Consider the following 144,179-nt stretch of genomic DNA (forward strand, 5'->3'; position numbering starts at 1 on the left):
CTATTCTGCTCTTGTTCCTTGATGATGAACCCCTCAACAACTATACAACGCAGGTGAGATTTTTTATTTTAAGCTTGTGTATTGTTTAATTTTGTAACTATTCTGCTCTTGTTCCTTGATGATGAACCGCTCAAGAACTACACAACGCAGGTGAAATTTTATTATATTTTAAACTTGCGTATAGTCTAATTTTGTAACTTATCTGCTCTGGTTCCTTGACAACGAGTCACTCAAGAACTACACAACGCAGGTGAGATTTTATTTTATTTTAAATCGTGTATATTGTTTAATTCTGTAACTAATCTGCTCTGGTTCCTTGATGATGAGCCGCTCAAGAACTACCCAACGCAGGTGAGATAATTTAAATTAAAAGATAAAATTCTAATGAAAGTAAGTGGATCGAGGAAACACATTCAAATCGCACTTAATTTGCTGATGCAAGTAATACATTTGCTCGTCGTACGTAGTGTCTCAACGCAACAAAAAATATTTAAACTCTACGTTAGTACTCATTTCAACAGTCAAGTCCGTAGATGAATTATTCAGGAACACATCTACGGAGTTACTGTAGGCGGTAAGAAAAGTTTACTAATGAGCATCAATAACCAGACAGACAGATTCATGCGCTTCTGGGGAATTTTACTCCATAAACTTTTTGCTCTGATTATCATAACTTTCAGTGCACAAAACTTTCTGTACTACAAGCATTGAGTCTTTTATTGGCTCTCGATGGCCAAATACTACACACATACTTTACAATGTTAGCGTATTGTGAGTATCACAATTTAATTCAATATGTTGGATCATATATCGGAGAATTTTATTGTGGGATAATCACAACTGTGTCTTCGAGAAACTTTATTCTTTTTGAAACACTTTAGACTCTGTTATATTATTCCTAGAGCAAAATATTAGAGTTTTTGAGTGCATATGTGATATTTTTCTAAGTTATTACATTTTCTTTCTGATATTTTATCCTAACTTAAGGTGCACTTTTTATTTCAAATATTATCAATTCAATATATATTAATCAATAACTGGCTAATATGTGGAGTGTTGGAAGCCAACGCCTGGCTGATTCACTTAATTTTTTACCAAGATTTAGTGCTGAAGACAGGCGGGCGCTCATTCATTATGAACGATTTTTTCATTAATCTTCTCAAATCGACGTCAAACGCTCACTATTTGTGAAGCAATAAATAAGTTAAAATATTAATTATCATCAAACTTTCATCATTATCGGTCATTCAACTGTCACTGAAAGCCCTGTGTTAAAGCTTCACTTTATTTCTATTGGACTTCACCTGGGCTCAAAGTTTTCTCGTAAGAAGACAATGAGCCTTCAGAATACCCAACTTATTTTACACGTTCGATGAAGCAGCAAACATTGAAGCAGTAAAAGTTCGTGAGTGAAGCACACCCGTGAACTGCTGGTTTACTATACGTAGGTAGTAGGAGTTGTATTAATCAGCAACCGTTACACTGCCAAATAATTAATTTAATAGTTATGATTTCCTATTAATTAAATGATATACTAGCCAAGTATATTAGGCGCGGATGAAAATAGTCGCATTTGTCCGTTGAGCCAAACTCGATTAGCCTGTGACTTAGGTGAAGGGGAGAAATAGCAGACATTTTCTAGGTTTTTAGATCCTTGGTGGCATTCAAAAATTTTTTTAAACGAATTTCATATTTACAAATGAGAACAGTCGAAATTTTCCCCCATGTCAGTTGAAGTGATGCAAGCAATGAGTCCGCAATTTGATGATGTAAATGGATTTTTATTCCTGCGAATGCATTTCTAAAATTGTCAGTAATGATGGAGATAGCAGGTAAATTTGTGTCTCCAATGTTTACGACGAATATAATGGTCATAATTGTTATATGATTGCCGCAGTCGAAATAGTGTGAATAATTGAAGGTGAAGTCACTTTTTATTTGCTTATATTTTATGTTTATTACAATTAAAATTTTTTACTCTGATGCAGAACGTATTTGATTAGTAGCATGAGGTACAATTTTTAAATTTTTATACATATCGAAGTTCATTTAACGGAAAATTCTTATATCTCATTTGTACGCAGCAGGATAGTCAACTAATTTACATGATAAAGTTGGAATTAGTGAACAAAAATTTTTCACCAACTGGTAAACCTACTGACAACATCCTACGGTCATGTGTGCTTTGACTTTCGTTATTGACTTAAAAAATTATGTCGGTTTTACAGTATAACTAAAATTACGAGCAAAATCACGAATGTTGGAAATTTTTGCTTTTCATCGCTAAATCTGTTTTTCAGCTGCTGGGTTAGTTTTTTCAAAAATTTATTTATTTCTTTAAATTTTAGACAAATTTATGTGATTCTATCGAATACGTGCAGTATATTAACTAATTTATAATCTGATAACATAAAATTTGCAGTAAACTTCTTATATTTAGTTATAATGTTAATTGGTTTAGTATATTTATTGCTGTAACACTTTAATTGTGTTTAATAATTAGAAATGTTTAGGTAACTTTACGTGGGATAATCCAAGTTTGGGGATAAAACAAATTCAATATTATATATTACTTGATATTATTATTTAAGGCTATCATTTATTCAAACTTGTGGGAAGTGGCGTCTGCAATAATTATAATACAATTCACTGTCGTGCTTTTTAATTCGTAATACGGAAACTAGTTATTATGCTAGTTTCAACAGCTTTAATATTACTATTCGATATTATTTTCATTTCTATTGCTTTACTATATTCTATTGTCTCTCCATCTTTCTATAGTGTCACTCTGCAGTCCTGCGCTTTGGAAGCTTGACGACTTCCTATAATCTTGTTTTACAGTAGTTACAAAAATAAATTCAGATGCTTCTTCTGTACAGATTTTGATGATGGTATAAAATATAAGTTGACTTTATGCATTACATTTGTTCGCGTAGATTTCAGAATGTTGTACAATAGCAAGCTGAACAATATGTTAGCTTCCAAACAAAGTTGACATGTGTACTAACGCGTAACAAGATGTTGTGGAGACGACTCATGCTCATGATTAGGTGCAAGTGTACAGAAAAGCTATCAGAAGGAATGCTCTATGATTTACTTAGTCTACGAGAAGAAAAGTATCTTAGTGAAAACATTCGTGTCACAAGTCGAGGGAAGAACAGCGTTCGGGACCAACAACACACAAAATAAACAATAAAGAATTAATTATGATAATTCTTGATCTCTTTCTTACGAACAAATATATTTATCATCCTATATTTACATGAATGAGACGAACGATCGATGAAAGTTATAAATTAAAGAGAATGGATTGTTTCTACACAAAACGACAGATCAGAATTCCTGTGTTTGGAGCATCTCTATAGCAACAATATGTACAGCAAACCATAACACCGTGGTGAGGCAGAAGAAGACGGAAAACTCGAATAATAATATTAGTTACAGCTAACTATATTCCCCTCTCACAACAAAATAATATCGGCCTGCCAGTGGGTAACATATGCTTTACTTCTGCAAGGCCGCTACAGATCTCGGGTAAGGCTTATATATGTCATGACCTTTTCCATTCATTCGCACCAAATTCCCGTCTCTCTTTTACAAACAAAACATACGTAATTTGCAATATCATCTTGTGATTATCGATGAAAAATGGCAAACCATTCAAGTACTGAATACCGGTTAAAATTAATTGAAACTAGCAGGTGGAAAAAGTGAATTTAACCTTATAAGTTATTGAAGAATCGTGTATCTTCTTCCACAGAGTTTTTTCGGGATAAAAAACAATGTGTCATGAAACATAACGAATAAAAAAATTTTAATGGTTCACCAGTCATTAATAGATGGACTACCTACATGCTCACGGATAGATCTCTGACACAAGTCACACTGGTTCAATTATCAGTCAATCCTTTAATTACAAGTGATCACTTAGACAATCTATTCCTCTAATTTCAGGTCATACGACGTGTAAACAATACGTTTAAGATAAAAGACGTCTGATTTCAGACGGACAGTCGTAAACTTCAAGGAAGCGACAACAAACTTGCAATAATAAAGCGGTGGGTCGAATCTAGGACTGCAGAATCAGCCCTAGAAGAGTGAGAAGTAAACTACAGCGTAGAAGTGGAAACAGTAGTAGGAGACACTGAGACCAAGATGCGTGGTAGATGTAACAGGGATGCATGATTTATTTCTAACCTCTTGCAAAATAATGAAATAACGCTATCGATTTATGCACCGAAATGTAGTGTTTTATAAGTAATCAGATATCCGGTTCTTGTTGGAAGTAGCGGACGTCTTCCATTCACCTGAAAACCTGAGAGGCGGCGGATTGGTTTTGAAATGAAGTGCTGATTTTGGCGGGCCGGTCAGAGTGTACGGAAACAAAAACTGTCCTCGTATGAATATTTCGAGTTTCAGTTCAAAATTATCATTGGAGAGAATAGATCGATCATAAAGTAATTGTTACAGTCTAATTCTCGGATGAAATGTTGTAGGGAGCACTTCTCCGACATTTTCCGAGAGTATCTTTATTTTATTGTTACCATGATGCAATAAATTGAAAGGCCTCACGATCTATTGGTGTTGTTTTCTCTCCAGTAAAAACAGTTGTCGCAGTTACAAGTCACCTGAGTCAACCAGAACTCATTAGCATAATAGATTCATAAACGAAAAAATGCTTGAATGAACAAAATATTAGAGATCACACATCTAGGGAATTAAACCTATCTCGGTAGACAGCGCTGTCTAATATATTTCAATTACTAGAACACTGTAATTAAGAGGCCTGGACTTGCTACGGCATGCGCGTCAAAAGTGAATTCGGGCCATGACCAAATTTTTCGCCAGAGTGGAATTCAAGGTCACGAAGCAGCGCCAGCGCTCTGACGAGCGTCAACATTTCCCAGCAGTTTGCCAGGAATAATATGCTCGGAGCCTTGCTTAGCTCTGAAATGTGCGCTATGCAATGCCAGATACTAAAATGTGTCTAGAAAGCGACACAAGCCAACGCACGCAGAGGGGGTTGGGTGGGATGCGGTTCTGCAGAAGCTGACACATCGTTTTGCTGCGCTACAACTTTCTGCATGCGGATAGCAGCAGCGCTGGAGAGACGCGCTCTCCAGTCGACCGGCTCGAGCTGACCCACTTAGCATGTAGGGCGCTCTCGCCCCCTCCCTTGACTCACTCTCTCCCTCTGCGCAGCCCCGCAACTCATGGCAGCCATCCTGCCCTAAGCCAATACCCTCGGGCACTGCTGTGTTACAAAGTGGCATTGCACTGCGACAGACTTTTAAGCGAATAGTAAACTTCTTCTACGAGTGGCTAATCAATTATTATGGATGAAACACAATAATGAAAGAAGAATAAATAATTTATGTGTACAAGCATAACTTCAGGTCCTTCTCCATTGTGACACTGATCAAAAAGGTATCGAAAATTCACCTGAAAATATACACGGAAATATTCCCCGTGAGCCTAATAAACCTTTGAAATTGTATGTGATGCTGACACCCTTTAACAGATTTTTCATTACTTTTTCCGTTGTAAAACAGTTGCGTTTGATTAATGTAACCACGGCCAAATCTAAATTTCCCCAAACCGATTGTAATCTGATAGTTCGTTGCAGCTGCTGATACGAATTTTCAATCGTTAATTTCATTACATAGTCGAGCAATAATGATCTTTCTGAAATAATGAATGTGATTTTGTTTTCCACAATTCTAGTGGGCCCTGAAGCTCATGTAATAGTTTGTGATAAGGGCTAGACAGTAAATCAAATAAATTTAGTTCACAATAAGTTTTACTTTAACTCCTGGCTATTTGTAGAATTATATGCCGTTCTTTTATGAGCTATTCGTACCGCCCCAACATATATGTTTGTCAAAATTGTAGGCGAAATTTCGACACTCATCTTTCAATGTCCACCGAGAATAATCAACAGCAAACTCAAGTAATCTGCAACAGTAATACCCACAACGAGCAATCGATTTCGAAGATAGGAAATAAATAAATAAATAGATAAATATCTCTGGTTCTATCTGGAGTCCTTTTAAATTTCGTCAGGCATTTCATTATGGTACATCGTTTGCCAAGGACTCTGTACTTCCAGTCAATCTCTTGCTCCTCTTTTATGTATTTGATAATGCTTCAACAGATGTGCCTTTTGGCGGAAGGCTTTGTTGCAAGTCTCACATCTGAAAGGTTTCTCTCCTGTGTGCGTGCGGAGATGAACTTTGATATTGGATTTGTTGAGGAAGCCTCTGTTGCAGACGGTGCAGTGATGAACAGGTTTGTCCTTCGTCCCTTCGGTTCGTATTGCTAACTTTGTACTTTTGTTCAGCCGACTGCGATTTTTTCCTTTAAAATCTCCATAATCGTAACCTAATTGTGTTGAAGATAAATCCGAGTCTGGCGATCCTAGCTGAGTTTGCTCCATGTATCGAGGATCGAACTTGGTCACTAAAATATCATCCGTTGTAGTGACAGTATAGCTCGTCACGTCAGTCGAATGAGGAGTCGAATCCTTGCAGGGGTATGAACCGTATCGACTGAACATTGGATCAGTTTTCAACAAACTTGGGCTCAAACTGTTCAACGAATCTTTCTGAGGTTGAGTTAATTTGTTGTATAATATAGGCTGCGCCTTTTGATAGCTGTCTTCAGACATTGTTATTCCCTGGAGATAGGAATTGGTGTTGCTGTTGTTTACAGTCCCAGCTGCCAATAAGGCTTGAAGTGGGGTGTGGATTGGTTGTTGGTGCATGTGCTGGTGGATGTGGTGGTGGTGATGGGTGGAGTAATCGAGAGTTGTGTGCAATGAAGACGTTGTTGAAGGTTGGTTTTGTGAATCCAGTGAAGACAAGTCAGAATTTGGGGAAAGCCCTGAGTTGGTGACATTATCAGTCATATCTGATTTGTTCATGTCCAGCATCAGCCAATCGTCGATGGTGAGCGAGGGTTCAGGTAAGGACGGCTCAATTTGATCACTGAAAGCTATAGGCTGAGTTGGATGGCTGGTGTCAGTGTTAGCACAACCGATCATCGAAGCCAAATCATCGATGTCGTCAGCTCCAACGAACGTATCATGTTCCTCCTGTTTTACGGACACGGCAGATGATGACAGAGGAGATGTGGTCGTCGACACAGGTTCGGGAGTACCGCTGTAGCCGAGGAATGTGTTACTTAGCAAAGCTCCTCGATAAATTTGCCCTGATGGAGAACATTCACTGTTATTTATGGAGTCGTGGTGTCCTAGAGAGGTATCTGGGGATACGTTCAGATAGTCCATTGGTTCCAACGGCTTTAACTCCGCTAGAGTCGAATTATGATTTTGATACTCCCTCATCATGAAAGGATCGTAAGAATCCATGGTGGTTTTAGTCTCGGAGGACTGGTGTGAGTGCCGCGTGTCGAAGAGATCTTCATGAGACCACGTACGAAGGGCATCGGCCGATGATGGGTGGGGCTGGATTTTCATGAGGAAAGACAGCGCGAAGGTCAAGTGTAGGGTCGGAGGAAAGAAGGACTGTCCAGGGCATGTAGATTGTGAATGCTTAGTTCAATATTTGATAACTTACGACCGCATTGCCGGACTGAAGAAAATCTGGAAATACATTCAAAATTTAGAAAATTTGAAGAATGGGCCTGCACTGAGTATAATTTTTATATTTTTTCAATTGAATACATACATAAAAGACATGATAGAGTTGATACTCATTTACTTGTCAAATATTGCAAAAATTTTCACTTCTTGGACTCTCACTAATAATTGTGTGCGTAATATTTTACTACGTCTACTGTGTGCATCAGTTTTCATTGAATTATTGAATTAGAATTGCATTTACAAATATTATGCCTAGATTCTGAGTTCACCCGTACTTAATGAAAATTGCAATTGAACCAAATGAAAACCACCAGTCCTTAGCCCTTTCAAGTATTGCAATACGACCTGAATATTATCTCATTTTGTGCCTTAAATTAATCTATAACCTTCTTTATGCCATTTCTAACTAAAAATAATAAAATAATACCCACTTAAAATCCTGCCAATGTCACGGAAGTAAAATTTGGCGAGGGCAGACGAGGGCTCGGAGACATATGAAGATCACCTGGGACAGAAGGAAACAATTTAGATTTCGCTCATATCGATTCCATGAAACAAACGAATACTTTTTCTCTGTATATAGCTGTGAATCCTGTAATTAAAAGTTTGTTGATTACAGAATGATAGTTTAATTAGTGGCATAAATTTGTCGAATTTCTGTTCTGTGACCTGTGTTTGGGCGAAAAAGACAAAACGAAAAAAATATTCTGAAGTTTGAAAATTAGAGCGTGGAAATCTGGTGACAGCTTTTTCCACTTTCGCAAATGAAACGTAGGCGCTGAAAACGATGAATGAAATATTTTGCGACGCAGATCTAAACAAGAAGGCTGTAGTTCATCGCTTAATACTTATTCATCAGCTCTGGAACGAGTGACAGTGAGCATTTGAAGCGGCATTGAACTCTGAGAAGCCGCGCGTTAAGAAAAACTACATCGCCGCAAAAGCCGGCCGCTCAGTCATTCTTAACCGGGAAGAGAAACTCGAGGCCGCTTTGCAATGAAAGGGCAATTGAGGCGTTATTCAGGTTGGCAAGTTTGCCGAATTGGCTATCATCTTGACTACATTCTAATGAAGATCTGGTTTATAAAATGTCGTACAAAATTTCAACATCACACCATTACAATGGGAAGTAAATAATCCTAATAGAGAACAAATTCCAGCATAACTACTAAGTCCAGTCAATCTCATTTTCTCAATACCCCATCGCGGTTACTTAGCGGTCTCTGCCATTGCTAATATTTTTGGTAAAAGCGTCGTCGCTGCTTTAATATTTTCGTTTCATTTTTGGCCAAAAATATTCTTCTTGTAGTAAGCCATGTTCGAGATTGTATGAAACTCAAAGAAAATTCAGCAGTATTACTAAGTTCTTAAAAAGTAATATTGAATTGAAAATTTTGAAATCATACTTAAAACAATCGTATATATATAAATTCCAATCAAGTGAAATAAGGAATCAATGAAAATGTTAAAACCCGAAGAATATTCCGGAAATTCCGCGGACATTTTAAACGATGGAAATGTTATATGAGCAGGCATGCCTAATAACTGAAAGTCATGATTGCTTCTGCATTCAAAATTACCAAGCCAAGAAAATACTAGAAAAAATAATGAATTATTACAATCCAATGATTTGTTTAATCCAATTAGATATTACTAATAATAATTATAATTCGAACGAGAGCTTAACGAACAAATATTGAATAAGATTAATTATAATGTTGTCATAGAATGGATTTTTTATCGATGAGGAAAGAAAAAAATATAGGGCAAAGCTTCAAGCAATTTCTCCTTTTTGACTTTTAGTTACTGCAAGGAACTCTATAACGTATAACAATCCCGAAAATAAGACCGGAGATGCTGCGGCTACGCAATTGCGAGCCAAGCTTTGAGTTCGTTGAACTTGTCGGTAAAACTTTCTTCTCTCGAGTGTCCTATTAAACTCTCTCCGGCGCCTCCTGTGCGCGCGCCGTATGTGCGTGCAGCTGCTGACGGTGGCGGAGGTGGGGCGGCAGGCCCTCGTTCTGGGGTGACGAAGGCACGCGGTACACCGGAACCTAAAGACTGGCGGGAAACATTGGTTCCCTCACATTTTGTCTTTGCGTACCACTTGGAGGCTCCGTGTGGTCTCTACGAATCACTTATATTACATATTAGCTGCCATTTTCATTATTAGGTGCATTGCGTCTTAAAAAAGCAGTAATAACTTTCGTATTAAGTAAGCGATTTGCTTGAATAAAATGATTTAGCTGCTGGGACCAGATACGCAGCGGGCGGTTACAGTCGGAAATCGCTTTAAGATTATCTTAAAATTTGCAGTAAAAATTTTAGTGAAGTAAAAACTAAACAACTGAAAATCGTGTAGCACCCCGAAAGTGTTAGCGTATACCACTTGCAAGGCCCTCGAATATAACACAGGCGATTCACGTACCAAAGTTTGTGACAATTTCATTAAATGATAGAAATTAATTTTTTAATGTAATTAATGTAAATAATTTTATGCAGCGTGGCAATGCCGAAACTATAGCGCACTCCAAACCTTAATGGATGCAAATGACTATCAGAGGCAGGTCATCAGGGCTAAAACTATATACACGGCGCCATTTAAGCCTTGAAGCGCATGTCAATGAAAGGGCATGCAGTACAACGATGCAGAAACTCTGCCGTACTTTGCATTTTTGAGGATGCGGATTGATAATACGGAGCATGCAGTAAAGCAAAGTGAAAACTGTGTCGCATAGAAGAGTTATCGTCTAAACTGCGGATGTGCAGCTGTTTATCTATACCAATGAACATTTCGGAATAAAACAACAATGGCTAATTTGACGTATGTGTGAAAATTATGACTTTCTCAGATAACCCGAAATTTATCGTGATAATCCTACATAAATTGCAAGTAACCATGATATTTTCCTACTTATTGCTTGATTAATGGAAAACCATCATTATTTTTCTCTGCGAATTGCCGGGTATCAAGATATTCCTTACAACATATCATGAAATAATTTTATTAATTAAACGGTATCACAATGTTTTTTACGACATGATGACAATTGAAGTGTTGATGATGGCAGGTTTTGTATTTTGAGAAAATAAAATACAATTTTAATCCTTTTTATCTACTAAGTATATATACAGCCGAATATTGTGTGCTTGCTGAAGACTCAAGGATTGATTTGTATGCTAATGAATTAATAAATAATTGTTCAATAATAATAATAATTCAATTAATAATAATAAATAATAAAGTCAAAATAGAATTTTCGTGTCAAAAATGGACAAAATGTGTTGAAATGAATACCCGTTTGACGAAAAACAGCTTCTCAACGGTTGTCTCTCCGGGGGAAATTCAATGCACTTTAGATAGCAATCCGAACTTCAGTTGCAAAACATGTGCGTTCTGTGCTTCTTCCGAGAGAAAGCTGAGGAAATGATAAAAATTTGCTAACAAAAGGCTTGAATGACTGTAAGTCGTCGCTGACGAATAAGTTAGCGGTAACGACAGCCCCTACGAGTGAGACTCAGTGTTTTGAAGGTGACAGAAGGTCGAACGAAGGACTTTCTCTCGGTGACTGACAAGAACTAGAAGCCGGAACAAAGCTCACGGATCGAACCAGAAACGCTGGGCTTCTTCGATGACGACGCTTTTCCTAATAGCTTTTGTGGTTGCTGTGTTGCGAAAGATAGCCGGTGTCAGCCAGAACCTCATAATCGGGTACATTAAAGGCTGGAAACCCGGAAATTCTTATACGGTACAAATTTCGAGGGCAACATGGAGGAATTCATAGTTTATGTTGGTTGCAATGGGATGTTTCGGCGGTCACATAATTCTTGTACTTCTTGTACGCGAAGGTTGAAATTTACGTTGTCATCAGTGGTGTTAAAGAGGATTCATTCCGAAAGGAATTTCCCCTTAAATGTGAATGAATAAAATTTGGTTTCCCATGAAAAGTGAATAAATTTCTATCTTTTTGGCTTGGGAAACAATATTGCGCAACGATTGCTAGTTCAGCAAAAACTTCCTGATCGGACGCGCAGCTCGAAATGCATTCCCGAGCCCAAGTCGTCTAACGGACTCTGAAGGTCGCTTAAAGAAAGTCCAGCAGCGGCTCAAGAGAAACTTGTTGTTGACCGCGCCGGTGCGGTGGTTGAGTGCGCCTCTCGGCTAAATGGGAGGCGAAGGAAGACATGAGAACCAAAAGAAGGAAGAATAAACAATGAATAGAAAATAGAAAGAATCGTTCGCGATACATTTGTAATAAGTTTAAATTTCAATTACGGTTGTTCGTATGAATGCTAGAAGACTACCACATCGATGCTCGAATTAGATGTTCTAGAAATTACATTGAGAATCTCATTATTTTTAATAACTCCCGTAAGATAATATTCTCATTGGAGTCCTGCTTGAAAAAAATCTAATTTAGTTTATTTAGAGAAGAAGTCACTCTCTCAATGAAAATCCTAAACAAAAAATTTCAGATCAAGGTAATAACACGATACCGAAAATATACGCGTTCGAAAAGCCATTATACATTTTCAGCAAACATTCATAAATTTATATCGATTTACCGTGATCACTATATTCATAAAAAAATATTTGCATGTCCCTTTCCTCAGCATTATACATAATCGTAAAATTCTCTTTCAATGCCTGAAATATTCTCGCATGTTCAAATTCCGACTACTAACATTTACGGAGCTGAAAGTTTGAACATGAGAATATTATTGTGACCGTCGCAAGCCACCGAAAAATATGAACGATTCGACAATTTTGGTGTGGATTAATTTGGAAAATATTCTTGATTGTTTAATTTGAAATGTATTTTATTTTTATTTTTACACCTTATAATAAGAATGAGGTGTAATTCCTCTTTAATCAGTAAAAGTACTAGTGCGGCGAGGGGAAGCAGCTGCCGCAGTAAGCGAAAACAGGAGAGTAGGTGGTAGCAGCTGCAGCAGAAACATCTGCAATAGAAGCAGCTGCAGAAAAAGTAGCAATTAAAACTAAAGTAACAAATAAAATAGATCGGATCCGCTGCAAGGAGAAACAACTTTGGATAAGCAGCAAGGAGAAGGAATTTTGGTCGTACTAAAAAGAGCCGATGCTGATGGAGATATAGCAGTGACTGTCTTGAAGAACTAAGTGCCCGTTCCAAAGGGTACAGGATGAGAAGGTGCAGCTTCAAGTACAGCGGAATTCGGAAACAGTAACGCATACAACATAGCACGTAGCAGTAACATAGAATGCCAAAAGCTCTAGACAGAAGCTTCATTACATAACAAGAACCAAAAAGTGACAGCAGCAGGGATACAAAGATAGAACCAAAGATCGACTGCAGCAAGAATTCAAAAATAGAACCAAAGAGCGACTGCAGCAGATTCAAAGATAGGACCAAAGAGCGACTGCAGCAAAGATTCAAAGATAGGACCAAAGAGCGACTGCAGCAAGGATTCAAAGATAGAACCAAAGAGCGACTGCAGCAAAGATTCAAAGATAGGACCAAAGAGCGACTGCAGCAAAGATTCAAAGATAGGACCAAAGAGCGACTGCAGCAAGGATTCAAAGATAGGACCAAAGAGCGACTGCATCAAGGATTCAAAGATAGAACCAAAGAGCGACAGCAGAAAGGATTCAAAGATAAAACCAAGGAGCGACTGCAGCAAAAATTCAAAGGTAGAACCAAAGAGCGACAGCAGCAAGGATTCAAAGATAGAACCAAAGACCAACTGCAGCAAAAATTCAAAGATAGGACCAAAGAGCGACTGCAGCATGGATTCAAAGATAGAACCAAAGAGCGACTGCAGCAAGGATCCAAAGACAGAACCAAAGAGCGGCTGCAGCAAGGATCCAAAGAAAGAACCAGAGAGCGACAGTAGCAAAAGCCACCAAGCAAGATCCAAGCAATGACAGCAGCAACTGATACATTCCTATCAGGTGGATCAAGAGATGCAGCGCAAGGATTAGACAGCGGCAGCAACAAATGCAACGAAACAAACATGTGCGGCAGAGGAGAAGTATTAATGGCAGTACGAGAAGCATCTGTGGCAGTACAAGAAGCATCTGTGGCAGTACAAAAAGCATCTGTGGCAGTACAAGAAGCATCTGTGGCAGTACAAGAAGCATCTGTGGCAGTACAAGAAGCATCTTTGGCAGCAAGGGAATAAACGGTAGCAGCACCAGAAGCGTCAACACAAGAAGCATCAGAATATAGTAGCACAAGCGGAAACATGAGAAATCAAAGCGTCACCACGGAAAAAAACATGAAAAGCACCTGAAGCAGCAGCGCGAGAAGCACCAGTACAGGCAAAGAAGCACCAGCAGCACGAGTAGCACCAGCACCAGCAGAGGAGCACCAGCACAGGCAAAGAAGCACCAACACAGGCAAAGAAGCACCAGCAGCACGAGTAGCACCAGCAGCAGCACGTGCAGCAGCGGCAGAAGTTGCTCGTGCAGCAGCGGCAGCAGCAGCTCGTGCAGCAGCAGCAGTATACAGGTCAATGTCGGCTGCGTGCTTTCACTCCGCCGTGTCAATGAACTTCAGAGGCTGAACGCTGAGCCTCTTGCGTGTGAGGGAAGACCGCACACGCATGCGTGCGTTCTATTGTGCTTCTTTTTTAACATATTTATATTTCTAGCGAATGAATTGAGATTGAGAGTTTAATGGAGCATCATTATTCGAAAACCTTATTTTTGTAGCGGCAGCTATAATTTTCAAGTAATTTTATTCGAGATAAAATATCACAGATGAAACCAGCTAAATCTGATGGTTTAGTTTTATGTTACTTGCGAAGAGCGGAAATTAGTGTTATAATATAACACTGTTTTAACCTATAAAAAATGTTATAATATAAAACTGTTTCAACCTAAAATAAGTATTTTAATATAGCACTGTTTTAACATGAAATTAGTGTTATAATATAGCAAAGTTTTAATCTAAAATAATGTTATAATATAGAACTGTTTTAACCTAACAATAGTGTTATTATAAGCACTGTTCTAACCTAAAATTAGTGCTATTATTTAACACTGTTATAACCTAAAATTAGCGCTATAATATAGCACTGTTATAACCTGAAATTGGTGCTATAATATAGCACTGTGGTGGCCTAAAATTAATACGAGTTTGAACGGGGAGGGGACATGATTCAATTTTTGAAGCCAAAATATTTTCTGTAACGGAATTTGACGAGTTTTGAATTCATACGCCACAGTCTTTAAAATTGACTTCAGCAGCCTTAATATAATATCAAATAAAAATTCGTTACAGTAGCCTTAAAATAATATCAAATAAAAATTGTTTCAGCAGCCTTAATATAATATAAATTAAAATAAATTGATTTCAGCAACCTTAATATAGTATCAAATAAAATTGTTTCAGCAGCCGTATTATAATATCAAGTAAAATAAATTGATTTCCGCAGCCTTAATATAGTATCAAATACAATAAATTGGTTTCAGCAGCCTTAATATAACATCAAATAAAATTTTACAAAAACGAACTCCAGAAGCGCTCATTCTCAGAGGTCAAGGATTCGTTCATGAACACTTGTACTTAATATACATACTACCGACGAGACAAGCAATCATGGATGGCAACAAAGAAACGACACTTCAAATGACAATCTTGATGCGTGATGCACTAGTATATCGTATGAATCGGAACACTTAAAAAATAGTTAAAAAAAGACTTCAATTTGTGGGGAGATTGGGCGAAAATTTATCTAAGAAAGCAATAAGTCGGTCACTTAAGGTATATTAATTAACAAAAATATTCGAATCCTTCATTATTAAAATTCATGAACTCGAAAATCAATGTGCACAATTAGAAAAAATGGTTATTAAAAGCAAACCGATATTATTTCTTACCAGTATTCCAGCTAAAGAAACAAGAGAAAAAGAGGATAAGTCCATTTCAGATTAATTTATAACTACGCATCTCTAAAGAAAACGAGGCTGCGTTAAGACAAAAGCACGCGCGCAATCGGGAAAAGATTAATCGTTGTCGATCGTTGGCTGAGCAGAGTTTCTCCGGTAATGTCATGACGTCGCTGGAGCCTCGATCCATTATAGCTTCCAGAGTTCCGGTTACGCTACAGTGCGAGTGGCTCGCTGCAAGCAAAGCTTCAAGTCTTGACTTTCTCTCAGAGAATTTCTGGTCTGCAGACACATAGGCGGCATGTGGTCCCATTGCATGGTAAGTACATGCGAGCAGTAGATGGCAATATGGTATGCGACGCTTGCATGAACCTGCATAGGTTCTACCAATTTTCCATTTGGTCACACGAAACAAAGGTGGTTTAAATGTAGTCAGTATGAAGGGAATAACCTTTCATGAATGAGTACGACTTTCTAATGGCATTTAAAACCGCTCAGTGAACGATGTGATGCAGATGGATACGTTGGACACGTGAGTACCTAGAGTTAAAATAAACTGTAGCGGCGTTTTAGCCAAATCGTAATTCATAAGCACCCAAGGAATTTGTAAATTGAAGCGAGCAATGACCCGGCAATTTGAATTTTTATTGCATGAGAATAGTTCATGGCCACTTTCATAGTGTCAACGATAATAATGATTTAATGGAAAATACTAATGAATTTGCAATTATATACACAGACACTAATATAATTTCACGTGGATTGAGCTTAGTAACAGAAAAATGATGTGATGTAGATAAATAGAAATGGGAAGTAATGTCAATAGCCTGTCTAGCTGAAAAACTTGCGCATTTCATCTTATTTGGTTGAAACTTAAAGCACCCACAACCGATTTATTAGGGAAATATAAAAAATATTTGGCTACTCATGATCATAATATCATGGTTGAAATATGTTATTGTTTTAAGGTACTAAATATCTCCTTGCAACTCTTTAGAGGCGCTAATAATACAGTTACCTTTGCCAAAAACATGCGCAGAACCTTCAAATTTGTCATTCCATAGGTTCGTGATTCTTTCTCATTAAAAAAACAATAGATAATGAGATAATGCATGATAATGAAGAAATAATGAGTATGCAGTAGTGACCACTTTTTCTTTCTTTGTTTCGCATGGTTTTTGCCGACAAGACCTTGCTCTCGAATCATCGGTCGACGCCGAGTTCATGGCTACTGTGCGGACGACAGCCATCATGACGAGGGCTTCAGACAGGCTTGTAAATTTACAGCGATTACGGTGAGATGTAAAAGTATCAAGTTCCTTAAATACGAGTGCAATAAAACCATCACGAACGAAACGAATTCCTGCTACTTTGATATAGTGGGATTAACGGGTTCTTTGTAGTTTACAATATTGTTCAAAGAGGAACATATTTTGGTTGTGTAAGACGTTTGCGTAGAACCAAAATTCAAGTGACATTATCGTTTTGTAAACGTTCTTCAATGGCAAAATGCCGAGGATTTATTTACGATTTTACATCGCTCTCATATATAAATATATATACGGTTTATAATCTTTGTAGCCATTAGGACAAATGTATGGAACAAATTGAACATATTATTGAATTAATTGATATAATAAACATTATAAATTAAACTTATTTATTCGAAGTCATCGTAGTTTAATAATTCTTTAGAGTAATCTTTCCCATCACTTAATATGTAATATGAATACTCGGAGCACCGTATATAGGTGCATTCTTATAGACTTGAATTTTGTTCAAGATCCACTCTGATCCACAGTTTCATTTATTCAATAAAATAAGAATTCTGGCAGCATATTCCGGTCATTATACAATTTTAGTTGGTTTTGGTAGATAAGAATAACATCCCATTCGTATATAATTATTTACAGAAACATTTTATTTAATTTAAAGAACTCACGTGGGAGAAGAAATTTAAAGTCAAGCGGGAAGCCAGTCCGCGCCCTGCAAAGTAAGAGCTCACAATTAAGTCACTTATTTCATAATATTGTTAAATGAATTAAAAATTATAATTCGACAGTGAAAGATATCTAATCTTTTTATTATTGAATAGGTTAATGAGGACCCAAGAGCATATAGGAGAAAGTATGAGGATAATTTTTGTGTTTACAAATTTGAAAAGGAGAAAAATTTGTGAATGAAATAGCACTCAAGTTTCAGCTCACTTAGAAATCCCGATCATTGAGATTACGTAAAATGTACTTGAAACTAAAGTTATGCAAAAATGTTAGCATGTGACGTAAACAAATTGTGGTAGAACTTCGTCTAGCTGTTGACGATTTGAACTTCGTCTAGCTGTTGTTAAAAACAAGGAACTGTTGCAACATTAAAAAAATATTCCTAGATGCCTCAGGTTAGAGATTTAGTACATTGATTTAAGAATTACATGAACAATGTTTTCGAAAATTTTCGTCATGGAAATAAGTGGACTCATTCTGCGTTAATTACTGTGGGTGTTACAATCAAAACCATTCACACATTAGAAGACATGGAAAAATTTTTACGCCAGTTATTTATGCGCTCTAATTCTGGTCACTAAGCAATCATGGTTGTCGATTGATGGTTAATAGAATTAGAGTCTCGTCAAACATCTAAAATATTCGTTTATGAAACACTCAATCAAAGTAGATACTTTGTAAAATAAAAATCAACTATTTGAATGATAGACGGATTACATGCTCATCAAAAACGTTGATCCGTTCATGAAACCAAGTAGATCATTTACGAAAGACAGAGAAGTAAGGGAATAGTCTAATTGTTTCGAAGAAATGTTATAATACTGCAGGTTATAGGAAAGACAAGAACATTTTTCTTCCGATTTCGTCCGAGTATATTTTATTTTCAAGTATTTTGTTCATTTAAAATTGTCATCATATAAGGCAATTACTCACAGTATTGATGCGATACGTACCCCACTTTTTTGGGAACGTTATATTAATTTGGTAATACTAGATCCACCTTATTTAAAGGCAGCACTTAAACTTGGAGCAGTTTTAGTTGTTAGTGACGAAGCTCTTCTTCCGAGCTGATGGGTTTTGGCCCGTACTTACAATGGTGGTGATGAGTCAGCTCGTGAAGGTAGTCTGTTCGAGAAAATCTGCCGGGAAGAAGTATGATACTTTGGTTTGTCTTATGTTCAAATTGTATTATGCGTATTAGTCTAGGATCCAATCAACAACCAAGGGGATATAAACACACAGAGTTACAGAAGACCCTTGTCCAATTCACCAGGCATCATAACAATGTCAACTTTTATGAACCAAGTCCACACTCAAGTATCACAATCACCCCGAAAAATAAACATTGGACAGTCAGTTGTAAGAATTAGAGGAGGAACAGACAGGACACAAATTAACTGATTTGTTCCACTTACCAACGCCTCCCATGTTTCAACTCACCACGTTGAAGAGCCCAATCCACCTGTCGAGCGCGCTGTAGCCACCACACCATCACTCTTCCATCTGCACATTAAATGTATTATAAGATCACTACGTATTTATTTTTCTTGAGTCCTCGTAAAGATTTTATACTCACAAATCAAATACTGTACTGTCACGTAGTGCTGTATACCCAATAAAGCTGCTGTTTGAATTAGATTCTATCAAATTCAATTCATATGTGAAAGAAACAGTCCAGCGCAATGGCGCTTTGGTTTGTAGGATTTCGGGCTGCCTGCGGGCAAAAAATTCGCAACCGAGGCTCGAGCAACTTAGTTGTGGCAGTGCTCCCGTAGCTCCTCCAGAAGATGGAGTTATCGAGCAAGCTCTGCCATGCAAGCATGAACTTTTGCAGGCTTCGACTGCATCATAATGAATATTTACAAAATTTATAAACTTGATTGAAGCAATCAAGTAAATTTATTCTGTAGAGGGGAAATCTCCAAATATGGATTTATTCTCAAGTATTTAGCATAAATTAATTCAATCACTTGTACAACTTCATAAAAACTTCTCAAATGCATGTTTAAACTAAAATATACAAATATTAACCAACATTTTTTGCATTCTGTTCATGGGTTTAATATGTAACCTAAATTTGAAGCCCCAAATCGGGGAATTATGCTTCGTTTTATCAGTAAACGGCAGAAACCAGCTCCCAGCCCCAGGCTCTCGGTCACGGGGACAAGCGAGCCATGAACCGGAGGCCCTCGAGAAAAAAGAACTCGGGCACACACCGACAGACTCGCCTTAACTGACAGTGACGTTTGAAATTTACATCCATTTATTATTACCGGCGGCCATTTTTATGCTAACAATGAAAATTTTTCGACGAGCTCATGTCCTCCGATAGGATGACAGAGTAACGTAATAAATTGTAAGGGAAAAGGAACATGAATTTATAACCGAAAGCGGACGAATTTTCAGGGCTGGATGGATGAAATGCACGTTCGATTAATTACTGTCCATTGGTGTTTTTTCAATACTTCAATTACATAACAATTAACATTGGCAACGCATCTGGGTTTGGATTAAATTTAGATGCCTAACTGACGACCTTGAACCTGGGTAAATTATTGCAGCTAGCTTTGGGTTGACACTATAGCTTAACTAAGACCTTTGCGCCATTGCTGAATGTTTTAATACTTAAATTACATCAGGAAAAAGATTGTGTTAACTTTGATTATTTTGTAACTAACTGCAGCATCAGTGGAAATTGGTTCCTGAAAGAGTAATTTTGCCACGATGTCAACTACTCCACAATTCTTATCACATATCTAGCAATACAAAGTTAGATAAAATTTTAAACGAAACTTGTTTGCCTTAAGAAGTTGATTTCAAGTCGAAAAATGCAATCAACACTCGCTGTGTTGTGGGCATAACTCACCATCAGAACAACAGGAAATGGTCATGGGTTCAAAAGTATGACCTTCCATTTAGATAATGAAAACTATTCTATAATGTTTCCGTTGACAGCTTTGGATCAGCAATAAATTCATGTTTATTCTGTTTCAAATCTTTGACTCATAATTTTGCTCCACTCTCAGTAAGGTAACAAAACTTTCAGTGACACGAGAATCTACAGCATCATAAAATCCTGTATCGATCAACTTGTTTTTTTTTTTAATATCTTTAGCCTCGTAAGAACATTTGTGACAATCGAGAATCCAACCGGCACATACATTACCAAATAAAGTTTTTAGTGGCAGGTGAATCTGGCGCATCATTAAATTCTTATATCCACTTGATTTAGTGATATTTAGTCTCAAAATAACTTTTGTGACCAGCAAGAAACTAACCGGCACATTTATTACCAATCTTGTCACCTGGTTGGAGATGGCAGCTAGAATCGTGCAAATCGAGGTCGTGCTCGTCTCCATGCAGATGGCGAGACGAGAAAATGTCTCGTAGATATTCTTACACTCATATGCACGAAAAAAAATCTAAGAGAACTACACCAAAAAATTATCACATACTCTCTGGAGAACGAGGGCAACATAAATTGAGAATGTAATAGTTTATCACGTATGATTTAAATAGCCTCTTTCGAGCATTTCATTCAAATTTCTTATATTTCAGCGTGCGTATCTACAGCGAAATTTCTCGTTAATCCATCCGGTCGGATTTGACACCAATAGCAGCTGCGGTAATTTTGTGGTATTTCGGACATGCCGGCGAGAATTAGGTCCCTGGCGTTCCGTGGTGCTGTCGTTGGGAGCAGGTATGTTAAACGGAAGATGTGCTCCGCTTGCGAAAGTAATTGACGGTGTTTTGTCTATTTCATTGCGGTCCTGCTTCAATATCAACATGCGATTTCAGCAAAATATTTGAGGAAAATATATTGATTAATATAAAAGCGATTGTGATATTCTGTAGAATTTGTACCAGCACAAAGTTTTTGCGTTTGGAATCAGAAACAATTACCACCTTTAGCAAAGACAGACACTGTATTAGTTCAGTTACGAGGTTTGCGGTCGAACTCGATCATCGTCCGAAACTCCATTGGACATTTCTTGTGACGAAATGTCACGTCCGCTTAGTGGGTTGAGCAGAGCGTTTCCTGTTGGAGTGTGGACGTGTGGCAGTTCTTAGCGCTCATTTCCTTGGGCTTGAGCTGAGGAGCAGCAGCAGCAGAAGCAGCCGGGCGGGCGGGCGTAGCTCAGCTGCTTCCACCGAAGATTTCTCTGGCCTACATTAAGGGCAGTGACCCCTCCGTCTGTAGTGGCTGCTTGGCTCCCCTACAGCTCCTATGGAAATAAACTTGTCTTCTCTACAGTACGACCTACCTTCTTATAACAAACACGTGTGATTACGTTTCATCATGTTAGTAGCGGAGAATACCTACACTTCAATATGTCAGGCACTTATTTAAATAAGTTACCCATAAAAGATTGGGAAGTGTGATTACAGAAGCATTGCAATAAACAATCATACCAAGCCGTCGCTCCACAATATAAGTAAATAACAATTATTTTTATTTTGATGGTCGGATTTACAAACCCGGTGTGATGTCTGATTTCAAGTTGTTTTCTCGAATAACTTTTCGGCTTGAAAGATGTATGTGACAGCAGTTAAAAGAAAAATGTTTAGATCAGATGGTACAGTCATGGCTGTTAGTGAGGTAAGGTCAATGACCTAGAATCTTCGAAATTACTATAGCCAAGATGTTTCTTAATATGGGAGCGCATGCTGACCAATATTACGGCCTGATGAGTTGTTGGCGGCAAGGATTGCCTGTGACGCAATCGTAACTCAGAAATCCTTACCACGTTTTCGTGCCTTTAGGAGGTCAGGCTAAATGTGACTTACTGAGAAATTGCTCGGACCGTCAAGTCACTAGTTTACTATGTTCGCTTATAGGGGATTTTAGCTATATATAAGGTTCATTTTTCCTGGAGTTGAGATGATGTTCCATTAAAAAATACTTATGACGTTATTTGCTGTGATTGGTCAATCTTATGATGTCTATTTATGCCTGGAATGTGCCCTTTTTCACTTATTTACTCAGAAAAAATTCATAAATGAAAATGTATTGAAAACCTTTAAAAATTAGTGGTAATTTTTTTTTCATTTGAACCAAGAAATACTTTCTCAAACGAGAGTGAGATCGCACTTAAAAATTTTCTGGAGTCCAGCTCATTTGAAAAATTTCTCTATGAAGTCTTTTAAAAGTCGTAATTAAGCGGCGTACTTGAAGAATACGAGTTAAGGCTTGCCACAATGTACGATTAACTTTATTCCAGATACTAATTCTAATAAAGTATTAAAAATTATGTGATAATAAAAATGTAAGTTTTTAGAAAAAAATTCGTTAAATCTCCCTATGAAAGCAGGACTCAATTTGATGTAGGTCGGTTATGTTAAGATTATTAATTGACTCCTAATTTCATGAAATAAAAGTCATCATTTTATATCCCGATACTTAGTTCAGAGTCTTAGGAACATTTTTGCAATCAGAATTATTTAAGAATATAATACATACATTAGTGTTTCATGCTCTACTACATGCCATGTCATACAAGTGTATAACAGACAAAAACAGACGCACTGAAGAATTTCAAGTTATTGTGATTCACATTTCACACTCATTCCGAATATTCCGATGAGGGAGTGATTATAATCTGATGAGTGAGCTGTGAGAAGATTATGAAGTGACCCAAATTCAGGTACCTCATTAACTAAATATATGTTCATCAGGCCTCACGCACGCGCTGGTACTCATTAAGAGATTTCCCCTGATTACGATCGTATAAGAAATCTTGTTATTAATTCAAGCTTCACGACACGAAAGTTTTGTATGTAAACTAGATATTTTGTCCCCGAAGTAAAATACTGAGACGCATCCTTAACAGACGATACATAGCACAAGCCAGGTAAATCTGACATTTATCAAAGCTCGAAGTTATAATTGCCTAAGAATTCTCAAATTAAACTTTATTTAGAGTCCATTTGTAGGTCATTTATCGAAAATAATATTGCGAGATGGAAAACTTTGATTACTGAATGCATGGCATGGATGATGACTTTCAACATTGAAATAGTACCAGGACTTGTTTAGTAATTCTATTGAGACGCGTGATCAGTTTGATGGTCATTCCTAGATTAACTAGGATCGGGTGTGGAGTGTAGAATAATAGAAGTTGTTTCAGTACACAAAGGCAGGTATATTATTTATTCAGTAATTAATGCAGGCATAATCAATAATCAGTTCAAAATTTAGCTCTGAAAATGCAAACGAGTTTCAATGTAACTGTACAATTTATTTTACTATTTTGCACTTAAACGTCTTTGAGAGACATTGTATCAAAGTACATTCTAATTTCTTCACTCAAATCAAACTGTAAACTTTGGACATGCACGATGTCCTGCGGCAATATTAAAGAACAAGTTGGATAGTAAATAAGACTTGTAGAAGCCATAAGGACGACAGCGCCATGCAAGCCGAGGAGTCGGTTCTGGCAACCCTCGCTCCACTGACCTCCTAAGCACTGCCTGGCCTACATTAGCCGCACAACCTCTGGTATCACCTGATAATCTACCTGCAGAAACTTCACCAAGTCTCAACTTGTTTTCTTGTCAGGAGTGCAATTTTTTTCAATAAGATTTCAATGGTTTCATCATTATTTCCAAGGTCTCGGCTACCTATGTAATTTTTATATGGTATTAGCAAATTTTGTTTATCCAATATTTGAGAATTTTTCTTTGATTCTTTGACTCTTCTTGGAAGCAGATGCATCAACAATATTTTCACAATATTATTGAAGGCTTCTTTTAACATGGTCAATTGTAGCTGACTTTATTGCGTTTCTTGCTTTGTCCACATAGAAGTTTGGGAAATTTTTAATTCATAAAATTATTTCATTTAGAATTATGTAACCAGCAATATCAATAACTTTTCACAATTTATCATTTTAAAGCAGTACCGAAAGCGAAAGACTTTAAACACAATCCTTGGTGCAGTGAACTCAGCATACAAATCATTGAAATCAATCTCATCGCCCTTGTGATCGAGGATGCGAGCCTCCCTCGCTCAAGGTAAATTCGTCGCTAGGCACAGCTCGCGTGTCAACCTTCGCTTGTGCGAAGAAACCATGACTTGAGCTGAACGCTTCAGGAAGAACGGACCTTCGTGACGAGCTGGAGAGATTGAAACTTCAGTTTCGCTTCGCTTGCAACCCTGTAACCCTCGTGGCTCTGGAGTCCTCGTTATTGAACTTAAAGCTTGACGGTCGCATCTCCCTACCTCTTTGAATGGCGTCATGGAGCTCTGATTGCGGACGTTAGCTTCTAGTTTTCATGCTGAGGGACGAAATGATGGCCCTGTACAGCTGACTAAGCAACCAATGTCGCCAGGTGGTCCATAATTGCAAATGATCAGTTACCATAAAATATGAAGACATCAAAACGTCGGAGTTGTTGATTATGTGTTAACCATTCCATTGAGATCGGATCAATAGTTTTTTGCCACACTGCTGTGATTATATGACGATAGAACATGCGATAAAAATGCACTCACATAACAAATAACCAAATTCCCAGTGAAATTTGTTGATCTCATTCAGTAGGAGGAAATTTTCAGTTGCCATTATAACCTGACATGTATATAAGTCCGGACTATCACATGTAATATTAAGGGAGACCGAGTCATTTTTCTTGCTTTTACACGCCTTCACGAAGTGTTATTGCTCGTATTCTCATCAAGAGCTTTGACCAATCAATTGAACTCCGGGTGCAGATGTGACACAGTCCAAGTAACGGTGCCTTGGGTCTCGAAGCTGTGACAGTTCGCGTACTCCTCCATGCGGTCATATCAAAGTGATTTCGTAGTTATTCGTTGTTTTTTTCGATTACTATCAGATGCTATTAAAACTTACGATCAAGACTAAAATGCGTAATTTGGGCTAGCGTGAGTGAAAAAAAAAATAAATAATAAAGAAAAAAATTCGCAGAACCGACGGAAAACGCGGAAGATTGAAGTAGGCTTCGTTACCATATAACTATCATGTTCCAATCATTTCTTTGTAATTGCCATATGCGCAGCAATATATTTTCTATTTTATTGCTCCTACGCAATCATTCTTAAAAGAAATTTGAAAATTCTTTATTGGTAGCGGAAGTTGCCCTGCAGTCAGAATAACGTCAAACTATTAGTAAAACCTGAGGCCATGACCGCAGTCTCTTAAAATGCCTTAATCAACATCTGAACCGAAGAAAATAACTAATTTAGAGAAAAGACAGAAACAACAAGTTCATAGCATTAACTTAATCTTTAAACAAATCAACTTCAGATACATGAAATCGCATTTTCAACGAGGGATCGAACTGAGCGTCACACGTAGAGATGAGAGATGGATTACTGTATTGATTCCGATTGTAGAGTAGACCGTAAAATGGTTATAGTTCAATGGTTACTCGTCACCCAGATACCACAAGAAAATAGTGCAATAGTACCTATTATAATACTAATACTAAATCATAAGATCTAAACAAATGAGGAAAAATTAAAATTTAAGGAAAACCGGTGTCAAATTGCTCTGGTATGATGCAGCTAAAACAAATTACTGTAAATGTGTTTGAGTCATTCATGTAAAGTAACAATTACAATATTCTTTCTAGATGGGGAAAATTGTATCTGTTTCACTCTGCATAAATATCAGAAATAAGATAGTAGTTATAAAAATTATCTTAAAATCAGTTAGAATATCAAAATGCAATTATGGTATCCTATATCAGTATATCTCAATATCGCACCGTTTTCTCGGCTGCCTTGAGGACATCGTCCCTGATGACCTCCTGCATGTTGCTCACTCCAGATGTCGTTGTCAGTTTACCGTGGCTTCTGCTTTATTCCTGTTTATTCCTGTTATTCTGCTTTATTCCTGCTTGAAGCTCTCCAACACCAAGAAATTAAAAGCAAAGATAACAGCCAAAAATTCACCATTTCTTATGAGAGAGAGAGTCTAGTTTTCTTCTTATGAGAGAGAGAGAGTCTTTAAAATTCACATTTAAGATGATGAATCGTCAAAGATGATGAATCGAAGAACATGAATCGTCAAATGAAACAAATATGATGTTGGCATGATGTCGGTATGACATCAAGAAATTTTTATACTAGGTTCACAGAGCACAAAGGAAGGAGTTTTAGAACAGGAAACCTGCTTGCGCATCCCTCTCATTCAGCAGTCCGTATATACGCATTCATGCTAAGCAGTGCAACGCTCCGGTGTGCGATAGTGATTTTAAAATTTTAGCCTCCACAACCGGTGTTTCGGACAAATTTTAGAGTCCCTGTATATTTTTAAACAAAAGTCTAGTTTAAAGGTTCATATCCCCTCGATATTGTAAATAGATAGGTTTGTCAGCTCATATTGGCTTCATTATTCTTGGTTTTCACTTGGCGATTTATGTTTTATTATATTCAATGCGAATTTTAGTTTGTACATGTGTTTTAGGTGTTTAAAATGACGATGGAGATGGACTCAGAAATGGTTTCTCGCATGAGAAAAGGTAAATTATTTGGCGCTGGCTCTGCTTATAAATTCCTGATAAACTTGCGATTTAAGCAATCAATTGAAGTTGAAATTTATATCCGATCTTCAACACCGCACTCATGAGTATTGGATTAATTTATTCAATTGTTAATGTGCGAAGATGCTTCATTCGATGATTAACATTATTGAGTAAGGCAAAGAACTGAATTGCGCTCTACAGCCAACTGCTCTCGATGTTACGGGTAATGCTGCTGCACGTGAGGAATGATATTTTGATAAACCGGGAAGTTCTTCATCTCAGTTCTCTAAAAAATTACTATGTAGAATATCAATTTTTAAATGATATCGAGCGAATTAAATTTGGATGATGGGCATTTAATCTCTGGGATTTAACTAAGGTCTAACACTCTCTCTTTTTCGCAGCTATATCAATCATACTGTTAACATAATACTGGTCTGAGATAACTAGTTGTTCATTGAATCATAGTGTTTCCGAGCACACGTCTGTTCCATTTTCCACGTTCTGTGTGTCAATTTAGGGCGGCTTCGTCTCCTTCATAGGGAAGAACAAATATCAGATGCATTTCGGTGTTACGTGCGCAGTTTTCTATGAGCCTCTAAACCGCAAGAATGCTTGGCTTCCGCTTCAAAAGAAACTTAAAAGGCAAACACGCAAGGTCACTTAGAGTTCTCCCCCTTCCCTCCTGCTTGCGGGAGTGCCTAGAGTTCCCCCCTTCCCTCCTGCTTACTGGAGTGCCTAGAGTTCACTTATATACTTACCTCCTGCTTGCGGGAGTGCCTAGAGTTCTCCCCCTTCTCTCCTGCTTGCGAGAGTGCCTAGAGTTCTCCCCCTTCTTCCTGTGTGCTGGAGAGCCTAGAATTCTACCCTTTCCTCCTGCTTGCGGGAATGCAGGCTTGACATCAAAATTTACAGCCTCGGGGTAAATTTGGGTATGACAGTGAAACAAGTCACTCTGAATACAGGAAATACTGCAAACTGACTGGAATCTTGGCATTGATAACAACTGAAACGAAAAGAGGGAAGGAATTTTTTCCATCTGAACATGAACTGAATGTCAAGCCCTCGACGTGCAATAATGTGAGAGAAAACATCACCAGCTCCTGACATTTCATGGCCGTGCAACTCAAGTGCATTGACCTGATATAGAACCTCTATATTAGAGGCCTGTTAAATACGACTAGATTCCAACATAGATTACACTACAGGACGCCATTTTTTTACTTCTAATGCATTATTCTGCATCTGTGGATAAACTTTCATTTGAATGCTGACGATTATGCAATTTTTTACAAATGAATTGTCAATTTTCTAGAAGGAGCAAATATATTTTAGATAGAAATCACAAAACGAAATTGCTTATGAAATACAAGAATTTTCTTTAATCTTCAGCAGACAATTGAGGGTAAAAATTAGTACCAAGACATTTGTGTAATTAACGGTAATTTTCTCCAAAGCGTGGGCGGTTTTAACATGCCAGAGTTTGACTATTATCTCTCCCATCCAGCGCTTTGAAAGAAACGAAATTACATTCAACTGACTTGTTCGTTTACAATAAGGAAAAATTCAGACACATATGGCATTCGCTGTTGTCCTGTTGATATAAAAGTTCAAAGCCGCCGCTAATAAAAAATCAAGACACACAATAAAATCAGAACTTACATATATAAGGATGATTTCAACAAAAATATGTCACGCGTTGTCAAGTTTCCATCAATGGGATGTTGAGGGAGACAAAATTCATCTCAGCGTTAACTGCAGACGACTGTTTCGCAAAGTGTGAACAAGCATGTAACCCATGCCATCAGTGAAGAGGAATTGACATCACGCACTGTGACAACTAGTCTGTATTTTTCCTCGTTGTATTGCGTGTAAATCTGTAACAACAGTGACCTTTGTCGTGTAGTAATGGCAGGAGTCATGAGGTGTAGGACTGGTGCTTCTCTCCATTGTGCGAATGATTTCTTTCTCTGTAGTGTGTGAAGTCAAGGTCAGCAACGAAGCGTCACTCGGTCGCCGTTCGTCACCTACACCGCAGTTTCCCGACATGAGCGATGCGACGACTTCTTCGTTCGCCCAGTGGTTGTCTAGGTCAGGCGATGGTCTTTTAAGCTTGGCGATAATCAGCAAGGAGTTGTAGGCATTCTTTTTTTTTTTGTTGCAATTCATGCGATTGAATTGTCGTCTGTACATTTCGTAAATACGATAACAATCTTACATACTTCAAAAAATGTTACCAAAATATCAGTCAACTGGTTACTGAATGCTCCTTTAAAATTATATGTTTAAGTGAATTGCTCATTGTATTAGAGGTTCATTGCTGATAATTTCTGTTCATATATAACGATATAGTTTACAGTATTCTATTTACTATGGCAACTTCGAGTTACATGATGTGATTCAATACTGAAAATACGTGTCAAAGCTTAGACACAAGCATAGAAGTGAAATAAAAGCAGCAATAGTATAGATAATCATAAAATTAAAACGTACCTATGATAACATATAATATTAAGGTCAAATTGAAAATATTTCGAAATTGTATAACAGTTTCTCGTATCCAATTAAGAAGCCGGACCTCGCTAGCTCAAGTAAGACATTAAGGTAAAGAACTCAGTTCTTTTGCGGTTTTGTTGACGGCCGTGACCCGCAAACAGCAGTCCTTTTCGCAGGAAGTGCCATTTCTCTTACGTGAAGTTACACTGGACAAGAAAATTACGTATTCAGTTCATAAAAATAATTTTTGGACAGAGATGCTTCTGCATGCAGACGATCCAGCATTTTTGGAAAGACGAATAGAGTTACGTATGTCTTGTAGGGAGGTTGCTAGGGATTTAGCTGAAATGCTTTTGTAATTTTGTACCGCTGAGAATCATCAAAAAGCTAGAGTTAAATCGAATTATGACCTAATAGTTGAAACATTCTTCAATTAATCACGACTTCGTTTGCTAATAATATGTGGAATGACTCATTTTGCAGTTTTGAGCTTCTTGATACAAACGAAACGAGACTCCAGCCACTTAATAATAATAGGTAACTGCGAAAATTTATATTTTAAATAATTGTTGCTATAAAAAATAAACGGGAATAAAAATTATTCATTCTGGTACGGAATATCACCTTATTGATATGAATATTTTAGGTTTTAACTAAAAATCGCTGGGTTGATAATCATAGAAAACGCTGTTCGGGCTGCAGGCAATGCCATGCAAAAAATGTCCTACATATACTGAACCTGCTGACCTCCACCTGAGCGACCTGTACGCGTTCGTTATAGCGCTTATCGCGTCCTACTAACGTCAGCTTGCACCCGTAACTAATACAGAGGTTACTAGTAAAGAGACTATCACCAAAGTCGGTTGTCCGTAAATTCGATACCGAAGATGTGAATGCATATCTAATGATGAATTTTTAGACAAGTAAATTACGAGTGTAAAATAAACAAAGCAACCAATATTTTAGTGGCGAAGAAACAATCATAAATTAGATAGGGTATGCATTAAAAAAATTTTGCTGGTTGAACATCTTTCCATCTCTGTAACGAAAAATTACTGCTTAATTAACTTGATACCGTTGTCTCGATCTCAAGATATTTTTTTTCTGAGTCATTTATTGCAACGTTAAAAACGTTCATAGAAGAAGCCGAGAAAAGAGCAGTGAATCGTAGCCATCGAGGTGCACGTGCTATCAGCACAAGCCCCTCAAAGAGCGCGGCCATTGTAGCTGAGGTATCGTGTGGAGGTCAGCGAGGTTGGTTCAAGGTAGGTCATTGGCGCGATTCTTGGCTGACTGGTGGAGCGACCGAGCTCATGGGGAGCGGATGGAAGGCCATGGGGGGAGTGCGGGAGAATGGGGCGAGGTAGGGGAATGAGCTCAGCCAACGGAAGGAAAGGATTTGAGGAGAAGGAGGGAGAGGGAGGAATGGGGCCGTTACGGGCCGAGTGCAGAGCGTCATTCTCATTGCGAGGCGCTCGTGCGTGGTGCGGAGGCTGGAGTAGCGTAAACCTGCAGCAGAATAATCGCTGGCAGGCCAGCCATTCACAAATGTCCCAGCTCGCGACTTGCTTGCTAGGGAAGGAAATAAGTTACAACGTTATTGCGTCCTTTTTGCATCGTAGCGCAGTTGGTTGATATTTTTCTTGGATGATCACACACGATCACCGCTTGATTTTGGATTTTGGCTTCATTAAAATGCAAGAGTTATTGATTCCTCATCAAAACTTTTTATTCATTTTGTTTATTCAAGTGTTTGTGTTATTATAACACGAGAGGATTTGCTTATAAAGTCCTCAGATGATCAATTACTCACGTTGGAATTGCGCTGCGAATTTGCATATTAGTAATCAAGCCGAAATTTGCCTGAAAATTGTAAATTCATGTATATTATGAGATAAAATTCATTAATAAAAATCCCATCGGATGAAACAGCCCAGGAAATTTTGTAAGTATTTTCCATGTTTAAAATGTACGATTTAAAACCTAAATTCTAAACTTACAGCTACGAATCAGCGAACACGAACAGCTTTGCGCCATCCTTGAGCACGTTAATTCCATTGCGAATTTTCACTTGGTGTACGATCGTATTCATAGTGCGAATATTTCCACCATGCATCATCCATTTAGTAAAAATGACGGCAGATCAGTCAATAAATATCCTTGAAGTAAGTATTAATTCCTTCCCAGGGTTTGTCAGCGATTAGGTCGTCAAGATGTGAAGATAGTTCGGTTATTGTAGTGTGCAGCTGCCTGTACACGAGCTCTGGCTGGGTTCAAGGCTTGTCAACATTACGCAAGTGAACTGTAGTCGGTATCTACGGTGCTGGCGTGAACACTGAACACTGAGCAGGTAATCCGGGTCACTGTGCTGCTCAACGTTGAACAAAAAGCGTTCAGACTATGAAAACTTAACTGCTTGTTTCGGTAATGAGCACTTTTGTGATGTGAACTTGAATTGAATGGCGCATTCGGGTGGGGGTGAATGAGCAGTTCATCGATTTAGACGGAGAACACTTACTGAACACTTTATTCTGATTGCCGAGCTTTTCTCACGAATAAATTCTTTTGAACAGTTATAAGGATCAAAACAAGAAGCCCCACCCTTCGCTAAAGTGGTAACGGAACTATGAACACTTGTTTTTCGTCACTGAACCATTTAACACTATGAACACTGAAACTTCTGTCTTTATTAAGCACCAAAATAAAAAGTGTCTTTTCATTCATGTGAAAGATTTGACACTTTTAGCGATCGCTGATCGGTTTTTAGGCGAATAATGATCTCGGTGAATAAAAGGGACACTTTAAAGAGTCATCAACTCTGAACTTGTTTTCGAGAAAAAAGTGTTGTATTGAATTTGCGGGATACTAAAAATGCAAAATACAGTTGAATCCGACTCCTTAACATGCAGCATCAATTTGCAGCGTGTGAAGAATAACATTCTTCAATCTTGTATCCTTGCTATTGAATTCAACCTTTTAAATCTATTTGTTAATATTTACTAGTTTAAATATTTCAGCCCGTGTTTAAACTAGAAAGTGGCAAATAAAAATGTAGCGAAAAATTACTTTAACACGTGTGTACTATTTCCAATAATCAAGAAATGATAAGCATTAAAAATAGATACATATAGATGAATAAAGTTACATTTAAAGTTGATGTCTGCATTTTTTAGGATATCAAAGGATCAAGCAACTGTGAGTCCGATACTTGGAACGAATAGACCACTCCTTGGAACAATATGTCCCCCAGATTGAAGCGTGACTAAGAAAAATTGACTTCAAAAAGTCAACTGAATGTTCCTCGAGGAATAAACCTCTCCAAATATTAAAACATTTTGCGATAAAGTTGATAAGGAGTTTATGTTCAAATTAACGCACAATTTTTAAAAAGATTCTATCTACTTGGGGCCGGATAAAAAGACCTGAAAGTTCGCATTGCGGTATTGACGCTCTTCCATTAGCATTGAATTATTCCTATATAGGGTGCTGAGCTCATTACCAGAGTAATGGAAACAATACGCCACAACAATGGGGCCATCATGCGACGAAGACTAAATCATGCAGTTGAGCGAGGCGTAAATATGAACTCAAGAGCAGCTGTAGTCAGGACTCGCCTTACACAGGCCACGCAGTGAGTGAGTCAGGTGAATAAGAGACAACAGCCTTGATAGAAGTCACTCAACTCTAAGAGCCATGCAGCAAGTGAGGGCAATGCTACTTTGTAGGGAGAATTTGAACAGAAAAACTGCCGGCAGCAGCTGTGCGTGGTAGAACGATCACCCTGACAGAGGTACAAGTTAGCAGGCCAAGGTTCGCTGCACAGGGGCGATGCATTGCTCAGCGATGGCTGGATGAATGTCCTCGCGATGTTTCATGTGCGTGAATATATCTGACAATGATCAGTTGTGTCGTGTTATGCTTATATAATTATTGTCTTATCGAATTATACGATTAATTATCGTCTTAATTGTCGTATTATTTTGAATATACTTTTTGAAATTTTTGTAATAATGTTTCTGTTCTGCAGCTTGCATGGTGTTATTCAAAGCGGCAATTCGCTGTCCTGGGCATTTTTGAGTATGGAACATAATGTCTATTATACATATTTTTTATTTATGGACCAAATTTAGACTTTTAATCTTCTTATCAACGATATTTTTTGTCTGTGTGAAAAATTAAGTGTCGAAGAATGATGAAAGGTAATTACAATTTGCTCTGATCTTGCAGAAACTTTTGGCCGTTGATGATTAACAGTAGATACTGCTCTGTGGCAGTGATAGCATAGAAAGTATTAAGCAAATTTAAATACCGTCATTTCTGAAGAGGTACACTTGCTTTAAATTGAATTTCATGAGAGAAACCGTGGAAAAAATTGTCTTTAAAATGTGAGTTCTTTTAAGAGTGTATTGCAAACTAAACTCTCCCTTTTATTCACGAGTTTAAGTTGGATTTTAAACGAACTATGCCACACACTGAGCTACTGAACTGACATTGCCGGTAGAATCAAAAAGACTTTTTTCGCAGAGGCTGACCTGAAAACTCGACAGCGACTGAGCTCAGAACACAGAGCGCCCGTAAAGCTACTTTGCAAGGAACTGTACTCAAAGCTTAACAGAGCGGAAAGATCTAAATCTGAAACAAAATCTGGGAGTGCTGCGCCCCCTCAGCGAAGGATGTTTGAGTATTCCTTCATGCAGAGAATATCCTCGTCAAGAGGTTTCACTTTTTTAAATGTTTCAACTGGATGAGCATTAGAGGCTGTTGGCAGTTTGTTTTAAAGAATGCTGACACATTTGCTGAACGAAAAATCCCAACAAGCATGTCATCGCAAAAAAAAAGAAAAAATTACTCTTGCTACTATGCGTAAGATGTGTACACGAGGCTGACCCGTTCATGGGAGACTGCTTCATTAAAGATCTACAACTTACAAAGAAAGAGGGCAACTTCAATCAAGGCAAGACAAAACAGTAGCGGAACGGATATCTAAATTCGTTTGTAGTTAAAACCTAAACTTTTTTCCCTGAACTTGCTTACAAATTACGCGACACAAATACTTGAATGGAGCTCGTACAAATAACTCAAGCGACATCACAGTCCCTGACCCGAGCGCTTCCGAATGAGTTACCTATGTATTTCCAAGCCAGATTTTTACTTTTTTTTTTTAACTAAATCGTTTAAGTAAAAAATCAGTATATTTTGCGGTCAGTATAGTATGTGCCAGATAAACGTCAGTTACCATAATGTTGTAATTCTATCGTATTCAATGTGTTATTCGGCGATGACGATGTAGAAACTGTAAATGACATTACAAAGGAGTATAAATAAGTTTAAAATCAAATGTAATTTAAGCTACTGTAGTTCATCATCTGTTATAGGAACCTTTCATTCGTTGAGGGCGAGTTATAAAAAAACAAACTCCCTTTTTAAATTCGGGATAATAACCAAGCAGAGAACAGTTTTTTACGATGTTGCGTGAAAAATAACGCGTATAACCTTTGCAAAAAAAGCAACGTATGATGCGGTAATGAAATTCTTTGATCATTCTTATATGATGTGAAATGATAAATGAGTTAATGAAGAATATACAAGAAGAATCAAAATGCGTGAGCTGGTTTTCTTGGGAAAATAATTTTATGATGATGATACTTTATCTGGTTTATGATTTATAATTTAATTCAAATTGAAAAAACCCTGTTTTTAGAGAAAATAAAGAAGTCCACCGAAATGGAATTTTTTATAGTGAAAAATCTGAGCTGTATTAGGTACTCGGGATTGTTTTCCAGTGGTGACTCACCAGTTCATCTTAACCCAGAAAATAAGAAAGTGTCGCAGCATGCACTGAGCTCTCATTTTATGTGTGCTGCCAAAAGCGTGGCCCTGCCGAGCGGAACACCCACACACCAAAGAGACAACTCACGATCAAAGAAGCTGCAGGAATAACGGTTCCGAAGAACGGTCCGAACGAACGAACGGCCTACGTTGTTCGGAACCAATCGGGCCGCATTGTCGCCACCTCGGAACTTCAGTTGGCTACGCGCGACATTCTTGCGCAGGGCCAAATTCAGTCTACAAGAGCAGGTCTTGCTGGAGCAGAAGTTTTTGAAATATGTTGAATCATAAATAGGACATCAAATTTCAAATCAATTGGATTTGCATATCGATTTCAGTGTCGAGACTTCAGTTGGTTTTGACATTTGGTGCTTGAAATGATTGTTCGGTTCCCTCTTCTATAGATAGAAGCTTTCTTTATTAATAAAATTAATAACTGAATTTGTAGCAGGGGAATGAATGATGTGCCAGCCCAACCAACTTATTTAATGTTGCTGTTGCTCGAGATCATTGATTCTGTGCACAACGAATGCATGAACGAACTAACAATCGACGGAAGCATCGAGGCCGCAACAATATTTGCGCGCCACAGGAACTGCCACCACACGCCGGCCTAGGCGTTCCGTGTGCAATTCACGGCTCATCGATCAGGGCGAATAAATTGGGGAGCATATTTACTCATTGTTTTAAATATTCTAGTTTTAATTCTAGCTTAGAAGAATTAGCGTGGAATTTATATTTGTATTTAGAGAATGAAAAAAATGAATTTATAAATTGATGAGTAGTGAGATCATGGTTAGTTAAATTGAGAATACATTCAAATAACGAATTCAGTAACGTTTAACTTGCATGCTATTCATTTAGAATAGTAATATCCCCTTTGGGCGCAAAAATTACTTTGTCTTCCTATGATGTTAAGCAAATAATTCTCCTCCAGAAAGGAATCTTGCAGAAAGCTGGAATTGGGACACGGTTGAATCTCGTTAATTCTTTTTAAAACGGTTTATTTCAGAGGACGACAAACGGAAGATTAATTCTTCATGTATAAATGCTTATATCATATATGAATGTTATGGTATGGTTCGGTATTTGGATACCCCAAATCCCGAAATCCGCACCATCGGAAATGCACCTGCATGGTAAATCGCATAAAAATCAGAAGGTTCACTAATACTTTGATTTTCAGTCGTTTGATCCAGAAAATATAGCCGGGTTTATCGAAAAAAACATCAACCAGGACAGATGTTGACCAGGGTTCAATCATCACAATTAAAAGTCTTATGTCAGTATTATAATGATATATAATGTATAAATGACTGCACCCAATAACCCCTGAGAGAAAATATATTGCAGTTGCCGCGGAAACCTTCCTCAACGCTTCTAAAATAAAAGCTCCAGAAAACTTCAGAAAACGTTCTACCCATTCTACTTCCTGCTTCTTTGACTTTTAATTACTCGTAGATTCAGCTTTCTCAATTAATGAGGTCGCAGCCATCGTGTAATGCCGGGTCTTGGAGTGCAGCTGAAGGCAACCACCTGAACAACTCCCGATTGACCAGCGTCCTCCAGGAGCCACAATGCTGCTGAAAATTCGCCACAAATTTGCCACTGTGAGATTGCGGCTAACCCGATCATAATACTTGCCTTTCCGCATTGGCGCCTAGTACGCGTTTATGACAGCATTTTCGGTTTGGGATTTATCTTACCCTCAATTATGTTGATTACAAGTCCTTACCCGCGGCCCAATAGCTTGAAACTGGAGTTCATTGTTGGAAGATACAAATCGCTGATAGTATAAAAGACTGTCCTAAAAATACATGGATTTCAATTTTTTTACATTAATTGGCTGTTTTTGGTAATACAGACAGTAAATTCTTTGTTGAAAAAAACTTTTTTCGAAAATGACGTCCAATCGAATATGCTGGTGAAAATCGTGCGTCTAATAAGTGTGGACCGCAGTAATATTCCCTCAGCTCCAACTTCCCTCGTCCCCGACGCAATCTATCCCGTCTGAGATAACCGGCCATCCTTGACCGCTTTAGGCTCGGGCCGTTTGGGTGGCAGAGCGTTCCTGAACGCACGAACGCAGATTTTTTTTTTAAAACAGTAGTTTAGAATCAATGGCAAACTCCAAGTCCCAGCATTGCTTGCCAGTATCTTAATCTTTGCAGGTCGCAAAAGATACCGTGATGAATGAAGTTCATGTTACCCATTCAAGCCAAATGGATTTCAATTTACATTCACTATATGACAAAGTACGAGTACGACAATATTTATTTACTGCTTGCAAACGATACAATAGCAACCCTTCGAGAATAAAAAATTCAAATGAGTTACACAGAGGATTGTGTAATCAAAATATTAGGTAGCATTCGGGTAGACAACAAAACTTCCACTGAAGATCGTCAGCACAAGACCGGAAAACGAGCGTGGCGTAAACGTGGCGTATGGTGCTTGTTCTGGCAATTCGAAGCTTTTAAATTTATTAATAAAGCTATTAAATTTAATGGCGGACAAAGTTCTGCTGTGACAAACGTTCTAAAAATAATTTGAATATTTTTAATATACTTTACAAATAAAAAAGAGCACATAATAATAGGATTTATTCGAGCTTGTAAGAAGAGTGAGCATTCCAATTGGGGAGAAGGCCCATTGTGGTTAAAGGTCACCACACAAACCGCACTTTAAATTTCGGTCACTGAGACAGCGGTTGTGAACATTGGTGTCGGTATGCCGACCGCGTTATACACTTGAAATAAAATAAAAGTTAAAAAGAAGTTGAAAAAATTTAGAGAATAATGAGTTTTGAATATATTGTGTCTACATCAGTATCTGAATATGAGAAATTATAACCTTCGTGAACACCTACGCACCAACATTTTGAATTAAAATAATTATTCATATGCACAAGTAAAAAAAAATCCTCTGCCAAACTTCATCTCGTGTACTGTTGCATCCAATACGTATAGTTACGATCTCGTGTACGATACGATCTCGTGTACGATCAAGTGCGCTAGTTTGATGGTGTTATCACTGCAAATGGCGATCATAAGATAGATTGGGTAATCACGACCGGTCCGCGGGGCTGAACCAGCACCTGTGCTGCTGCCTCTACAACTTCGGGAACTTGGGTTCCACGAAAGCTCGTTGCCTTCTAAAAGTGAAAACTTGGCCATATCTGCCGCGCGGGACGTCAACGGGAATGAAAATTACTGTAATGAAGCTTAGATACGTGTTGGCTAAATGCAACATCAATTAAATAAATCCTACTTCAGAAAATTTGAACAATTAAATTACATCTATAAAGTAGGAAGTCGCCAGCACGTAATGAGGCATTAAATAATGGAATGAATTCCGATGATAAAAAAAAACAACTTACTAAGACAATAATACGACACAAACGGCACCAGGTGAGCAGTGACAGACCGATTGGTCTGTCACTGCAATTAAAAAAGTTATTCACTTGTCAAAAAATTAAATAAATAGAGAGAGATAATTAAGCTGCCCAGATAGGTAGTTGTACGAGGGCCCTCGTACAAGTCTTGGCCTCAATCTGGCCACAAATACTCGATCGCTGGCCACCAGGTCTTGCTTTGGCCCTCTTAGGAACAAAGACTGGCAGGGAAAGCTCGGCTTGGCGCATGATGAGCTGGCAACCTCATAAGCAGGAATTCCTATGCAGAAACTTAACGATAATTTAATTTATGCGTTAATTCACAGGGACGCGTAAGGTATTGGTCCATATCAATATCACATTTATTCAATATTGTATCGGTATTATTGGCAATGTAATTTAATATAATTTTTTTATTGGGCAAATCAATCATGTAGTGTTAATAAAAATAATGATTATATCCAAATTATATTTTTGCTATAGACTCAACGTTTGATTCGCACTTACTAGTTTTGAAGGATCAAGCACAATCTTTGTGCCAGAGCATCGCTCCAAGGGTAGCCTAATTTATTTGAGAATTAGTTATATGAACTGCATTTCACGTACTGCTAAAATCTTTTAAAGGTGAACTATTAATTGATTTGCCTGTCAATTTTAACATCGATGTAACTATTCTGAATTCCCAGCTGATAAAACCAATAAGAAGATATAAGTAAATTTTCTCCACACGGTAACTAAAATTGTTCATCACGTGAAAAAGACAATTATATTAAATATGAAATAGATTTGGAGAAGAAAACGTTTCGGGAATATGTTTCCATGTAGCTGTGGGAATCTACGGTTAATTTGTAAAGATTTAAAATAATATAACTCAGTACTCACTGCAATGAGTGTAAGAGAGCGCATTTTCTCGTCGACGAAAACGTGAAGTCACAGACGGACGGACGGACAGACATGACGAGCAAAATAGGGCATTTTTTCCATAAATGTGAAAATGGGCTAAAAGGGAGCAAATTTTTATTTTATTCGTGCGAGCAAAAACTAATGAAGCACTGAAATGCAATTTAGTGCAAAGAATGTTGAGTACAGAAATCTATTCATGCATTCTTGCCTATACTAAAACATTGGTTGAAGCAACTATGAAGTATGATATTGTTTATGGATAAAGCATTATTCCCTGAGTATAACGTTGACGTAACGACTATCCATGTTAGTAACTTAAGACATTAAAACTCTACTATTGAAGCTAGATATTCAATTGCTGGTTGCTGGTGGTTATGATAATTTATGCCTTTATCAGCATGAAGTTTCGATGTATAAGAATTTTATGAAAACTTAGCAAGTCACAATGGTGCGGCTATGTACGGTACTTATAAATTTACAGCTACCGCATTTATAACTTTCTCAATCATTAGTTGCATTTATTCATAGAGAAATCAAGAAATTACTGAAACATATTAAAACTCGGATATTATTTATTTCTTGCATTAAAAATTTCTTACACAACTTGCTAAAAAAATTTCCTCCCTGCAAAGATGAGATCACAATAAAATGTATAAAAAAATTTTTTAAAGACCACGTTTTTCATGTGGACTCAAAAGTAGAAAATAATTTTTCGGCAGCTACTGATCTCTGTTTGCTTTCATTCTCTTGAGTTGTTGCGAGCCAATTTACTTGACTCGACGTACGTATCGATGATACGAAGCGTATCATCGATATACGCAGTCTAAAGACGAATATCCTCTCGAGGATGACGTGCATTAAAGGTTCCCAACCCCTGCTTGTGAGTTCCTTTAGACTTTATAGTTTATAAACACAACCATCCACATAATATGAAAGGTCAACCATCCTACATAATATTCATTTCATTTCAGTTGGCCACGCAAATGCACAAAAGAAAATTCTTTTCAAAGTTCTGAAGAAAATAGTATTCGAGTGGATACATTGTTGTTCCCGTATTTATCTGGGTGCGTGGCTGTAATAAAGAAAGGTTCGGTAATAAATACGCCTGGAAACGTGCAACAAATCATTGATTATTGTATTGTTACCGGTAGCTGAGCTTCCCTAAGAGTTTCAGAGCGCTAGCTAGCGGGAAAGTTGGTGAAATATCGATTGCAAGATTTGATCATCACAGACGGACACGAAAGCGAGCTAAGAAAAACGTGGTAAAAAGTGTTTTAATTTTCCATCGTAATATTGAAAGCCTTGAATAACGATAGAATCTGAACAGCGTCAAACAATGAGTCACGTTCTTGTACATGACGCTCAACTTCCATCGCTATCAGAGGAATCATGTCACTGATGCTAAAATCCTAGTCTTTTGTGCGCTCGATTCATTTATTTATCAGCCTTTTTCTTCAGAGGCTTGACCTCAATCCGTCAGACACCTCGAAACAGGATGAGCGCCTGTGCTGTTGCCGAGTAACACAAGGTGCTTCACTCTCTGGTAATTTAGACTAATTTTACATGTAAGGAAAGGCGAGCGGTTGATGTATTTGTTCTACTGCATCTCCTCTATAATTGAGCGTTGATTGTGACAAGTGAGAGACAATTTTTAGATCTAGGGCAGTGAAACCTATTTGTGGGAACCATTAAAACGATTGTAATGCGCTACAGACACACAAGAACAAAAGAGTGATAAAGGAAGAAACGAAAACTTGTCGTTTGGTCTAATATTGTAACGTAAATAGTTTGCACAACATCGACGTTTACGAATGTTGTTTCTGGAACGGTATTCACTTGCTTGACAACTGTCACAAAGGCCGTCAAACCGCACTGAATGCCTTGCTGCCCTGACAAATGGATTAGTGAAACAATATTACCGCAGAAAGCTGATGGTCCTTATGGCACATGCCGTAACAGAAGTCAAAGTCGACCAACAGGAATGTCCGGCACATTATTGCGGTCATTGTACGGAGCCAGGCAGTACGTGCAGCTAGCTTGGGCTCCCAAGTCAAACTTCCATCATTGCTCTAACGATTGTAATTTAACTAACGACTGATCAGTTTTTGTACTAACGCCTGATCAAGGATGCATTGAAACTTAAGGTTATTAGAAGTTATGTCACAGCTCCCGTGTTTGTAGAACATAAGATCGGTGTATAGATACTGAAGAAAAATGTGTAAACGAAAAATTAGATAACGGTTCGCAAGACGGTAGGTCACCTCATAATGAAGCTTGTTGAGCACAAAATAGTTGTAAAGTGAAGCTGCATTCAACGCTTACCGAAGAGGCGTTGCATGCCTGGCTAATACACTAGACGAAGCAGGTCAGCTTCATGTTTTAATAGAAAATAGTTTTTATGGGGCAAATCATCCATGGGGCAAATCAACTTTTCCATTTTGATCATCGCTGCCGTATCTGGACTGGAAACTTCAATGCAGCTCAGGTATTTATCTCAATGAATATAGCACTTACCCAGTGATATTCCAGATCTATAGACATTCCGAGTTTTGCATATTTTAATGTTCTAAAAACTCATCAGTGACTAGTGAACTTCAAAACTTATTTTTATCTTCTAAAAAAGAGTCGAAGTCTGAGAGATTCGAACTGAGAGCAGCGTAACAGTTTATCAGTGAGAGAAAGTCACGAGAACGCTTCACGGTGGCAACTATTAAGTCAAATACAACAGCCAGTTAACCGTCGTATAATTATGGATATATACCGCGAACATTAATGATCAAATAATTTGACTAAAATAGATTGAATTAAATGCATTCAGGGATTTCATAAAAAAAACGCAATCAACCAAAATTTTTGTTGAAAACAGTAGCATTAGTAAATAACTGCGTCGCGGTATTGGATTCCTGAAATAACCAGGTTTCGGTGGTACTACTTTCAAAATAAGAACAATGAACAGATTAAGAAACTTCTATCCATCGAACTTTTGATACAATAGGATATGGCAGGGTATGAAAACGAGAGAAGTGGCCCGCGCAGGGAGCACCTAGGAGGACCGTGCAAGAGGCAAACGGTTAGTGGGTCCCGTTACAGCATGCGACCTGACCTGGCGAGCCCGAGCGCTGGCTGCTCCTAAAGTGGGATCATCTCCAGCGCCACTCCTTCCACTGCCCACCCTTCCTATTTACCTTCAATAAACTTATCGAATCAAGTTTTGAATTGAAAAGAACATGCATACAAATGCACCACCTGCTTACTCTTTTCGGGCAAAATTGTAGGAATAAGTATGTATCAATGGAAACGTTTACAAACATTCATTGAATGTCTCAATGATAACAATTGACTAATGAACTGAACATAGGAATGATACTGAATTACGATCTTGAAATGGGATCATGGGGGAATGAAAAAAAGTCGATATCTTTTCAGCAAAAGTTGCGATATTCCAGTCAAATGGATAGGAATAAGAAGAAGAAAAGTATCACAGCGCATTAAGTTTAGTGAAGTATAAATGTACAAATATCTGCTGGCGAATTACTTCTTATTAAAAAGGGTGATCGTTTAGCAGGAAAAATAATTTATTCTCTCAAAATATCATTAGTTTGAATGACGGTGCATCGAAAAGCTCAATGATTTTTTGGAACTCAAATAGAAGCGTGCATAATTTCATCCAACAAATAATTTTTTAATTAAAAAATTTATTGTGCTTTAACGGAAGAAAAGAAAAAAGTTGAATGTGATTTTTCAACGTTGGTCAATTAAAATATATCATTATGTACATTGAACTGCCTGGTCTATTCATAGGAATTTCACTTATTACTTTTCTATTTAATGAGCTTAATTTTAAATTGATGATCAAGAACCACACATTAAAAATGAATGCCTTCACCTAATAAACTTCATCTAATTATTTATCTGGGATTATTACTCATATTTATCTCCGCGCGGCATTTTTCATGATTAGAAATTATTTCTTAAAAAGCAGTGTAACAAATACAACAGATGAAAAATTTCATTATGATAATTATCAGTTCAAGAAACTCTCTACCTCTAATGTTATTAAGAGAGTTAATCAAAGCTACACCTACTAGAAACAAATTGCGTTACGTGCAATTCCTCGAAGAAGACTAAACCTATATCACTGTTGAGTGCCACAACGCGCAATTTTTCGCAGCGCAATGACACTGCAGAAAGTTCTCAGTCATGACCTGCATAGCACTGTCGTCATTCATCATCGTTATGAGGATATCAGCCTCGGTCCAGACTCACCTAAACACAATCACCAACGCTTGTTTTTTCTGCTCATGTTTATTGGTGGGCGTCTTAAATTCTGGTACCGCGGCACGTAACGATTGTATTGATACATGGAAATTAATTAGTCCTCATTGTAGTTCTTCGTTGTAAAATATTTGATCGTTAATACGCTTCAACGAAAGAAATTTCATCATGAATACTCTTCAAAGCTTAATATGTGATCATAATACTCGCCGATGCATAATGTTTTATGCTAAATACTGCCATATTTGACCATAAATACGCCGCCGATGCTAAAATATGATCATATTTTCATTAAAATGTACAATATTTGATCATATATGCACCCCGATGCACAATATCTAATCATAAACCAATTTTATAGAGTTACTGTAATATAGCAATTGTTATTTGAAGATGCAGGGAGGAAAACGGAAGAATCATTAACATTAATCTCTAAATGTGCCCATCAATGCCTTATCACATTTTGTTAGAACAATACAAATTACGCTTGATTGTTAAGCATGAAAATATAACACTCAAGACTTATAATTAGGGCAAATAAAAGAAGCTATATGATAAATAATAAATGGCAGCGATTTTATGCATTTTTTGTATGAAATTAGTACATTTTTATGCACTCACTCACCTGCTCTGGAAGCCAACTATTCACGGCTCCAAATTTAATTTTAATTAAAAATTTTGTCGTTTCTAAAATTAATTAAATTTAGTCGAAGCGACTTAACTATGGCAGAAACAGCCGTGCAAAAATTGCGCAAACGAGAGACAATCAAATTCTAGAAAAACGTTGTAACTCACACCTACCGTGGCAACATTTTCTCCCATAATATAAAACGCAGGAAAGAAACACAAGCAAACGTCTCTCTTGTGTACCTAATTGTACTCATAGGGTTGACCTTTACCGAAGGCACTCCGCTTACGCAATTTCACTTCAAGAATATCAAGTGCTCAAGAATTTTCAATTTCTTTATTGTTACACTCACCTTGCTAACTTTTCAACAGGGCAGACAGATTGTGAAGGAATTGGTATCAAGTTCACTTGGATTGTCGAGGCAATATGAAGCACGACAAAGAATGTCAAGAAATTGAAACGGCGTGGTCAAGAGAACACGAGTCGAGCAGCGGCGACGCTTGCCTAGAGTTGCTTATACGGAGGTGGCGCTTGTTGCATACGCTGGCACCACACGAGCTTGACTGAAGCTCTGAACCTCGTACACCTACTCCCTCGAGCTCCCTCCCTACTCCCTCGAGCTACCTCCCTACTCCCCCTGCTCCCTCGAGCTACCTCCCTACTCCCCCTGCTCCCTCGAGCTCCCTCCCTACTCCCCCTGCTCCCTCGAGCTACCTCCCTGCTCCCCCTGCTCCATCGAGCTACCTCCCTACTTCCCACCCCTGCTCCCTCGAGTTCCCTCCTTCTCCCCCTGCTCCCTCGAGCTACCTCCCTACTCCCCCTGCTCCCTCGAGCTCCCTCTTTCTCCCCCTGCTCCCTTGAGCTGCCTACCTACCCATCTGCCTACCAGAATCCTACCCATCATTCATACTTGGTTTCAAATGTATCTGGGTGTTTTGGAAACATTATATTCAGCAGGGCTATCTTAAGTGAAAAATATTGTAGTTTTAAGGCCATTAAAGAGCTATTGCTTTGCATAAAATTGAGTTGGGATTAACTTATGAAAGAATCACGATGTTAAAGTAAAGCCAAACCTGAATTAATACATTTGAGCAAATATTTTTGGGCAATATTGGCGTAATATCATCTGTTTTCTACTACCCTTGAGATTTCATAACATTTATCTAAAGCTTATGTTAAAAAAATAAGGCCGGGCCGTCATAAAACTACCAGTATTGAAACGGCTTCCATACTTTCGGCGAAACAAAATAAATGAATACCTTTAATTTTTGGTTGACCGCCCTATAATTTAATGGGACATTAATTTAGCGCATGCCGTGTGCTACCTGGTGTGAATCATGATTTTGTAACATATGGAGAGGTTCGTATTGATCGGTCGAGTGAGTGCCCTTCTGACGAACTTGAAATCTACTGATGACTTAGTTCTGATTTTTAGATTTCAATGCTACTCGGATAACTATTCGTGAAAAATCAGTTATCGGGATGAAAATAAGGAACAAAACGTTTTTAAAAGGAATTCAGCAAGTAAAAATTTTCTATAAAAGAAGCCATTTGATGGATAGCCATTTGAGTATATTGGTAAGTAGCATAAATGAACTGACTTTGGAGTGTTTAATCTTATCAGGGTTCTCCTTGCGCATGCACTGGTTTTTACGAGCGCGTCGAGCTTGGTGTGTTCGTGAGAGTAATTTAAAGTGAACCGAAATAACGGGTCAGAGCACGCCCCTCCTGTAACGGACATCATCAGATTTGTTCTCTTGGTGCTGTCTTGACAAAGCCAGCAGCGTTGGTGATGTAAAGAAGTGCAGGCGAGGACGGTCACTGCCCTAATGCACGTCCAAATGTGGCGCGCCAAACTTTATGTGGAAATGCGTCACGAGCTCCCGATCAAGATGCCTGTAACAAGATCGTCGCCATGACAGATGCTATGTTGCATTCCATCAAGTGATAATTAATTCTCATCCAAACACTTGGACACGTGAGAATGAATAATAAATGCACAATTGAATACGTGGAAAGATTAAAGTAATCAGACAGTGAGATCTGTAAACGAATTTTAGAATATGGATTGAGCGAGAGCTAGAGGTGGGTAAGCATTTTGTAAAAATATCCATTCGATATTTTCGTGCATGGATATATGTTTTATGACAAGGATAAATAAAAGTTCAGATTCAAGTCTGACATTGAAATTGAGCGAAAATGTATACTGTAATGGCATTTCCCGTTGGAATACTTCAATTGCGGATAGAAGCGGTAATTAATTAAAATGTTCAACATAGATCATCATGAACATCGCGAAGTTTAATAATGCAATAATTTTATTCATTGAGAAAGCTGTAAAGCTACCATGCGACAAAGCTTCTTGGAATATAGTCGATACGCAATATAAAGGTAATATATGAAAAAGTAAACAAAGAAATCAAATTGATTTAATAATTGCTTAATTTTACAGTCAAAATTACATTTTTGTGTGTGATCCGAATGTAAGTTGTTGCGAGGAGGCAAGAATGGACGTAGGTTTGAAAATCAAATTTTTATTCATTATCCATTAATTATTCAAACTTCGACCAAAAAGTGAGGCTCAATAATCCGAAAAATATTTCCCAAGAGAAGAACTTTGAAGCAGGAACCAGAACAGAGATTTGTGAGTCCACCCACAAGAAGACGACTGGGTCCGCTGACCCACTTACCCTCGGCCCGTTCTGTGCCGATCGTGCTTAGGTGCGGCCAAAGGAACGCCAAGAAATTTCAGAACCTTACATCATTATAAGGTTTTTTCTCGATGCAAGCGTTTATTCACATTTAAAATAGTGCTTCAGTTAACCAGTAGCAGATTCCCGATTTAACGCTTCGTTCCGTTAACCATTGAAATTAAGGTTAAAGTTCGTTCCGTTAACTGTCCGCCCTCAAAAATTCGCTGTATTATATCTCTGCATGTATTCAATTTTGCAGAAACAAGAATTTAAAAAATGGTCAGACGTTCTGTGTTTGAGTATTTTGATAGGAAATTTATGCTTTCCTTACCTCGAGTTTGGGAAATTAAAAACTGTCCCCTTCGTTTAATTGGAAATTTTTAATATATTTGACACCATGTTCGATGAAGGATTTAATGAAAGTCACTTAATTTCCAGGAAGTTGAATTAAATTATCGAAATGATTGAGCAATAAAGCTTTTCATTGCTAAAGGATCGAAACGAAACTCAGTTGAGTCCAACTATATAGTGGTATTTTTTTCCTGTATGTTTTTTCCTGTACTGGGTAAAATCTGGCTAAATGCAGTCAATAGTTAATAGTTAAATTTTCCCTCTTATAAAGTAAGAAACTAATATTAATTGGCTAGGAAAAGCACCAAACTAACTTTGGGACAAATATTTTTTTATCTGTAGACCGAATGTGATAGCGTTTATAGCATATAGATAGCCGAGATGATTAACATATTCGACCCTTTTTCCGGGGGGTGTAGCGTGGCAAAAAGCGGCGGTTACACGCCAGTTTTCACTGTAGACAAGAACGAACTTTCTCCCAGCGCAGCGTCGCGCTCAATCTAGGGCTCGGATGGGGCGGCGACGCTCTCGATTGTGCTCCTAAGTGCAGTTTATCTCCAACATCTATGATAAAATTCGAGGAGTGTTGCATATGTCAATAAAACGTATTGCGATATTTATTTCTCAGCAGATATTGTAAAGAAATTGATCATATAGGGTTTCCGTTGTAACGCAAGAATTTCAACTTATTTCCCGAATATTAAAAAAATAGAATCAAAGTTTTAATATTGTCATGAAAAAATTGCTCGACAAATTTTGAGAAATCGCAATGATAACATTGTACAAAATAAACATTGAAGAGTTTTATCTAGTGGGAAAAAAAATGACATGAACTTTTGACATGTTGGATGTAACATTTGCTATGAGGAATAATAGAAAATTAGTGCTGGGAGCCCTGAATGAATAACCCCATAATTAAACATGCAGTAACCTGGTGCATGAAGGGGTTCATGGTGCATAAGGGGTTCATGAAAAACCCCATAATAAAACATGAAGCTTGCATGCAATGCATCCAAAATTCTTCAACTTATTTCAAACGCTGCATGATAATTAATAAGTTGGCGAGACTTGCACTCGAGTGCCAGCAAAACCTGTAGACGTTGGACCGAGGGCAACGCCCTGCATGTGACCTCATCCCATACGTGACGCAACTGGGGAAATTATTGACTTGCTTTACCACCATACATGGTTCAGGGTTACTCACTATCCATACTCTTCTCGTAGTTCGACACACACCCGTACGTAGGTGCAGACGTTGCGCAACACCTCAAGAGGAAACCTGATCGGTCAACGCAGACCGGCCACAGGACAGCGTAACGAGCTCATCAAAAGAGCCAACGGATCGGCACTGCTCCAAGGCTGTTCGTGGCAAGGTTTCTTTAAGAGTACACCGTTAACGTGACAGTATTGATTTCCCGGCGGTTGTTATCAGTACCCGCGCGCTATACAAATCAAACGACAGAAATTTTTTCCACTAAAAATGTTTTTAGGTCGTTAGCGCAATAGCAAATAGTTTGATTTAGATCGTTTATAATTTCCTTTATTCTACTCGTGCTTAGATCTTAAATTTCTCCTTCTATCATAAGTTGCAAATAACTCTGTGCCGCTAAATAGGGTATTAGTTCAAGAATATCACACCGAAAGTTCAATGGGTTTAAAAACCATAAGAAGATAGGAATTGGTAGACAGTGACATACGATTTTTTTTTTGTAAATCTTGAATGCCATTACAGTAGTCGTAATGAGTGCTATCACTTTAAGCAGCAATTAATTTTTTAAACCGTCTTATGTTGAATACCTGAAATGTGGTGTAGGTTTCAATAGCGTCTTATACGCTTGTGCTTTAATTTATTCCAATACATCGAGTAATTTTTGTTTTTATTATAAAGAGTTTTATTATGAAACATTCTCATAAATTTCAAGAATCACACAATAGAAAGGGAGAAAAATGAAATATAAAATCACTCGATAAAAAAAAATTAGGCTACGACTGAGTTGGCAGTCGGCAGAAATTTTTTTAGTTAGCCCGAATTTCCTTTATCAGAATGGTTTTCTTTACTCAACTAGAAGCGTAAATCACAAATAATTATAGAACAAATATAAGAAGAAGCTGGAGAAATTGTATGCCCTTGAGAATGAGCTGAGAGCACCGATCGGTGGTTGTTATGAAAGTCCCACTCACGGAAAACGACGAAGAAAAAGAATAAGCAGAAAGCGGATGAGAATAACACGCAAAAGTCAAGGTTCTTCCCTGTTCAATACTCTTCTTAGAATCCTTTACATTTTACCCCCGTCTATTTTCATATGTGAGGCTGATACATTTTCAGTTCAAACTGGTTCATTTCATAAGTAAAAATGGGGTTCAATTGCCTCCTGTAAGTTACTCAATACAACGAGTTTTAATTATACCTAAAATTGTCATTTATTAGTTTCCGACCTTTGATAGATAAATATGGAGACATGGGTGAGCGAGCGGCTGGATAATAATTTTCATGCTAGGCGGCAGAGCTAGTGGCATAAGGCCGATACATAGTTGAATAATTCATTTGAAAAAATATTTATATGGCATGACCTTAAAATGCGATTCCATGTCCAATTCTCCTGGCTACTGACGATCGTAAATTATGCTGATGATGAATGTTTTTTTTTTGCTCATGCACAACTTCCTTACTAAGGACAATGGATGCGTTGTAGCAGGCATGCACGAAACTTCTGAAGCCTCGAAAATAACAGGCTGAACATTGAAACAACAGCTCAACATGGCATGAACTCAACAGCCGTGGAACAGGGCTTGGAAACGCTCATCAAGATAAATGGCTGAACATAGAAACAACAGTTCAACATGGCTTAAAATCAACAGCTGGGCAAGAGTTATTGAGGCTTGAAAACGCTCATCAGAAAAACTGGCTGGCAATTGAAACAACAGTTCAACACGGCTTGATATCAAAAGCCGGGGAACAGGGTTTGGAAACGCTCATCGGAATAACTGGCTGAACATTGAAAGAACAGTTCAACGTGTCATGAAGTCAGTAGCTGGGGCACGAGGCTTGCAAACGTACGTCAGGAAAACTGGCTAAATAAGTGGCTGAAACTCGGAGTATAACAGCTTCACACAACATTAACTTGGTCGGAGAATATAGCCTGGAAACGCACGTCAGAAAAAGTGGCTAAACATTGGAAGAACGTCACAGGAACTCAACAACTGGGAATAAGGCTTGGAAGCACACGTAGGAAAACTATATCTGAAAGAAAAATTGGGTTTGCATATGATGAAGTCAAAATGCAGAATAAAATTGAGGAAAATTAATTGAAACTCATTGTAGAATTTGAAGGCATGATAAAGACGTCATTTGAGGGAAAAACAGGAAATGTTTCAATATATATTACTGCTATCACAAAGAAGTGCAATATAGTCCATTTTACGAGTATCCATTGTTCTTATGATGGGCAATAAAGTAAAAAATATACTTAAATCAAGTAAAAAATAGCGATCCCTACATAGCGAGGAAGTGCTAGCAGTCAACCGCGGCACTCTATTGGCCGCACCGACCTAATCGTGGCCTCTGGCATGTCTTAATGGTGGGCCTTCCATTTTTTTGTTCCTGTCGAACTTGCCTACCGGAAAATTTAACAGAGTCTTTAAAATGTAATCTTTATCGATCTTTTCAAGAGGACATTTCCTGTTAAAACTCTAAGAAATTTTATGCAAATTCTTATTTGTCTAGTATGAACTAAGTTCCTTTCAGTCGCTCAAGTTTTCGACCCATACAAGAATTACTAATTTTGGTGGCTTATTTATTCACATTCAAATTATAAGGTTATGATGAACTATAATGAACGTAATCAAAAAGTTTATGATGAGCTGGGATGTACTTAATCATAAAGGTTATGATGAACTTTTACGAAGCATTGAGAGATAATTTATTGTGAAAATATTATTTGGATTAACAAGAAGACGCTCGTTTCCTATTCTGAATTATCAGTACATATTAGCTTTCGGTCCTGCCTAAAGAAATATTTTAAAAGAATTGAATTTTTCATTTGAAATCCATTTTATACGTTTGTTACATAGCTGAAATGACAAGAGTCATTAAAGCCTCTGGAATCTGTTTGTGAGACAGAATGAAAATCCTGCTTCAGCACCGACACCTCTATTCTATCCTCTAAGGTTATTATAGCTATGATGATTTGAAACTTGGAGTTTGAAAACGTGCGAAACCTCTTTTGAGGGAGCGGCTGCATGGCTCTACGTGCAACGAGTGCAGCTTGTTGACGGAAACAAGGAGTTCTGTCGTTCGATCCAACCACCATTACTGTGCTAATGAGAAGATTGTGGAGCACTGGAACAATGCCTTGTTCTACGTCTGCATGACTATGTACAGCAGTTTGTAGGGCAGGTGTAGCCCAGTTCTACGTCCTCGCAGCTGTTACAGCTCTGCGTGTCAGCTGATGTCTTTTTTATTGTGCAGTTGTAAGAAAGTACCTATATATACCTGGCAGCTGCTCAGCGACCCCTATATAGAGATATAATATTAAGTATTAAGAAAACCCTTTAAGCAGAGAAACTTTTTAGCAACGCAAGCAACACGCTATGCACCTATGTATATACACGCTACTTCAAAGGCTACTTCGAAGAACTTTTCCGGGGCAACAATCTTGCAGCGCTGGTTCTTTATGTAAGAAGTTCAAAGTAAATGAGTTGGAGTATCATAACAATTTATTGAAATGGTATAATTGATAACAAGAAAGTTATCTACACTGCCATTGCTAGTTGTACGAATGTCTCTTTGTTAATGAAAGTAAGTGAGTGAGTTATGTGAGATATTACCACGATACAATTGAATAGCAACTTGGATAAATAGAAAATTGAAAAATAATTTTTTAAACTACCAAGATGTTACAGTCACGCTATATTTCGGTGTTTTGTAGTTCTATATATTGCTAGATTCTATAATATTGTGGAGTTAGTGACCATAGAAACTGTCACTGGAGAAATTTTTATTTTATTTTGGAAAACCGGCTTTATTGTATAATTTATTAAGGGTTTAATCGTCAATGTGATCATTAATGCTGTCATTACGAATACGATTGGAGAAATAATTTTGATTGGCTGAGGAATTCATGACGAAGGATTTTTCTTGAGTGTCAGGATCCTGAAATCAGGTTTGTGCTACTAAAGCTGGACAAGTCTCAGTCACAACCTATAGGTACATTTACCTCAACATTTTGAACCCAAGCAAAGCAAACGGCTAACATCGTTGTCAGGCTTTGATTTGGCGATTTGCATGTGCTGTTAGAGTGCTCGATTTTGTTCTATTTATAGTTATCGATAAGTCGTTTATGAGTAATGAAACATTTTAGGATGAAAATACAATGTAATAAACAAGATAAACAATTACAATACTCATTACACTATTATCCATGCAGAAACTGCATGGATATACAATGACTTGAACACGAGTGCACTAACGTCACCTATTGATTCGTTTGTTTGTCGGGACTGACAAAAGTTATGCCTTCTCTTAGAACGCAACGCGATCTTAATGAAATAGCAACGAAGAATGAAGGTTTATCGAATACATGAAGGCAAGGCAGAATTCCAGCCTAACTGCAGATGACCTTTGCATCCGTTACTTAAATTAAGGCACAAATCGGGCGCTAAATGGAGGGAGTGGTGCAATTCGTTTCACCCGCACTTCGTCCAATTGAGCTTCAACTTGACCCAAAAAAGTCTCCATTAGTGAAACATTTGCGCCTACCAAAGTCAGCGCTGGCCGCACTCGTGCTGAACTTTGCAGAAGAATGGTTCCACGAAAAAAAAATTTGAGTTAGGTCCGATATTGTGGTGGCCATGACCAAAAATAAACAATATACTAACACATCTATTAATGCAAATACAATTATCATCACTTCTCAGCAAGTTAACGGATTTATGGAAAAGGCTTAATTTTGGTTACAGTTGAAAGGCAAAAGCAAGAAAAATTTTTAAAAAACTTACACATCAACAGAACACATCAACAGAATACATTTCTGTTGATCCCATCAAATTTGGGTGAAGATGAAACAGTACATAAATCGTAGATTTTCCCTATTTCATTATTACGAAAAAAAAAAGTTTCAACGACTCTATTTTCAGCACGAGTTTCTTTCGAGTTATGCAAAAGTTGAACAATCTTTCTTGTCAATTTCATTTTAGTAGCTATAGTAGTCGTGTTCCGATAATAATTATTTTTTTTGTGAAACATTTCAATACCCATTATAATTTGTGAAGACAGAAATATTTATATTCTGAGTCGAATTACTCCATTCCCTTTACTTTCGAGTAGTGTTACAATTTTTATTACCAACTGCATAGAAATACTACGACAAAATTTAGAATATAACAGATTCTTTGAAGCTATCATGCCAATATATGTTCAAAAATTCTTTTCCACATTCCGAAATAAAAAATTCTTCGAGATAAATTTCACTCTTTCAACATCAGGCACTTAAATTAAACCATCCAACACTTACTGACTACGGAAGCTGCACTTAAAGGATTGCAATTTCTAGCGTCATTTTAAATACAATATAATTTATAATATATCACATGCTCACGACCGGATAGAAGTTTTCTTGAACCTGGACCGATGTGAGCGCGAGATGGGCGATCTTCTGTGACCACACATGTCGCTGCGGTCGCCATGGTGGCTGAGTTTTGACCCGAAGCTTTTCTTTCGTTGCTTACCTGTTGCTTGTCTGCATTTTGACCAGAACCGTTCCATGCCTGGTCACTCCGACTCGACCCGTGCGCCGGCTCATCTCAACAAAAAATCTCTCTTGATATCTTTTAGCAATTGGGGCTTGACGAGACGAGCTACCGAGGGACGACCGTGTTTCTTGCTTTGCTTTGCCGCGGTAGAAGCATTTGAAGTCATGGATAATTCTTAAAATAACACGTGCTTAAAGAAAACTCTCTCATTAAGAGTCCCGTAGGTGGAAATTTAATTTAAGTAGGTATACGTCATTGAGGACGAACAACCTACATTATTTAAATGATATTCTTGCATGCTAAATTTTAGCGAGTCAAAGTCACTTACTGAGCTCAATACTTGACAAAATAAAATTGTATTACTTTCCCATGAATAAACGTTTTACCGAACAGTAACACCTGTTTCCTGTTGGAGCGCCGGTATTAATCTCTTTATACGACAAAAAAGAATTATTTCATTCGACATTATTGGTTACATCAAGATTAAACAAGTGATGACTAAATGCTGTCGCAATAACCTAGATTGCCAAAACATGTCAAATTAATTTTCGAACTGAATTCAAATTTCCATAATAGCCAAACATTCATCACATATAATGTTAGACAAATATTTCAATATACTAGAAGCGTTACCACCATATTAAGTATTTATTAGATTTTCACTTAATCTTACATCAGAAGTCGTACGTGATCCTTGATCTTCAAATATAGGGCCCATGGATATCTGAGCTCAGAAATGTCGGTCGCAGTTCTTTATTTTTTCATTGATTTAGTTCTTTGGTCGGAAGGAAACAAACACGCGAGCTTCCCGCCTCCAAAAACAAGCAGGTCAGAAACGAAGACAAATTCCTGAAGTTTGGAGCGCCTGTGACTGGAGTCCGGCAGCGGGAGCAATGAACTCTAACTGGTTGGAGCAGCGGGGCGGAGGAGCAAGCTGGAGGTGGAGGAAGAGACGAGGAAGCCGGGAATAAACGTCATAACGAGGAGTGGAATAAGTAAAAGGTCGAGTTGAAGATGGACAAGAAATGGTAGGAAGATATAAAGAGTATTGAAGGTAATGAATAAGCGAGATTATACTAAGAAGCCTGTTTTGGGTGACACTCAATTTCAATGGCGGTTAAGGTATTTACATTATTAGGCACTGTGTTGAAAATTATTTCACTTTTTTTCACGAAGATTAATTTACGAGTTGAACTTGATATGGATCGTGTTGGTACGTAGCTCGAACTAACGAAGCAGAGGCCACGACACGGAACTGCATCAGCTCCCCAGCTGCGCGATGAGCGCGTGACCGAAGGAACCCTCTGGCAAATCTGACACGGTCACCACTCGTGATTATTCTTCACGTGCATGGGGGTGAAATTTCTTTAATTTCGTAGGATATTCACCAGAGGGCAAACTTTCCAGCCTATTTATCGATCGAAATTACTTCATTTTATTTTCGTCTACAAGTTTTTCTGACTGCATAATCTAAAGTCACGCGGACTGCATCCATAATTGAAATGGAATGACCAATTCCTAGAACAGTTCAACGCAGATGGAACAAACTGCAACGGAGCTCAGTCAGGCGACAGGAGTTAGGTGGACGCTCGTTCCCATTCCACCCTCGATGTAGCACAGCCAAGCTACGCGACCCCGATAACTAACTGATAAACCAACGCTTGCAAGATTCTACGATCCGAGGCTATTGACGTGGACAAAGGTAGGTACAATGTACTTATATGTAAGTACTTATAATTGCAGCGTACTAAAATGTTAGAGCAGCTTACTAAAATGTAAGTGCAGCGTACTAAATGTAAGTGCAGCGTACTAAAATGTAAGTGCAGCGTACTAAATGTAAGTGCAGCGTACTAATATGTAAGTGCAGCGTACTAAAATGTAAGAGCAGCGTACTAAATGTAAGTGCAGCGTTCTAAAATGTAAGAGCAGCGTACTAAATGTAAGTGCAGCGTTCTAAAATGTAAGTGCAGCGTTCTAAAATCAAATATCCGTTTTAATGTTCAGCTTATGCAATAGTTGTTTTAATTTTTTGTCAAAGAAATTTTTGTTATGGGCGAGCATTTGATGAGATATTCTTTTTTTAGCTATTTTTATTCTTTATAATTGAGGTTGATGCTCTCTAGTCGCCACGAAACTTGGTCTTTACTGTTTCAGAGAATTACGTGAATTAATTATTGTTGTGTAAATAAATTATTGCTGTATAAAAGAGATTCACGGATTAGCATTCTCTGAGATCAGTAATATAATTTTACCCCTCATTTTCAAGTGCATTGAGCAAATAACTAAAAAGTTCGTTTTCATTTAAGATATTCACCGACGCAAAAATTAAAAACGGAAAGTAACATCACTAGTAACGAAACGTTTACCAGCGCTAACAACTTGGGTGGACACAGGAGAAAGACGTTTTTTGTGCAAAGCAACGTTTGCGGCCACATTTAACCGCACTAGGAAAAATAAGAAGAAGGCTGTGGACTTGGCACCGCCGCACCGCCTCGCAGGAAACGTGGCAACGCCGCCCCCACAACTTCATTCGAGGCAGAAAGTGTGTCATAGCCCAGTTCCCTGGAGCTGCACGTGTGCGTGCCGCTGCTCACGTACACGCCGTGTGCACGTAATGTGTGACTCACGTACACGCTTGCGTGAAGTGTGTCTCGTGTACACGTGCCAGGCTTCATCCACCCGACGTATGTGCGTGCCTCAGGTACACGCATTGCCTCAAAACGCATGTATGAGCGCCGCGTGTACCTCATTTAAATGTCAGTGTAGGGACATGTGTGTGCAGTGTGTTTCACTTCGTTACATGTATGAGCGTGTCGCGTGTGTAACGTATAAGCCTGTGTCAGTACCACACGTACACGCGTGTACGTGGGGAGTGTGTCTCATGTACACGCTTGTCTTGCCTACGCTCATGTCTCACGCACGCATAAACTGTGAGCCTCATTTACACGCACGCGTACCTCACGTACACGTTTGCGTGCGTCACGCACATCGTCCAGTATTTCGTAGGTCAGCTGTGTGCCTCATGTATGCGCTGGTGTGTAATACTCAGTAGCAACTTATTCAAGTTCCTCGCGCTCATACATCTGTGTGCACTGGTAATAAATTTTGAGAGTTGGTTCAATATTCACTATAGTGAGTTTTTTGTTCGTAATTATATCATATCAACGAGCAATTACGTTGCTTTCGCAGGTATTGGTACGCAATTAAATGCCTTATTTGTACACATATCGTAAAGTATTTAGGTGCGTAATATATTTAGCAGCCCTATTTTTATAGATATCAGTGAGCATTATAATCTTAATATGCACAGTTAGTTCCGCGTTCCAGTGGAAAGTAACATCAGGCGTATATGTCCCTATATACGCCTTATAGTGGTCTTAACTATCAGTTTAAATCGCTCAAAAACCGACACCCGGCGGCGTTGAAGACATCAGCAGAAGGTTATAGATGTGCCCGTTTCTCCATCATATCAATGGATTAGATCAGATATTGCCTAAGCACTTTTTTTTAAATCTTATGATCCATTTGCAGTTCAATAATCATGATATTAGGTAACGAAATGCAAATTGGCAAATTCAAACTGTGAAACGTTTTGCCATTGAAAAGAATGTTCATCAAATAAATAAAATTTAGGAAACGGTAATTTAATTTAAAATCACGAATTTATTCATGACATTTTGTAGGAGCAAAAGGAAGCATGAACTGTTCCAATATAATATTTGATGCCCTTATTAGTTTCATTCAGGATATTGTAACCATAATGGACTTATTTATAGGATTGAATTTATGCTCATTTAGAACCTTAATAAAATTGACACTATTTATTAGGAAGTAATAGCGGACAAAATATATGGCTTGAAGTAACGACAGGTACGGCAATATTTTTGGTATATGGATTCGATTTAGATTACTAGCGTTATATGTTGATTTGATTTATAGCCTTTTGGATAACATATAAGGTAATCTAATTGATTGTAATGTAACATTGTAAGTATTCTCAGCTGTTAAATATAGTCTTTTGGAAGCTTTTGTTCTTTACACACCTGCCTGCGTGGCCAATAGTTAACAAATTACTATCTATGACATAGCCCGTAAAAACGAAGTACCGAGCTCCGAGTTTCATTAACAGAAAAGTTTCGGCTATTTTAAATAGCTTCTTACGAGGAAGAAACGTCGTGTGTGTCAGAAACGTCGTAAATTGTTATGTAATGCCTATTGGAAACATTACATTTAAATTTTAAATCCTCCCAAAAGCCTATTTGACGAATTCAGAAAATCAACTTACAAATTTTCAATAAGAAATACTCTCTGGTCTTCAACGAAACAACATCTTATATGGTCTTACCTCTGCTCTTCAACGGAACAACTTCATATGGTTTATACTTCCCCCTTAAAGCTCAATTCCTGCCCAACTATACGATTATAATGAAGATTACATGTCTTTAACAACCGTAATCATCCTTGCCACTTCTTAAATAAACAATTTGTAATTTGAAATAATTGTTTCCAGCGTAAATTTCGAACGCACGCTGTCACCACAAATTGGATTTCACGCTTCTTATTCGTGTCTCCGGCCATGTTGGGATTTGGTCCGAATCAACTTTCACGGTTTACGTAGTTTGTGTCAACTCTCATGGTCATGTCTATACAGACCATGACTATATGCCTCGTTCGTACATTAACGAATGAGTATCGCGATCTACTTCATGGCAATCATCGTTATGATGTCTACGCATCTTCTGTACAAATAATGACTTGCAATAATGAATGAAATGTCGTGTCTTCTCTATGGCAATCATCGTTATGATGTCTACGCATCTTCTGTACGCAAACCAGCAAGAAAAATGGCGATTTGTTTTGTTTCACAGCACGGTATCCAGCCTAAACTTACCGGCCGCCTCCGTATAAACCGTGATGATGAAATATTGCTGTCTACTTAATGGCATCAGTCATGATTACGATATTCCAGTAGAAACAATGGCTTGCAGATACGAATGTATCTACGCAATGGTTTGTATACAAGTTTGTTTTCTCATTAGATGAAATAATAGATATTATCTTTCGCCAAATTACTTGACGTCATTTCTGGTCTAATTATTCCTGTTCCTTGGATGAAATTAAAAGAAAAGTGACAGAAGAACACATAATTACATTGACCAATATAATGGATCTGAAATTAGTGTGCCAAAAGATATAATTAAGGAAGTTTATTGCTCGTTTGTTCACACGAAAAATCTTCATTATAGCGCGTTGTTTTAAGCCTACGATGATGGTAAGAACAAGTTCTTCTTCCCAAATGAAAAATCACTCGGACAGTGTAAACTAAATTTCCAATATACTTAAAGTTGAAGTAATCATCAAAATTTGCTAAAAATCCATTACAAATAAAATTCTTGAAAGTAAATTCGACGTTAGGGCATGAATGCGTATAACCGTGTGGCTCACAAAGTGCAGTTACATTGGTCAGCAGCTAAAAATAAATTACCGGATTGATGTCGACCTCACTAGGCCATGTTCCCAAAACGAGATGCAACAAAACCCAACATTTATTATGTGGGCATTCGCTCTCAAACGAGTTTACGACATTATTTGATTCCGTAAATTTGTCGGCTGGAATTTTATTTGTCTGCCAGTCCTCGCAGTGAATTTATATACAGCTGTCTTATATAGAGATTGAAAACATAGTGTATTTAAGATTATATGAAACGAAGACAAGCGATGTTTAAATATTATAATTGAATTGTTATTCACTTTACAATCATTACGAATATGTGATATTAAGGAACGATATCTGCTAATTTTTCTTCCGTCATTTCCATCGTCATTTAAAGGAAGAAAGAAAAACAAACACTATGAAGTTTTCCTCTTAGTTTAACTCAATGTAATATATGACTATGTTTTATTATATATCATTCAACCTGACTCGCAATATTTCATCCAGGTCAACCATACTTTTTCTCTTTCGTCCAAATCAACCTGACTTGATCTACTTCCTGCAAGTCAATCTCATTCGTTCTATTTCATCTAAGTCAACATGACTAGTTCTATTTCATCCAAGCTAGTTAACCTGACATGTTCAATTTCATCCAAGTCACCTTGACTCGTCATATTTCATCCAAGTCGACCTGACTCGTTCTATTTTATCCGATTTAGTTCCTGACTCATCCTATTTCATCAGGGCCTGAATTATTCGTTCCTTTTTATCCAATTAAATTAGACTGTGTTATATTTTTACCCATTATAGACGCGGATGGATTGGGATGCACTCAAAAGCATTACAAATCTAGCTCCAGCATGACCCTATATATGACTCGAGAAGATGGAGAAGATTGATTCTATCACATAATATCGCGTTATAGCATACCATAAAAGTCCTCGTACTTGTTGAACCATGATCATGTTGTTCATTATTTCGGATTTGTTAATCATGTCGTAAACCAAATATTCCTCGAATTCTAACTTGGCCATTTGATTACTGATTCGGTCGATGAGTTTGGGCTTTACATCCCTAAATCATATATAGACTTTAGACGCTCATTTCGAAGCAAAAATGCATAATCACAACGACTTAGACCAAATGGTTTGTTGCCCTACTCATTTTGAACATCAAAAGATCGAACCTCATAGCGACTGAAGTGTTTTTGTGCTGATCTCGAGTTGGTAATAGCACGTACGACAGCTCCAATACATCCCGACTCGTATGAATGACACGCGCGTTCGTCGGCACAGATGTTTGACGAGATCTCCTTCGCACAATGGGAGAAAAGCGTCGATTTGTGTCCGGCTCCGTTAGCTTAACCTTTCTGGGTCATAATCACTTGATTTAATCCTTGAATGTCCTGATAATTTGTCCGCATCGACCAAAGATATATTAACGTTAATAGAGCTAACAAAATTCTTGATATCGGCTACTAATGAGTTAATTTTTATCAGGTTGATTCAAATGAGGAGATAATCAACCCAAAAAATATTTATTGGTATTTTTGACAACGTCATCCTGCTCTTTACTATTCTTTTATTTGTGGATAAAACACAACAGAAAACTAGAGCACATAAACTGTTTAATGATGCATCAGAAAATTCATTACCTATCGTGTCTTAAAACTAACTAATATTTAATAGTAAAATATTCATGTGCAACCTTTATACGACTGCTCGTTCGACCGATAAATTCGTGTAAATTATATTTATGTAATTCAGTGAAATTCTCCTGAGATCTGAACCACAAGTATTAAGATCGGCCCGACATAACAGTTTGAAAATTTGATGGTGAATTTGTGTGTAAAGAGTTTTTGTTTTTACGTTAATGTTGGATGCATTTTGTGATGATTGTGATTGTTTTTTTAGCACATTTTCTCATTTATGAAAAAAATGCACTATTGTGCTCGCCATGTCCGTCTGTCTATCTGTCCGTCCGTCTGTCAGTGACCTCAAGTTTTCGTCGACGAGAAAATGCGCTCTCTGTCACTCACCGCTGTGAGTAATGAGTTATATTTTTTGTTTCTTTTGTGTTCGATTGTGTTCAGTTTTTTATGGATCCGCCCCGTTTTTGTAACCTCTCAGCAATTTTTGGTAAGTAATGTTTTAAATCATCGAATAAAAAAGTGATTCGAGTTTTTGCCTCTTCTAAAACTTGAGCTTATATGTGTATGTGTGTGTGTGTGGTTTGTGGCCTACAAAGAACAATTTTTATTGAAGATCAACCTTCAAATAAGTCGAAGCATAGATTTGCACGTCGCGGTATGACCATGTTACATCGAAAAGTCGAGTGCGTTAGTTTTAATATTAATAGAGAAGAAAATTCCCCCACAATATGCAAAGACAAAATTCTTGCATGATTGCTTCGGAATGATAAGATCGTGGTACAAAAAACTTAACTTGACCACGCAATGACTTTATGACCTTATGATGAGTTTAGGACTTTTTAGTCCTTAGTTTTCTCATAAAAATAGATTATTTAGCGAATGTTCCTTCATTTGTTCCGCGGCAAAGTTTCACACTTTGTTACTTAGTTTATATTAAAAAGTTAATATTTTTACGTCATTAAAACATTAGAGTGCAATACATAATTTTTTGTAATAAACCAGCTTAATTTTCCCAATATATCGCGTTATTGAATCTTCACTCTCATCTGCTTAGAATCAAGGTACAAGTTTAATACACAATACTCCATGTATGTAACACAAGTTTCTGTCAAAAACTCATCTAACACTATAAAATCCTTTATAATCCTTATATATATAAACTCATCTAATACTCTGTATATAATCCTTTATAATTATGGTGGGTAGGATACGCTAGTCATGATAAAATAAATTAGGAAAAATGTTTTATATTCTCGGATCGACGATCTCTGAGCTATGCAATTCTAGCGAAATTATACTATTAATGACAATCGTAATTATTAAAACAAGCAGTGACACATGCTTAAACAACTCAGAATTAAATTGGTTCGATTTTTCAGTAAATTTGATCTTTTATTTGGTGTCAGTTTTTAATCTGTTAATTTTTTTATTAACACTATTATTTTGTTTATTTGCGTGACCCCTCATGGAAACAATTAACAGGAAAATGCTTTTTCTAAGCCTTTGAGATTTGTAATAAAAACTACATACCTACACTGCTATATACATTAAAATACTCTTCACTTCTTTTTGGAAACTTCCCGTCCCATGAAGTTTGCTCGGAAATATTGAAACATGTGGTGTCGTGTGGGAAAATTTAATGTAAAATTTTTGTTAAGCTTTGTTGTAAAACTTTAAATTTGTCTTCACTTTCGTGATTTCACAATCTGCCATTTGATTTTTTTTAAACGCTCCCCCTAGTTAACTACTGGACTGATACGTGATCTGGATAATCTCAGGTTGGTTTCTCATTTAATTTTTAATGACAAATTTATGCTGGCAGTATAAAAAGTTTTAAATGTAATACGAAATTGATGTCTTCCAACTCTAATAATTAGGAGATGTAGAAAATTTATAACCAAGTAATTTCGACCGTAAACCGAACAATCAGGGAGTTTCTAAAAATCTATAATGTCAATTCTGACTTCTCACAAGACAAGTACAAAACATTCGAGGCCATGAATCCTCTTAAGGTTACCGGCCATTTTTTAAATTATTAACTGATTTGGGGTGAATTAAGCAAGTGTGGAAATATGCGCTCGAAACTTGATATCTAAATTATCATATATCTAAAAATTCGGTCAGGGATCTGACCTAAAGAACATAACTATGAGGATCGAGGGTAATTTTCCATAATATTTACCTGTAACAGCAATAGTTACATTGAATTGCTCTCAATTTCCTAGGCAATTCTTATGATTTCCGGAGGTTATACCAGCATTATACTCAGGCGGTTTCATCATCTACCCATTACGAAATTCAATTTTGCTCCAATTAGCTTTCACTTATGGCGGCTAAGTATAAGCAAGACGAATGAATTGACTATATTACCGCTCGGTAATATTACATATACTTTGACAACATCTAAGACTTTTCCTTTTTTAGGTTATTGACGATAAAAAAAATTTAAAATTGGAGTTGTACTCAACCAAAGCCATATAGTATGATTATAGAGGACAAATTCACTACGGATGCGGAATGTTTTAGACATTATTCTCTTCAATTTCGCTTAATCATGCATGATTATCTTATTAATTTTGTGTTCGCATTTACAATTAGCAAGAATGCACTGTATTATATTGTTTTTTACGTATTTTTATTTGCTGAGTAAGAGACTAAAGCATTGAAATTTCCAAGGGGTACATAAAAGAAGTGGTTTTCTAAGATATACTCATAAAAAACAACTTGTTCCATGGTTAACTAATCAAAATTAAAGTGCCACATCATACAACAATAATGTTTTTCCAATAAAATAGGTAATATGGCAGATTCTTGGGGAACTAATAGTGTAGGAATAAAGAAAAAAAAATCATTGTTCTTAAATTAGGATATAACGTCGTGGTGTTGCGAGGTTTCGTTTCGCGTCTGAGTTGTCATAGTTCATGTGCGTCTTGTGTTGCAAAAAACTCTATTGTTATATCCTCAGCGGGAACTGCGTATCGTAAGTACACGAGTGAACCTAATTTAAAAATTAATAAAATATGCGATTTTCATAAAGGCAATATTCACGATATAGTGCTAAAGGGGCATTCGCGATTATGGTTGAGGTCACGATCACGAAGAGTATAGGCTAATACAAGATTATCATGAAGGACGCTACCATTACCACGACATAGAACTAAAGGGGCATGTGCAATTATCATGGAGGCAATGTTCGAATGTATTAAGGAACATACACGATTATCATGAGGGCATTGAATTTACGGGGCCATACTCGATTATCGTGACAGCATTGAATTTACGGGGCCATACACGATTATCATGGAGGCCACGATGACGGCATAGAATAAAGGGGCAAATTTGTTTAATAATTTGAGGCCACGACCACGATACTGAACTGAAGGGACATGCACGATTATGATTGAGTTTGATTGGAAACCAGTGCATGCTTTTTATTAATAATCTTTGTAGCCGCCATTTTCCCTTTTTCTGAAATTTGTAGCTATAGAATTAGCCTACTCGACGCAGTTGATTTTACAAGCGTCATTAGCATTCATTGTTAGCCCTTATACAATTTTCATTATCAAGCTGGTGGTTATACAACACTTGAAATTGAATTTAGGATATGACAGTAGTACATATCAATGATATAGTAGATAAAATTCAATATATTAGCTTAAAATTACTCTGAAAATAATTTCAGCGTATGCGGACGAATCCTGTAGTTTGGAGGTTGATGGCTGCAAACTCACTCTTGATAATGAGGGCCTCAGCTATCACCAGTCTCGATGGGTCGGGGCACCGCATCGACATTTGAGGCATGACTCGATGAGCATGCCTCAAATGGGCATGCCTTGATGGGCATGCCTCAAATGGGCATGCCTCGATGTGCATGCCTCGATGGGCATGCCTCAAATGGGCATGCCTCAAATGGGCATGACTCGATGGGCATGCCTCAAATGGGCATGACTCGATGGACATGCCTCAAATGGGCATGCCTCGATGGGCATGCCTCAAATGGGCATGCCTCGATGGGCATGCCTCACAGATTCTTGGGGAACTAATAGTGTAGGAATAAAGAAAAAATAATCATTGTTATTAAATTAGGATATAACGTCTTGGTGTTGCGAGGTTTCGTTTCGCGTCTGAGATGTCATTGCTCATGTGCCTCTTGCGTTGCAAAAAATCTCTAGACTCTATTGTTATATCCTCACCGGGAATTGTGTATGGTAACTACACGAGTGAACCTAATTTAAAAATTCATAAAATATGCGATTTTCATGAAAGCAATTTCACGATACAGTACTAAAGGGGCATACACGATTATGGTTGAGGTCACGGTCACGAAACAGAAGTATAGGCTAATAAAAGATTATCAGGAAGGTCGCTACCATTACCACGACATAGAACTAAAGGGGAATGTGCGATTATCATGGAGGCAATGTTCAAATGTATTAAGGAACATACACGATTATCATGAGGGCATTGAATTTACGGGGCCATACACGATTATCGTGACAGCATTGAATTTACGGGGCCATACTCGATTATCGTGGAGGCCACGATGACGGCATAAAATAAAGGGGCATATTTGTTTAATAATTTGAGGCCACGATCACGATAATGAACTGAAGGGACATGTACGATTATGATTGAGTTTGATTGGAAACCAGTGCATGCTTTTTATTAATAATCTTCATATTCGATTTTTCAATGAGTCGAACAAAATTTTTTGCTGGCGCCGGGAGATCAAAAAGCAGGTTTCCGAATGATATTTTAATGGATTGCGACGTTTCGAAAATACAATTTTTATAATCAAGCTGGTGGTTTTACAACACTTGAAATAGAATTTTGGATATGACAGTAGTACATATCAATGATATAGTAGATAAAATTTAAAATATTAGCTTAAAATTACTCTGAAAATAATTTCAGCGTCCGGACGAATCCTGTAGTTTGGAGGTTGATGCTGGAGACTCGCTCTTGATAATGAGGGCCTCGATGGGCCCTCATATATAGGCCCTCGATGGGCACCGCATATATGCGTTGCCCTGACCCATCGAGGGCACCGCATCGACATTTGAGGCATTCCCTCGATGGGTATGCCGTGCACCAGCAAGAATGCAGTGTAGGAATAAATAAAAAATAATCATTGTTATTAAATTATGATACAACGTCTTGGTGTTGCGAGGTTTCGTTTCGCGTCTGAGATGTCATTGGAGTGTTCTGGCGGACGTTCAGAACGAGAGAAGCGGAACCGATGATCACACTCTTCAGAACCCTTGTAATACCTATCCTTGAATACTGCTGCCAGCTCTGGACTCCGTTCAGATGTGTATAAGAGACAGATTATGACTAACATAACAAGATTTATTCATAGCAGCAAAATATACCAACTGAGATAAAGCAATGAATCCATCGCTTGATGATTTTTTGACGTTGGTTCTTTGGTCTAAACGACTTTGTGATACACCGTCTCAAATGCCCGTGTTTTATGGGCCATTGATCGGAATGATGGAAAGAATAACCAACTATTATCTGATTTTGCAATAACACATTTCATGGTTCCAGTGACTTTACATATCGGGTCGTTCTACACATCATCTATAATATTCAATTTAATAATTACTGAAAATAGAAATTGATAAAATATTATAATAGTTTAACTTCTGCTGGCAAGCGAATATTTTTGTTCATGATCACGAGCCGAAACATGGGCAAAATAACGTTACGGAAGATCATACAAGTTTTTTATACATTTTAATTGCTAACTATTATGATTATAGCCTCGTAATCCCGTATTCCGAAAATAAGAGTAATTAATCTACAGCACCAATAGCGACATGAAAATATCGGCTTTGCCTAAACGAAGTTTTACTGTTATGGATACATTATGAAGATGATCACAAACAGTTAAAAATCCAATGCATTCCATCAATTAATACAAATTGAACTCTTATCCTCTANCTGAGCTCAAACTGCCGCTGAGGAGTGGCATAAAGAAGGCACATCAGGGGCGGCACTAGGTTTTAAGGCTTATGGCTTATGTACTTATTTAAGGCTTATGGCTTATTTACTTCTTTAAGACGTATGGCGTATGTACTTCTTTAAGGCTCGTGGCTTATGTACTTCTTTAAGACGCATGGCTTATGTACTTACTTAAAGCTTACGGCTTATGAACATAGATTTAAGGCTTATGGCTTATTTACTTCTTTAAGACGTATGGCTTATGTACTTCTATAAGGCTTATGGCGTATGTACTACTTTAAGGCTTTTGGCTTATGTACTTCTTTAAGACTTATGGATTATGTAATTCTTTACAACTTATGGCTTATGTATTTTTTTAAGATTTATAGCTTATTTAATTCATTAAGACTTATGGCTTGTGTACTTCTTTAAGACTTATGGATAATGTAATTCTTTAAAACTTATGGCTTATGTACTTTTTCAAGATTTATCGCTTATGTAATTCTTTAAGACTTATGGTTTATGTACTTCTTTAAGACTTTTGGCTTGTGTACTTCTTCTAGACTTATGGATTATGTAATTCTTTAATACTTACGGCTTATGTACTTCTTTAATACTTATGGCTTATGTACTTCTTTAATACTTATGGGTTATGTGATTCTATAAGACTTATGGCTTATGTGCTTCTTTAAGACTTATGGCTTATGCACTTCTTTTAGACTTATGGCTTGTGTACTTCTTTAAGGCTCATGGCTTATGTATTTTTTTAGGCTTAAGACATGTATTTCTTTATGATCGTATTTAAAATTATTCAGGGGGGCTTTGAAGTATTTTAGGAGACTGAAGCCCCTCTAAAATAGGCAAAGTGACGTCGCAGGTGCAAATGCATATATTGGTATAACTGCGCAGTAGGTGTCTTTTATTGCTGGTTTTGTCTTTTTATCAAAAAATTTCTACAGTTTTGCGATATAGTTTGCCAAATTCAAGAAAACAAAAAGAAAATTGTTAATTAGAATTACTCATTGGTCTATGATATTCTAAGTAAAACGGCAAAAATGAGTTTATGAACTTTAAATCGCTTAGGTTCGTCGCCATCAGAAGTCAAGAATTGTGATTGAAATTAGGTAAATTCCTGCTAGTGACCTCATCAGAAGAGAAGTAGGATTGTAGCCGTTTAATGTTAGGTCGATTAGTTAATGTTATGAAACCGATAAATTGAATGATAAGGAACTAAATTCGTGATATTGTTTTTGCGCAATCAGCCTCGGTAATATTAATTTTTCTCAAATTCATCGAAGAATGAGGTCACTTCCAAATAATTGTAAATGCAGAATTTTCTCTTATAAATAAACAGGATCTATTAAAGATTTTATACGCGAGTGTATATGAGTTTAAATTTGGCTTCTGAGGCATAGTTAAAGAAATGAAAGCATTAGTTGTTGGGAGTTATATTGTATATCGAGCATTGAATTTTTAATAGTGATCATTTGAACGCAGACAAATGTAATAATTTCAACGCAATGATATTTGAATTATCATTTCTCTTCTTGGAGCTGAAAGCTCCTTTATTTGCTGTGTTGACAACTTGGCAGAATATTCGTACTTTAACTATCATTATCAACATTTTTTCATGATATTTGATTAAAAAATTGCAACCCACTTACCTTGCAGCGAAGGCTTTGTCCCTCGCTAGGCTGGACACTCTGGGCGGGGGGATGCTGGCTTGCTGACAGTAAAGGAAGATTGCGTCAGCGATGTCCAGGTTATCAGACGTCAGCCGCCCCAGGTGCTGGTGCACCAGACGTAGGCTGTCCTGCGTCACGCGTAGTTCTACGTCCGGCTACATGACGAAAAATGACTGTTATTGCGACATCTTGTACTTTAATTATATTATTCCTGAAAGGAATCTGAGGCTGAAAAAGCGCATATTAAACGTCATGCCAACAAATTCAAGTCATAGTATAGAAGTGATGGCACTGAAGAAATAGGCCCATGGCCTGGTGCCGATTCTTGTACTTTTCGTGACTTGATTCACAGGGAATCCGGCCTTTGGCACCCGATCTTTCCATAAGTGACGATTGATTGAGATAGCTGCTGGACTTATTGCCAGGTCCTTATAAGGTGCATATGCATTTCAAGATTCAGTCATAATCAACGATGTATCAACGTCATTTGCCTGGAGTTAATTGTATCAACCATTCGCGTATTTTTTCAACATTTCTCGTAATTATCAATCTGACAATACCTGGCACATACTCTAGATTTTTCCTCCAGTTTTGCCTTCCGTTGCGTTGGTAATTTTTATCTTTCGTAGTGGAAAATTTTAGACATAGATAATATAAACATAGGCAACTAAACTTATAGTAGTTGTTGGAGAGAAGGTGACGACATCATACTGCGACAACACAACATAATTTTTGTTTTGTTAATCTTGGTTAACATTTTTTCCTCAAATTATGAATCGGTGTCTAGCTGCGTCGGTAATTTCTTAGCTGTTATATAATAATAGAAGCCATTTGGATGTAAATAATATTAACAAATTCAATTCTATGTATAGTGAATTTTTTGGGGAACGGTGATGACTTTATAGTTGGACAATTCAACATAATTTTTCACTGTTAATTCGTTTTATATTTATTCCTCACATCGGCATCTAATAGACTTCTAACAAACAGGCATTTTATGTCATCCGAATTACTTATATGATTCCTGAAAAATGAAATATATCTATGAGAACTAATCTTTACGTTTTCAAAATACGTACCTTCCTTGCCTTCGCTTCACCGATGCGTATTAATTTAACTGAGAGTTCTTTTTTCAAAGTAAAATACTCGGTGTAATTGACTATAGCAGAAGATTTACTCCGTGCATGTCGGCGGGTGCGTCGGAGCAGGCTGGCCACGGCGAATCCCTGTCGGTTAATTTTGGGGTTGGTCCAGTGTGCTTTTTTCACCCGTAGCCGCCCGGATTAGCAAAAAAATTATTGTGCAATGGGTTTTGAGCATTTTATTCCCATTTTGATGTCACGTTGGCTTCTACTGCATTTCACAAAGCCGAAAACTGCGTCTTCTCGGCTTCAGTGAGTCTTGTCCCATTTGGCATATTTTTTACTTCGAAAAAATAAAAGTGAGGACACTGAACTACACCAGAAGTACACCAGAAAGGCCCTAAATGACGAAAATCAATATATTCTTTATATTTCTGTACTTTTTAAAGAGAAAATGTTACAGAAAGATACCAAAATGGAGAAAAACCTATCCTTGTCTTACAACCATTTCCACCTAGGTTTTTCTAATTTTCATAATTTCTTCTCATATAATTTGAGAAAAATTTTTTTTTTGGACAGCGTTGGAACCGTTTTAAAACGTAGTTTAACCTCGTATAATTAGAATCCCTTAATTTTTTGTGCAAGAAAAAATAATTGGAGAAAACTGGGTGGTCGTATAGCCATTTCCGGCATTGTAGTTTGTTAGAGTTTTTTTCGATCTAGGAAATCGATTAGAAGTTCTCTATAAATAATTTCATAGATAGATAAAATTGCACCTGCACTTCGAACTTAAAAAATTCTTAACTAAGAACTCAAATAACTATAGATGAAATGTATGAGTCATTTAAGAAAATATGTATAAACTCAATGATATAAAATTTACTATAAAGATAACTCCCATAAACGTTACCTCCAGTTCTCTTTGAAAGCTTTTTAAATTTTCCTGACCCTGGAGAATACGTTTCTTAATTTGTTGGACTTCTGCTTCCAGTTCCAGACGCGGCTTGTCTTCCACACCTGGTAAAAAAATTCTCATACAACGATCTAAAATGAGGATGTCAAAAATTTGAATATAAAGATGAGAATTTTTCGTTTAATATCAATGCACCAAATAGCAGAAATTTAAATGTGCATCATAGCTTATCAATGAATAAAACTCTAAATATATATCTAATATTTTTGAATGTGCACCGAATTACCAATGCTCAATCATCGATGATGCACCAATTTGAAGAGAATGAATGACATTACCCAGTGATAGACGAGATTACGATCACGATTTTCAAGAAAACATCCCAATTTGGCCAGGAGAATATAAATAATGGTTTCGTCCTCCAACCACATGACTTACTCTCGGTGATGACGGAATGCAGCTCACGACGCAGCTGCTGGCCTTCGTTGCGAGCCTCTTGCAGGAGGATGTTGAGGGCCTCAAGGTCCTCTTGTGCCTCCAGCACCGCCTCCTCCACCAGGTCCTCGGCCTCTTGCAGGCCCGATATGTCTTGCTCTACCTGTACGTAGCAAAATGAGAGATTACAATAATCTGAATCAACACTTTTTCTCGAACGGTTCAAGCCAAAAACGTTCCTTAGAATTCTAAGTATATTAATTATTAAAAAACTTTAAAATTGCTTACGTTCTCTTATTAAAACTTACCTTCATTAAGGCCCTAGCTGCCGTTATCTCAGTCTCTTCTTCCTTCTCGGCTCCCAAACTGACACGAATCTCAGTGTACCTGCAAGAAAAGGAAGTTCGCTTCTCAAACTAAATGCAATATGGCAATAAAACTAAATACAACATAAGCGCCAAGTGAGAGAGATCAGTTAATTTAGTGAGATAAAAGATGGAAACCATAGAGTGAATTCGAAAGCATTATCAAAGGGAAATAATTATATTTTATACAGAATACATTGTCTGAGTACAATTGAGAGAAAACGTATAAACTGAGTTGCATGGACCGTCAGTAGAACTGATAGCTTTGACAATAACGTAAACTCGAATACGAGGTAGGAAAGAAACCTGATCAAATCACGTCATCGTTACAAAGTTTCTCATGGATCCTAAATTTTTAAAAGATCATCTACCGTTTTTGGATCTGGCTAAGTTTAGTGGAGCTCTGGTGCAGACTCAGTGTCTCGTAGTGTAGAGTTTGTTCCGATGCCCGTATCTCCTTCTCCCGCTCTTTGATTTTGTTCTTCACTTCGTCGCACTGCTCATCGATGAGCTGCAGGAATGACCGAGAGAGACAGTTTTTTATAAAAATAAGTATAAATAAACCACTGTATTAATTATCAATGTTAACTCTTCAAATGAAAACAAATTTCACTTGTAGGGAAATTCAGGTGTTCTTTTTTCACGAGTTAAGTTTCAATTCAATCATTGCCAAAGTTCAAAGCTTTATAAAAACCTTGGACATTTGACTCCGGGATTTGTTGAGGTCTTCAGCCGCTGCACGGACACGTTGCAGCTCTGCACGGCGCTGGCGCAGCTGCAGCTGCTGCAGCGCGCGTTGTACGTCTGTCGCCTCGCATTCGTTGATCAGACGTCGTTTTTCTCTGTCAGTTTTAAAAATATGAAATATAAAATACAGTAAATTTTCAACTCACCGAATATATCCTTTTTATGCCATTGCGTGGCCGGTTATTTCCGAGGGTTAAGCTTTAAGATTAGTTTTAAATATGAAAATTTATTGAATCTTAATATAAATAATATAAATTAAGTCGATCGAGTTATCTATTTTTGATTATCCGCCTTCTGTGGTAGGGGAGGCTCTTTTAAATAATTTAAAAGATATGCCCACCTCTCACAATTCTCGCAGGCCATCTGGACGGACTGCAGTTCTTCTTTTACGTTGTCGAAGTTCTTCTGTTTCTTCGATAGGTCGTTGCAGCTACTGCTGAGCTGACACTGGATATAACGAATATTGTTTAAATACCAAATAATCTAATATGACGCGTAACTAGATGGGAGTCTTCTAAAGTTACATGTGAAATGATTAAAAATAGTGTTTTAGAACGAAATAAATGAAAAATCAAACTATAACCGGATGATCAATGCAGTCGAAAAATATTTATTCACAAAAAAGTATAGAATATACGTGTGACGAAACTCACCATGAGAGCAGAAGTTTGCCTCTTCAAGTCGTTGACGGTATCGAGTAAATTTTTCAGGTCTGTTTCCATAATTTTGATCTGCTGCTGCTTGCTGATCACTTCTTCGTTGTTGTTGGCGTCGTGAGTCAAGTCGTAAATTTTCTGTTTCAGTGTTTGCAGCTCAGACCTCTGATATGAAAATAAAAAATTAAATATATGAAGTTTAGCTGAATTTAAATGGATGGAAATGAAGCTTCCTAAGATTAATCATTTGTAAAAAATATTTGTATGGAACATTTATCAAAATAAAATAGAAGAAAATAGAATATCTAATCGAATAAAATTATATAACCTTTTCTTATCCTTTAATAAAGTTGCGAAACAAAATTGGAATGATAAATATTAATTAAAGGAAACAAAATTGGATGAAGATAAAATGTTATAAGTTTTTTCCCTATTCAATGTAAAACAAAAACAGCTGAAAATTTAAGATACGACAGAATTATGTCATATCATATATAGCCCTCAGACCATTGCCCTCTATTTGCTACCAAAATGGTTCAAGTCATAAGTTTGAGCTTGAAGATCTGATTGCATTAGAGCATCAATATGGTAATCAGTTTGGCACATTAAGAGGCAAAACATTAAAGTTTAATGTCTATGGTTCTGATTTTGAATAACAGCCAGGAAAATTAAATTTCACCGACGAAAATAAAATATTGCTATTCAATTTTTACACTCACAAAATTAGAGTCTTCCTAAATTCGGTAGAAAGTGTGGAGCTTAAGTCGTTTACAGAAAAGGAAACCGAAATAAAATGCATGCAAATAGATAAGCCAACCTGGTGATAGCAAAGCTCTCTGAGTTTTTCAATGCTGGCTGAGGCTTTCTTGGTTTCAATCGCCGTGCGTTTGATGTGGCATTTTAACGCCTCTATTTCTCCCAGCTGCGCTTTCTCTGCCTGTATAGTTGCCTGTAGTTCTGTCTGTTGAGGAATATTGACCAAAACTAAAACGCTGAACATTGAAATACGCATGAGTGGCTCCATAGTGTAAGATTTTAACGATAGGCTAAGTGAGCCTCGAATGAAACAGTATCTCAGCTAGGGCTAATAATCTAATGATATGCCATTGTTTCTGTATACTCCTATATACTGTAAACATAAATGAAAAATGGAATAATAAACTATTGATTAGCTTGGTTGCTCAGTTAAGGTTTAATTGATTGCTCTCCTCTATTATGGTTTGCTGAAATATGCATAAAATGCTGGTTCAATCCGTTTACAGTCATGATCATTCTTTAAGAAAATAATTATATTTTCAAAGACGGGTTAAACTTTGTTATTTTCTGATTAACAGTCCTTGCATACATTTTGTATCGCAAAATTTAATTCAGCATTTTCATTTACCGGAGGAGATTTGTCAAAATTCGTTTAAAGTAAATCTTAAGTTCTAAATATTAAATGCATTCTAAGTCTTCTTGAACTCGTTAAAATTTGTGAAGGTCTTGTCGTACCTGATGCTGCTGTAGAATTGTCCCCGCTTGGTCCTTCTTGCGCATTACTTCTTGAAGTTCTCTTTCTCTCTCCTGAAATTAATGATGAAAAGCTTGAATTGTGTACCCGTGTGCCTGATGTTTTGAAAATAGAGATGACACATTTCAATCGTATCTGTACAGATAATTGTTGATCTTTGGAGTTTCAAATTTTGAAATTATTTTCTAGCAAAATTCACCCATTAATTTTATGTATAAAATTAGTTATTGTTAATCTTATGTATAAAATTAATGGTTGTTAATGTTAATTAAATGTTAATTTCAATGATTATAAAATTATGTATAAAATTTATAATGAATCAATAATTTATGATTTATAAATCATGAATTTCTAACCTCAACACTGGCGTCTAACAGCCTGGCTTCAGCAGTTGTGTTCACCAGAAGTTCAGTGTTGAGCGCGAGCCTTTGTTGCGTCTTCTCGATCCTCGACTCTAGTTTTTTCACCCTGGTTTCCTTCTCTTCCAGAGCCTCCTTCTCTTGGTTGATGTCTTTCTTCACTCTGAGTATTTCTTCTTCGATTCTCTTGAGAGCGTTTCGTAAACCTGCTTCCTGTTTATGGGTTATTTGATAGCAAAAAATGTATAAATGTATTGCACTATCATGTTATAGTAAATATGGAATTATGGATACGTAGTCAAATTGATTTTTATGTGTAGTTACGAGTTCAAACGCCGTGGTATAAGCTGGGTTGGCAAGAAAGAGGAATCAAGTGGAATATTTCTGGTGTAAAATTGAATGGGGAAAGAAACATTAATCCGATATTGAAAGACTTGTTCCTGATTTACTTCAAGTTCCTATTGAAGAAAATAAGCAAGCCCAACTTCCACACTGAAAATAATAAGTTAAAATTAAGTCGAACACTGTAAAAAAGAATGCAGATAATTTTATGGCATTGACCACGGCATTGCGGTACAAAGAATATTGTTTCTACTGCATCCATGAATACAAAATGCCGTCCATGAATACAACTCACTTGTGCCGACAGTTCGAGCTTGGTGGCTTCAGCCTCATGTATTTGATGGTAGAGATCCGAGGACATTTTCAGTTTCTTAGCGAGTTTTCGCTCAATGCGTTTGCACGAACTGCGCAGACGGGACAGGAAAGCAGCCTCTTCGCGCTCACCTTTTTCAGCTTCTTTAATTTTGTCGCGCAGTTCCAGGAATCTCTGATATGCAAAGTTGTTTTTAAAAAGAAAAAAAAATCGTTTTATGTTATTGTAAATATATGCATTGATGCGGAAATGATGAATTCTGTTAATTTTGGTGTAAATAAAATTATTTTACTCAAAAATAATTTTAAAAAATATTTTTAAAATGACTGAAATCTTCATAGCAGACATTGAATCACGATTTAATAATAAAAGTCTACTTTAATGCATCGATACATTTATATTTTATCCATTTATATCTTCTAGAGTCATGCATTACCTGAACAATACACTTATGCTCGTCGCCTTTCTGTGTGAGCGTGACGAGGCAAAGCTCCCACTGGACGAGCAGCTCGTCTCTGCGTCGCGCCGTCTCGACGAAGGCAGCAGCCAGGGCTTGCTGCGCGCTCTGCTCAGCGGCTTCGTCGTGACGTGCTTCCTCGAGCGATGTCTCTGCTCGCGCCACCTCGAGACCGCTCTTCTCCAGCGCCAAAAATACTTCCTAAAATAAAATGTGAATAAATAAAATGTAAATGATAAGCTAATAAATGATAAACTGCCGATTATAACGATGTTAATGCATTCATTGGGAAGTGTTAGAATAAATAAATAAAATGTAACTGGGCCTATTTCATCAGTGCCGACACTTCTATTCTATTCTATAAACTAACAGTCGATTAAAACAATGTTAATGCATTCATTGCAATGGGAAGTGTTAGAATAAGTAGGGAAAATTTAGAGAAACAGAAAAATGGGTATGAATATTTCAATAAATCAATAAATTTAACCCAGCATAGCCATATGATAATCATAAAGATGAATATCGGAGAATTCAAGAAAAAAGGTGGAGTTAAAATTATTGAAAAATATCTGCGAATTTTTTACATTTTGATATATTTCTTTATTCTTTATTTATTTAATATATCACATAAAGTACACAACACGTAGCAAATGAACAACAAGATAAAAAAATTCTAGTGAATGCCCATACAAGCTAAACAGCTTCGCGGGCGATAATTGGACAAGCGAGAAAGGCTGTACATGACTTCGTTAAATAATTGATGTCACTTATTTGCTTAAATCACAAGTTAACTAAAAATTTAAAAGCAAATAATAGTCCACAAAAATTCATATCTTTATAGAAAAGTTTCGGAGTCCAGCTCCATCGTCAGTTCGTAGAATCTAGAATTTACATAGAAAGTCACAAGTTAATACAATTGAAAGCACAGAACACAATTAAAACCTAAATTTGCAAGTAATAGGGCATAAAAAACAATCTGTTCACAATTTCACGGGGATAGGAGCTAACAGCTGAATTTAAACTGGGCCTAAGTTTAAAAATATACAATGATTCTAAAATACGCTAATCTTAATGATTTGCGTATTTTAGAATCATTGTACATTTTTAAACTTAGGCCCAGTTTAAATTCAGATGTTAGCTCCTATCCCCTTGAAATTGTGAATAGATACGTGTTGAATGCCCTATTACTTGTAAATTTAGGTTTTAATTGTGTTCTGTGCTTTCAATTGTATTAACTTGTGACTTTCTATGTAAATTCTAGATTCTACGAACTGACGATGGAGCTGGACTCCGAAACGTTTCTATAAAGATATGACTTTTTGTGGACTGTATTCTTTGCTTTTAAATTTTTTGTTAAATAATAATAGGATAATGACAAGAAAACATAATGATAATAAGTACATACGAGTACATACTATTATACTAGCTACCAAAAAAAAAATTATGACAGTAGGTCACTAAAAAAAACTTAACGAAGGCATAATCAATATAGGACGGATTTTGGAATCATGCGCCGGTTGTGGCTGAAGGCGGACGTGTGTAGCTGTGCTCCGTGTACAACTTAAGACGGTGTAAAAATTGATTCCATCGTGTTGAAAAATACGTGACAGATTTTTATAAGCAAGTTTTTTCGACTAAGATGATTACGCTTTGAGAATCTTCCAACTTTGAATGCTGTGCCTTTAAATCTGACTGTGGTGACCGCTACTATTCCAAAACCGATCGGCCATCTTGGTTAGTTCGGTCATCACCGTTCGTTTTTCCATCTTGGCCTGAAAAGCTATTCCTATGAAATGAATTTAATTTAATGAACTTCCATGACGTATTACCTTGAGAGCGCTATCGTCAGCAGCAGAGAATTGCAGGAGGAGTTGGTTGTTATTTTCCAACTCTGCAGCCTGCTGCAGAAGTCCTTCCAGCAACTCCTGGTCTCCCGCCATCTGCTCCTCCAGTTTACGAGCTTCAGCCTCCCTCGTCAGTTGCAGGTACTCGAGACGCTCGCTGTCTTCTTGGACCTGAAACCAAATTCTCGTTTGTATTTCACAGCGATCCTCTCATATGCCTTCCAACCTTAACTTTAGTATTTGTTTGGGACGTAGCAGTCCCAAGCCACGATCGAGTATCCTTAGTATTTGTTTGGGACGTAGCAGTCCCAAGCCACGATGGGTCGCCGCCAACGATCATATTTCCCAAACGATGTTCTCCTGGCGTCACAATTTGTTCAAAAACTTACCTCGCGTATTGAAGAAGTTGAGAGCGAATAGTTCTGCGTTAGTACCTTCGATAAGGCTGACAGTTTTCTTAAATTTTGATTTAAAACAGCCAATTTACAAGAGGAAGGGTGCGTAAACAATATAATATACTGTTCAATGTTTATGCATGTTCTCATTTTTCTAAAATGATTAATTACAAATTGTTTTCTAATGACATTATACGATGTTATTTTAGTTTTAATATTTAATCTATTTTCATTGTTGAGTGCTGTTTTACGATGCAAACAATCACTTGCCGATCCGCTAATAAAAGTTATGGCACGAGCCCAAGGAATAGGCACAAATTTTCTCATCCCAATTCCGCGGCTCAATCCGCTTTCTGATTTTTTTCTGATGAGTGTTACTATAGCGATTTATCAGGATCTGATTCAAGCATGGCTCAAAGCAAAAAAGCTAAACAATTTTCACCCAAAAATTCATTTCTTATCATTATAAATGTGGTGACTAACTTGAAGATATTGAAAATTAATTAATTGCTAAATTTGGCGATCAAAAGTACACATCACCAAGAAATGTCCAACATTGTGTACACAGACAATCCTGAACAATCCTTTGTGCGACAACAGACGTCGTTCAGGGTAAGTTTGTATGCACTAATGAAACATGAGGAATGCTATGAGATCAATACAATAATATTACTGCACCTTCTGGAGTTGCTTCTCCGTTTGAACGCAGCTCTGCTTGATCGCCGAAATTTCTCGCCGTGAGGGAGTTACATATCGAGCATTGAATTTTTAATAGTGATCATTTGAACGCAGACAAAATTCAATCATTACAACTCAACGATATTCGAATAATAGTTTATCTTCTTGGAGCCGAAAGCTCCTTATTTACTGTGTTGATAACTCGGCAGGATATTCTTACATTAACTATCATTATCAACATTTTCCATGATATTTTATTAAAAAATTCCAACCCACTACCTGGCAGCAAAAGCTTTGTCCCTCGCTAGGCAGGACACTCTGGGCGGGGGGATGCTTGCTTGCTGACAGTAAAGAAAGATTGCGTCCGCGATGTCCAGGTTATCAGACGTCAGCCGCCCCAGGTGTTGGTGCACCAGACGTAGGCTGTCCTGCGTCACGCGTAGTTCTACGTCCGGCTACATGGCGAAAATTGACTGTTATTGAGACATCTTGTACTTTAATTGTATTATTCCTGAAAGAAATCTGAGGCCGAAATAGCGCATATTAAAAGTCGTGCCAACGAATTCAAGTCATAGAATAGAAGTGTCGGCCCTGATGAAATAGGCCCATGGCCTGTTGCCGATTCTCGTACTTTTCGTGACTTGATTCACAAGGGATCCGGCCTTTGGAACCCGATCTTTCCATAGCTGACGATTGATTGAGATAGCTGCTGGACTTATTGCCTGGTCCGTAATTTGCTAGGCATTTCAAGGTCTCAGTCATGATCAACGATGTATCAACGTCATTCGCCTGGAGATAATTTTATCAACCTTTAGCGTATTTTTTCAACATTTCTCGCAATTATAATTCTGACAATAACTGGCGCATACTCCTGATTTTTCCTCCAATTTAGAAAAGTATTTTCATAATTGTTCTTCATTTCGCTTTCCGTTGCTTTGGTAATTTTTATCTTTCATAGTGGAAAACTTTGGCCATAAATAATATAAACATATGCAACTAAACTTATAGTAGATGTTGGAGAGAAGGTGACGACTTCATACTGCGACAACACAACATAATTTTTGTTTTGTTAATCCTGGTTTGCATATTTTCCTCAAATTATGAATCGGTGTCTAACTGCGTCGGTAATTTTTTAGCTCATGTAGTAGAAGCAATTTGGATATAAGTAATATTAACAAATCCAATTCTATGTATAGTGAATTTTTTGGGGAACGGTGATGACTTTATAGTTGGACAATTCAACATAATTTTTCACTGTTAATTCGTCCTATATTTATTCCTCACATCGGTACCTATTATACTTCTAACAAACAGGCATTTTATGTCATCCGAATTACTTGTATGATTCCTGAAAAATAAAATATATCGATAAGAATCAATCTTTACGTTCTCAAAATACGTACCTTCCTTGCCTTCGCTTCACCGATGCGTGTTAATTTAAGTGAGAGTTATTTTTTCAAAGTAAAATACTCGGTGTAATTGACTATAGCAGTAGATTCACTCACGTGCATGTCGGCGTGTGCGTCGGAGCAGGCTGGCCACGGCGTCCCTGGCATGACTCACCGAGCAGCGGGTTCACTCACGTGCATGTCAGCCTGCAGGCGGGTGCGTCGGAGTAGGATGGCCACGGCGTCCCTGGCATGACTCACCGAGCAGCGGGTTTACTCACGTGCATGTCAGCCTGCTGGCGTGTGCGTCGGAGCAGGATGGCCACGGCGTCCCTGGCATGACTCACCGAGCAGCGGGTTCACTCACGTGCATGTCAGCCTGCAGGCGGGTGCGTCGGAGCAGGATGGCCACGGCGTCCCTGGCATGACTCACCGAGCAGCGGGTTTACTCACGTGCATGTCAGCCTGCTGGCGTGTGCGTCGGAGCAGGATGGCCACGGCGTCCCTGGCATGACTCACCGAGCAGCGGGTTCACTCACGTGCATGTCAGCCTGCNATGATAAACTGATAAATGATAAACTGTCGATTATAACGATGTTAATGCATTCATTGGGAAGTGTTAGAATAAATAAATAAAATGTAACTGGGCCTATTTCATCAGTGCCGACACTTCTATTCTATTCTATAAACTAACAGTCGATTAAAACAATGTTAATGCATTCATTGCAATGGGAAGTGTTAGAATAAGTAGGGAAAATTTAGAGAAACAGAAAAATGGGTATGAATATTTCAATAAATCAATAAATTTAACCCAGCATAGCCATATGATAATCATAAAGATGAATATCGGAGAATTCAAGAAAAAAGGTGGAGTTAAAATTATTGAAAAATATCTGCGAATTTTTTACATTTTGATATATTTCTTTATTCTTTATTTCTTTAGTCTATCAGATAAGAGTACACAACACGTAGCAAATGAACAACGAGATAAAAAAATTCTAGTGAATGCCCATACAAGATAACAGCTTCGCGGGCGATAGTTGGACAAGCGAGAAAGGCTGTACATGACTTTGTTCAATAATAATAGGATAATGATTAGAAAGCATAATAATAAGTACATACGAGTACGTACTAGCTACCAAAAAAAATTATGACAGTAGGTCACTAAAGAAAACTTAACAAAGGCATAATCAAAATAAGACGGATTTTGGAATCATGCGCTGGTTGTGGCTGCAGGCGGACGTGTGTAGCTGTGCTCCATTTACAATTTACGACAGTGGAAATATCGATACCATCGACTTGAAAACTACGTGACAAATTTTGTAAGCAAGTTTTTTTTGACTAAGATGATCACGCTTTGAGAATCTTCCAACGTCGAATGCTGTGCATTTAAATATGACTGTGGTGACCGTTACTGTTCCAAAACCGATCGGCCATCTTGGTTAGTTCGGTCATCACCGTTCGTTTTTCCATCTTGGCCTGAAAAGCTATTCCTATGAAATGAATTTAATTTAATGAACTTCCATGACGTATTACCTTGAGAGTGCTATCGTCAGCAGCAGAGAATTGCAGGAGGAGTTGGTTGTTATTTTCCAACTCTGCAGCCTGCTGCAGAAGTCCTTCCAGCAACTCCTGGTCTCCCGCCATCTGCTCCTCCAGTTTACGAGCTTCAGCCTCCCTCGTCAGTTGCAGGTACTCGAGACGCTCGCTGTCTTCTTGGACCTGAAACCAAATTCTCGTTTGTATTTCACAGCGATCCTCTCATATGCCTTCCAACCTTAACTTTAGTATTTGTTTGGGACGTAGCAGTCCCAAGCCACGATCGAGTATCCTTAGTATTTGTTTGGGACGTAGCAGTCCCAAGCCACGAGTATCCTTAGTATTTCTTTGGGACGTAGCAGTCCCAGGCCACGAGTATCCTTAGTATCCTTAGTATTTGTTTGAGACCTAGCAGTCCCAGGCCACGATGGATCGCCGCCAACGATCATATTTCCCAAACGATGTTCTCCTGGCGTCACAATTTGTTCAAAAACTTACCTCGCGTATTGAAGAAGTTGAGAGCGAATAGTTCTGCGTTAGTACCTTCGATAAGGCTGACAGTTTTCTTAAATTTTGATTTAAAACAGCCAATTTACAAGAGGAAGGGTGCGTAAACAATATAATATACTGTTCAATGTTTATGCATGTTCTCATTTTTCTAAAATGATTAATTACAAATTGTTTTCTAATGACATTATACGATGTTATTTTAGTTTTAATATTTAATCTATTTTCATTGTTGAGTGCTGTTTTACGATGCAAACAATCACTTGCCGATCCGCTAATAAAAGTTATGGCACGAGCCCAAGGAATAGGCACAAATTTTCTCATCCCAATTCCGCGGCTCAATCCGCTTTCTGATTTTTTTCTGATGAGTGTTACTATAGCGATTTATCAGGATCTGATTCAAGCATGGCTCAAAGCAAAAAAGCTAAAAAATTTTCACTCAAAAATTCATTTCTTATCATTATAAATGTGGTGACTAACTTGGAGATATTGAAAATTAGTTAATTGCTAAATTTGGCGATCAAAAGTACACATCACCAAGAAATGTCCAACATTGTGTACACAGACAATCCTGAACAATCCTTTGTGCGACAACAGACGTCGTTCAGGGTAAGTTTGTATGCACTAATGAAACATGAGGAATGCTATGAGATCAATACAATAATATTACTGCACCTTCTGGAGTTGCTTCTCCGTTTGAACGCAGCTCTGCTTGATCGCCGAAATTTCTCGCCGTGTTTCAACTTCAGTCGCAGCTTCAGCTTGAACTTGCTGCTTGTGGGACTCCCACAGGTCCTGTTCGGTTAGGATTTATTTAAGATTCATTCAGCGATCAACCGTTGTTCGTCTATTTATAATTAGCAACATTGTTAAGTAGTTACATCTTTTTATAATTAGCAACATTGTTAAGTAGTTACATCTCTTTAGAATTAGTAACATTGTTAAGTAGTTACATCTTTTTAAAATTAGTAACATTGTTAAGTAGTTCCTACTATTGCAGCAGCCAATAATTTATTTTTTCGCAAACTTTTTTTAGATAAAAATGCAAATACACATATTTAGCTTATGCCGAGAATTATACTGGTTTATAGGCATACGTATAATGCAACTGTTGATATTAGTTTTAGATTTATTATTATTGGGCATTGATCGATGCACCAATATATCAGAATATTTATTTTCGTCGCTCAAAGCTTCTATAAACTGGAAGGATTTCAAACATTCGTTTAGAAAATCTAATTTAAATATCCGAAGCAATTTATTCATCAGTAAGTTTGTACCTGAATCTGACTCAGGATATTTCGTAGACTTTCGAGCTCCTCCTGCCGACACCGGAGATCTTCTTGAATTTCTTCCTTCTTGGCATCGGCTGCCCGAAGCTGAGCTCGCTTCTCCTGTACATCCTTGAACAAAGCAGCTGTGTCGCTGTCTAGGAGAAACGTTCCCAGCGAGTGGGTCGATAAGAATTTTTCAAGCGCTTCTTCCATACCTAAAAGATTATGAAAATAAGAATTTTGTTATCCACCGCAATCTTTAATTAATTTATTTTTTGTCTTATCATCACTCCATAAATTTACACTCTTTCTCCGCTATTTCCCTAGGGAAAACCTTCATTATCACCCAGCGGCTTTTTCTTCAGCCTGTCATTGATACGCGTATTTGCGAGCGGTTGCTTTTATATTTTTGTCAATCAAATTTTGAACATTTAAGCCACAGAAAACTTCTAGAAATAAAATTTTAGCACCAGATGCCATTACTTTCAAGCCTTTATATTCTCTGCTAGGGATCACAATTTTTCCCATCTCAACCGTCTGCGTGAAATCTTTACACAAAGCGATCTTGATCGCAGACAAAAGTCGCCAACAAAACACAGGGAACTCAAATCACATCTAAATTGCGCTTTTCACGAATTAAATTCAATGGTAACGTCTTTATTAAAAGTAAATTGCAAACCACTAAAATGAGCCACTCTGATTTCCTTGAGTGAAGTTTGGCGTCTGTATGATGAGAAAGTCAGATGCCGTTGCCAAGGCAACAATCACTCGACGTTGGCCCCTCGTTGTCATGGTTACGAAATGTTGGCTCTTGTCAACAATGGGAATTCAGTAGTTCGGTGCAATTGTCAGGAGAAGAAGGTCGGCAACTTATTTTAAAATAAAGGCTTCTAATGTTAGTATAGTGGATTTGGATAGAATTAATCACCTTGCGAACAGATTTGAATTGGTGTAAAACTTCGAAAGTTTATTTTCAAGCGTAATTTTTAAGAGATAGTTAATTTCTCAACAGAATTTCGCGTAATAATTCCGATATGGTTTTGCCGTTGAAGAAAACTTCGTCACATCCTAGCGATTGGATGCCAATGGATTAACCGTAATCATTGGTATCATTATAAAATGGCTAACTTAGATTGAAGTCTAGAAAGCGTTCATGATGCTGAAAAATTCGAACGCATCATCTGTGCGTTGTACAGTCTTAGAAAATTTGAAAAAGTTCATAACCACTGCAAAGCTCTAAGAGTACTAATCGAAATATATGTAAACGATCGTGATTTTGCTACTGCCGTCGATATACAGATAGGGTTTTTAAAATGTTCGCTGATAACTAATTCTATTTCACGTGCTACAATTCGGTTCTTCGCTGTATGCGCGGGTCTACTGTCTTGCGTTATTCTAATTTTCTGACCACAAATCTTAGCCTCATCATGAATACTTGCTTCTCAGGACACATGGTATTCATTATAAAGCTGTATCATTTGATGTGGCCCAAATGCACATTTTACTCGATATATCAAATGTAGGAAAATGCCAGTACTTATTGCTTCACAGTGTGTAAACCACTGTAAAGATAATTAGCTGACTCTGTTTCAGAGAATTGGTGAATTAGCGAAAATGGAATTTCATAGAATTGGTGAATCGGCACTGAACACTTCACTCTTGCACGAGTGTGTGGAGAACAATGACTGGAATTTGTAGTTGAGAAAAAAAGCGTAGTTTGTAATATAAAATTTTTACGAATTATCTTTTATTGACTATCATTTGTACGTCGTACCATGGACATCTTAAAAGCTACTCAATTTTCAGAATGGAAGGAGGTCGAGGCGAGAGCGCGAGCTCGCGCAACGTTCTCGACGATGAGGGATCTGAGACGAGCCCTGGTCTTTCATACAAGATTTTCGTGAGGATGGAAGAGCTGCTCGACAAATTGAAACTCCTCGACTACGACCACCTCTTCGTCATGAAACTCAGGATGAAGCCACTGAACAGGTGACCATGTCAAGTAACCTGGCCTCATGGTGATAGTTTCGTCCGAGGCGTCAGTAGGCTTACTTTAAGGGGCCTATTTTAGGGAGGCTTCAGTCCCCCTAAAACATTCTGAACCCCTAAATAATTTAAACCACATACATAGTTTTATACTCATTTATTTAAATTATTATAAAAAAGCCAAACAATTAATTATATTTTGGTCTGAATTTAAGTTTAAAAAAATAATCATTCAACCAGCCATTTATAACATAAATAATAACATAAGTCATGAGGGGATTAGCCCATCTGTCCCTAGAACACAATGACGCCCCCTGGATTTCGCTGCAGTAAACCTCAGAATGAAAACAATAGAAATTAACATCTTTTAAGTTAATCGGTGCAATTTTCATTGGATACTGACTCGCAAGAATGGCATCGAATATTCTTTGTTTCTTGAGCTGTAAATTTCTTATATTATAAATAAAATTCACCAGTTTCAATTCAAATACTCACAAATTTGTTGTGAATTATTTATCATTACGAATGAATGATTGCATGTGGGTTATTAATTTTTAATATTACATTTTCTCAAAGTTAAGAAATCAAAAACCACTTCATACCTCGACATAATTGATTATCCTTCGCAACATCTTAGGCGCAACTATAGTTTCCTGTTTCCACAGACATTACTTCGCACTGGCCACCAGCACTGGGGAGCAGTTCTACATATTCGTGTCGCTGGCGGTGTGGCTGATTAATCGTAACGGCGGCAACATGGAGCAGCCTCAGGAGACTGACGAACCTAACTCGGTCATCTCCAACATACTCGACTACCTTCGGCAACAAGTTTGTGAAACTTGTTGACTTTAAAACCTGATGGGAATATATCGAAAGTTGATAGATCATCTGAGCTTGTCTTCAAGAGTTTCTGTCTATATTGGAGTCGGACATATTAGATTAAAATTTAGTACTATGGGTAACTTTATACGACTTTAAGCTTGAAATAAACACTGCGTATAAAATATTATACTCAGAATCAAAATTGCGCATTCATTTCACTTATTGAAATCAAACACGAAATTCTCAGTAGATGTGTTGCCCTTGATGTGAAATGGGTTAAGAAATTTGTGCATAAGAAATGCAAGTGGAATATTTAAACAATATCAATATTTTTTCAGGGTGAGACCCTGGATTTTCCTCCCAGCAAACTGAAGACGGGCAGCGGCGAGCAAGTGATCCACGTGCTTGACTGCCTCGCTGACTTGGCACTCAAAACGACCGGCTTTGGCTGGCAAAAGTGAGTGAGACGAGTCGAGTGGTTACTTCCCATCTGATGAGTGCTAGTAAATTTTAATTATTGATATCGTGTGGAAGTAGGACCATTAAGACTGACATGGTCATGTAAATATTATTGAGCATGGTCTGAAAAACTGAAGTAGAAAAAAATATAACTCAGTACTCACTGCAGTGAGTGACAGAGAGAGCGTTTTCTCGTCCGTCCGTTAGCATTTTCTTGTCCGTCCGTGACTTCACGTCACGGACGGACGTCACGGACGGACACGACGAGCACAATAGCGCCTTTTTTCTATAAATGAGAAAATGCGCTAAAAATTATTAATTTTAAAATGTTTATCGTGATTTTTAATTTTCGATAAATATCTCGATTCGCACTGAATATTTCATTTTTTTAATATTTATACGCACGACGTAGACGTTATTGATTTTGAGAAATGCTACAATTCTCATGAGTCATTCTACATCGCCGGGCAAAAATAAAAATTCCATGCAGGTTGTTGACAGCATAAAAGAATAATTAAAGTTTTCCAAAAATTTTTAGTGGTCTAATTGATTGATTCCTTATAAGCTTTTGTCGATAGAGCAAAAGGATTTATATTTTTAAAGAAACGCTATTCAATATTGGTTTTCGCAGAACTGAATATCCTGTTGAGGTTGAGAAAGAAGAAGAGGAAGGGGAGGACGATGCAGAGGTCACCATAGAGAAAGTCGAGGAGGAGATGCAGGAAATTTACGAAGATGACGAAGAAGAGGACGAAGAAAACATCCGACATCTCGATGACTTCGCCGACCTAACGCGGACGATTGTTAGTCGACCGCTCCGTAAAAACTAATCGATATACAAGAAAAATTAAATAAATTTTATGAATTCATCCATTAACATTCCATCTCTAAGCTTCTTGCGTGCCTATTCTGAATTTTAAACCGTTTTCAGGCAGGAAACATTCTTTAATAATCTCAATGTTATTCATTAACATTGATTAACAACTCTACTCTCTAAATTACTCTAAATTCTAAAAAAAATATTCTAAAATTCTAAATTACTCTTACTCTAAACTCAAAATTAACAACTCTACAAAATAGATCGCCCAATGAGGTTAGAAGGTCATGGAGTTTCTGTTAGCAGGAAAATAATGATTACGTTCGAAATTGTCCATCAAAATGTATCTTTGCTGCAGGGTGGTCAGATGGACAGGCCTGAACAGATACTGCATTCCAACACCACGTCTGAGGAATGGCGTCTCGAGCTCGAACGAGTCCTGCCACAACTGAGGGTTACTCTCAAGACTGGTGAGGGTTGCCCTAAGTTTCAGGTGTTTGAAGATTTGTTATGATATGTACGTCTTCTTCAAGATTGGCGATCGAGGGTTGCCTCTAAATTTAAGGTATTCCAGTGAAGATTGCAAACATGTGTGAATCTCCTTCAATATGGATGAGGGCTGCCACTAAATTTCAGGTGTTCAACTGAGGATTAGTAATGATGTATGCTGCTACTTCGAAATAAAATTTGCGAGTGTAGCCAAAAACTTTGATGTGTTACAGGGATGATGATGGCATTGACGCAGGCGTATACACTGGTGATGCCACTAACACCTAAATAACGCATTTTAGTGTTGATCAGTGATGAAGTGCTTGCTAATATCAATCTATTGAGCATTACTTTAAACTTTGGCATGCAGATTTGCCGATTATTAATGGAGGATTTCACTTAGTAATCTATTCTTACGCCAGTGCTCATTCATTCTCTTGTTTTCTATCTTACTCTTCTTATGCCAACGCAAATGCGACTTTTACTCAGCCATCACTCAGTCATTCTTCTTTGCGCTTAAAATCTCTTTCCTTCGACAATTATTGAGCTCTGAGAAAATTGTTTGGGTGTTATTCGCCGACTAAATTGACTGATAATTATAACCATACGCTAATTATTCATGGAATCAAGAAATAATTGCTGATTTATGTGATAACGTCAAAATGTTTATATAGTTTTTACTTGCAGACCAGCGTGACTGGAGATCGCACATTGACCAGATGCACGAGTATCGCAGCAAGATCGACGAGTCGCTGGTCTACGCACAGAAGCAGCTCGACGCGCTGCACTCCGAGATAGCGCAAAGCCTCGAGAAAATTGGCTCTAGGGAGAAATACATCAATGCGGAGGTTGAACAGCTGCTAACGGAGTACAGAAATCTCCAGGTACAACGAATATATCATTTAAATTACGTACATACAGATTTAAATAGTAGCTAATTAGTTAGTAAAGTATGGTATTTAATGCAATTCGAAGATAAGCTTTACAGAGCACAGAAGCCTCTAGGTAAAGAAAAGATTTCCATACTTTACCAGGATAATTTTGTTGAAATTGCCTTGCGATGCTTAAAATCACAAGTAAAAAGTCTAATTATTATTTTCTTTTATGTTCTCAATCAGTAGATATTAACCATAAGATAAAAGCGGTGAAGTGAATCACCTTACTTCAATCAAAAAGAAGTGAAAATTAGAGTAAATAAATAAATGAATCAAAGAAAAATAACGAGTTCATGCGTTGTTCAGAACCAGTCATCGGAGACACAGGAGCAGTACAAGTCAGTGTCGGCAAACCTCACCCAAAAATCGCACGAGTTGGCGCAGATCACAGACCAGCTCGACAGAATCAAGCAGGAGATGGAGGAACGAAGTTCCAGCATGACTGATGGAAGTGAGCTTAATCATTCATATTACCTTAACTGCCTTTATTACTAGGGGCTTAAGTTGTGGTTCCTACACGCATAGGTTAGCCCATTTCTAGAGAATAGAATTGTCGGCATTGAAGAAATGGAATAAATGCTCATACATGCACAAAACTTACAGGTATTGCACATCACATAGACTGTTGAGATGGTTATTACTCACTCAGAGCTGTAGAAATCACCAAATATTGTTGCAAATTTTAAAAAAAGTAGCAAATCTTCATTGTAGCAAATCTTCATTGCCCATAGCTCAACGTTCAGTTAATTGAAAACTCGGAGCGTAAAATATATGAAGCGTGACGCGCTCTTCAACGACTTTGTGAGTTTATATTAAGTTGGTCGAATATTTACTGAATGTTTGCCTGCCCAGCTCCGCTGCTGAATGTACGCCGGGCGCTGACGAGGGTGAAGAACGAGCTGACGGCGATCGACGTTCGTATCGGCGTGGTGCAGCAGAAGCTCCTGATGACGCAGCTACGGGACAAAACCAACATGCAGCGAGACATGAACGCGCCCGTACACAACAACATGGACATGGGACTTTACTGAGAGACTACGCATTTTTTATCTCCATTTGATTGGGCTCAAAATACACCAAGAAGGGACCGATTTATACCAAATTTAAATTTGTCAATCTTCTTCATATGTCGATGGGGTAAAATTAATTTTCTTGTAATATTTAGGTTAATTGAATTATATATTATATTTCGATCGTAAAGAGACAACGCTTAGTAAATATGGTCTCGAGTGTTGCTTGATTAACCAACGTATTTTCATTCATCAGGTAAAGCAACTTCATTGAACACAGTAGTTATAAATTTATGAGCGATTGATTTAAGGCCTTGTATTCATTTTTAAACAATTGCATCAGTTTTACGGGAACTATCAGTTTGCTATGCACTGGGTTTCCAACATTGGGGTTTCCCAACCTCAAATATTGGAGGAAGAAATTGCTAGAGGAAAATCACGACTATAGGATCTCAGTAAATCGTTCATATTTAGTATAAAAAAGTCACATGGAAACAAAAAATAATAAACGCAATTTTATTAGGCAAAGTTTAGAAAGTTTCGCGAAAGAGCTCAACCTCACATTCGTTAACGACTAAGAAACAGCGAAAGGCAAGCAAATAGCTCGAGTTCATCAGCTCAGCGAAGAGCCGGGAACATGAGGAATGAATCGGACGGGATCACCAAAAATACATTGAAATTGACGAGAAATGAATCAGATGGGAGCATGAGAAAAACAACGGATCGTGAAGATGAGTTCCATATGAAATGATCGGTACTCACGTCATTGTTTTAGACTAGATAATAAATAGTATGAGGGTGAAAAATAAATAAATTATTTAACCTGCCTGACAAGCCAAGACTTTCTTCCATAAGTGGTGTCAACAAAGTTATAATATGAATATTCGATGAATCAAGCTGCATGTAAAGCGGATTTCGCGTTGATAATACCGAATTTAACCACCATCTTGACGAGGAGCGAAGGAGAGATGTGGCTCTCGCAAAAATAGCTTCAAGATGCAAGAAACGGAATAGCCACAGAATATGGATAGATCCCTGACATGCATGCTAGTGCGTACCAAAATGAAATCACAGAAAGAAATATGTGAACATAAAAAAATGGCAGATCTTACTTAGTCATTGGCTAGATTTGGGCCATTCCAACGAAAATCTAAGGATCCCCTAATGTCGGTTGTTACTAATATAAAATGAGCGAAAACTCGCCCAAGGCTGGAAGTTGAACGCTTAGTAGCTGGGCCCGTAAACAGACGACGCTGCGTTTGTTTAGAATTGACATAGCAAAATTATTTCATTTATACTTGGCTAGAAAAATACTCTAAGCTACACAAAAGTGGTAAATAAAATGCGATATATATTCATCATAACTCCGGCTGGGAACGTGGTGTTAATCCTATAATTTTTAATCGTTTTTCTGACTTAAAAAAATTGCCAAAAGACACAAGTATTTTTGCCAAACAAAAATTGTCAAACGACACAAGAAAGAAAGATATGTTCTAACGGGCCTTAGTGCGGACTCATTTCTGTGGTGGTTACAGAATTTGACCAAGAGAAAATATGATTTCATGTAACAGATATCTGAAACAAGCCGAATTACGACGTATTAGATACAGCATGCAAGAAGAACAATATAACAGAAACGCTGAATGACACTTGAACCCCATTCCCTCGTGACGACGGAGTTTTTTCCGAGTAATTGTCGTTTGTTTAATTGAAGAAAAGCTCAGAATAAAAGTCATGAAGGAATCCAAATACCTCAACCAGGACAGTTAATGCATTCCTTTTTCGCGAATGAAGAAATCTCACTTCTAGAACATGTACAGTATTACAAAACGCAAAATGTTCACGTTTTCATGAATGTTTTGTCATACGCAGCCTCACAACAATTGAGCACATTTAGTTACTAGCAGAATATTACTACTTTATTTTTACAAGCTAAATATCACAACAGAAACGCAAGGCACTCGCAGCAGTTCAAATGCTCGACTTGCTGACCACAGCTTCATTAATAAATCATACACGATTTACGACACGTAAGAAAATAAATCTGATAAACAAATCTTGCCGCAATAATGATCTTGCCAAACGAGATAATTTAGAGCCGCTTTGAATGAAGGCACAAAAGTCAACCACGAAGAATCAAACGTCACACACAAACATCATGTCAAATAGAACATCAGAATTAACACGTCATAGCAACTCAGTATTCTTTAAAAAATGCATGGCTGTTAATCGCCGGAAAATAGTATTCTTTGAAATCAATGTGAGAGAAGGTTTTGTCATGCAAGTATTTTATTGAACTTCAATGTGGAGATGAACGCAAACGAGATTTTTCAGGATTTTACACCAGGAGAAACCGACTTAACAGCTCGACTAAGCAATTGAACAAGAAACACTCATCATCAACAGTAAGCAAATACGCGCAAGTGGAAAGTCGATACCGACATGAAAAAATCCATAGCGGGAACATCATCATCGTCCTACTGAACTGCAGGAACACTATAATTAAAAATTATTATTATTAAATAATATTAATTATAGTAACAATCCATTAATAAATGCAGACGAGTAAATTTCAATCTTGCTTCCGCAGAGCTTAGTTAAAGTTTACTTGAAACGTAGAATACAAAAACATATCGAATATCTAAATCAGAATATTTAACTGTAGCTATCTATTTTTAACACGAAAATGTAAAATATTTTAACATCATTGACAAACTACTCCCGCTACCGAATCATCGGCAGCAATACGTCTGTAGCAGCAATAATTTAAACATTGTACAAGAGAGCGGCTTGGAACAGAGGAATTTGCTGTTCCAAGATTGAAGACTGCCTTTTAAGTTGAATAACAACGAAGGAATTATGAACAAGATTAGAACTGGAAGATTCAGGAAGACTTTTTACTACGGCGTTTTTCGTTTTCTTTCAACGATAACCGAATGAAAAAGGGAAGCGCAGAATGAATGGTTTCAAGAAAGCACACTTTCTCGTACAAACAAACCACGACACAAAATATACAATTAAATTAATGAAGAGATCTGACGCCTGACAAATCAAAGTTAACATTGGAATACAAAACATCATGTGAAGACTGGAAGATGCATATGCATCAAGGCACATGGGGTGACGAGGCATCTTATCATCACAGCTATGAGATATCATTCCATGTACGTATAAAATAAAAAAAACTAATAAGCTGATAGTTTTTCTCATTAGCATGAAGCTTTTAGATGACACTGCTGCTAGCTCGCTTTAAATAGTTCAATCGCATTTTTTCGGCACGGTTAGCTACTTTCGGTGATACATTTTTCGGTTCAAATAAGGTACGTGTAGACGTGATTTAGCACAGCAAATTTTTCGATATTCATCAATTAAGTAAAGGCTTAAAAAAAGGTTTTCTCATCTCCAGATCTGCTCTTGTAGAAAGTTGATGTTGCTGTCCTTGTAGTTGAGTTTCTTCGCACCTAAAATTGCTTTGTTATTTTTCTTCGTCTTTGTGTGCCACACGCGTATCTGAAAAAGGACAAGATCCAAGGTAAAAAATGTAACATTATATTAAGTATTGCATTACAATGAATACTTCTTGTATTGTCAAGTCTTTAGATTAATTTGAGTTCTTTGCGTTGGTAAAGATCGTTAGATGCATGAAAAATGTCCTGCTGACTAAGTTAGAGATCAAGCAAAGCTTTCATTTGTGCGTCACTATTTTTCAGTGAAGGGTCGCGTTGACCTCACAAAATTAATGTATCAGTAAAAAAGATGGCAGAATAATGAAAATAAATGAATTGATGATAAATATTTGGATCATGACTACAATTCATTTAATAGTTTCGTGTCTAAACTCGAATAAATAGAAATGCATATTTATATATAAGCAGCCAATATTATTTCAACTAATTTCAAGCGTATCAATTCGACGCACATTTCTCAAAGAATGTCATATAACAAAGACGTATACCTCAATAAATGAATTAAATACGCTAAATTTCTTCATAAACAATCGTTCTGTTATGAACACTTACTGTCGTAGCATTACTTGATAGAAGCTCAACGTCATCTAATGTGAAATTTAGCGACTCCAAAAATTTGGTTTCCTCTTGCCCGACTAAGAAAGGCATATCAGCTTCAGGTCTGGCGTTAAGGAAATCTACGCTCACAGCAAATCCTGCCATGTCAACTGGAAATTTTCTATTGGCAATCCAGCCGTCATAAAAACCGACAATTTTCCCGTTGCGGACAATTGGTGAACTCAATCCCAGTTGTGTGACCAAGCCAACGGGAAACATGGACACTTTTTTGGTGTGGCGAATCTGCACAGATGAAAGTATTTTCGCAATTACATTCAATCATATTCATGTATTGTATTCAACTGGGACACTTTGAAATTGAGTGAATGTTATAAGAAGGAGGAATATAAAAATATATGACACCAGATATTGGTTTAAAGAACGACTAGATGCTCCGTGTATCATCATGCACACATCATTAGGGAATAGATATAAATTAAAGGTATTTTAGTGGTCAAGACATGTCGAGGCGAGAGTCAGACCTCGTCCAGGAGCCTCGTGTCGTAGGTGTTGTCGTCGTCAGCGAAGTAGAAGGCGCCTCCCTTTTTCGCATGCTTCCGCAACCACTCCAGCGCCTTCCGCCGGTTGGCCACGCCACGCGGAGGATTCTTTAACTTTTGAAACTTGGCCGGCATTCGGGCTGAAAAAATTTCCAGGCAGTTGTACATTTTTTTCGGGCAGGTGTAAAACTTATCCCAAAAGAATTTTTATTTGCAATGGAAACAATCTATTCAGTTATATCGTTACCAACTTGGCATCACAAATAAAATAGAAGTTCCATCAGTCGAAAATTTTTAGTTAATAGTAGGTATTTTACGTAAACAGAGAAATAATTGATTACCTATTAAGTAGACGTGACATATACGTCGTTCCTGCAGGTAGTTGACGACCGCAGGCGTGGGTTCGTCGGCATCATCGACGACGATCCAGACCAAGCTGTCCACCAGCAGGAGGGTCTGGGCGAGTCTGGTGAGCTCAGGGATCTGCTCAGCTCGGCGGTACGTCGGAGTGATCACGTACAGCGGGGGGACGTCCGCTGGCCAACGTCGGCCCGTGCACACGCCCAACTCGTTAGGAGTGTAGGTGTCGGGCGCTTCTATGGGCGCCTGCTGAAATGAGCACATTAAAATAGATCATTTCAAGTCAACCTCAAACGTTAGCGACCAGGGTCACTAATCATTTTAATCAAATAACTGAATAAATAGAATAATCTCTTGAACAATTTAAGCAAGCTATTAGGAATAGTTAAAATATATTTGAACGGCAACCGAATTTTTAAAACATTTCTATCCCAGATTATAAGAAATCAAAAATTAATCAATCTAAAATGAAACCTAAGTTCGTAAAGAACGGTCATTGGCACTGAACGAAGAATGTTTTCACACAAGTGTTAGAAGCGAGATGGGTCTATGCAGCAGCAGAGTTTCATTACGGTTAATTGGCGTCCCGCAACACAGTAGCTAACCGAAACTATTTTCAGTCACGCTTCCATACTGTACAGTTGCTAGAATCATTTAAATGTCAAACAGGGTATGTGTTAGAGATAAGGTCTTGCATTATTAATGGCAAGTTGATAGCAGCTAGTTAGCTCCTCATTATCTCGCCAGTTTTCTAACTAAAGGATTGCGAATGTTCAACTCTAATAACTGACGTCTTGAGAAACAAGTCTCGAGGCATATTCCAAAATACATCTTCTACCATTGGGCTCCACGCAGTTAATCTCGGGAAAATAGAGTGTATTAGTAATTAGTAGGTATTCAAGTTATTGTTGCAGGTATTTTTTTCTTTTTTTTTGAGAATTTTTCAAACTATATGCTGGGAAATCATAACTCTAGTTGCGACATTTTAGAAGCGCGCACGAACAAATCGAGAGGAAAATCAGTTCAAGTATGCGAAGCATTTAAAAAAATATACTACAAAAATAAATAAAAAATAGTGAATAACTAGAATTTCGTATAAACACTTACTGAGAGAAAATGATGCTGAGTCATGTAATCAAGTCTTGCTGATACGCACTACAATACTTTGATGACACGCGGAATTTAGAGCCGTATAAATGTGCAACCGATAATTAGCTGAATAAAATCGCTTTCTCCCAACGTGTTCCGTTAGAAAAAAATATAACTCAGTACTCACTGTAGTGAGTGACTGAGAGCGCACTTTCTCGTCGACGAAAACGTGAAGTTACGGACGGACGGACGGACATGGCGAGCATTTTTAGTGCATTTTTTCCATAAATGAGAAAATACGCTAAAAAGAACACTGAATGACATTTCTAACAACATATGCAACGGTTTGGAACTTATAATGATTAAACTCGCTACATCACGGATAAAGAAGTGTTTAAACAATTAGACCACGATAGGCAAATGTAGGCATTCAAACCTGGTCAGTGTTCGAGTCATCTCTCTTTATAGTCTTTCATTAAACTAGGGTTCGTTCGCATCACCTGAAAGGTAAATTAGCATCGAATCTTACGAGCTGTGAGAACATGAAGAATAAGCGAAGGTATTGTTAGAAATTGGTGGTATTACCCAGACGCTGCATGGTTACCTCAACAATGGTGTCTCTCTGCCTATGACTGGATTCTCTGCCAATAATGAAGAAAATCGTGATGGCCATCACTAAGAAGAAGAGAAGAGCGTTGCGAATTTTCGGATGGTGAAACATCTGTGGACATAGAAATTAGAACGTTAGTTCACTATATATTTATTCATTATAAAAAATAAATTTTATAAAAGCGATCGATCAAATGCGGAGAAATAGAGCGGGCGGAGCGGAGAAGCAAATATATATTAACCGAAGATCACTCCTTGCACACTAAATTTAACGGGGGAGTTTTAAAACTCGCTCAAATAAACTTCGGGACCTTATTATTCGTCCGAGAGAGGTGGATTTCTTGAAAAGACGTCAGTGATTTGCTCACCAAGTTACGAACTCTCAACTATTATTGATAACACGTCCCCTCGTCTGTTACGCGATTAAGTAACATATGTGCGAAAAGTTTTATTGGTTTCTAGAGACCACGTACGTGGAGCGACTCAGCTATGCCATGGGGCGTATAGTGCTATAGGGGCGTGACTTAGGGTCATCATCAGACCGTCGGCTAATCATAATGGAGGCTGGCGCCCCTGGAACACTCTCAAATAAGAGTTTTAGTTCAACTTCTGAATCGAGAAATAAACTGAAGGAAGTTTTCTGTCAATCTCACTAGGTTTGTCCAGCAAGAAAAGTCTGTCCCAAAAAATGACATAATAAGAGCGACGAGACTATAAAAGCTTCAGTAACCCTTTCTTCACTGGCGTCCTGGCGGTTAGTGAGGTGAAAATGGAGCTAAACTTTCATGGCGTGACAAGCGGGGAATTAAAAGAAGCTAAATGAAGTTAACAAATCTAGAAAAATTAGAGTTTATTGAGTGAAAGAAAGTGAAACACTGACATAATAACCATCATTATGATGAAATAATGAATAATCATTACGTTGGCCCATGCGCAGAGGCGGATAGTATAAAAATCAGACGTGTTCGTGGACCATGTTTAAAAGTTAGAAATGTTAATTAATCACGCTGAGTTTTCCATCCGTACTTCTACAAACAATAAATGCATGAGGAAAAAAATTACTTAATTTCCTACCTTAGCTGGTACAAGTGGCTTTCAAACGGTTATCCTAGACAAGCTCCTGTGAATCAGCTAATAATTAAGATATTTATTATTCATGAGCAATAACATAATAATTGAAATGATCTAATCACTGAGGGTGAACGAATGTTATGCGACACCAACTTAATCTAATATTAGATTGCACCAGCAAAGCGAAATTTGCACGAAAAAAATTTGTGGGAAAATGTCCCCTTGGTACGTTTTTTTCAGAACAATTCATCGAAGAAGACGAGCCAAAAATAATAAATTAAATAACACTCAGGCACAAATACAATGATTAAAGTAGAGAAAAAATCACAACAAAAATTTGTGGGAAAATGTCCCGTAGGTACGTTTTTTTCAGAACAATTCATCGAAGAAGACGAGCCAAAAATAATAAATTAAATAAAACTCAGGCACAAATGCAATGATTAAAGTAGAGAAAAAATCGATAAATAATATTCTGGTACAGAATGATTCTGACTCGTTTGTGATACCTTCGTATCTTATATTCAACCGTCTCATATGCAACTGACAAATGCGATTATACACTGCCAACGACTGTTCCGATTTTGTCATCGAATTGAGGCGTGGATAACGAATCCACGTAAAACGGGAGAACTAAACCTACAATTTACATGATGAGACAGTTAAGTAATGATTTTTTAATGGAACATGAACAGAAGTCATGGATCACTATACAACACAGCGAGCATGAAGAGTCGATAAGCGCAAGGACCAAAACGCATTCAATCAAAACAATAAATATTCCGAACAATATTTTTTGACGGAAAATTGAATCGGTATGCGAGGTCGTCTACAAAATAAGAGATTTAATCTAAACTATGAATATTCCATAAAATATTTTTTTGACGGAGAATTGAATCGGTATGCGAGGTCGTCTACAAAATAGGGAACGACTGCAGTGCAGTTAAGGCGTGACCCGAGCAGCAAAAGAATGTCGTTCACACTCAATGCGAAGAACTGTGTACTGCATCGCAGTTACTGCTGCATCGACTAATCGTCTCAGTGGTAATAAGAACAAAATTACACACGTGTTTGTATCGTATATTAAGGGTAATTTTATTCTTTTGAATTCCTAATTTATAATAGTTTTATTCGCACACTTATCCGTGGAAAAAAAAATTCCACGGCCACTAAGCATGGAATGACAAATAGTATGGAACCAGAATATGCAAACTTGAGTCGTTATTTCACCATTGTAAAACAGTCATAATTCAAATTTTCAGTTCTACTCTGACTTTGTTGTGATTAAGCCGAGAAGAGCTTGAGAAGTAGGGTTTGTGCATCAATTTAAATCCAGAATTACAAATATTAGACTTTATCAAGGTTCTAAACAAGGTCCTTCCATTTATACATTAAAATTCTCGCTAGAAATTTAAAACAATGTCGTAATACTAAACATCATTTTTTAGATCGCCGTCTCACTTCAAATAACAGTATTTCTTAAGGGTTAAATGAAACACCGTCAATACCAATAAACCAACCATCGCAATAAAAATTACTAATCATCTAATCCTTCAACGCAAACCACGGCATTGTGTATAGAATAAATTCAACTCCTAGCTTCTGAATATATTTATTGTTCCTCATTTCCTCCGAAGACTCAACTGTGGCGACTACTGTTTCTTTATTACCTCTATAGTATTTTTCAGGTGTCATTTTCCCATTGGGAAAGATATTATCGCTACAGGACAGAACATGATTTAAATACTGTGAAGTTGAAGATGGATGACTAATGAATGCATCGTCTCCAATAATTATATAAAGAAACAAATTAATAAACCAAATTATATAAAAAAAACATGGGTACATTTTGTACGCTTGCCATGCACATTTTCGTACGGTTTCCCACTAACCATACCTTACGAATGCATGGATACGAATCAATTAATGCAATTAAAAAAAACATGGGTACATTTTGTACACTTGCCATGCGCATTTTCGTACGGTTTCCCACTAATCATACCTTACGAATGCATGGATACGAATCAATTAATGCAATTCAAAAATTCGTGCCGATTGTAGCACTCCACGATGGGTAAATATATACCGAAATAATGCACCACAACAGGCTGTGAAATATTTTTTCATTACACTTATGACGTAGAGACGATTCCTTCATTCTCAAGAAGACTTTTTTGATCAAGTTTGCATACCGTGAAATAATATATATTCAGAAGCTCATTTGATAAGACGCCCCAATTACGAGTGTTACAGCTAAAATGGGGCACATGTCAAGAAAATATAACTCAGTACTCACAGCAGTGAGTGTCAAAGAGCGCATTTTCTCGTCGACGAAAACGTGAAGACATGGACGGACAAGTCACGGACGGACATGACGAGTACCTACAATAGCGTTTTTCCACAAACGAGAAAATGCACCGAAAAGACGGACGCAACAATAGGTTAACTACAAAGTAGATAAAAAAGACGATATTAAGTGATTATAACCGACGTGTCAAGCTCAGTCGTGTTGTTTGAACGAGTCGTAAGTTAGGCTGTGCATTTGAGGTGCACGCGTGCCGCAGAATAAATTTATTAGGTTTGGGTTCGGTGACTAACATCAGTTGATTATAAAATGTCCCAACGAGACCTACTTCTGAATACCGTGGACATATCAAGTATTTTTGACGAGTTGAAATCACGTGTGGACCGCTATCAATGTTTAAAATTTACCCCAGCGTTATTTCATGGCTTAGTACAGGGTTTCCAGAAGGCTGTCGTGGCGCGCACGCTGCCGCAGTTTACACGTGTCAACCACTGCACAAAAGCCATGTGTGACCGTAAAGTTTTGGTAGTGCATGTCTCTTAAAGAATAGAAACAAGACAACTGATTCGTGACTGTAAACTTGAGACGACTTACACATGGACATCGTACATGGGACTCCTATACTTGACTACCTATATATGACGTATCCAAAATGCTACCTAACGAAACGTATTTTTAGCCAAATCTTTTTGCTTAGTTCATAAGTGTGAGCATAAACTAAGAGAAAAATAGGTTCAAAAAAGTTAAGAAACTTGAAGATCGTCTAAAAAAATTCAGATGAGCAACAAAAAATAGAGAGTACAATAAATAATGATTATATGACGTCGTGACCATAACAAGGCTACGTCAATAAGCTGCTAGATTAGGCATGCGTATTTTTCATCTCTTTGTCGGGCTCTAGTGAAAAGTTAACGTATTGTCACTGCAAACCTATCTCCTCCTAGAGTTCTGAAGCAACATCAATGAGAGATATACCGTTCGAATCGCAAATAAAAGATCTACAAATGATGCAGATGTTTTTTCTAATTTCGTTATAGTTTGGATTTTATTCTGCATAAAGATATTTTATTCTGGTGGCGGGGGTAAAATGAAAAAATTTCTGACAAATTCATGAAAAATGCTCCCATACCCACAAAAATGAGAATTTCAAAGGACCGTCTGCATCAATTTTAGACATGGTCTTTACGCATCGAATGATATGTGTCTCGATGTTGTAGCTTGAAAATCCTAAGAAGAGATAGATTTCTACAGTACCCCTTTTTTCCGTTTTCTAAGAATTTCACGTTTTCTTTAATTTTTTTTTCGAAAAATGTACACTAACAAAAAGTTTTAGAATTCCGTTTTACATTTGTGTACCGAATTTCGAATCAATCCGTCGATAAATAACTGAGATCAAATTTGGGGCAGACGCTCCCCTTAATTAACCCTGCAACTGAGACCTGCAGTCAGGCAACGCGCGCTCTGTGGTGGGGCGCTCAGGAACAAGGCCTCTAGAACACGAAACACATGGACATCGTACATGGGACTCCTATACTTGACTATGACGCATCCAAAAGGCTACCGGTACCTAACGAAACGTATTTTTAGCCAAAACGTTTTGCTTAGTTCATAAGTATGAGCATAAACTAAGAGAAAAATAATTTCAAATGTTAAGAAACTTAAAGATCATCTAAAAAAATCAGACGAGCAACAAAAAATACGGAGTACGTACAATAAATAATTATTATATGGCGCGGTGAGTGGTGACCATAACAAGGCTACATACGTCAATAAGCTGCTAGATTAGGCAGGAGTAGTACTTTTCATCTCCAATGCGTTCAGCTGCGTTGCAATACTAAGTTCCCGGCTACCCGCACGAGAGAAGAGAATTGTAAGGAATCCTGCCTACACGATAGCTTAACCCTGCAACCGAGACCTGCATGCAGTCAGACACCGCACGCTCTGTGGTGGGGCGCTCGATCAGGAACAAGGCCTCTAGAACACGAAATCCCATTGGATTCATGATGAGCACAGACACGCGTCAGGAGACTCCCCTGAATGGTTGCAAAAACTGACATTTGAATAAGTAGGTTATATACGGAAAACAATGGTTGTTCTGCACGAGTAAACACGACATTATAGTCGATCCTTGATCTGAAACGTCATGCGAGTACCGTCAGCATTTTACGCACTGTGTCTATTAAATACTCTTTGGAATATAGGGCTTCTAATGTTTAATTATTTATTGCATGTAAACAAACCAGAGTAATACGCACAGTTAGAATGATAAACGAAACCTCATTAGACCGAATGCACCACACGATCATTTTATTCGAAGAACGAAAATTTCCTTTGTACAAATTCAAACGTATTCGCAAGAGTTTGCTGAGAAAATATTAATATATAAACTTGATGAATAAATTAAAAGTAAAATTATGTTTATCACCGTCTCCAGGTTACATTTGTGGCATTAAATTTAAGACAACAACTTTCAAAAATAGGAGACCAAGGACATCGACGGAAGCTGGCGTAAGCGCCAAAAATAAGCTTGACAAAACAGCCATGACCCGACGCTTGGCGTCGCTTCGAGCCAAGGACGATGACTCAGGAACAGTTGAGACTCGAGGGGTTTTGTTGGACCTGTTAACTGCGTTCGGTCCGCATTCCACCCCACAGCGCACCGCGTCAATGATACCAACCCAAGTTTATTCAATCAAATTTGGCTTTCTTTGTCAAGAAGCAAGCAATTCGAGTACAGGACCACTTTTAACAATAGCCAGATGAAAATAGTCTCATCGGAAGCCGATACATGGATCATATCAAGCTCGACGCTGGGAACGACGTGGGATAACAATAGCTGACTAGGAGTTATTCATGTAGAGCGTCAAAGGCAGTCGACTGTGGATGGGTTAGGCAATTATCAATTATCTAAAAAAATTAAAGAATAAAAAGCATATTTTGGTTTTAAAAACCTTTCGATTTAATTTCTAATAACATTTGAAAATTCCTGCTACTCAGATGGAAAAAAAGCATCATTTGTAAATTTTCCAAATCGAGAAAGTAAGAGTATGTTCAACGTTTGATTTGCGTGTTTTTCAAAAGCTACCAACATGGACAGACGAGACAGTTTACTGGACAGGAGCCCTCGAAAAGGCTTATCATAGAAACATTGGGTAGCATTCATTACATTGACCCCTACTAGTGAGATGAAAACGAAAGGCACTTGAGAGCTGCGTAATTCGGCTAGAGCAAACAAACCTTTAATTCAGCCTTTCATTTGGAATTCTCAACAGAATAAGTGAGAAGTTCTTAAACCATTAAAGCGACTAGGGCAATCAAACGTTGATGGAGATCCAAGAAGCATCGTTGAAAGAAATTGTGAAAAATAATGCCTCATTGGAAACAAACACTAACTTAATAACTCAATCTTCACTTCAATCGAAAGTAATGATTTTACTTCGAATAAATAAGTTCAAGTACAACTATGAGATGGCACATGAAAAAGATTGCAAACTTAACTTTTATTTAAAGTGTACATTGCTGTAAATATCATATTAAAGCTTTAACGTTTGTTAGTTAACAAGCTTCTCATCCAGGAAAACATTGAAATTCCGCACGGCTTCAATACTTGTAAAATAAATAGGTACTGCATCATCAGATTTCATATAAAGATCTACTACATTAAGGTAAGAATGCGAAAAATTTCTAAGGATTAAACAATAATTTGGAATCACACGATATTGGCGGAAAATGACAATCCACACCAAAATGCAGACGCCATTCTCATGCCTTAGGTAACTGCAGTTCCAACGATAAGGGAATAAAAAAAATTGACGAGACTTTCATAAATAAATGGATGTGAATTCCATTATACGCGAGTTTTTGTAGCAATATTGTGGCGCACTAGCAAAGCAATAAGCGCGTATAGAAACCGGCGTGAAAGGAACACCGGTAAATGATGAAACACGAAACTATAAAGAAACTCGCAGATTACTCAAGTGTTTGTTAATTGAAAGGATAAAATTTTATAACGGAGCCTTACCGACGCAAAATCATCGGAAGAATGCCGTTAATTTCCAGACCGATTTTGAGTTCAATCTAATCATATGGGGTCGGTATTTGAAAAAAAACTTTGCCCGGAAAAGAAATGAGCAGATTTTATATTTAATTTGATAAGCATTGATGTACCAGCATTGATTTTCTTGTCAAGTTTCCTAATTAAGAATTTAAATATTTTCGATTGGTCAACAATTGTTATATTAATGTTAGAAATTCCAAAAATTTGAACCATGTAATCAATTATTCCTCGATACGTGATGCAGCTCCATGTTACTTGTAATGCAAAACGTTTATCCTCAATGACATCATTATTCTCAGACGCTTCAGCTTTGTTCATTTAGGTCAACGTCGAGTTGATCGTATAGGTCCGGGAAAAAGTCCCATTTTTATCAATTTATCACTCTACAAAAACCATCTTATACATTTTATTTTCCTGATTTTTCCCCATTTTCCGTACATTAATTAACTGGAATAATGCTCTGATTATAGGATTTCCGTGAAAGGTTCAATTGAAGAGGACCAACAATGATTTAGAAATAACGCCCTTTTCCACGAGTCATTGTGGAACCATAATATTCAGTAGAGTTTTCTCGTATTTCGAGAATTAATTTATGCTAACAATGAATAAAATACACCAGTAATCTTGAGGCATGATTTAAAAATAATTTTGCACGTCAATACATGTACAGTCTCGTTATTTAACAATTAATTGACGTAAAACGTAGCAAATAAGTGGAATAAAAGTTATAAGGAGTAAACACTTTCTTTAGCACAGGGCTGAACTCCTACAGACAGTACGTGTAACGGAGCGAGGAACGCCTCCTCCCGTTTTAGCTCTCCAGTTCAGTTGCTTCTCTAATGACGAGTTTCTGTTCGATATATCAGCGTCAGCTGGCTACTTTGTGTCAGCAAGACTACCGCCGACATATGGCATTCAACGGCAATGCCATGTGAAACATAAACTGTGGCTTCTCCCAGAGAAAAGCGTAGATCAAAAGGATGAACATGGACAGTGCTCACCGAGAACTGGTTATTTTAATGCACTTACAGATTGAAGAAAAACAACTAATTGATTTGATCGTGAAAACTTTTGAACGAAAAATATTAGTTACAGTTTCACTGAAAAAATGCGATCCAACTGAACTAGAGCTGGCTACACCAAACCACCCTACCAAGGTCATGGAGGAAATAATTAAATGTACAATATAATTACTAATAAGACTTATTCTAAGCATAGTTATGCTGGGACGTACAAAACAGAAAAAAACTCAGACGAATTTGGTCGTGTTTCAGCAATGGCTGGCCGATTGACAATTAGCGACATTTTTGAACGAGCCTAAGGACTTTCAGCAGTGAAGCTAGCAGTGCTTTGGCACCGGCACGCCTAACAAATAAATCACCGGGCACCGAGGCCAGACAGAGGCTCAAGAGGAAGCTTCTCACCAAACAAACAGTTCTGCGTGACTCACCGCCCCTTGTACAGTCGAGCATAGGGATGCCGGCCCGAGAGAAGAACAAGCTAGTCATTTACACAGAACTGGTTAAATCCAGAAGAAGCCAACAATCATTTTTCCTCAGACTGTCGCTCAGACTTTCACCGCCTCTTTGCTCTCACGTCAAGGATACAACAGGACGCCGAATAATTGCTTAAAACTCAATTGTTGAACCGGAAAACACAAAACTGATTTGAAATAAAAACTTTCAAACTGGAGCACAACGGTAACTAATTGTAATTTGCTAATCATATACTTATATGATTGGCTTCTAATCATATGTATATTCTAATCATATTGTTGGCTTCTAATCATATAAGTATATGATTAGAAAATTACAATTAGTTACCGTTGTGCTCCAGTTTGAAAGTTTTTATTTCAAATCAGTTTTGTGTTTTCCTTCATTTGATTGAATGCTCTTGTCGATTATTAATGTGGGCATGAAAGTAGAATTAAGCAAAACGACGAGCAAACAAATTACCCAGCCATAGGCGGACTTTTCATCGTTCTCCTAACTTTCGGTGTATACATGTGCTATTTTGATAAGTATGGTGAGTATATGAAGTAATTATGGAAACATGATTGATCGGTTGAATATAATCATCAAAATTATTCATGCAAGTAAATTTCAATCGAAGAGAAACTAGAACGAATGTTATCATTATTTTATTTAGCATTTCTAAAAAAGGTTGTTGAATGAAGAAAGTTTGAGCGGGTAAGATGTGGCTGCTACTGCCACTGTATGTAAGTCTCGCCTTCTATATAGTCGCCTTCACGCTAACAACGCTCATAACACTGTGAATGATTAGTGCGTTTCGTTTCTCGCTTAGAAATTTAACGATTGAAAATGGTCATCATACTGAAGTGAGACATTATTTTTGGGGAAATTAAAGAGATCGCCATGCATGCGCCATACGTCGAATTCTTCTCCACAAAATACGATTGATACTCAAAATCATTACGCAACAATATTTTTTTAGTTCCTCGTAAAGAACGAGAGTTTGTTTACATCTCGGCTTTAAGTAAACCAAACTAGTGAAGACACATGCACTACAGCTCGTGATTTTAATTCGAGCATAAATTTGACACTGCATCGCTCTTGAAACCACCATCATCAGCATTAAGCACAACCAATTTGTACACGCCATGAAAAATTAGAATTATTATACCGTGAGTTTCACCTTAATGGATAGCGAATACAGAAAAAATATAGAAATAAAATAAAGAAGATAAACGAATAAAGAAGATAAAATCGAATCGACAGGAGTAGGAGGTGGAGTAGCTGCAGCTGAACGTTGACAACATGTGCGTATAGAATTTGATAGCCTGCATTGGGATCAAGTGATCCAACACAGAGCAAAGGGATATATGTAACTGCGCTCTGGTATTAGTGAATCATTGAACCACGCAAACTTCAAATTAATGTTAATTTCAATGAGCTTTTTCCTCCGATTAGAAATTTTTTATTATATAATCTTACAAATTAACTCTGATGTCGATAAAGAGTATAGCATCCACTATTCAATAGTAAATAAGACTGCATGTACGTGAGAAAAGAAGACCAATACATAGAATTAGCAGGAGGTCGAAACTTGGAAATTTATCGAGACGTGAAACATTTTTCTAATCTGAAGGGATTTCAGGTGAATTATTTGTCCATGGAAATATTTAAATCAGAGACACGAGTGCAAAGATGCAGAAAGGCAAGTGAGCACAAGCTCATGTAGAATAAATTACACATTGCTGACTGTCTAGTTTGTTGCCATATATTGCGAGTCGATCATGCTGGAAATGCATTACTATATTGCCATCAATGCTGGCATGAAAGACAAACGACCGACACAAAGACAACCGCCTGAATTACACATGCACAAATCAATGGTTTACATGTTGTGATCTAGCCCGTGACATGCACACATGTGCCCATCACTCAGATGCCAACAGGAAAACGTAAGAAAGATTGGCAAGTGGTAATTAATCTACCATTCTTGAGCGACAAGTTTCGTTTAAAGCTTGCAGCGGATAATTGCACGGAATAAAATTCGTTCCCAAATAAAAATAATTAAATTAAAATTCCTCATTTCGTTATCGGCATTGAATTAAAGCATTTCTTCTACATCACCTGTGATTTCAAATGAACCCTAATATTTCTGCGAAATTTCGTTATAAATATTCAAATGCCAATTTGGTTACCGCTTACCGGACAAGTGATCAAACTGAACTGGCAAGAGAAAACAATTGCGTGCCAGAGGAATACGACTCTTCTTTAATACGACACACATCGATGAATATATAAACATTCGCAATCAAGGAATCAAGGAAGAGGTCGAAACAGCTTGCAAAGCAAAGACAAACTATTTGAAATTTGTTCCGGGTAAACTGCGGCGTCGCGCTAACGGGAGTCTTGAGGAACGCTTATTCTTGTAGGTGCAACGTCATTGTTATCCATCAAGGCGTCATAGCCGTATCCGCAGCATCCTCGCCGTGCGTCGCAGCGTCATAACAGGCTCGAGCTGCGAATGTTTATGCTCTAAATGCAAGAATAACGTAACCCGTCTTGTGGCTTGCGCTCATCGCCTGTGACGAAGCTAAGGCGTAGCCGAAACAGGAGATTCATCTGCAGCCAAAACGCGACTTGGAGAACCCATACGGAGGCATATACAATCTAATCCCTTTGACATATCGATGAGATGAGAATACATGAGCAGCGTCGTATGCTGCAATAATAAGTGGCAATACTAAACAATTCAGAAAAATTAATTCTATGGAGATGAAGAAAATATTCATCGGCTTTCTTTTGAGTGCGAATTTTTTAGGGAACAACGGAGTCGACAGCTAATATACATGACACGCATCGCTTAAAACTCGCACATTTTTTGACGACCATGCATGCACGTTTAAGCTTCATCAATGCATTTAGAATTCAGATCAGAATTGGATTCAATAACAGCTTCGTGTAGTTGAGCACGAAGCTCTTTTGAAAGGTTCGTTTCCAGGAAATGAACTTAAACCTTTTCCCTAGAAGAATACAGCCAATATAAAAATCGAAGAATATCAGTTCAATTAACTGAGATTCACTGAAGTACTAAGTATTTCCGGGTTTAGGAAGCCTCTCAGTGAAGGACATTGCTAGGCCATACCATCGGTGACTCACCAGTGATGATGCAGGTTCTCCAAACCCCAAAGAAATAGTTCGAAAAAAATATTAATCAGCAGTCCATGGGTCTAACAAAGCGCGAGATGAGATTATGAGTCGATAAAAAATCTGAATGCGAGTCGACACAATGAGGGAAAGATGAACTAAGGTTAATGAACATAAATCGAATGATAAAATAAGGATCAATGAAAGAAAAAATTCATGATACGCTGCAACACGTGTCTATAGGCCATTAGAAAATGCGATAGCTGAATGTATTCGGCACCTAAGGAATACAGACGAGACTGTCCGGCAGACAAGACTGTCCGGCAGACAAGACTGTCCGGCAGACAAGACTGTCCAACAGACAAGACTGTCCGACAGACAAGACTGTCCGACAGACAAGACTGTCCGACAGACAAGACTGTCCGGCAGACAAGACTGTCCGGCAGACAAGACTGTCCGACAGACAAGACTGTCCGACAGACAAGACTGTCCGACAGACAAGACTGTCCGGCAGACAAGACTGTCCGACAGACAAGACTGTCATACAGACAAGACTGTCCGACAGACAAGACTGTCCGACAGACAAGATTGCCAGACAGACACGATTGCCAGACAGACACGATTGCCAGACAGGCAAGATTGTCAGACGGACAAGATTGCCCGACGGACAAGATTGCCCGACGGACAAGATTGCCAGACAGACAAGATTGCCAGACAGACAAGATTGCCAGACAGACAAGATTGCCAGAAACACGATTGCCAGACACGATTGCCAGACAGGCAAGATTGCCACAGTCAAGATTGCCAGACAGACAAGATTGCCAGACAGACAAGATTGCCAGACAGTCCAGCCGGTCAGACAGCCAAGTTTTACATGCAAACAAGCTTGCCTAACACACCAACTTTACAGACACACGAGCATTACAGACGTAACATGTTGAAAGACTTAAGAGGTTTGCAGGAAACTTTGTTTATTGATAAACAAAACTTAAGCGAAGCTTGATACCATTACTTCACCGACGGCTCAGCACACGACTTTTAGGCTAGTTACAGTACAGCAACGGGCCATAATTGATAGAAGTGACCCATTCTCCACAGAACAAAATTTATTAATCAGCAGTTTCATTCGCGGCAGGTTTTGGTAAAATATTTTCCCACGTTTGCCAGAATTTGTTGAGAAAATGTGCACCATTCAGGTCATGTAGGCAGTTCTTGGTTATGATGTACGTAAATAAAATATGAATATTGGTTTCGATGATATAAAAACTTTACGCACGAGATATAAATATTCAAATAGCAAGCCACGGATGAAAATAGACCGAATTAAATTTGTGTAAGAATTCGTTATAAAAGATTGAAACTTCTGGACAGAAGTCGAAACGAAATCTTATAGTTTTGCGATCATTCAAAGTACCTACCTATTTAACGACTGAACTTATTACTACTGAATAATGACGTATATACATATTTCTCTAAGATAGCAGCAGTTCACGAGTTGAGCAAAGCTTGGCGATACGAATGATTAAAAAAGAATTAATCTAGTTTTAGATAAATCTAATAGACTTTCGAGAAAACAAAGTACACAATTTAATCTTCACCACTGAATAGTTATTCCCACGTGGATTGAATATAAATTAACACATGATACAAGGTGTAACAATTTTATGTACGTAGAACATACGTGCCTATAGCTTCAGCATGCCTGGAAAATGAGTATAATTAAGGGATACGTCAATGGGGCGTGACGATAAAAATCTACGAGATAGCACGGTTCCACGGTACACTATAGATCTACCATCCATGGGTAACTAATGCATTGTATCATGCTTGAGGTATTTCTGTCCAGCTTATAAACATAAATGGCAAAATATTCTTCTAGTGCTTGCAATGCGAATTTATTTCTCGGCCAGTGCGTCTGGTGAGCTAGTTGAGTGGAATCTATCAATCTTAACAATTTAAAAGAACACTAATAAACTATAAAGTCTCCTTCATTATACTGCACCGAATGTTTGGTAAATTCATTTGTAATTATCTCCGTCGTCCTTTTAATCGAGGAATAAGAATATGTAAGAATAAAATACATGTAGTTATAAACAAAACTAATAAGAATCACAGGAAGGGCGTAGTCGGGAAATTTCGCCAGGAGTTCAGCGTAACTCAGACTAGGATGGTTTCTTGCGTTCGTCTCGTGGAGCAGAATTGGCATGAAAGCACTTGGATGATTTTAGGTGAAAAATTTTCAACACCTTGGATAAGAAAGTCGTAGGAATGTATAAATTAAAGAGCGAGATGCATAAATATACAGGTTTAAATTAATATTAGTAATGAAAACAACTATATTAAAATTCAGAAACGACGAAGAGACCAACTTTTCGTGGTAGCCTATAACGGGCTGCACTTAGGAAAAAAGCCGAATTCTACATGGATTGATATAATGGATCAACAATTGAAAGCGCAATTAAGCTCAGCGGTAGGCGGGAGATTAACAAAATTCATAATGGACAGACAGCTGGCTATTATTACTAAGCTATATTACACAACATAGCAAGCCTTAGAATGCTAACTAAATTACTGACGAATAAAACGTCAGGATGAATCCTAAACTTAAGTTACTGATAGCAACAAATGCAAGGGACAAAAATAACTTGCATAAAGGCAGGCAACCAATTTATACGTCCGTGGGAACCATGGGGCATCGGGAGAGCTTGAGATACCTGCTTCCTTTTACTTCGCTTTCAAGCAAAAGGTTAGATTTCGCTTACCGTGTAATCTGTCAGACTTCAATCGAGTCACGATCCAAGTAAATAGCAACTGACGCTGCAAGATTTGCTTGCGGACACACAAGCTATATGTGATTACGATTTATTTCTCACACGAAAATTGATGAACAGGTCTAACGCTACCCACTACAACCCACACACGTTGAACGCCTGGGAGCTACTGACGCTGTAGCGAAAGAGCAGTCAGCTGTAAGGAGCGGGAGCCTTGCCCTGCGCGAGGACTTTCAACGGCTGCTGGTGACGCCAAGTAAACAGAAAACGTGGGAAAGAAAACTCACAATTCGATCGGGAACAAAATATAACTGTCTCAAGCTTACATATACCCTTTGGCAGAATCGAATTGTCATATGTTGAAAATAACACAAAGTGAATAATACATAAAAAATGCTTACCATTTGCACATTGAAACGCAAGCTAATAAACCCAATTAGGCCTAACATCTTGGTCCGATCAGACATGGTTCAACCTTGGATCAGACGCTCCTAGGAGTCCTAGATGCAGAAACGATGAAGCTGTTGTTTGTCGCTGTCGTGCGCCCGAACCTTGAGTTGGGAAACGCCGTCTGATCACCGAATTTTGAAAAGGACAAAAATTAAGTAGAGAGTGTACAAAGACGTACAACAAGGATAATTCCATGCTTGAAGGGCAAGACTCACGAGGAAAGACTAAAGATTATGAAGCTTTCAAGTCTCTGTTATCAATGTCTGCGTGGTGAGGTCATTGAAGTATACAATACAAGTATACTCATGATTTATGCAAGGTCCCAGAAAAATTACTAGAAATTGAAACAAGAACTAACACCAGGGGCCACGGCTTTAAACTAAAAAAACGCGATGCAGCTCATCCACGCGACAACATTTCTCTCTTGGAGTCACCGCCATGTGGAACAGACTCATTGATTACACCGTTGACGCTCCGAGTATGAACGAGTTCAAGAACAGACTAGATACAGCTATGGAAAAATATATGTTCAGACTGGTAGCTGTTTCAAACTATCGCCAGTTTTGAAAAGATCTGATCAAAGGACCTGTTTGTAGATCTCCTGTGAACAAGTCACGAAAAGTATGAGAATCGGCGACAGGCCACATCAGGCCTATTCTTCAGCGCCAACATCACCATGATATTATATTATAGCATTTGTTGGAACTGTTTTACAGGAGCGTAGAGTAGTTTGAAAATTTCCAGAATTAATTCTGATGCCTACATAAAATGAAAGTGAAAGGTTAAGAAAATAATATTTTGCAATATTTTTTTTACGTTAAGACCAAATGCTGGGTCTTCATTGAAGAAACAGTATTTTTCTAGAATTCAATATTCATTTTACCTCTCTGATTGTAGATCTAATTTCACACGAGAGACTAATTTTGTGTGCACAATGATTTAAAGTTAATGGTTTAAATCTATAAAAACTATCAAAATATAAACAGAAAAATATTGAAAAGAACAAATGAAAAGAACGTTGGTACCGTGTCGAGGCCCAGACAGCAGACTTGCTGCGATAACAGCATGCAGGGTTCTGATGAGACGCTCACTAATTCTTAACGCGTGGCCACGAAAGCAGACACCGCCTCAACACTGAACACATACACAAACTCTGCACAACTAAGGTGGTGTGGTGGGCGTCGTGAAATTGCTGGCAGAGCAGAGAGCTTGCAGTGAGAGTCGTGAGGTTGCAGTGAGAGTCGTGAGGTTGCAGTGAGAGTCGTTACAGTCCGATACATCCGATTCTATGTACACGTTTTTCCGATACATTCCGGCATTTCCGATACATTTCAGTTTTCCATCCTGCAGGTTTTGTCTGTTGTAAACAATAGAATCATTTAAAAGTCTTCGTACATGCTGAAAATTTAGTGAGAATTGTTTTATAACAAAAAATATTTCATTCTATAACTATTATGGTTTTTCATTTTGAATTCAAACATATATAGATTCATTAGCGTACATCAGTTGCTGGGTTCAAATCGGCCTAGCAAGCGATGAATCGTGTATCATCAGCACAACTATGACACATGGTATGACAATATGTCATCGGTGTACTGATCAATGTACTGATTGGTGTACTGATTCAATTATAATCAGCTAATTATATGTAAATCATTATAGACCGATTATCAAATTACAGCCGCCAAAGTAGTTGCCAAGGCGAGCAGAAAGAGATTGTTTAATATGATGTTTTCTTGTTTTCATGCGAGTAAATTTTCATGCAAATAAGTAAGTTTAGCCCAAGAAAATAGATAGCGACAGAGCTCACGCTTGACAACAAGAAGGCAGGGACTGAGTACGAGACATCGTGTGTAGATGTTGCTGAGCATCATGCAAGGCGCACATTCTGAACGAGCGTTCATCACAGCTAATAGGATAACCTAAGAAGAAGATGGATTAATATTAACAATAATGAGTAGAGAAGTAAAACCCCCTCCTGTCATCCTTGTATTATAAGGATAAACTTGCCTATTGTGAATTTGATATCAGGATTCACATCGGGCAAGATTGTTAGTCTGGAGTGCCTGTACTTTCAACTCTTGGCACAGTCACAGTAACAATTTTATTTACATTACACAGGCTCCGCTTATCGTGCAATTTACTTATTACATCTATTGGACACCAAGCAGCGAAAAACATTCATGTTTGATGGCGGTTACACAAATCATGCAAAGTACCGCAGTTTATTATCTGGAGCATAATACGCTGATTGAATGCACTCTCAATGAAGACCTGCAGCCGTGACCGCCCGAGCGGAACGCTGTTCAACAGATGCTTGGGAGGTCTTGTCACCTGTGGGGAAGAATTAAATAGTTGACCACAAAAAAGCAACAGAAAACGAGAGAAAGAAAATCCACCTTTCGACCATGAACAATGAAGAACGAATTTTTTACTGAATGTGATTTCAATGCATTGAAAATTTACCCATATAATAAGGGATAGAATAGGGCTTATACTAAAATTGGATTCTGCATGTCATTGTAAAGTTTTTGTTATTCGTAGAAGAATGCCTTGAGTGACGCAAAATGACAGTAGATTTCATTGGAGCAGCTTTCCTGGAGATAACATCTTTCCATCCTAAAATAATAAGTTGTTATTCCTTAAACTGTGTAACTGCTGCATAAATGTTGTCTTTCGAGCAGTCAAATGCCTCGTCATAGATTTGGCCTTCCCGTTTTTATAATACCTGGTGTGCCACGCATCTGTTGATACAAAGATTATTAATTAACAAAACTAGTAAGCAGTTCAATAGTTCATTCATTTAATCATTTCAAATTCATTTCAGTTGTACTCAAATTGTAATGTAATTAAATGAAATTCAGTTGAAAAATAACTTAAATTACAAAATTTGCTTGTAAAAAGTTAATTTGTTTTATATATGCTTGCTATAAAAAAAACAGTTGGCATTCCCACTAAGCATTACGAACAAGTTGAACTGAGTTGCGAGCAAAGAACCTTAGCCAAATAATGAACAAATTAATATAGCTCGACTTATGTGATAATTGAAGATCTGTAACAAAAAATGTGTCGACTTTGATATAAATGAAATATTTTGCTAGCTTGGAGTATACAATGCGTTGGTAAAATTAAATATAAACAAGGCAAAGGTCAATTAAATGAAAATTAAACTGAGATCGAATTTCATACGACATGGTAATTGTTTGAAAATCAGAACGAACACATTGCGGACTAATTCCATTCCCTGCTGTGTTATATTAAATAAATAAGTAGGATAAAATAAGGCACAGGATTTGTGAGGAGGCACATATATATTTAGTATATTGGAATGGATGCGCACGAATCAATGCAAAAATGTAAATAGAAACAAGTGAGAGGCTGAGCAAGTAATTATAATTAAACTAAATGTGAGAGCGTATTCGAAGGATAGACTTTAAATAAACTCTACCAGGGAATATCATTATTCAAGGTCAGTGAGGGTAAAAGTCTGATGATTCAGTATTATTCTGGAAGGTAATTTCTTCTGTTCAGGGCTACGAACTGAAAAAATTAGGTCCGATTCAAAAAGTTTCTCTCTCTGGAAGACGGAATTGCGACGAAGACGAGATAATTTGTAAGTTTAAAAACTTCGCATCGAACTGCGAGAAATGTCGACGTCGTAAGTTGAGATCAAATTCCATGCTATATGTACAGATTACAAAGATCACGGTCAAGACACATGGGACATAGCTGAAAACAAGTTGTGTTTATAAGCTTGTACACTGTTAAATGAAATTCTTTTAGATAAATAATCGACTGCTTATAACTTAGTTTATTTCCACTTGAGTAATTTATAATTAAATATTAAATAGATTCCTATAACCAAAAAATCACATAATTGATGATGAAAGCTGAAGTGAGACGGAGAGTAAAAAGAAAGTTATTATTAATAACGGGCTATGAGAGCGGATTCGATTATTTGACCATTAAGCAACAAGTATATGAAAACATTTGACTGCTCGCTACAATAATAAAATTCAATTATACTAATTATTTTAATCATTTTTAACATTTCGAGATCAGAACGAGGGGAACTAATTAATCGAATTAAGGTTGGCCTTCATCCAGCATTGCTTACTCGTCAACCATCAATGTATGGCGTGCAGTTAACATATCTTCTTTATAGTGTCGTTGCGGTGTAGTTGTTACGGACCAACACAGCTCCCAAAACACTATATAATATAAAAAAATATAACTCAGTACTCACTGCAGTGAGTGACAGAAAGCGCATTTTCTCGTCGACGAAAACTTGAGGTCACGGACGGACGGACAGACGGACGGACAGACAGACAGACAGACGGACATGGCGAGCACAATAGTGCATTTTTCCATAAATGAGAAAATGCGCTAAAAATGTCATGTTCCATGGTTACAAGTATCGATTCTCGATATATTTTGACCAAATAACGTAAATTAAAACATAAACAAATAAGTGAAAAACAATAGCAAATAAAATTTGAGGATGATCTGGAAATAAATGATGAAAAAATCTAGCTTGTGCGTAACTTGCATGCATGATGATATCCTATATATGGAATGAGAGTTCGTGGCAGAGATCCTTTAATTATGAAAACACATATTCATTCTGAAGTATGAAAATTGCATGTATATGCTTCTTGATTGATAAAATCAGGATTTTCTTTACTCGGTAGGAATTTAAGCTGAAAAATGTTCGAACTAATAGTGCAAATAACCTGCGGGACAGCAACGTGAGCATAATAACCTACTCATTACTACAGGTTGAAATTTTGGCTACATGGAGCAACGTGATGAACTCCTTACCTTGTACCTCGAGTCCTAGTCTTTATTGCACAGTGTTAGAATAGAATAGAATAGAATAGAAGTGTCGGCGTTGAAGAAATAGGCCAATGGCCTGTTGCCGATTCTTGAATTTTTCGTGACTTGATTCACAAGGGATCCGGCCTTTGGAACCCGATCTTTCCATAGCTGACGATTGATTGAGATAGCTGCTGGACTTATTGCCAGGTCCGTAATTTGCTAGGCATTTTAAGACTGAACATATGCTTTCGGGCTGCAGAAACATTAGGCTGCAGAAAAATAGTGACACGAATTGGTGAAGGCATTTCACGCCTAACTTTTCAAAATCGTCGAGTGATAATTCGTTAAAACACGCAAGAATATACTTGACGAATATATTTCAAATCGAGTCGCTGTTAAAATTGGTGTAAAGTTCACATTACGAAACTCCGATACTCATCAAGCATTTTCCTGCAGCCGTTGCTATGAGCTGAACCATCGTTCGTTATGGATAAACGAAGTATCTTTCAGCGGCTGTTTTCTCGATTATAGCAGCATGTTCATTTAAAATGGCGAATGGAACCATCTAATCATCGCGGTGGGAGCATTAGCTTCTATCATTCGATGAAATTAATATTTGCAATACTTCAGTTAATTAAATCTTTTAAAATTACTCGACTGCCATGTCCTCTCCGATGGCACAACGGTAAAGGGTCTCTACTTCGCGTGGGGGAGATCGGAGTTCGAATCCTGCAGGCTGAAACTTTCTTCAAGTCGATTTCTCACGAGGTATGTGTATGGTACTCTGATAATTTGTTCCTGTTACATGTCTGACATTGTTACTTGTACTGCCAGGGGGTATATTCATACGTAGTACTCAGAATATGGTTGTCTGGAGCAATGTCATTAAATGTAAATGCATCGTATGTGAAGATAAAGGAAAAATTTTTATCGACTTCATTTTAAAGGTGGCCATCGGTGGCTCATCGATGCGCCACCAGTGCCAATGGACAGTTTTTGGTGGAAGAAGAGTTTTTCGAGTACAGTGGCCTTAGGCAGGTTACGATACTCATCAAGCAATTTCCTGCAGCCGTTGCTCTGAGCTGAACCATCGTTCGTTATGGATATACGAAGTATCTTTCAGCGGCTATTTTCTCGATTATAGCAGCATGTTTATTTAAAATGGCGAATGGAACCATCTAATCATCACGGTGGGAGCATTAACTTCTATCATTCGATGAAATTAATATTTGCAATACTTCAGTTAAATCTTTAAAAATTGCTCGACTGCCATGTCGTCTCCGATGGCGCAACGGTAAAGGGTCTCTACTTCGCGTAGGGGAGATCGGAATTCGAATCCTGCCGGCTGAGACTTTATCCAAGTCGATTTCTCACGAGGTATGTGTATGGTACTCTGATAATTTGTTCCTGTTACATGTCTGACATTGTTAGTTGTACTGCCAGGGGGTATATTCATACGTAGTACTCAGAATATGGTTGTCTGGAGCAATGTCAGTAAATGTAAATGCATCGTATGTGAAGCTAAAGGAAAAGTTTTTATCGACTTCATTTTAAAGGTGGCCATCGGTGGTTCATCGATGCGCCACCGGTGCCAATGGGCAGTTTTTGGTGGAAGAAGAGTTTTTCGAGTAGGGTGGCCTTAGGCAGGTTATAGATGGAACATAGGCCGGACACGCCATCGATGACGCATCGATGCGCCATCGGTGCTCTACCAATAATTTCCACCTGTAGCCACTGATAATTATCGATGCGCCACCTTAAATTTTTATTTGGGATGACATATCATTTGAAAGTACGAGGCTAAATGAACCAACTTTCCCGCCTGCGTTTATTTTTTTTCTGCTTATCGTCATCAGTGGTATATTTTGCTGCTGCCTCTCAACATCAATGGCATATTTTTCTGCTTCCTATCAACATCAATGGCATATTTTTCCGCTGCCTATCAACATTAATAGCACATTTTTCTGCTGCCTATCAACATTAATAGCATACTTTTCTGCTGCCTTTCAACGTCAATGGCATATTTTTCTGCTGTCTATCAACATCAACGGCATATTTTTCTGCTTCCTATTAACATCAATGGCATATTTTTCCGCTGCCAATCAACATTACTAGCATAATTTTCTGCTGCCTTTCAACGTCAATCGCATATTTTTCTGCTGCCTATAAACATCAATGGCATATTTTTCTGCTTCCTATCAACATCAATGGCATATTTTTCTGCTGCCTATAAACATCAATGGCATTTATTTCTGCTGCCTCTATCAACATCAATGGCATATTTTTCTGCCGCCTATAAACATCAATGGCATATTTTTCTGCTGCCTTTCAACATCAATGACATATTTTTCTGTCGCCTATCAGCATCAATTAAATTACAATAACCTGAGTAGATATTAGGGTAAAGCATGACTTAGAAGTTATCACGATGTCTACAAGTTGAACAGACACGATTCACTTGCTACTGGAAAATGCAATACAGTGCGCCCTCTTTAGCATTCATTGAGAATAGTCCGCTCATCAAATCTGATTTTGGACGACTTTTACGAGCACATTCGAAAACACTGGCAGAATGTGGCGAAAGTAAACTTCCGAACGATATGCCGCATGTGGTGATAAATTGAGTGCACACTTGTATCCGGATCATAATTCATTAACATTAAATTTTCATCTTTCATTGTGTTAAGTATCTGACCCGAGTGAGTGAACTTTCTCCACTCACTTTGAGAAACATCCATTATAGCGGGAAATCATCTCGCTTCACTGTGAAGCGTTCTCATATTCTTTTTTGTTTTCTCACTGCTCGATCATTGTGAATGTTTTTATATATATTCTGATATCGTAATGAATTGTAATTTGCAATGTTACCTATTGCATTCCTATGGAAATGGGAACTAAGAAAATGATGCGCGTTCGTGACTTGTTGAGTGTTTCCTGTACAAAAGGCCGAAGTTGCATAATGATTATTCTTACTGTACGGAATTCAAGAGAGACAAATGTATCATAAAATTAATGTGGCTGTTTGCCTTCATTATTAGGAAATTTTTACTAGGTTTCACAAGCGAAACCTAGCGAAAATTAACATGCCTTGGGATCTCAATCAAAATAGGATGAAGTTAAAAAAAATGTAATAAGTGGTTAATTAGTAGATTTATTCCACACATAAAATAAATATTGAAAGGATCAATATCGACGTATAACTCACAGAGGTTGGGTGTGAGGCGATACGAGGTGACGGATGCGGCGTCCAGTCTCTTGTCGTGGAGGGCAAAGTATTTGTTCTTGGGGAGCACTTGAGCTGCCAACGCCCCATGCAGAGACCGCGCCAGCAGCAGCGCACATAAATCAGCTGTGCGCTGATGGTGGTATCCACCCTTATGAAGCTCACCAGTTGACACTTCACGTACAAAAATTTAAATTCTGCATTCTGGTTCATCAATTTGCTCGAAGATTGGTATCTTCGTCACATTTAATTGCTCTGCCAGGGCTGATGGCTGTATAATTTATTCGAATGTTATTAAACCTTATATTTTCTTCCATACATATGCCTTGAAGAGTCGCTCTAAAATGTTTCTTTCTTCTTGATTTTAAATCTGGGATTTTTATTTGTTAAATAATGCTTTAATGATATTTTAAGTGAATCAACAATAATTAAATTTAGTAGATATTACGATAGCAAGAAGAAAGACTATTTCTAGTCGCCAGGTGAGGAACAAAGTGTCCATGACGCTGTCTGCTAATTTGATTGAAAATAGCTAAAGATTCACTACGTTCACATTCCACTGTTGTATCGAGAAATCATCATAATAATCGCAATGACACAGGGAGTTTTTACGATGAACTCACGAAAAAAATGTTTTTTGCTACGTTTGAAAATTAAATTTCAGTATTGTATGTTCTGCGTTTTTTAAACTAAAATCTGTGTTCCCAGAAAAAAAAAACTTTCTAATCAAGACCGAATCAGCTTTTTAGGATGGATCAACCGACGATCCCGGGTTGAGTAGACAGATCAATAAATCTAATTATTACAAATTTTTTAACAATTGCAATGGCTAAATATCGTGATAAACGAATTTTTCTTTCCCCCATGTGGCGTTGTCCTCCAAAAAGCACTTTTTCTTGTAACCCAAGAAGGAATGGACCCAAAAACGACAGCCAATCGCTACCGAATACGCTAAGAAAGATAGAGCCTTGTATATGGGAGCTTTTTCAAATATTAAGCAGAACATGCAAAATTACGGAAAAACGAATTTCATATTTCGTCTAAAAAAAAGCTACAATATGCAATATGGATTAAAACTCAAGTTGAAAAAAAATGTTTAAAATAAAGGATATATGGGCCTATCATGACATTGTTACTTCATGACATCGCGAAGCTTATTTTGTGACAAATTAATGATGAATTGAAAATACCGACACCGGAAAAATGATGGAAGACGAATCACTATTTGGATTTTCGTATGAAAGAAACTTCTGGTGGTTCCTTTCAAGACTTCTAACCATGGCAAATGTTAGGAATATTGCAAGTTACAGTATCTTCTTCTATTCATAACGCTATTCAATAATTGCTTCTTTTTACAATCGATATTTAAGCACAATTTTTGGAGGACGAATTTTTACCAGCCATATTTTTGCATTAATTTGCATCGTACTTCTTCTGTTACCATTTGGTATGACATTCAAGTATCTCTATTCCTGTACAATACACAAAGAGTATTCAAATTTCAGATGTGAATGAATCAGTTATGTTGTAGTTATGTTTTTTATTAGCAGGATTCAACGAGGAAAACACAATCAAAGTGTAAATGTTATATCTCTGAACGACTATCTGGATAATTAAGGCGTTATCTCAATCAGGTGCTGTGATTGCAATATAGTCTGTGATATATATTCACTTATACTAAAGCATGAATTCATTAATGACTCGATCCATAGTTACTTATATCATAATACCTTGCATGTTGACAAATTTAGTTCTGAATCTAAGTCTAGTTGATACCCGAAAATAATGATACTCCGATTTCAAGGTAGAGGTTAAACAGCACTCATTATTCGATATTGTGCGAAGAAGGTCCCCAATTACATATTTTTGCAAGCATTAATATTTATGCAAGTTTCATTAAAATCGTATAATCAGTGGTAATAAAATATGATTAACTGGTGATGGGCTGCTGGTTGAGTCTTTGTGTCTGGAATAGTTGTGAATAATATGTTCCTCTAACGAGCACTTGCCAACTGCTTCAAGAAAATGTTCAGCTGGATTTTATAATTAAGCTATTATTTATCTTCCAAGTTTCACAAGTTTACATTGTTTTCTGCATGTACCATTTTGTGAGTTTTTCCACATCCCATTACTAAATTTGCATTCAATTATTCTTCGATCCCGGATTAAACGGGAAAATGAGAGGCGTTATGGATAAACAGAAATGCAATATTGAGGTGTGGATTTGGAAATTGTTTTCTTTTTTCATTTGTTCCAGGATCTCAGTTTTCATAATTTTGTAGTTTTCGAAACTCGCATTTAAACATTTGAAAAATGCATTGCTGTAGTGGAATGAGATTCTTGTCTCCCAAAACCAAACCACTAATTGGATTACAATGAGCGAAAATCTTGTGAAAATTCATTTCCACACAACAAATTTTCGTCACGAAATTAACGAGAGAAATTGATAGTTTCGTTTAGTTTAATAGTTTCGTTTAGTTTACTAGTTTCGTTTCGTTTAATAGTTTAGTTTAATAAAGGTAATTAATAGTAAACTCTCTTCAAAGCCCTCGTGCTCCCGAATCTTGGGTACTGCTGCCAGCTTTGGTTATAAGGCTTAGGCGCCGCTCAAAGCGGGGGCGGTGATGAAAGTGGAGTCGGTCCAGCAGACCTTCACGTCCAAAATCAGCGGTATGAGGGAGCTGGAGCTGAACTACTGGGGTAGGTTGAAACAATTGGGATTGTACTCACTGGAGAGAAGAGAGGTAGGTATATCATACTGCACACATTGAAGATAATAACAGGACTGACTACTAACTCTGAAAGTGAGACGTCCAAAATAGTGACCTATTACAACGAAAGTAGGAGGTGACCGTGCAGGATTCCTCCATTTAATGATCGTGCTACGGCCAGAGTGTAGATTCTTTGTGAGGCATCATTGTCCGTGGCAGGACCGAGGCTGTTTAATGCCTTGCCTAAAGTGCTGAAAGGAGGGAAGTTCACCATGCGACATTCAAGAGACGACTGAACGAGTTTTTGAAAAAGATCCTGGATCGTCCGGTTATGGGAAACTACCCTAATCAAGTGACAAACGACATTTTGCATCAGCTGGCCCAAACGAGGGCAGGTAGACGGAACACGTTCAACGTTACCTCCGGAACCAGAGGGCGGGGCGACCTGCCTACTGACGACTTAGAAACGTGACCGTGGACTAAGAAGTCCTAAACAAGTAATAAGGTCATAAAGTTTAGGCGAGATGACTGCACGTTAATCTGGTGCATATAATTCATTTATATACATATACGTAGATACACGCGATCACATGGTTTACATCCAGCTGCTATATTTTATATGAGTTTCAGATAGACCTCGCCTCATATGCTTATTCGTGACATTGATAATAATTTTTTCGTGCTACTCTAAATTTGAACTCCGAGCATAAATAATTATGCAATTCACTACAGCAACCGGTATATTGGGTCATTGCAGCGCCAACTGTGAAAGCTTTTCGTATCATGTTTCGCATTCACTTGAAGTCACGCAGTTCAAAATTTCGGAGGACCCTGGCAAGCGAAATAATGCCCATCCCACCAATTCACGTCTGCTAGCAGGTAGCCTTTGTCGCTGTTCAACATTCCACGACTATAATAATTATTAATACTTGGTTCTCCGGGCGCCCAGAAAGTGTTGTTCACACTAGCTCCACCTTCCCATTGCCAGCCTGATTGCGACACCAGTGCGTTCACGAAGAGACTAGGCGGTTTCGGTTCTGTAGGTAGAAAAATTAATTTGAAATTTAGAATACTGCAAATTCATTCATTAAATACTGGCACAATTGAAAATTACATCCCCCGTCTATATTCAGAAAACCTTTGGGTTTTTGAGGCGAGTTGAAATTCGGGACAAGAGCTGTTTATTGTAGTTCGGATATGGTTTCTGCAATATCATCAAAAATGCAAAGCTCATAGTTTGAAAGCGATTATGGTATTTTAAATTTAAAAATACTCGAGTAATTCCAGACAGAATATAAAACAAGCATCTGTGGTAAACGAGCAATGATAAGGCACTTACCGAATCATGGGAAATACTGGGTTGCATTTACAATAGGTTAACGAATTCGTAAGTCGAGGTCGCGGTGCTAATGCGAGTGTGATAGAAATCAAACCGATACTGACAAGAAAAAGACAGACAACAGTTCGTATCGAGTATAACATGTCTGAACTGTTTTTCAACGATAGGCACCAACAATCAATTTCAAAATGGTTGTATGGTGTGAAAATGTGAAAAATTCCTGGAGCATGTGAAAAGATTCACAATTCGCTGTACTTCCAGAGAATACCAAGGTTTACTCAGATCCCTAAATTTTTATTTTACCAACAACTTCTGAAAATATTTTAATCTCATGGTCTTGTAACTCGCTTTGATGCTGCACGCTCTATTTATATTGTCAGGGAGCAATAATGTCTGTCAATAGGCATATAATGCTCGCTCATTCAAGCTCCAAATTTGCTCATGGTGACTCCATTATGTCTTGATACAAGTCGGTAATCGTTTCCATTATAGCATCATGATTAAACTTGAGACATCGAATGGCCTTGTACTGTTATCGTATAAAACTTACGATCGATTAACTTCATTACAAATACAAATGGGTCACTACAGCGACAAACCAAGTTTCATTTCGCTGCTGCAGAAGCTTCTGGATTTAGCCAAGTGTCCGCACGTAAAGGCCCGTTTCCACTACGGGACTGATTCTGAAGGATTGAGATTGACCTGAGACCAATAAGTCTTCACTTTCAGTCTTTGCCGCCCAGTGACGGTTAGTTCAATTTAGTGTTGTTCCACGAATTCGTCAATGGGCGAGACTGAACTAATCGCAAGCACGCGTGTTCGATGGCAATGACGACGCGATCGAGTACGCGTCTATTCGAAGTCAATTGCCACACGCGAGTGAGAACGCGTCTGTCGAAGTTGATTAATACTGAATTAAAATATAACGCGTGCGTTCGACGTCAACGCGTCGCGTTCTGACGCGTTTCAAGTGGCGTTCTGACGCCACTTGAAATGCATAAATTTATTGACGCGTACGCTGCATGAACCTTTGTTCACATAGTCGCGTCGAGGCATGTAACTGTTGTCGAATCATTGAATGATCCTACTCTTTTTTAAATTAACAATTTTGTATGCATGAATAAGTGAGGAATCGGGGCAGTAGGGTGGGGGTGCGAAAACATAAAAAAACATGGCTACTGGAATGAATGACACTTATATGCATGACTTGTACTGTGAAAAGTTTGTCGATATCAGCCCAGTCAGTGCATCAACTGGAAATTTTGAACATCTAAACTATAAACCAAGCCAAGCTTCAGTATTAATATGCACGGTGAAGTAATAAGTACATTAGTATTGCCAACGGAACAACTATGAACAATGAGATGCAATTCGGGATCAGTTCCAGTATGAATAAAGTAATTAGACTAAGCTTTATTTTCTCACGGGTTGCCTTGAGTCGCTCGACAACGGCTTTGTACTTGGCAGGCGTATCAAGAACGGCCAAGCGGCCACCCTTCGCTTGGCACTCGTATTGCGCTCCAATCCAGTTCCTAGTGTAGGTGGACAGCCAGATGCAGACGGCCGCACCTAGGTTCTGGTAACCCTGAAGCTCGTCGCAACCTCGGATTACCAATTTAGTACATGAGACTACCTGAATATTAAATCGAAAATTGAATATTCAAGACTAATTTTATATTCGATTAGACAATTTAATGTCCGTACAATTTGATATACTTTAGAAGCAATGTAATAATCAAAATATTCATGTGTTGTGACATCGCTTCATTAATTTTCTGTACCAGTATCGCGTATAAACGAGATGTAGCCCGCTTGATCAGCAAGGTAGGCGGGTAGCTGAGGTTTTGTAGTGACGTGGCAGACGTTTGGGGTGCCGAGGGCGATGGTCTGGTTAGGGACGTACATGGCACCGAACGCCACACCGTAGCACGTCGCGGACACACGACATACCGCCGTGCAAGCACCTGCGCATAATTACGATTTTTATCAAACATTTCCACCCATACGAGTGATAAAACTTCACCACTATAAATAATTTTGTCCAAAGCAATACAATGTAATGTAATGATTACACTAAGTATTCAAGCAATTAATTAATAATCTAGCATTAACAGATGAAATTCGACTTTATCAAGCAGATCACATTAAAAAATCCGGACGAACATCTATGTTTAACTATGCATAGTTGTTTGTTGTTGAATGTAAATTAATGTTGAATCAAAGTTTTCAATCAATTTTTTCATCTGTTGGTAACAAGTTAACCAGGCACCACATTATGAATATATTGTGGCTTAAAGAAAATCTAAGATATTTTTTGCCGTTTGAGTTCTTTCGTAAAACGGCCAACCTTATTTTCACGATGGGCCAAGAATAACTAACGCCGTGCCAAGTAGAAAAATTCATAACAGCCACTTTATTGAATTGGCTCAGCGTGCAGGTATTGTGTTTAAATTTTTCATGAGGCGTCCGTTAGTACGACAGTTTAGTCAAATACTCAGTTTAACTACCAGGCAATGAATCTACGTAATAGTCACAAACTCAAACTAAATCATGTCCAATCCAAAAGCAGGACATAATGTCACATTGATATTGGTAGCGTTTCATTAAATTGAAGTAATGAAATAGGATTTTAGATTGGTCTGTGAAACCTTCGAATGGAATTCAAAATACTGACCTAACGGGATACAATTATAAATGATCGGCACCTGATCTGCAATTGTATGCAAGTATTGAATTATTTATCCTAGTTACGATTACGTGCATAATTATAGACCTGTGATTAGGCCTCGCTCTTCCACCTCTTCTGCGCTGTCTTCCCTGCAATATAACACAGTATAACGAAAAAGAATACCGCCAATAGATCCCTGTGTTTGTAATTTACGGCTATAGCGGCTTGTCACAAATATTGACAAGCCTCAGCCAACTCCATAAACAAAGAGAGTTAATTGAACGTTGCCTGAAGCATTCGCCAAGGCGTACATATTAGTCTGTAAAATCTTTTCAATCTAGGCTGTGAATTCCAGGGAGGCGCAGCCGTCAGCCACAAACTTAACTTTTAAATGAACCCTAAAGCCAACTCAAAGCCTCAACATGCAAGAAGTTTACTCAGCCACAGATCTAGAAGCCACTGAATACGCTGGAAAACCACAATCCAGAACAGTGGCACACTGCTCAAAGATAATAGCGCTGTAGGACTTTAGCTTATAGGTCCCTATGTATGTTCGCTCATAAGCAGCCTGTTCCGCATCCGGCTGCACCTACTCCGGCCTAACCCCATCTGGCCCAACCTATTCACGCTATCCCGGCTCACAACCTTCTTGCAACCAATTACTGACTCTACCAGCACACTTAAACTGCCTTTCTAACTTCGTGCAGCCATTGAGGTTATGTTTGTTCCGCTCAGGTTTGTTTAAAGTAGAGAAACGTTGCAACTTGTGTAGGTTAGGTCAGAAGAGGTTAATTAGGACGAAAAAGGTTTGTCCATATGCAGAATGGTCATGCTTGCCTTTAGCGTGCTGTATAGTGGTGGCTGTGGACACATGGCGTTATGATTTTAAGCGATTGACTCATGCCCTCTAGTGTGTTTACTCATGGAAATAATATGAACTAAGTATGAAGTTAGACAAATCTAGACTCCGGCGTACGCCCCAATTGCAAATGTGCTATAAGTACCAGTATTTCAACAAACTGCCATGAGTCCCTTAATTAATAGAAATGTGAGCTGTATTTTGGGCGGCGACCAAGTGATAGAACACCGGCTTTCATAGAGCGTCTAAAGTTATCAACTTCGTGCCATGGGCAGCAATCAGTGATCCAAATTCATGAGAAGAAAACTCATGTCGCACACAAAATCAGTTAAGGAAGATGTAGCCGGATTGGTGCAATAAATTACAATACATGTATGTGTTTTGCTCAGATTTTCTTAATGTTTAATTAACTTACTATATATTTGTAGAAGTAGAATGGACGGATTGTAAATTTTGAAATTCTATTATATATGAGCCGGATATTTTTTGTGAAATCTAAAAGGAAATGTAAACTACTGCCTGAAACTTCACTTAAACCTGCCTGAATACTTATCTGCCTGAATACTTACTCCCACGAACATGTAGGCCAATAATGACATGGACTAGAGCTAACAAGAGTTTAGGTGAATAGTGAATTGTAAAAATTTCCAAATTACTTGAATAGCTTGAATGATCTTGATTCTAGTTCTGTACTGACGCTTGTGGCTTGAGGTTTAATAGGCTAGTTGCCAAGGAGACTATAGTGACGATAGCTTTTTCATCTGTGCACGTGCGTTAAGTTTGAAGCAATTAACATCCTGGTTTTCTGTTAGAGTTTTTCAATTATAGTTTTTCTTATGATTACTTTCATGCCCCCATCCAAGTTTGCTCCAGCTATAATTAAAAGGCAGACTTCAAATACATTTATTTGGCACTGACTCCTACTGAGATCACATTGGCATGTGCGATTGTTTCACGAAAGTAATAAAGATAAGCATGAAATTATTCATCACATAGCGAAGAACCGATCCCTTCCATGTATAAGCTCAGCTCATCAACTCTATAGGAGTCTGCCCTGCTTTCGATTTTAATCGTTTTTACCAAAAATGGCTCTTAACATGTCGTTTAAAATTACATCATAACGGCAAAAGATTTTAAGGTGAGTGCAAGGTTGTAGCTTCTTTGAGATAGTGAAGTGTAGCTTATTCTTAGTACACTGTAAGTTACTTAGGGTAATATCATGACCTCTTATTTACTTGGAGTTATGGCTTTTGTTTCTTTGGCATATCATCAACTCAGTTTGTGGAGCCCGTCGTGAACTTTCGGGGAATCGGAAGCGACTACTAAATTGATTGTTCATTCTTGTTTTATGTTGGGATGTATACTTTATCGGATTTATTTATCAGATATATTCATTACTTTATCTTTTTTTACTTATTTACTCTTCCTCAGTTGAGCACTGTAAGGTTATACTTCATTTTCTACAGTAATGTTGAAAAAGGTTTGTTGGTCTGTGGAGTCAAAGCAACAGTATTGATACCTCTGCCTAGACAAACTTTTAATGAACACGGCTTTCTGAACTCTACCACTTCACACGTGCCATTGATTGTCTAAATTATTAAACTTTATGGGGTTTAACGTATACACTGATCTGCCCTGTTGTCGGGCCAAAACGGGTCAGGATGACCCACACAAGCTCTAGAAGAGTATTGCTATTTAAACAAATCTTATTCATTCTTCTATGTGTATGATTGTCATGACTGCAGTTCTTTATTGAACGTTGCATTGAATTGCACGTCTTTCTGTTCTAGTGTAATAATAAGATGCATTGTTTGTCATGTGGGCTATGAAGGAAGCAAAATGTGATCCTAAGGAATAATAAGACACTAAGATGTTAATGTTAATAAGAGACACAGCGACAGAGACTGCAATTGTCTGCACTGAGGACCAACATTACGAAACTATGGTGTAGAGCTATACAAAGGCGATACATGCATTTAATTCCCTAATTAGATTGAGATAAGATTAAGTGCAAGAACACTGATAGCGCTGGCAAGTGTAAGATTTTGCCTTAACGCATAACATTGGCCCAAGTCAGAGAATGTTTAGTTGAGCTGTAGTATGATCTTGTGATTGGACTACCGACCAAGTTCATGCACCAATGAATAGGTTGCAGCATTGGCTTGAACTCGTCGCATGATCACGCCACAACACGACAAGTCTAGTAATGGATCAATGTTAAATTTAAGGGTCAATCATACTTCACATGCTGGGGCTGCGTTTTGTTTAAGTGTTTCAAATTATTTTCTTAATAATATTTAACGTAGATATTTTACCAGCGTAACACTTTTTCATCGAAACTTGACGATTGAATGGAAATGCAAAAAATATGCAGAATTTTTAATTTCATTTTTAAAATTTTTAATTCAAACCAAAAGTTCAAATTATCAGTATCAACGTGTTACTCACAGAGGTTGGGTGTGAGGCGATACGAGGTGACGGATGCGGCGTCCAGTCTCTTGTCTTGGAGGGCAAAGTATTTGTTCTTGGGGTGCACTTGAGCTGCCAGGGCCCCATGCAGCGTCACCGCCAGCAGCAGCGCCCGCATTTCAAACCTGTAGACAGTTCAACTAAAAAAAATTGGACGACGTTTAATTTCTGTTTTCGGAGCATTGACTCAACCCAATTTATGTTATATGTGTTAATGATTTCTAAATTAGATATCTTGCATATGCACTCAAAATACTCGATTAGGAGTGCCAAAAGAAAACGTATAAAAAAGGAAGTACATTTTCGAAGAGTTCCTATGATTTTACATTCTGATTTCTAAAATGTTGATATATATGTGATTTCTTGTTAGAAATCTATAATGAAAGTGACAAAAGTATCATTGTCTATGAATGTTCTATTGAAGAAGGAATTAAAATCAAGTGAGTGTCCAATTTAGTTTATACATATTTTTAGATCTTAGAACATACCTAATGATAATACTATGGCGGAGAAGGTTTCTGAATTTGAAATGATCGCCAATTCTACTCTTCATCATTCAAAAAGATTATTTAGCGCTTTGATATTAAGATATCTAATTATGGTACTAGTACGTGTCAGACATATCTCACATCACTTGATACCTGATTGTTGATTGGCTTACGTAAAATTATTTGTCGGTATTCACCTTCAGGAAGCCTGAGCTTTAGGGGCGTAGGCGGGAGATCGGAGAGCTGCAGGCCTTGCACGTCCCGCGACAACTGCTGCCGCGTATCTGAGGGCACCGCTGCACCTGCACACTATTTGTCAACTCGCTGCCATGGTAGCGCCTTATTTAAATTTGTTTGGAAAGCATGGAGATGTGCTTGGAAATTTCTATTGTATGTAATTGATGAACGTGATTTACCTCAATGTAATAATTGCAGTCATAATATTCGACAGCGCATTCATTTCTGAGAATAATGAACTATTAAAATGAATAAAACAACAGTCAACGTTGCGCTTCATGGGTCATTATTTTGTGCGTCAGGGATAAATAAACATGTATTACGCTTCCACAGTTTGCAGCGATGCATATCATAGAAGGGTAGGGCAGAACAAAAGAATCTCTAAGCAGGCGAAGATTTTTGAAAGAATATTAGGAACTCTGTATACGCGAAGTTATTTGATCCTGATGAGTCAAAATTCAAGTCTCGGACAAATTTACGTCCGGACTCGTGGTCGCTCGCGAAGCCGGTCTCACGGCTAATCTCCAAATTCAATGATCAAGAAATAGCTCTCAAACTAATGAACGCAGCTAGATGAAACTTGATACACGTCTTTATTAGCACCTAACAATGATGTTTAGATCGTTATTTTTTTTAATTTCGCCTTCATTCGTGAGTTATACGGATATACGGAGGAACGACCGGCTTTTCTGAAGCCGGTTTTTAAATTAACATTGACCAAGAGCCGTATGCGTGTACGCGTATAACTCGCAAACGAAGACAAATTCGAAAAAATTGCCGCGATCTAAACATCACATCTCCGTTGGGATGTCAGGTATTTATATAAAAAGACTCGTTCAAATCTGTTCAGAAGTTTAGAATAAATTTTTTGATCACTGCGAATTTAAGCGCATATTGCTGTTAAAATAACGAATGAAGGTGAAATGGGAAAAAAACAAGTGAAGGAAGACAAAATCGAAAAAGTTTTACGAGCTAAACAACGCCGTTTGGAACTTAGGAATCTATATTCAAAATTTCGTTCAAATCTGTTCAGTAGTTTGGAACAAATTCCTTTATCACAGCGAATTTTAGCCCGTATCGCCATATAACTCACGAATGAAGGCGAAACTTGAAAAAATTTTACGAGCTAAACATCACCGTTAGGTCCCAATGAATAATTGTACCAAGTTTCATCGAGCTGCTTTCATTAGTTTGAGAGATATTCTTCGATCTTCGAATTTGCAGACCGGCCGCGAGTCCGGCCGTAAAATTGTCCTTGACGTTCAAAATTCGTTGAGCACAATAAGTGAGTCTGCCAGGCAGATGGAATTTACTTATGACTCACGTAATCCATTGGTTAGCCATTTTATCAAATGAAATCAATTATTATGATATAATCACAATTATTGATATCAAATGAATTTGTGTCAGCAGCTACAACTTACAGCTTATGTTTAGAAAATTGAATTGGAATGACATGCAAATGCAGTAATGGAATCTTACTATATATATTTTGAATCAATTGATAAAGACACGTTCGTAGTCAGAGCAACGAAGCCAAAGTAATCGTCGACTACCTTTTCTTATAGATTTTCCAATGCATCCCGAGGGGTCAAGCTAGTTTTGTTGCCTCTCATAATGACAAATCGGAAACCGTGTCACTAATCCAGTGGCCTTCACCATGCCTTCTTTATGAGTGTCTATGGAAAGGTGAAATTGCCTGAAAAGGGATATCATTAATTTACTAGCTTGGCGTGGCCGACTAAAAACCACTGCTCGTGTTGATCTCGAAACATTCTTCCAGGTGTAACGTTTTCGTTCCTTATACGAAGTACCTACTTTAGAACTTAAAATATACCCGGGGTATTACCTATCAGAGAAATCGTTCGAAGTTAAGGTATCTTTTATTCAAGTAATTAATCAGTAACTGCATTACTATGTGCTAATGAGATGCATGTGGTTTTGGTGATTTTACATAGATACATGAGTTCTCCATTGTGGTCTGCTGATGGAAAGCACTATAACTGCCTACTTAATGCTTTCAAGAAGGATCCTCTTATTGTAGTTTTTTATACAATTAGTATTAAAGTAATCCTGCCATTATTAGATTAATAGTAGAAAGTCAATAAATTCAGTCAGTAAAATTGGAAGCTAGCCCATTATCACACGTTCCAATAAACGGGCCTATTAAAATAAATAAAATAAACGGGTCATTTACCCCAAATCTTGCACTGAAATCAGTTGCGCTCCCAATATTCTTAACTCTAACCGTGAGTACAACTAATCGTTCTTTCATTCGTAGAAAACGTTTAACCTCCGACTTAACCTAGAGCTAGTACCCAAATTGCATTATAACAATTTTTTCTACGTTTAGGGTGAATAAATTTTTAGGTTTGGTAGAATTTTAAATTTAAATTTAAAAAGTTAACAATGCTATCTCTATTTCAGAAACTGCAGAACAGAAATCGTGATATTAGGACAGCCTTTTTGTCGCTTCAAACTGAAGAAATTTTGGAGTTTGGGGAATTTTAAATTTTCGAAAAATTTATTTATACTATTTTCATTTCGGAAACCATTAAACTGACACTCATGAAATTAGAACAGCTTTCTTGCCGTTTCAAAAGGAATAAATATCAAGGTTTCAGAGAATTTTAAAATCAAATTTACAAAGTTAATAATTATATTCCTACTTCAAAAACGGCTGAGCTGAAAATGGCTCAAATAAGCCTTAGTATAGTATAGTAGTATAGTATACAGTAGTATGTTCGGCATTGAAGAATAGGCCTGGATAGGCCTGCCGCCGATTCTTGCACTTTTCTTGACTAGACTGGCCTTTTGAGCAAATCTTTTCAACGGACGGTAGGTTTAAAATAGCTTCTAGATTTCAGTTGTTCGGTAGGGTACGAGGCATTTCAAGACTAAACATTTGCTCCTGCATGGCCTTGTCTAGTCTGTTCTTGAACGCGTTCATACTCGGAGCGTCAACAATATCTTCAGGAAGGCTGTTCCACATGTCGATGACTCGAAGCGAGAAGTGTTGGCGCATGGATGAGTTGCACCGAAGTTTTTCTTACTTTATAGCTGTGGCCCCTGGTGTTGGTTCTAGTTTCAAATTCTAGTAACCCTTCTGGGACCTTGTACAAAAAAATGAGTATAGGGCAACATGGGGCAGCGCGCCCCCTATTTTAAACTAAATTTTTGATGAAGTTTTAATTAATACGAGGTGGTTCTTTGTTTTGTTTAAAGGTACAACTATATAATGAGGAATGTATGATGTGAATTAGACGCCTATTGAGTTATTCAATTTTTATTGAAACACTATTTTGTAAAAAGTTTCAAAATGGGCCCATTACCCCACCCCTGGAGCAATGGGCCCATGGGCTTGGGGCAAGGTGCCCACCCTTGGTCCCTTTACCACAATTACATATTTTTCGTTTGAAAATGATAAAACAACACTTTACGGTTAAAAGTAGGGACTCAAAAAATCATATACTCAACTTGAAAAAAATATACTCGTGGCTTAAAAAATCTATCATCCTGACGTGAAGAAAAATATTTTATTGACATAAAAATATACATCCTTGATTTGAAAAATATAGCCTTGCGATAAAAAATTCGTCCTTGACATGAAAAAATGCATCCTCGACTAGGAAAAATATATTTAGTTGATCAGAAAAAAGCTTCGTTCCAGTTTCATCCATAATCCAGATATTATGTGAAGAGAATTCGTACCTAATCGTGAATTCAGCCAACACCATAAAAACTCATCAACTTTTGGCTCATTGGTGTAAACTGAAAATATAACTGAGAATATAACTGAAAACTTAACTGAGAATATAACTGAGAATATAACTGAGAATATAACTGAGAATATAACTGAAAATACAACTGAGAATATAATTGAGAATATAACAGAGAATATTACTGAGAATATAACTGATATTATAAGTGAGAATTTTTCTGGGAATATAACTGAGAATATAAAATTGTTTATAAAAAGGATATCAATTGAATACAATCCATTTTTCAACAATCTTTTTACAAACCTGCTGATTTTTTTGCATTTATCCACCAAAAATTTACAATGACTTCAACTTCTCTCGAGAATTATTTCGCAGTCCGGCGATGATTTTCGAATAATGAAATTAGACGATATCCCACCACGAGAGAGTAGTAGTGGACATTGTGTGTAGTAAGAGAGTATGAGAAGACTGCTGAGCTCAATGGTTCTGATAGAACCTTCGCAGTGAGTACGAGTAGACTTCTCTGACTACACAGTTCTGATGGAACCTTCGCAGTGAGTACGAGTAGACTTCTCTTACAATACATTTCTGATGGAACCTTTGCAGTGAGTCTGAGTAGACTTCTCTGACTACACAGTTCTGATGGAACCTTCGCAGTGAGTACGAGTAGGCTGCTCTGACTACACAGTTCTGATGGAACCTTCGCAGTGAGTACGAGTAGACTGCTCTGACTACACAGTTCTGATGGAACCTTCGCAGTGAGTACGAGTAGACTGCTCTGACTACACANAAAGGGCTAACTGGTCATTCTTCAACCCATGTTTTCGAAATGATTCGTATCGTAATCGAAAAACTTGATTTGTCCTTAATAATTAAGACAAATCTCGTCTCGTCTCGTTATGTCTCGTTTAACATCTGTCTGTCTCGTCCCGGTTCATAAATAACCGGGACACAAGTTTTAAAGTCCGGAACAGAAGTCTTGTCTCGGTTCATACGTTTATTCCGGGACAAATTTTACCCTCTGTCCCGTTATTTTTTTCCCCGGAATTTCTCGTCTCGTTTCGTCTGTCCCGGTTCATTTCGAGAAAATTATTTCGAGACGCAGGAGTCTACCCGCTGCACTTATTTGTAAAGAAAAGTACGACAAAATCTGTGCCCCAAGAAGAAGAAAGACGAATAGTTCGGAACGAGTTGCTGCGAAGCGCCAAAGAGATTATAAAATTACCCAACAATATGGGGGAAACTCCGTTGTTCTTGGCGTCCAAGTTCGGAGTTTGGGATATTCTCTGCTCTATTCTATAGAACAAACCTGATGTCCTGCTATATAAGCACAAAACAAAATCCCAGCAGTGCAGTGCACATTGCCGTGCAGAATGGGCATGACGCAATCTTGCGGTTGCTTCTACGCAATCTGGAGCAAAATGGTTTTAATAAACTAGGAAAAATGGAGCGTCACGTACCTACTGCATTTGTCCAAGCACGGCCAATGGGAATGTCCGAAGCTCCTAAATTTTAAGCAATGTTGATCATTTACTAAGACTACCGTTACGCTTCATTAGCATGCACTAAAGACCAAAATATAGCCATTCTTATACATGCTTTCATTCGTGTTTTATTGCGTTTGCAAATAATCGTATTCTGTCTCCATTCACTGAGAATTTAGTTACTAGTCAAGGGGACGATCAAGATCTTCCTGGCAGTTCTGCATGACTGATGTCATGCTGGGCTGCGCCTAACGAACAGAACCAACTGATAAATGATGCAAAAGAATTCAGCAATACGCGCTTGTCCAGAGATCATCTTCTCCTGAAGGCTGTTTGGAATCGTCAGGAAGATGGCGGCCGACTGCTGTGTCACAGACTAAATAATCAAGGATGTTGGTTCGTCATCATCGTTCCTCGACGCTTCTCGTCTTCATCGAGGGCTTGGAGGTGGATGGCTCCGTTCATTTATAATAATAAACATTCATATTAAATGAATAAACGCAATGATCTCGGTTTGAAAGCCGAAATTACCACTATATGCCAATAAACGCTTAAATAAAATAATCTTGCCGCATTATATTCGTTGTTATCACTAAAGCATCGAACGTAGATTTGAGATTTTATAATTTGGGCGAATCAAATTGAACCAGTAAACTTACAAATGCTTGATTCGCCCAGTCGAGTTAAAAATTGAATAAATAATAATTGAATGATTTTTTTTACAAATTTTGTTCATTCAATGTTCTAAATGTTAAAATTGAATAAATATTTTATTAAGAAGTGTGGGCGATAAGCTGTTCGCCATAGATCGCACCTTAACATTTTTTCTGCATTTACTTCGCCACTGGGATCTTCATGGTACAAAAACTTACCTGTTCATTTTTTTTTCGTTTAGCTCACGGCTGCTGAACAAGTTTTGCTACGCTCGGTGGATCCTTTATGCTATACCTGCTACTTGACGTCGTATACTGCCATCATCGCGATCTGCCTCTGTGGACGCAATAAAAAGAGAATGCTTCAAGTCATCTACTCAATTTACCTTATTTGCAGTATCAGTTTAGAGCCTGATACTTCTTTTCCGGCCATTACTATAAGGAAACAATAAGAATAATGAAATTCATTCGAACATCTGGCGAGTTCACCTCCAGCTACGATTACAATGCACCCTCTGGCCCATCTCTGTTATACATTTTATTAAGTAGTATTCCTTTTATTACGCATCTATCCCAAGTGCGCAATTATAATTACTTAATTGCAATGCTATTCCTACCTGCACACGGCAGGGAGTCACAGCGTCTGCAGCGCACCTTCATGCAGCGGCGTGACGCGGCCGCAGGTGATGCAGGCCTACGTAGAAACGCGCTCCCCATATGGCGACGCGTTGGCTGCTGCTAGAGCTGTGATGTTCATTGCTGACAATGACACCAACTGCAGCTCCTGGGGCAGCGGTGAGTGTCTGCAGAACTTTTAAAGGGCCAGGGAGGGCCAGTGAGGAACTAACTGCTTCAGAGGTGAGTAACGAGCAGCGTCGAATAATAATTGACATGTTATTTTCTAGACACCGTTGGGAACACTTGGCTAGTCGTGCACGGTATCAACTATAGGCTGCCTGAATGAAGACAGTCAAGGTTTATGTTATGGATTAATGGTTTGCTTGTACCTAACATCATGTAAATTTTAATATCTTGCCTAATCAAGCAAATCTTGTTTTCACTTCGTCATTCCTCATTGATGGTTGCACATAATTGTTTCTGAATAATACTGGATTAAGTATTGATTGCAAATTCATGTTTTTTATAGGTGGGTTTATTTATTTCAGTGACAATTTTGGTGGTAAAAAATTCAGCATGCAACAGAATATCAGAAAAATTAAAGAATAAGACTCCTTACTATAAGACGTATCGTAATTCATCTGTGATTAATTGATGGTCTTAAAAACGAATGGTGATATTAGAGTTGTTTATGTGCAAATGTTACTGCTAGAGACTTATACTGTGATTAAACTATTATTTTTGCAGCCTCCAAAGGCACGCACTTGCGGCTACAAAAATAAAATAATTGACATTCAATACTTGCCTCATGTAAAATAGTAGCAGCAATTATTAGCAGGTGCAACTTGCCTCGTGCACACGCACATCGGCAGGAAGCACGATGTGCAATAAAGTCCGGCAGACAGTATGTGCATTTCTATGTCCGTGAAGGTGTTTTGTGAGGATCCTAAGCCGCTTCACGGCCTGTTCTTATAATAAAGACGATGTGCTTAAATAATTCAATTGAAGCAAAATGATAATCAATTACGAACTAATAATTGATTAAACTGATTACAACAATTTAAATTTAATGAATTGATAAATGGATTGAAAAAGGGTCATAGTTTTGCTGGAGCTAGAAAAGCTTCCCTAAGTTCTATGACTATAATTGATAAATTTTTCCGATTTATATTTTACTGTATATATTTACCTAGCTTGTCATCTCAAGACTCGAATGAACAGAAGCGAAACATGGCCGAACATCATTGAATAATCTTATTTGTTTTGTCTTGAATTTTCTATGTCCCGCCATAAGTTTTTCGTTGGATTGAACGTTGTTATTAAATAATATGGGATTTTCACATGTAAAGATACTCAAACACGATGGTTTTTATTGAATGTTATGTGGTTGAAGCAATGCAGTATTATTATCTTTGGGCTTGTAAAATTTGTAGCCAAACGGCACGTCTCACAATGCCGGTCCATGTCATATCCTTATCTTATACCGATCACTATCTACACTGAGCGTTCACTCCAGCAGGTTCATTTGGCTGTAATTTTACCCTCGGGGACAGCGTTCAGTTAGCCAGCGCCACGCCTCGCGCCTGGTATCGTGGATACCACCAATTGCGATGCCCGATCGGCATGGGCATCGGTGTGTTGTCGAGAGATTCGTAGCCTTAGCAACGATGGGTCAATATGCGCGGTGACGGGTCACCTCGTCAAGTTAACCTGCTATACCAAGGTTAACCTGCTGGGGCAACCGTTAGCGCCGGGATAACCTGCAAAATAATGCACATAACCGTTCAATAAAATAATAAAAATGTTAGTATCCAATACAGAAATATCTTTTCATTTCCTACTATATTGTCGTAGCTGTCTTTTAATTAACTCACCGATGACGTATATAAGAGTGTGTGATTTAAACTGAGCTAATTATGATCGGTATTTATTTATGACGATCATATTTAATTTCAAGTTGTAATTTCTTAAGTTGCCGCAACCAATGAATTGAAACTGAATTGGGTAAAAATTCTAACGAAATATTTCACTGAATATATTATATGGAAATTGGATAGCAATTGGGAGTAGGTCATTAATAGCTTTGTAGATAACTACAAACGACAGCAAATTTGTCGTAATAAATTTACGTGAGCGAATTGAAACAATTCTACAAGGAGCTGAACGAGTAGCTGAAATTTCTATGGCCTAGTGCGTTCTTTTCCCTGTTTGCTGTAATTTGGCGGACTGGTGAGTAGTCGAGTCTCTAGTCGACTTCTTTGGCTTTCTTTCCTAGCCCAGAAAGGTCTGGGCTAGGAAATTAGACTTGAGATTGAGACGAGAATTAAAATAACTAAGAAAGTTTTTTTCTAGAAACAAATTATCTGAATAATATTTGTATTATCTTTACATTGTGAAGAGTACAGAAACCAAGGACAACAAATTTACCGAAAATTACCAAGGGTCTACCCCCGATCCTTCCACGCAGCACAAGATCAGTTTGTACGTATAACCTTCTACGATTAGCACGCGGCCGCCGGGAATGTGCGTAGGACCGTCGCCGTGGAATTTTCACTGTTCCCTTTACCACGTTTTACTGAGCTGTTAAACAGTTAGGTACCAATTAAACCCAGTTTAGGCAAGGGGCGTTATGGACTAGTTTCCAGTGTTACTATAAGAATAAATAAGAAAAAGAAAAAAAAAAGACCGTCGCCGTGCCGTGCCCTTGAGATAATCGTCACGGGTATGAAACCATTTTCCTTTATATTAATTTTGATAGCTCCTGTTTAGGGGCATAAAAAATTTATGTTGAGAGGCTCAAAACCCCAGACATTATTTTGCAAGCAATCGCGTTCAGGTGCGGCAACCCACAATTCAACTCTCTTCTCATCACAAAGACGCGCCGAAAGAACGAACTAAACGCACCGAGAACATCACATTCAAAGAATAACAAACCGGACAACTTACATTCCAGGAAATTTTCAAGCAATTGGTACATGAAGACGACGCATGCAAACCAGCGCCTGCATTTTCTGATGGCCACATCTGCCTTCACTTTAATACCGAGGAGGGCCGTATGATAGCGCTGATTGTTGAAATAAATTGAGTAGTACATGATACGAGTTTTTGAGTCGGCATTGAGTCGTACATGATACGAGTTTTTGAGTCGGCATTGAGTCGTACATGATACGAGTTTTTTCATCAAAAGAATTTGCTTTGGTTTTCATAACATTTGAGCATGCAGCTTAATGCTTTAGGATAAAATTAGTTTTAGTAAGAAAAAAATCGTCTTGCCAACTTGCCATAAAATTTAGTAAGAAAATAATTGTCTTGTTGACTTACCGTAAAATGTGTAGCCTTTCCTAGCCGCAGGCTGGAGACTAAATCATTCACCCTAACACTAATTGCATTATTGGACGTTTGCCGCTGTGTTCACGACACTGGAAAGATAAGATTGTTTTTTTTTTTCTAATTCGAAGTTCTACGTTCGTACGGAGAACTTCTTGGTCGTAGCGCCTTCAAGTTCTGCGTTCGTACGTAGAATTTTGTTGGTCATAGCGCCTTAAAGTTCTACGTTCGTACGGAGAACTTAATTTGTGGTCGTAGCGCCTTTAAGTAAGTTCTGTGTTCGTACGTAGAACTTTGTTGGTCGTAGCGCCTTAAAGTTCTGCGTTCATATACGTAGAACTTTGTTGGTTGTAGCGCCTTAAAGTTCTACGTTCGTACGTAGAACTTTGTGGTCGTAGCGCCTTAAAATTCTACGTGCGTACGTAGAACTTCGGTGGTCGTAGCGCCTTATATAGAACTTAACCTTTAATCTAGGTACGCATGCTAGTGGTGCTGATGGCATGAGCTTTGGATTAAGTTCAACATACCTGCATCAATGGCGGGGAAAGTTTAAATTAATTCCACGGAACTATCGAACGTTAGACTCGGAAACTTTTTGTATAATGATGCCTTTCAAACGTTGAACATTTTTGAGCCAATGAAAAACTAGCTTGGCTCTGTAGTTATGTTCAATGGAATATTGTTCAAGGAACATTGTTCCAAAGAAATTGTTGAGAACTTCAATCATATCGAGTCTTTGGCTTGTATTGAAAATGCAAATCAAATGGATGTGAGTCACGTCATGTGAAGACCATATGGCTGAAGAGATTTTAACTCCTCAAATTACAAACTTTAAGCTGATATTAAAGACGGCAATATAATCAGTTCGTTCCTAAACTCATCACGCACCCCAGGCGGTTTTTGGGCGGCTTTTCATCGGCCACCTTAGACCCTCCTGTGATTTACAGTGCTGAAGCAAACAAGTCAAGCCTCCGACGCTATGAGTTCTTTCGTAATTACTATAGTACGACTAATCATTTCGCCCTGCGGACTAACTACCTTCTAAGTCGTGATGAATATCGTTCACTCCCTAATCTGGCCTCACGCGCAGCGAAGAATTGTATTTTACATACAGCCTTTTTATAAGTGCGATATATGTTAGATATTTAGTCTCTTAGTCATGTACTGGCGCTCCCTGAGGAGGGTACTTCAGCCCAGTGAAACTGTCGACCGGTGGTAGAGCGCACGGACCAATATCTGACATGCATAGCGGAAACCCGCTATGGGCCCATGACCCGCAGTGGTCCCTTTGCCCCATGTTACCCTACAAATCGAAAATGAAGTAGACTTTGCTGTGGGCCAAATAATAATAATTTTGACAACTGAAACTACCAAAAAACGGCAACCACGTACTGAATTTTAGTTTAACGATGTGGGAAAAATAATGTAATGTTGTTTACTCTAAGTTCCCGATAAGATGACACTATTGTACTTTAGCTGACTTTGACTCTGATAGCTGTTGAAGACATGTCCGCCCGTAAGGTGATATGACTGTCAATTGAAACTCCGTGAGGTGAGATGTCTGCTCGTTGAAAGTCCGTGAGGTCAGATGTCTGCTCGTTGAAAGTCGCGTGAGGTGAGCGTCAGGCCAATTCTCGCAGTATCTATACTGCGCCTGTTCTTCAGCACCACCAGGGAAGAAGGCTGGACACTGTCGCAGAGGTTACTCCAAAATAGCTGTGTTTAACGCTGAACCAATTAGATCAACTTTTTGGAGAACCTGCGAATAATCTGAGGAGGTTATTAACTTCGAAAAATATTAAAGAATAATTTAGGAGGTTTTCGATATATTTAAATTAGGATGTTATGAAAGATAAATGTTTTATAAATAATATATAAAAGCATTTTGTCTCCCGCTTCCTTAGCGTTATTTGACAGTTAAGTAATGGTCACTTAAAATCTCTTTTAAAAAAACAGCTCGTCTTCTGGTTTGTGTTTGATGCAACGTTATCACGCCTCTGCCTATCACCAATCATCTGCCCGTCCATCCATGCCTTAGCTTCACCCGTAATGCCCATGAATTAAAATATGAGCATTCAAATGAAAGTATTGGCTCGGAAGACGAAATTGATGATCTTTCCTCAAAAGTTAGAAGAAACAATATAATTTATTTAATTTAAAGTATCTCCAGAAAATAGAATCAAATTGCAGCTAGATAGTTTGGCTTTGCATTTGACCAATAAGTTAAAAAATCAATTTCCTTCAGCGTAGTGACTGCTTTTAGTAGATTTTTCATCTGTGATTTACTCCAATATAATGCAAANGGCAGAACCCCTGATTTAGACTACTGGTAATACTTATTCTTCGGCTTAAGATAGAGAATCGGATTCTAGAAGTAAGATAATTCGGTTAATAATGGATCTTATAAACAAACCCTAGCATATATACTAATTAACGGTGGGAAATGAGGAATTTCTCACAACCTACCATGTCCTAGTCCTTCCATGTTCTAGTCCTACCATGTCCTAGTCCTACCATGTCCTAGTCCTACCATCTCCTAGTCCTACCATTTTTCAGTCCTACCATTCCTTAGTCCTGCGTTTTCTATGTCATGCCACATCCTAGTCCTACCTACCCGACTTGTTCTATAATCTTGTATACTGATACATAAAACTCGTTTTACTCACCAAGAAATTTATTGTGCCAACTAATGTTGTTAGATTCGTGAACTCTGTTTCTGAATTGACTCGTGAATAATGGTCGAGAAAAATATTCAATTATTAATAAATTGATGATTTGTCGCGCTTTGGATATAAATATTCATTTCTATTCGGGTTTTAAGGTCGCAATCGCCAATCGTGCGAAGTTTGGCGCAGGCCATCGAAAAGAGCGATGTTCAGTCGCTGCAGCGAATCCTGAGTGAGGGCGCCTCTCATGACGACGAGATCAGAGAACAGCTGTTGCTGCACAAGGCGGTGCTGAAGGGAGGCGAAGGGTCATTTGAAGTGCTGAAACTTCTGCTACGTCACGCAACGGAGGAAACGCTGCTTGCTAGGAACGACAAAGACAAAACTGTCCTCCACGTGGCTATAGAAAATGCACCTGACGAATTCTCAAAATTAATCATCGAGGAAAAGCGCGCTTTGCTTGCTGAAACTGATGCGCATGGAAATACGCCTCTGCATTACATGGTAAAACATGATTTAACACAGCTGTGCGGGATGGTTCAAGCTTACCTGACGCCTGAGGTCATAAACAAAAGGAACAAGGAATCGCTCACTGCCATTCATCAGGCAGCGATCAAAGGAAGCCCCAATATCATGAAGATTTTATTGGATTGTGGAGGAAACCCGATGGAGTTGTGTCCGTTTGT

At 37.8% G+C, this 144,179-nt stretch overlaps 5 protein-coding genes across 12 annotated transcripts; 1 reads left to right on the forward strand and 4 right to left on the reverse strand.

Moving 5' to 3' along the window:
- Positions 1–2,767: 2,767 nt before the first annotated feature.
- On the reverse strand, positions 2,768–45,039 carry LOC108680799 (ichor). 4 transcript variants are annotated; one of them, XM_018169700.1, is made up of 6 exons: positions 44,843–45,039; positions 18,917–18,979; positions 18,569–18,615; positions 17,419–17,462; positions 8,035–8,108; positions 2,768–7,603 (listed from the first exon to the last, which is right to left on the reverse strand). In XM_018169700.1, exon 6 carries the CDS (start codon positions 7,475–7,477, stop codon positions 6,110–6,112), a length of 1,368 nt encoding a protein of 455 aa, XP_018025189.1. In that variant the 5' UTR covers positions 7,478–7,603; positions 8,035–8,108; positions 17,419–17,462; positions 18,569–18,615; positions 18,917–18,979; positions 44,843–45,039; the 3' UTR covers positions 2,768–6,109. The 4 variants fall into 4 exon arrangements, with proteins under 4 accessions (XP_018025189.1, XP_018025190.1, XP_018025191.1 ...); XM_018169701.1 differs by lacking the exon at positions 18,569–18,615; XM_018169702.1 differs by lacking the exon at positions 18,569–18,615 and having other exon boundaries at positions 18,892–18,979.
- Positions 45,040–56,728: 11,689 nt separating this feature from the next.
- On the reverse strand, positions 56,729–84,023 carry LOC125178236 (myosin-11-like). The gene is made up of 18 exons (XM_047881508.1): positions 83,811–84,023; positions 83,206–83,325; positions 82,021–82,206; positions 78,009–78,194; positions 76,159–76,380; positions 75,705–75,896; positions 75,065–75,280; positions 74,690–74,761; positions 74,016–74,159; positions 73,196–73,363; positions 72,883–72,989; positions 72,490–72,637; positions 72,167–72,306; positions 71,739–71,817; positions 71,434–71,593; positions 70,993–71,099; positions 68,980–69,155; positions 56,729–56,870 (listed from the first exon to the last, which is right to left on the reverse strand). Exons 1-18 carry the CDS (start codon positions 84,015–84,017, stop codon positions 56,729–56,731), a joined length of 2,772 nt encoding a protein of 923 aa, XP_047737464.1. The 5' UTR covers positions 84,018–84,023.
- Positions 81,805–90,541, forward strand: LOC108680794 (intraflagellar transport protein 57 homolog). Of its 3 annotated transcripts, none has more exons than XM_018169697.2 (9): positions 81,805–82,176; positions 85,611–85,793; positions 86,456–86,618; positions 86,951–87,069; positions 87,703–87,874; positions 88,247–88,358; positions 89,065–89,261; positions 89,619–89,763; positions 90,165–90,541. In XM_018169697.2, exons 2-9 carry the CDS (start codon positions 85,612–85,614, stop codon positions 90,341–90,343), a joined length of 1,269 nt encoding a protein of 422 aa, XP_018025186.1. In that variant the 5' UTR covers positions 81,805–82,176; position 85,611; the 3' UTR covers positions 90,344–90,541. The 3 variants fall into 3 exon arrangements, with proteins under 3 accessions (XP_018025186.1, XP_018025187.1, XP_018025185.1); XM_018169698.2 differs by lacking the exon at positions 81,805–82,176 and adding an exon at positions 84,634–84,665; XM_018169696.2 differs by lacking the exon at positions 81,805–82,176 and adding an exon at positions 84,645–84,699.
- Positions 90,542–90,772: 231 nt separating this feature from the next.
- Positions 90,773–111,987, reverse strand: LOC108680800 (galactosylgalactosylxylosylprotein 3-beta-glucuronosyltransferase P). Of its 3 annotated transcripts, none has more exons than XM_018169706.2 (6): positions 111,753–111,987; positions 96,940–97,056; positions 95,228–95,492; positions 94,869–95,026; positions 94,342–94,629; positions 90,773–93,832 (listed from the first exon to the last, which is right to left on the reverse strand). In XM_018169706.2, the coding sequence occupies exons 2-6, from the start codon at positions 97,054–97,056 to the stop codon at positions 93,719–93,721; spliced, it is 942 nt and encodes a 313-aa protein (XP_018025195.1). In that variant the 5' UTR covers positions 111,753–111,987; the 3' UTR covers positions 90,773–93,718. The 3 variants fall into 3 exon arrangements, with proteins under 3 accessions (XP_018025195.1, XP_018025194.1, XP_047737458.1); XM_018169705.2 differs by having other exon boundaries at positions 95,228–95,495; XM_047881502.1 differs by having other exon boundaries at positions 95,228–95,495; positions 111,912–111,977.
- Positions 111,988–122,523: 10,536 nt separating this feature from the next.
- Positions 122,524–126,255, reverse strand: LOC108680792 (C-type lectin domain family 17, member A). The gene is made up of 3 exons (XM_018169694.2): positions 126,084–126,255; positions 125,728–125,904; positions 122,524–124,000 (listed from the first exon to the last, which is right to left on the reverse strand). The coding sequence occupies exons 1-3, from the start codon at positions 126,205–126,207 to the stop codon at positions 123,777–123,779; spliced, it is 525 nt and encodes a 174-aa protein (XP_018025183.2). The 5' UTR covers positions 126,208–126,255; the 3' UTR covers positions 122,524–123,776.
- Positions 126,256–144,179: the final 17,924 nt, after the last annotated feature.

This window comes from Hyalella azteca, unplaced genomic scaffold (genome assembly GCF_000764305.2).
Source record: "Hyalella azteca isolate HAZT.00-mixed unplaced genomic scaffold, Hazt_2.0.2 contig1089, whole genome shotgun sequence".
NCBI lineage: Eukaryota > Metazoa > Arthropoda > Malacostraca > Amphipoda > Hyalellidae > Hyalella > Hyalella azteca.

What these genes read in the sequence shown, in the direction of transcription:
- LOC108680792 (XM_018169694.2), bottom strand. Translation starts at nt 126,207, where the DNA reads ATGTACGTCCCTAACCAGACCATCGCCCTCGGCACCCCAAACGTCTGC. An exon ending in CTCGTTTATACGCGATACTG is followed by an intron (nt 125,905 to 126,083) that starts GTACAGAAAATT and finishes TGGTAATCCGAG; the next exon opens with GTTGCGACGAGCTTCAGGGT. An exon ending in CGAGCGACTCAAGGCAACCC is followed by an intron (nt 124,001 to 125,727) that starts GTGAGAAAATAA and finishes TTCTACCTACAG; the next exon opens with AACCGAAACCGCCTAGTCTC.
- LOC108680799 (XM_018169701.1), bottom strand. Translation starts at nt 7,477, where the DNA reads ATGAAAATCCAGCCCCACCCATCATCGGCCGATGCCCTTCGTACGTGG.
- LOC108680800 (XM_018169705.2), bottom strand. Translation starts at nt 97,056, where the DNA reads ATGTTTCACCATCCGAAAATTCGCAACGCTCTTCTCTTCTTCTTAGTG. An exon ending in ACACGAGGCTCCTGGACGAG is followed by an intron (nt 94,630 to 94,868) that starts GTCTGACTCTCG and finishes TCATCTGTGCAG; the next exon opens with ATTCGCCACACCAAAAAAGT. An exon ending in TATCAAGTAATGCTACGACA is followed by an intron (nt 93,833 to 94,341) that starts GTAAGTGTTCAT and finishes GTCCTTTTTCAG; the next exon opens with ATACGCGTGTGGCACACAAA.
- LOC125178236 (XM_047881508.1), bottom strand. Translation starts at nt 84,017, where the DNA reads ATGGAAGAAGCGCTTGAAAAATTCTTATCGACCCACTCGCTGGGAACG. An exon ending in GAGAGCTTTGCTATCACCAG is followed by an intron (nt 73,364 to 74,015) that starts GTTGGCTTATCT and finishes TTTTCATATCAG; the next exon opens with AGGTCTGAGCTGCAAACACT. An exon ending in CAGCTAGGGCCTTAATGAAG is followed by an intron (nt 71,594 to 71,738) that starts GTAAGTTTTAAT and finishes TGCTACGTACAG; the next exon opens with GTAGAGCAAGACATATCGGG.
- LOC108680794 (XM_018169697.2), top strand. Translation starts at nt 85,612, where the DNA reads ATGGAAGGAGGTCGAGGCGAGAGCGCGAGCTCGCGCAACGTTCTCGAC. An exon ending in AGGATGAAGCCACTGAACAG is followed by an intron (nt 85,794 to 86,455) that starts GTGACCATGTCA and finishes CTGTTTCCACAG; the next exon opens with ACATTACTTCGCACTGGCCA. An exon ending in TCGACTACCTTCGGCAACAA is followed by an intron (nt 86,619 to 86,950) that starts GTTTGTGAAACT and finishes ATATTTTTTCAG; the next exon opens with GGTGAGACCCTGGATTTTCC.